At 39.5% G+C, this 144,179-nt stretch overlaps 1 protein-coding gene, 1 long non-coding RNA gene and 1 pseudogene across 5 annotated transcripts; 2 read left to right on the top strand and 1 right to left on the bottom strand.

Moving 5' to 3' along the window:
* The first annotated feature begins 31,158 nt into the window (after positions 1-31,158).
* On the top strand, positions 31,159-31,617 carry LOC116470382 (small ribosomal subunit protein uS13-like; annotated as a pseudogene).
* Positions 31,618-47,685: 16,068 nt separating this feature from the next.
* Positions 47,686-59,964, bottom strand: ARRDC3 (arrestin domain containing 3). 4 transcript variants are annotated; one of them, XM_032156836.2, is made up of 8 exons: positions 59,453-59,964; positions 55,381-55,462; positions 53,315-53,462; positions 52,206-52,308; positions 51,616-51,872; positions 50,804-50,966; positions 50,374-50,528; positions 47,686-48,139 (listed from the first exon to the last, which is right to left on the bottom strand). In XM_032156836.2, exons 1-8 carry the CDS (start codon positions 59,730-59,732, stop codon positions 48,083-48,085), a joined length of 1,245 nt encoding a protein of 414 aa, XP_032012727.1. In that variant the 5' UTR covers positions 59,733-59,964; the 3' UTR covers positions 47,686-48,082. The 4 variants fall into 4 exon arrangements, with proteins under 4 accessions (XP_032012727.1, XP_058296704.1, XP_058296705.1 ...); XM_058440721.1 differs by lacking the exons at positions 53,315-53,462; positions 59,453-59,964 and adding exons at positions 56,140-56,171; positions 56,536-56,820; XM_058440722.1 differs by lacking the exons at positions 53,315-53,462; positions 59,453-59,964 and adding an exon at positions 57,428-57,565.
* Positions 56,997-97,557, top strand: LOC116471008 (uncharacterized). Its single transcript, XR_004248709.2, has 4 exons — positions 56,997-57,571; positions 95,250-95,312; positions 95,396-96,851; positions 97,152-97,557. It is a non-coding gene; the product is annotated as an uncharacterized LOC116471008 (long non-coding RNA).
* Positions 97,558-144,179: the final 46,622 nt, after the last annotated feature.

Here is a 144,179-nt window from a genome sequence, read left to right as displayed (position 1 = left end):
GTCCTTCTCCCCTCAGTAATCTTGTCCTCACACAACATCAAGAGCAACTATATCTATGTATCTGTTAGGGTATAGACAGGAAAGGGATGCTCACACAAACTGGCTAATTTCAAGACAGTTTAATAAAGGAACAATTTACAAAGGTAAGGACAGGTTTGAGAGAAATAAAAAAGGAATAGAGCAGTATCCCAGAGTGCAGGAAGTGGTTACAGGGAATGTAGACAGAGAAATAGCCAGGCCTTGGATCGGAGCTCTTTGATTTCCTTCTGACAGTCCAACCCCTCTTCCCCTCACCCCTGGCACAAGGCAAGGGGAGGAGAATAAAGAGTGGATCTGGAGGGGCAAATAGAAGAAACTCTTTTAAAATGTAAATCAGAGATTTTTATTCCCTTTTCTGAATCCCCTAATATATGCCCATCTCAGCGTTTAGAGGGATAAACCTTTTTTCTTCCCATGGTTTTCTTTTTTCTTTTGAGACGGAGTCTTGCTCTTGTTGCCCAGGCTGGAGTGCAGTGGTGCAATCTCGGCTCACAGCAACCTCCGCCTCCTGGGTTCAAGCGATTCTCCTGCCTTGGCACCTCCAGTAGCTGGGACTACAGGCATGTGCCACCATGCCCGGCTAATTTTTGTATTTTTAGTAGAGACAGGGTTTCTCTCCATGTTGGTCAGTCTGGTCTCGAACTCCCGCCCTCAGGTGATCAGCCCGCCTCGGCCTCCCAAAGTGCTGGGATTACAGGCGTGAGCCACCACTCCCCACCTGGTTTTCTTAAAGAGAGATTATTCCTAAGCACCTCCTGCTCTTTCTGTCTGCAGAAAGACTCCGCTTCCGGAAAGATGACTGACTTACTAATTGATACATGTGGAATGGAACACCAGGCCTGGCAATTGACCCTCTTGGGAAGGAGTCAGCTAGCAGAAAGCAGACATTCTGTTTTGCTCTGCTGTCAGGTAAGCCTTCCTCAGGTTCTTTCTGCCTAATATTGGAGGTTTAGGATTAGAAAGTCCCCTTAGCTAACAGGCTAAAGCAGCATCTAACAACTGGACCTTTATCAGTAATAAAGTTGATCTGCTGGTTTCCACCTTACTTTGAAAAGGAACTTCATTCACTCACTCACCAAGTGCTTTTTTGAGAGCCTGCTTTGTGCCAGATACTGTTCTGCTGCTAGGGATACATTCGAGAAGGGGAGAAAAAGAAAAACAGACAAAAATCTCTTGCTTTGTTGTACTACTTATTTAAAACCTGGGTGGAGAACAAGGACACAATTTATTGCGGGATCTCGTCTGAGACCTTCAACTTTTTTCTCATTTATTTTTGAGATGGAGTCTCGCTCTGTCACCAGGACGGAGTGCAATGACGCGACCTCGGCTTACTGCAACATCCGCCTCCCAGGTTCAAGCGATCCTCGTGCCTCAGCTGCCAGAGAAACTGTGACAACAGGCGCTGGCCACCAAGCCTGGCTAATTTTTTGTGTTTCTGGTAGTGACGGGGTTTCACCATGTTGCCCAGGCTGGTCTCAAACTCCGGAGCTCAAGCGATCCGCCCGTCTCAGCCTTCCCAAAGTGCTGGGATTACAGGCGTGAGCCACTGCGCCTTGGCTGCCTTCAACTTTATTCAGAGCAATGTGCTCATTAAAATACAAAGTTCTGGCCGGGCGTGATGGCGCTACCCTTTGGTCCCAGCTACTCAGGAGGCTGAGCCACGAGGATCGCTTGAACCCAGGAGTTGGAAGTTTGCAGTGAGCGGAGATCCCATCACTGCACTCCAGCCTGGGCGACAGAGCCAGACCCTGTCTCAAAAATAAGTAAAGAAAGAAAGAAAGAAAAAAATAAAATAATAAATAAAATAAAATAAAATAAAATAATAAATAAAATAAAATAAAATAATAAAATAAAAAGTACTTCTCATAGCCTACAAAGCTCTTCCTGGTATGATCCCTGCGCCTTCTGTCCTCATCTCCAGCCTTGCTCCCACTCCCTTTCTGGTCGTGTTGGCCTTCATGCTGTTTTTTGGTCATACCAGGCTTACTCTCTCCCCTGTCCTTTGCACATGCCGTTCCCTCTGCCTGAATGGCTCTTCCTCTACATAGCCACATGATCTGGTCCCTCGCTTCTGTCAGGTATCTGTTTACCTTCACAGAGAGGATTTTCCCGTCCACCTACAGAAAATGAACCCATCTCTGTCTTTATCTATTTCCCTTCCCCAATTTCTTTTTTCTTTTCTTTCTTTTTTTTTTTTTTTTTGAGGCAGAGTCTCGCTTTGTCGCCCAGGCTGGAATGCAGTGGTGCGATCTCAGCTCACTTCAACCTCCGCCTCCCTGGTTCAAGTGATTCTCCTGCCTCAGCCTCCCGAGTAGCTGGGACTACAGGCGCCTGCCACCGCGCCTGGCTAATTTTTTTATTTTTATTTTTATTTTATTTTTAGTAGAGATGGGGCTTCACCGTGTTAGCCAGGATGGTCTCAATCTCCTGACCTCGTGATCCGCCCACCTCAGCCTCCCAAAGTGCTGGGATTACAGGCGTGAGCCACCGCGCTTGGCCCCCAGTTTCATTTTTCTTCATATCACTTATCACCACCACATATACATATAGGTGTTCCATGTTCCTCCTTGTCTAGCACAGGCGAAACACTTTATCTGCTTGCTCTGTTGACAATGACTGTGATGATGCACATATACTTGTATCATGCTTATTTGTTAGCCAGACAAAGTTCTAAATGTTTTACAATGATTACCTCATTTAATATTATATCATATCATCTCATATCAACCTTCTAAGGTAAGAACTATTATCGTCTGTACGTTCTAGATAAAGAACTGAGGCACAGAGAGATTACAAAATCTGCCCAAGGTCACAGAGCTAGTAAGGGGTGGAGCAGATATTTAAACAGAGTCAGATTGTATCCTTGATGAGAATTACAAACAGGAACAGAGCAAAGACGTGGTTTTGTTCATGTTCTGCCCTCAGGGCATGGAATAGTGCCTAGCACTTAGTATAAATAAATGAATAAATGAAAGAATGTTATCTGTTTCTTAGAATTATTTTGAAGTTTAAAAATAGTCATGTAAAGAGCTTAAATCAGTCCATGGCACATAGTCAGAGCTCAATACAGGTTAAGAAAAAACAGAACTTCTGGTTAACCTTGGGCTGTATCAATACCCTCTCTCTTCATGTTCTGAACAGTAATTAGATATTGTAATGGGTTCTCAACTTAAAATTTGAAGAATAGTTCTCAAGCTATGCTCAAATCTATCAAATGTATAATTGCTGGACTCTGAAATGGATTAATGTCTTCAGTGCTAAAATCAAATAATGGGGATTCTTAACTGTCAGAAAATATCAAACAAGTGAATATGATTTTCTAAATTTTAGGTGTTTCTCCCATGTACTTTTCTTAAAACATCAACTACTACATCTTATCTGCTGGGTACAAGAGTGAGTGAATAAGTAGCAAATACTAACAGGAAAAGATGGAAAGAGCCCTAGTTGGAAATCAGAAAGCAGCCATGGTTTATTTATAAATATAAGATCAAGGGAATGTGATTTACAACACCAACATTGAATATTCTTGAAAAAGAAATTAAATAAATGCATAAATATTTGTTTATCTGTCTAGGTATCTCCATTTAGATTTAGATCTGTAGGTACTTTTTTTCTACTAAATCAGAGTTTTTGGGATTGAAATAAATACATCCATATTTTATCATAACACAAGGAACACCTTTAATTTCAGGATATTCTGCTTCCTGAACAAGTTAAATAGCCATTGAACTAGGAAAGCAAAAACAAAAAGTAAAAACCTGGCAAACTCAGTGTTAGAGATTTCCCACTGGCTCCCTCTCCACTTAAATGAGGAAACCTACAAGAATTTTAGCAGAACTGTATTTGCAGTGTAACTTTGGTCTGAAGTTTCTTCTCCACCCAAATGGAACTCAATCAAATATCTGGATTGCCAAGAAGTATAGTTCTATAATTTTATTTTATTTTATTTTTTGAGGTGGAGTCTCGCTCTGTTGTCCAGGCTGGAGTGCAGTGACATGATCTCAGCTCACAGCTACCTCCACCTCCTGGGTTCAAGCGATTCTCCTGCCTCAGCCTCCCCAGTAGCTGGGATTACAGGCACACGCCACCACACCCGGCTAATTTTTGTATTTTTAATAGAGATGGGGGTTTCACCATGTTGGCCAGGCTGGTCTCTAACTCCTGACCCTGTGATCTGCCTGCCTCGGCCTCCCAAAGTGCTGGGATTACAGGCATGAGCCACCGCACCTGGCCTAGTTCTATAATATTATTCAAAGACTGTAAAGATAACTCACATAGATCATTAATTTTTTAAGTATAACTATCAAAAAAATTATAATTTTTGTTTTTAATTTATAACAGTTATAAAAGAAAAACCAACATACATTTTTCAGAAGTTATCAGGCGCCTAGTGTTATCTTGCTTAATTATTTTTGCACAGTGATAGTTTCAATCCAGGCACTGGATGGCAAGAAAAATTTGCACCTTGAGAGCAAAAATGTGAAAATCACATGTCATTTGAAGGGCCTAATTATACTTTTGGAAAGGGCACTGAACTGTAGCTATTTTCATTAGTGGGCACTGACTGCAAATTCCCACCTCAATAGAGCTTTGCTATTGCCCCCAAACCATGCCCTTCGTGTAAATATTAGTGCAATTTCTACCGCAAGCAAAAATCATGGGGAAATTAACCAGATCTCCTTGAACAGTTTCACTGAGTTCCGCCTGGCTGTAATGAATCTCCCCTAGCAGTCAGCTGAAACATATTTATTTAAACTATTTAAACATTCACTTGGTGCAAGATAGAGGAGCAGCAGCAGCAGCGTGTTTAATGGTAATTTTCTTAGCAAAAAAGGGAGAAATACACGTATGCATTTATAATAACTCCTTCTTACTTTACAGAAAGATGATACATCCCAAATCTAAAAAAGGGAAAGATATAAAATTTTCCTCAAAAATCACTTTTCTAAAAAACCAAAAAGCAAACAAATAAACAAAACCCCAAAAACTTGGAATGTCCTCGTTCACTAGTTTTCCTTTCCTCTTCAGTGTTGGAATTTCATCTCTCTTTCCATTGTATCTCTCATGTTGGTACATCCCCTTAGATTTAAAAAAAAAAAAGTTTCTTCCTTGGGCTATGTTATTGAAACCAGTCTAGTCTCACCTGTAAGATCTAGGCAGCCATGGGGGTAATTTCTTCCTCTAACAGAATGATTCTCTCTAGCTCAAAGAATCAGCCTGGCTTTCACAAGCAAGCCACAAAAAAAGTTATCAGGTCTATGGATCAGTCTGAGACCTGCTCTATCTTCCTAAAACAGTTTCCACATATGATAAGAAGTGCATAATATGCTTCAGAAAAATGTATATAGAGCTGGAGCTGGAGGACTCCCTGTTTAAAATGTGGATTAACGTAGAAAAAAATCGCAAGGAACCATGTATTGTGATCACAAGATACACCTGCTCCTCACAGGTGCCCAGCCTCATGAAAGACACAACTAAGCTTCTGTTGCATTTTATTTGTTTAAATATTTGCTGTTTTGTATTCTCAGTAGAATGACTATTCTGTTGCATTTTAAACACATCTGGTCACATTACACAGTAAAATAAATAATTTCCATATCTCTATTTCAGTTGTCTTGTATATTTGTGGTTCATACATCAACTAGCCCACTTTGTGGTGCTTCAACTTTGCCTAGAATGTAACACAAATGTAAACCTCAATATATCTGAAGAACTAATGCTTATATTTCATTTTTTCCTATATCTCCATTCGTTATAACCTATAATGTTTTCTATAATTATGTAAAAATAATCTTTATGTTTCTACACAGAATGTAAAAGAATGAAAGATTGCACTTCCTTTTTTTTTTTCTTTTGAGATGGAGTTTCGCTCTTGTCGCCCAGGCTGGAGTGCAATGGTACCATCTCAGCTCACTGCAAACTCCACCTCCCGGGTTCAAGTAATTCTCCTGCCTCAGCCTCCCAAGTAGCTGGGATTACAAACATGCGCCACCACACCTGGCTAATTTTAATAGAGACAAGATTTCTCCATGTTGGTCGGGCTGGTCCCGAACTCCCGACCTCAGGTGATCCTCCCGCCTCGGCCTCCCAAAGTGCTGGGATTACAGGTGCGAGCCACTGCACCTGGCCAGAAGATTGCACTTCTAAAACTAAAGTTGAAGTATTTAGTTTACCATGTAATTAAAAGCTACAAATAATTGTAGTAAGTTAGGAAATTGCACTTGTAGCATGTAATTGGTATCGACAATAAATGCAAAGGTTTATAAAATTCAATTGCTATTCTTACACTTAGACCTCATCAGCCAGTCATAAACCAACCTCTAGAAAACTTTTAATACACACTCATGTTCTGCACTTGTGCACCCTGAATCTCAGTCATAAGGTATATTTTAAATTCTAAACTCAAGAATAGTCTCAATTTATTTATTTGTTTATTTCTTTATTTATTTTGAGACGGAGTCTTGCTTTGTCACCCAGCTGCAGTGCAGTGGCAGGATCTCAGCTCACTGCAACCTCTGCCTCCCAGGTTCAAGCAATTCTCCTGCCTCAGCTGCCTGAGTAGCTGAGATTACAGGCACCCACCACCATGCCCTGCTAATTTTTGTATTTTTAGTAGGGATAGGGTTTCACCATGTTGGCCAGGCTGGTCTCGAACTCCTGACCTCGGATGATCCGCCCACTACAGCCTACCAAAGTGCTGGGATTACAGGCCTGAGCCACTGAGGCCAGCCATCAATTTTTTAATGATGAAAATGAGGTTGGCCAGGACCACTAAGTCTATTTCACATTTACTTATGTATTTATTTATTTATGTATTTATTTATTTATTTATTTATTTATGAGACAGGGTCTCACTCTGTTGCTCACTGCAGCCTCGACCTCCTGGGCTCAAACCATCCTCCCACCTCAGCCTCCTGAGTAGCTGGGACTACAGGTTCACGCTATAGCACCAGCTTATTTTTTATTTTTTTAGAGACTGAGGTCTTGCTATTCTGCCCAGGCTGGTCTTGAACTCCTGGACACAAGGCATCCTCCCACCTCAGCCCCCCAGATTACAGGCTATTTCACTTTTAGAGTTTTTAGAGTTTAAGAGGGTTGCTACCGCCTTCATTATATCTCATTGACTTTATGAATCCAGTTCATAAAAATTTTGCAGTGAAGAACACAGTTTAACATATGTTCTGGTATCCTCAAGTTTATAGGTGAAAATGAGGACCAGAAAGAAAAACAAGTGTACTGAAAAATTTATAGGTGAATGAATTCTCTATTTTCACCCCCTCACAATATACCATGAAGTCCTGCCTATTCTACATTAAAGATCTACTTCTCACTTTTCTTATTACCATCCTCCAGACCTCGTTATCATTCTCGCTCACCTGGACTAGTGCAGAACTTCCTGACTGTCTTCTCACCTTTACTGTTGCCCCTGTTAATTTATTCTGCATACAACAGCCAAAGAGGTATTTAAAAATTTAAACTAAATTATCTGACTGCTTTCTCACAAAGACATCTCTTTGCACTGAGAGTAAAATTCATACCCCTTGGCATGGACCACATTGCACTACATACGCTGGCTCCTCTTGTTCTTCCACACTAGTTCTTTTGTTTTGTTTTGTTTTTGTTTTCTGAGACAGGGTCACACTCTGCTGCCCGGGCTGAAGTGCAGTGGCATGATCACAGCTCACCATAACCTTGAATTCCTGAGCTCAAGCAATCCTCCTGCCTCAGCTTCCCTAGTAGCTAGGACTACAGGCACATGCCACTTCATCCAGCTAATTAAAAAAAAAAAACTTTGTTTTGTAGAGATAGGGTCTTACTATTTTGCCCAGGCTGGTCTCCAACTCCTGGCCTCAAGAGATCGTCCTGTCCCACCTCCCAAAGTGCTAAGAGTGTAGGTGTGAGCCACTGCGTCCAACCCCTCACTGTTTCTCATTCACAAGCTATACATTGGTCTTTTTCCTGTTTCTTTGATGTGCCAAACACTTGCTTCTCCTTCTGCTGGGAACAATTGCCTCTGGTCTTTATTTTTTCATCCACACTAAATTTATTGATATTCCAATACAGATAGCATTTTCAAACAGCCAAGTTATTGTTTTTGTCATTCCCTTTTTCTCTGAGCCACTGGGGAACTGTTGCTGGTTAATCATGCTCTGTTTTCCCTTCCTTCTTAGGCATACAGGAGACTCTACTTCTTAACCGACCATGTGGTCAGTCAAGGCCATGTGGTCAGTGCTAAACAATGAAATGTGAGCCTAAGTAAGAGATGTCACTTCTGAGCTGAGGTTGTGGCCCCTTTGGTATTTTCATGACTCATTTCCCATTATCATTCAGGTCTTGGTTCAAATGCCACTCACTCAAGGATCCCTCTCACCTCCAACCCAGTCACTGCTCACATATTTCATAGAACAAGGACCCTTTTAAAAATTGCTTGCACTGCTTTATCTCCCGTGTCTAGTACAGTGCCTCGCACATAGCAAGTGCTCAAGAAATGTGTTAAATACACAAAGTGGAAATTAGAAACATCCATCCATTTATCATCCATCTATGCATCCGTTTACAAATTCATTCAACAACTTTTACTGAATCCCCATTATGAGTCAGGCACCGTGCTACACAATGCAAAAGTAGATAAAGTAAGATCTTAGCCCTTGAGATGCTCATAATTGCGTTTGGACAGTAAGACAAGTGAGCATATAATTATGATGCCATGTAGTATGTGGGCAATAAGAGCGAAACTCCGTCTTGAAAATAAAATTAAAATAAAATAAAATAAAATAATAAAATAAAGTAAAATGGTTCCCAGAGTAGTGGCAACGTGCTGTTTAGTGTTCCTAAGCACGAGACATGTGTGATGTGTCTTACAGATAAATCCTTGTATTAGATAAGCTTCATTCAAGCATAAATTATAGTACTGTTGGCCATAAGTATATTAAGTAATTGTCTTTCTTTTTTCTCTTTCCTTTTCTTTGGAGACAGAGTCTTGCTCTGTTGCCCAGGCTGCAGTGCAGTGGTACAATCCAGCTCACTGCAACCTCCGTCTCCTGTGTTCAAGCGATTCTTGTGCCTGAGCCTCCCAAGAATCTGGGACTACAGGCGCGTGCCACTAAACCTGGCTAATTTCTTCTATTTTAGTAAAGACAGGGTTTCACCATCTTGTCTAGGCTGGCTTTGAACTCCTGAGCTCAGGCAATCTGCCCACCTCGGCTTCCCAAAGAGCTGGGATTGCAGGCATGAGCTACCATGCCTGGCCAAGTAATTGTAAACCAAAAATAAAATTCTAAGGTCTCCCAAGCACCTGAACAGACCTCTCCTCTCAGCCAAGGGCATTCCAGAGTTAACCTGAAGATACAGTTCAGGCCATGATGGATGCGGGGATTAGATATATCTCATTTTACTCCTCCAGCATCAACATCAATACAGCCCTTCAGTTTCATAAGATACATTTACAATCTATTCTCTCTGAAGCCTGCTACATGGAGGCTTCATCTGCATGATAAAACATTGGTCTCCACAACCCCTTATCTTGACCCAGACATTCCTTTCTAGTGATAATAACTCTTTCAATAAATTTCCAGTCAGAACATTTTATAATCTTCCTATGACCTGGAAGACCCTCCTCCCTTTGAGTTTTCCCATCCTTACAGATCCAGCTAATGTAAATCTTACATTTATTGATTGATGTTTTATGTGTCCCTAAAATGTATAAAAGCAAGCCGTACCCCAGTAACCCTGGGCACATGTCAGAACCTCCTGAGGCTGTGTGATGAATTCTTCCTTAACCTTGGCAACATAAACTTTCCAAATTGTTGACACCTGGCTCAGATGCTTTTGGGTTCAGATCTTTAAACAGAAAAACACATAAAACAAGGTTATGTATTGATCAGTTGACAAAAACGTTGTCACCAAGGGCTGTAGGAAACTAATCCTGTATTTTCCCTAGGAGCAATGCGTCAGTATTGACTAATTCAGTGTTTGTGGAGACTTTACAGAACATAACTGCCATGAATAATGAGAATCAACTCACTGGAGACTTGCTTTAAAAACACTTGCAAGAGGCCAGGCATGATGGCTCACACCTGCAATCCTAGCACTTTGGGAGGCCAAGGCAGGTAAATCACTTGAGCTCAGGAGTTCAGAACCAATCTGGGCAACATGGTGGAACCTGGTCTCTACAAAAAATACAAAAATTAGCTGGGTGTGGTGGTGCACACCTATAGTCCCAGTTACTTGGGAGGCTGAGGTGGGAGGATCAGATGGCTTGAGTCTGGGAGGTGGAGGTTGCAGTGAGCAGTAATTGCACCACTGCTCTCCAGCCTGGGTGACAGAGTGAGATCCTGTCTCAAAAAAAAAAAAAAAAAAAATACAGAAAAACAAAACCAACCCACTTGCGCTTTAGTTGATTTTTTTTTTTTTTTTTTTTTTTTTGAGATGGAGTCTCACTCTGTCACCCAGGCTGGAGTGCAGTGACATGATCTAGGCTCGCTGCAATCTCCGCCTCTTGGGTTCCAGTGATTCTCCCACCTCAGCCTCCTGAGTAGCTGGGATTACAGATGTGCACCACCATGTCAGCTAATTTTTGTATTTTTAGTAGAGATGGGTTTTCACCATGTTGGCCAGGCTGGTCTCAAACTCCTGGCCTCATGTGATCTGCCTGCCTCAGCCTCCCAAAGTGCTGGGATTACAGGCCTGAGCCACCGCACCTAGCCTTTTTTTTTTTTTTTTTTGAGCCAGGGTCTCACTATGTTGCCTAGGCTGTGTTCTCCAGCTCCTGGGCTCAAGCGATCCTCCCACCTCAACCTCCCAAATAGTTAGGACTACAGGCGTACACTGCCATGGCTGGCTTCTTTAGTGGCATTCCATACAAACAAGAACATTGGGATATTCAGAGTAACTTTATTCTTATTAATACCAGAAGTACCTACCTATGTCTATATTTGACCTGTAACCCAGCAAATGCTAATATAGATCCAAGGACTAATCTAATTTATGCCACTCTAACTAGGGTTTTTCTGGTTTTGTTTCGGTCAACCTGGTATGTGGTGAAATCAAATGTAAACATACTGTACAAAAGCATAGATTTATTTCCAAATATATGACTTAGAAGATACTTTGGAAAAAAGATTTTTTTTCTTTAAAGAGAGAAGCATTCTTTCTCTCAGTCAAACTCACATCCAGGACAAGACATTAAAGAAGAATTGCCTTAAAGAGAGAGAGGTTGTCACAAATGCTCTCCCCGTGAGCCTGCAGGTATATGGATAGTCCTTGCCACTGGTTACTAGTTTGTGTAAAGTTGTTTTTTTTGTTTTTTTTTTTTTTTTGAGTCAGAGTCTGGCTCTGTCCCCCAGGCTGGAGTGCAGTGGCACCATCTCGGCTCACTGCAAGCTCCGCCTCCCGGGTTCACGCCATTCTCCTGCCTCAGCCTCCCGAATAGCTGGGACTACAGGCGCCCGCCACCACGCCCTGCTAATTTTTTTGTATTTTTAGTAGAGACAGGGTTTCACTATGTTGGCCAGGATGGTCTCGAACTCCTGACCTCGTGATCCACCCACCTCGGCCTCCCAAAGTGCTAGGATTACAGGCTTGAGCCACCGCGCCCGGCTGTGTAAAGTTGTTGAATGCAATTATGGAGAGGAGATCTTGGGAGCAAACAGGTAAAAACATCAATAATTATTGCCTGAACATCTCTCATATGATTAACTTTGGCAGAGAACTGGGCACAAGCATGTGATAATTGGCTTTATGTGGTGGCTCATGCCTATAATCCCAGCAGTTTGAGAGGCCGAGGCAGGTGGATTGCTTGAGCTCAGGAGTTCAAGACCAGCTTGGTCAAACGTGGTGAAACTTCATCTCTACACAATTAGGTGAATTTTTTTTCATATATATATGTGTGTGTGTGTGTATAGTTTTTTTTTTTTTTTTTGAGACGGAGTTTCGCTCTGTCGCCCAGGCTGGAGTGCAGTGGCACAATCGCAGCTCACTGCAAGCTCTGCCTCCCGGGTTCACGCCATTCTCCTGCCTCAGCCTCTCCGAGTAGCCGGGACTACAGGCGCCTGCCACCACGCTTTTAGTAGAGACGGGGTTTCACCGTGGTCTTGATCTCCTGACCTTGTGATCCGCCCGCCTTGGCCTCCCAAAGTGCTGGGATTACAAGCGTGAGCCACCGCGCCCGGCCTTATATATATATTTTGTGTGTGTGTGTGTGTCTGTGTGTATGTGTATGTGTTTTCTTACCTAAGAATTAGGTGAATTTTGATTTGGGAGAAAGGTCAGGAAAAAATCTAGACCAGAGCAGTAGTTCTTAAATGTGGAAGACATTTAAGAATCATAGGCCTGGCAAGGTGGCTCACGCCTGTAATCCCAGCACTTCGGGAGGCCGAGATGGGTGGATCACGAGGTTAGGAGATCGATCGAGACCATCCTGGCCAACATGGTGAAACCCTGTCTCTACTAAAAAAAAAAAGTTAGCTGGGTGTGGTGGTGCGTGCCTGTAATCCCAGCTACTCGGGAGGCTGAGGCAGGAGGATCTCTTGAACCTGGGAGGCAGAGATTGCAGTGAGCTGAGATTGCGCCACTGCACTCTAGCCTGGCAACAGAGCAAGACTCTTTTTAAAAAAAAAAAAAAATTCATGCTAGAATCAAACTAAAATGCAAATGCCCAGTCCCACCTCCAGAGATTCTCACTCAGTAAGAATAGCTGGAGTCCCAGAAATACACATTTTTTTACAAGTGCCCCAGAAACCCTGATGTAGATTGTCCTAGACCACACTTTGAGGTGCTGATGGGATGGGCAGCCAGCTTCCAGGAGCTGGGGCACCTGCTGATAGTCCTTCCTGCCACTCACTCTGATGCAGGTCTATGCTGTGTTCTGAGGACTTAATGCATAGATGGAGTGACTCTGGGAGAAGAAAACTTGCAAGGATGTGCTGAGCAATCTGGAAGTATGACAAGTTCTGAAAACAAAATTTGTCCATGTATACATTTTCCCATAACTGTTCCTGTTCTGTTGGGAGCCTAGAGCCACTATTTTCTGAAGAAAATAAAAAGATGGTATGTTGGTATTGTGTTGGAATGGGGCCTTTTACAATTAAAGTGGTGATAATCATTGTTTCTAAATTTATATTTTAATGTTAGTGATTCATTAACATTCCAAATATCTGCATGCCAAAGAATAAATTTTCCCAATAGTAATACATTTCATATGCTTTTGTGGAGAATTTTCTGACTTTAAAAGCCAGCCGCATTCATTTCTCAGGGTCACTATGACCACTTTTTCATTCATTCATTCAACAAATACGTATCGGCCCAGTGTGGTGGCTCATGCCTGTAATCCCAGAACTTTGGGAGGCCGAGGCGGGTGGATCATCTGAATAGTCAGGAGCTCAAGACCACCCTGGTCAACGTGGCGAAACCCCATCTCTACTAAAAATAAAAAAATTAGCTGGGTGTAGAGGCACACACCTGTAATCTCAGCTACTTGGGAGGCTGAGGCAGGAGAATCGCTTAAACCTGGGAGGCAGGGGTTGCAGTGAGCCAAGATGGAGCCACGGCACTCCAGCCTGGGCAACAGAGAGAGACTTGGTCTCAAAAATAAAAATAAATACATAAATAAATAAAATTAAAAAAACAACACAAATATATATGGCACTTGAGATAACTTAGTGTTCACAAACTTGAATACTAATAGAGAAGACAGAAAATAAACATAATGAATGAGAAGTAGAATAAATTACTTGCTACAAAGTGTTAATGCTATCGGAAAATATTCAAGTAGAGAGAAAGAAGAAAGAAACGAGCTTCAGTAAAGACTGGTGCAGTACCAGTTTATATATATATATATATATATATTTTTTTTTTTTTTTTTTTTGAGACAATATTTCACTCTGTCACCCAGGCTGGAGTGCAGTGACTTGATCTTGGCTCACTGCATCCTCTGCTTCCCAGGTTCAAGTGATTCTCCTGACTCAGCCTCCTGAATAGCTGGGATCACAGGCACTTGCCACCATGCCAGCTAATTTTTGTATTTTTAGTAGAGATAGGGTTTCACCATGTTGGCCAGACTGGTCTCAAACTCCTAATCTCAAGTGATCTGCCCGCCTTGGCAGTGCTGGGATTACAGGTGTGAGCCACCTCTCGCAGCCCAAAATTTAAAATAGAGTTTTTAGGATAGGCCTGTCATTTGAATAAAGACTCGTAGAGAGTGAGGAGACTGGGTATGCAAAATTCCATGTACAGGAAATGGCCAGTGCAAAAGCTCTAAGGCAGCAAACCTGCATGGAATATTTGAAAAACCGCCAGTAGTCAGGTGTAGTTAGAATGCTGTGTGCAGGGAGGAGGTCACCACAGTGATGGTGATGGGGGAGGAAGTGTAGAGAGCAGAGGGCCTCATACACCGTTGTAACAAATTTGGCTTTCACTCTGACAAAAATGGGGGGCCACTATTGTCAGAAGACACATAACTTGATCCAGCTTTTCATTTTATTTATTTATTTATTTATTTATTTACTTACTTACTTACTTTTTATTTTTTTTTTTTTTGAGACGGAGTCTCGCTCTGTAGCCCAGGCTGGAGTGCAGTGGCGCAATCTCAGCTCACTGCAAGCTCCGCCTCGCGGGTTCACGCCATTCTCCTGCCTCAGCCTCTCCGAGTAGCTGGGACTACAGGCGCCCACCACCACGACCGGCTAATTTTTTGTATTTTTAGTAGAGACGGGGTTTCACCGTAGTCTCGATCTCCTGACCTCGTGATCCGCCTGCCTCGGCCTCCCAAAGTGCTGGGATTACAAGCATGAGCCACCGCGCCCGGCCGGTACTTACTTATTTTTTTAAGACAGAGCTTTGCTCTGTCACCTAGGCTGAGTACAGTGGCACGATCTTGGCTCACTGCAACCTCCGTCTCCTGGGTTCAAGTGATTCTCTTGCCTTAGCCTCCTGAGTAACTGGGAATATAGGCATGCAACACCACGCCCGGCTGATTTTTATATTTTTAGTAGAGACGGGGTTTCACCATGTTGGCCAGGCTGGTCTCGAACTCCTGACCTCAAGTGATCCTCCCGCCTTGGCCTTCCAAAGTGCTGGGATTACAGATGTGAGCCACTGCACCTGGCCCTGGCTTTTCATTTTAAGGGATATCTCTGACTACCGTGTTGAGAAACAATTGTTAAAGGGGCAAGGGTGAAAGCAGAGATAATGTCTGGAGGTCAGTGCAATAATGCAATGTCAAGGTGACAGTGACAAAGACCAGGATGGTAGCTGTGAAGATGGTGAGAAATGGTTGGAGTCTGGGTGTATCTTGAAAGCAGAGCAATTTAAGTTTCCTGACAAGTTGGATATGGGATGTAAGAGAATGATAGAATTCGAGGATGCTTCTTTGGACTGAGCAAACCAAGTACAGATGTGGCATTCACTGAGATTGTCATCCTTTGTTTTACCTAACACTGTACTGTATTCAAAAGCCAACCAGTCACTATGAACTTAATCACACTGAGGCATGAATGCACATTGCTTGGCCTCTGGAATGCGTAGCTTTCATAGGCAAATTGCCTGTTTTCTAATCCTGGCTCACTGCCTGCTAGCTGTGTTACTTAACCTCTTAAATTTGAGCAAGTTACTTAACTTCTCTGAGCCTCAGATTCCTTCCCTGTGAAATGGGGATAATAACAGTACTACCTTGTGGAGCTGATAATGTTCAGGGAATTGATATATGAAAGCACTTAAAAACAGAACCTGGAATATATTTCAGCTAACAGTACGATTAAAATAGTAGATGAGAAGAGATTGCTAATTTTTTTCCCCGTATTCCGTTAGAGCTGGTTTTCCCCTTTTCTTTCCAGAATGAGTCACTTGGTGACTTTTAATTAGGGAGTTGCAAACATTTCTGGGAACTTTAGATAAAAGGTAAGCATTATTTTCTTTTGTCTGTCAGATGAATGTTAAAGATAGCGAAGATCGTGCCACTGCACTCAGCCCAGGCGACAGAGCAAAACCCTGTCTCAAAAAAAATAATTAAATAGCCGGGCGCGGTGGCTCACGCTTGTAATCCCAGCACTTTGGGAGGCCGAGGTGGGCGGATCACGAGGTCAGGAGATCGAGACCACGGTGAAACCCCGTCTCTACTAAAAATACAAAAAATTAGCTGGGCGTGGTGGCGGGCGCCTGTAGTCCCAGCTACTCGGAGAGGCTGAGGCAGGAGAATGGCGTGAACCCGGGAGGCGGAGCTTGCAGTGAGCCGAGATCGCGCCACTGCACTCCAACCTGGGGGACAGAGTGAGACTCCGTCTCAAAAAAAAAAAAAAAAAAAAAATTAAATAAATAAAATAAAATGAAAACAAAAGAAGAAAAACACTTGGGCATATGAGAGGAAATGTATACACATTCAACATTAAAAATTAAAAGCAATTATTCTCAGATTTATGCTTAATGGTGTTAATGATGTTAGAATGAATAAAGAAAGTATATTTAAAAAAAAAAGAGAACTTAGATATCATGTGACTCAATCCTTTCTTTATTCATTTTACATTGTTATGTAATCTGGATACCAGTGCCTGTCACCTGTTTGGAGGCAACTAGACCTCTAATATTTAAATAACTCGTGCCCTTTTTACAATACAGTGAAAACTCAGAGTCTATCCCAGTAATCCTCGAGTGGCTAACATTTTTTTTTTTTTTTTTTTTTTTAGACGGAGTCTCGCTCTTGTCCCCCAGGCTGGAGTGCAGTGGCACAATCTCGGCTCACTGCAACCTCCGCCTCCTGGGTTCACGCCATTCTCCTGCCTCAGCCTCTCCGAGTAGCTGGGACTACAGGCGCCCGCCACCACGCCCAGCTAATTTTTTGTATTTTTAGTAGAGACGGGGTTTCACCGTGGTCTCGATCTCTTGACCTCGTGATCCGCCCGCCTCGGCCTCCCAAAGTGCTGGGATTACAAGCGTGAGCCACCGCGCCCGGCCGAGTGGCTAACATTTTAGTCATTCTACTCCAATTTGCTGTTATTTGTTGGCATCTCAGGCTCTGCCCTCTCTGATGCCTTTTTTCCATCCTGTTCCCAACATTTATTTATTTATTTATTTAGAGACAGAATCTCGCTCTGTCACCCAGGCTGGAGTGTAGTGGTGCTACCTCAGCTCACTGCAATCTCTGCCTCCCAGGTTCAAACGATTCTTGTGCCTCAGCCTCCCAAGTAGCTGGAACCACAGGCATACACCACCATGCCCGGCTACTTTTTTTATTTTTAGTAGAGACAGCATGAGCCACCGCACCAGGCCTCCTGTACCCGACATTGGACACAACCTAAATTACTCCCATTTCACAAAGCACCACTAATACAAGGTCAAGGGTGTAAGTTTTACTGGAATTTGTATTAACTGTAAAGGGTTGCAGAGCTGCACAGTACTGGAAAAAAATTCAAAATCATTACTGTGACTCTACTAAAGTCTACTAATTAGTCCCTGTCATAGAGAATTTCTATATCTCCTTAACAGATCACTTCCAATTATATTTTTGCCGCAGGTCTCTCCTCCCCAGCCACCTCCCATTCCCAAGCCTTCTAATTCTTATTTTATTATGCAAAGCAGTGTAATAGTTTAAACTCTTCCTACCTATGCTTTTCAGTGTCTCATCTTTAATAGCAAACAGATTCATTAAGGTATATTGATAAATGTAAGTGACATTTACTCCAATCAATGTCACTGTGAATAGCAACTGCACTCCAGCCTGGGCAATGCAGCAAGACCCCATCTCTAAAAAAATAAATAAAATAAATAGTTTAAAAAGAAAAGCACAGAGATAAGAGAGCTTAGAGCAGACTGGCCTTATCTAGTGATGATGGGTTAAGGAAGGTTTACTGGAATTAAGATAGATGTGAATGATAAGAAAATAAAGAAGAGGCCAGGCATGGTGGCTCATGCCTGTAATCTCAGAACTTTGGGAGGCTGAGGCGGGTGGATCACTTGAGGTCAGGAGTTCGAGAACAGCCTGGCCAATATGGCGAAACCCAGTCTCTACTAAAAATACAAAAATTGACCGGACATGTTGGCGGGTGCCTCTAATCCCAGCTACTCAGGAAGCTGAGGCACCAGAATTGCCTAAACCTGGGAGGTGGCGGTTGCAGTGAGCGGCAATCACGCCACTGCACTCCAGCCCGGGTGACAAGAGCCAAACTCAGTCTCAAAAACAAAAACAAAACAAACAAAGAAGATAAAGAGGAGTCAGACAAAGCTATTGAGTAACTTAAAGAAAGCCAGTATGGCTCCAGGGTACTTGGCGTGAGGCTGCAGAGAGAGGCAGGCGCGCAATCCTGCAGAGTCTCATAAGATAGGAAGCTTATCATGATCTAGGCTAGCAATGGGAAACCCCCACTCTGGCTGCTCTAGGAGAAAAGGGACCAGAGAAGGCAGAAGTAGAAACAGGGAGGCCAGTGGAGAGGCTACTGGAGAAGTCCAGGTAAGAATTTATGGCAGCACAGTTGAGGGTTCCGGCAGTGCACATGGCAGAAAGAGTTTGTGCTGAATTATTTTCTTTCCCTGTGCACTAAATTATGTCCCAAGGCCCCTGGGGCACATTGCATATTTCAAATAAAAAGAAACAAAGCTATTTCTACATCAAGGTTTCTCAGCCTTGGCACTATTGGCATTTTGGATGGGATATATCTTTGCTGTGCTGTGCATTGTAGGATGTTTAGCAGCTTCCCTGATCTCTACCCTCGGGTGCCCATAGCAGCTCCCACCCCCTATATGACAACCAAAAATGTGTTCCAGACATTACAAAATGTTCCCTGGGCCTGGGAGTAGAGAGTGAGGAGGGCAGAATTGCCCCTTTTGAGAATCACCATTCTATAGGAACATAGATATTCATTTGTTCGAAATTATCTGAGACAGCTGGGTGTGGTGGCTCAGGCCTATAATCCTAGCACTTTAGGAGGCTGAGGTGAGAGGATCACTTGCCTGGGAGTTAGAAACCAGCCCGGGCACCAGGGTGAGATGCTGTCTCTACAAAATATGTTAAAAAAAATTAGCCAGGCATGGTGGCATGTGCCTATGGTCTCAGCTAATAGGGAGGCTTAGGCAGGAAGACAGCTTCAGCCAGGACTGCCAAGTTACAATGAGCTATGAACACACCACTGAACTTCAACCTAACCTGGATGACAGAGTGAGAAACGATCTCTCTCTCTCTCTCTCTCCCTCTCTCTTTTTAAGACAGAGTCTCGCTCTGTCACCCAGGCTGGAGTGCAGTGGCCTGATCTCAGCTCACTACCAGCCTCCACTTCCCGGATTCAAGCAATTCTCCCGCCACGGTCTCCCAAGTAGCTGGTATTACAGGAACATGCCACCATGTCCAGCTAATATTTATTTATTTATTTATTTATTTATTTATTTATTTATTTGAGGCAGAGTCTCACTCTGTCACCCAGGCTGAAGTGCAGTGGCCTGATCTCCACTCACTACAGCCTCCACCTCCCGGGTACAAGTGATTCTCCCACCACAAGTAGCTGGGATTACAGATGCTTGCCACCATGCCTGGCTAATATTTATTTATTTATTTATTTGAGACAAGGTCTCACTCTGTCACCCAGGCTGGAGTGCAGTGGCATGATCTAGGCTCACTGCAACGTCTAATTCCTGGATTCTCCTGCCTCAGCCTCCCAGGTGGGAGGCTGGGAATACAGGCATGTGCTACCATACCTGGCTAATTTTTGTATTTTTTAGTAGAAACGGGGTTTCACCATGTTGCCCAAGCTGGTCTTGAACTCCTGACCTCAAGTGATCCGCCCAAAGTGCTGAGATTACAGGTGTGAGCCACCATGTCCAGCTGAGAGAGATTTTTTTTCCTCTTAAAAAAAAATTATCAGATAAATGTTAACAATTAAAATTTCTAGACTGGCTTCTCTGAAAATAATTGAGATGAAAATTAAGACAACAGGAATGTTTTTGGAAGCATTCTATAATAAAATTAAGGTTTATATGGGTAATAAGGAAAAAAGAAGCTGAACTGAAAACGGGTTTTGTCCATTTGTTTAATCTTATGTTTCATTACGTCAAACTAGGTGTTCTACAAGCCTTATGTTATTATAGGAAAAAAAATACCAAAATAAACCCCTTTTTTTGGCCTCAACCTTTATAAGAAGATATTTCTCAAGGTCTTCTTCTTTCAACTCTGGCATGATATCCCAGAATGACCGAGATGTACTCCTGATTATTTACATAATATTTCCTTAAGAGGAATCAGGCACATTGCAAAAGCAGATGCAGAGAGTAACTTAGAAGAGTTTTAGTTGATAGTTGTTTTTTCCTCTTCTTGATCATAGGGTCTGAATATTTCAGATTCACACAAAAAATAATTTAGGTTTAAGGGTATTAGAGACTCCATTTAAGACTTCATTACTTAAAACTGGCAAAAAGTTGTGTTGAATAAATTACCATCTGAAAATCTCTAAATTTGACTAGCTGCTGAGATCACATTGGGAAAGAAATCTGACCCTAAATTAGTTTGTTTAAATAGTCATAACTTGTTTTAAAAAGGGGAAAATTAAATCAGTGTAAGGATTTTAGTATCTTTGGTCTTATTGGAAGCAGATCTGCTAGTATTGTTATAGAATGTAAAACTTTTTCTTGTCCCTACCCCTCTGCTTTCATCCCTAAGCCCCAGCTCTCTTCCCAACCGACAGTCAGTACAACCCATAAACCGTCAGTCTGGTAGCCATTCTCAAAGGCCTCATGGCAGGAAAAGTTCTCTTGGATTTTATCCTTTCCCTTCTATAGACATGTTCATCTGAATGATCTGTGATTTAGTTTCCAAGTCATTATTTGCAGATAAGTGGAGTTTAAAATATTTATTGTTTTCAATTTAAAGCATTGTAGTCCAAAAACATTTTTGTAGGTGTGGAGACAGAGTCTTGCTATGTTGCCCAGGCTGGAGTGCAGTGGTGCCATCATAGCTCACTGCAGCTTTGAGCTCCTGGCCTTAAGCCATCTTCCCACCTCGACACCCTAAAGTATTAGGATTACAGGTGTGAGCCACTGCACCTGGTGAGAAGGTGCTGCATTCTGAATGTGTAAGTATAATCTTTGATAGGCTCCTTTTTTCGACTCTAAGCACTTCAGCGTGGGAACACAGGATTTTCTATATTGTTTCAGACTTTTCTTGTAGGACCTTTTTTTTTTTTCTTTTTTTTTTGAGATGGGATCTTGCTCTGTCGCCCAGGCTGGAAGGCCGTAGTGGGATCTCAGCTCACTGCAACTTCAGCCTCCCGGGTTCAAGCAATTCTCCCTGCCTAAGCCTCCTGAGTAGCTGGGATTACAGGTACTCACCACCATGCCCAGCTAATTTTTGTATTTTTAGTACAGATGGGGTTTTGCTATGTTGGCCAGGCTGGTCTCAAAGTCCCAACCTCAGGGGATCCACCCACCTTGGCCTCCCAAAGTGCTGGGATTACAAGCGTGAGACACCGTGCCTAGTCAGCACAAATTAAATACATAAATACTGTACGTGCTAACAGGTCCACAACCTGTCTACCTCCAATAAATGACTATCTTAACTGGCCTTAAAGGTCTTGAGATGGACAACTGATCCTGGAATGTTTTCCATATCCATTACTTCATATCCTCAGGGCATTTTAGAAGGTGACTATGTTCTTTAAAAATGTGGCTATTAGTCGGGCATGGTGGCTCATGCCTGTAATCCCTACGCTTTGGGAGGCCAAGGCGGGTGGACCACTTGAGGTCAGGAGTTTGAGACCAGCCTGGCCAACATGGTGAAACCCCATCTCTACTAAAGATACAAAAAAAAAAAAAAAAAATTAGCCAGGCGTGGTGGCAGGCACCTGTAATCCCCCTTACTCAGGAGGCTGAGGAAGGAGAATCACTTGAACCCGGGAGGCGGAGGTTGCAAAGAACTGAGATTGCACCGCTGCACTCCAGCCTGGGTGACAGAGCGAGACTCCATGTCAAATAAATAAATAAATAAATAATAAATAAAAATGTAGCTATTGTAGTTTAGTGGATAAAGAATAGGCAACTCCCTGAGTTTGACTTTTGGAAATTTCCTATGCTTGTTTAGGCCTTACCTTCCCATCTGTAGTGAAGATGATAACCATACTTACCCGCATCCATGAGCATGCCTTTCACTTTGTTCTCTACTGGCCTCCCTCATGGTTTTCAAATGTGTGCTACCATTTCTGGCATCACATGCAGACAGAACAACATCCAGTGCAAGAAGATAGGCTGTTTCTTTCTTTTATTTTACTTTAAGTGAGAGGGAACATTTCCCAGATGTCTCATGGTTCACCGGCCAGAACTGATTCATGTCCTCTTCCTTAAGCAGTCACTGGCAAGGGGAGAGGGTTTATTTGATTGCCCTTTTTTTTCTTTTTCTCTTTTTTTTTTTTTTTGAGACAGAGTCTCGCTCTGTCACCAGGCTGGAGTGATGCAGTGGCACGATCTCGGCTCACTGCAACCTCCGCCTCCTGGGTTCAAGCAGTTCTCCTGCCTCAGCCTCCCAAGTAGCTGGGACTATAGGCACACGCCACCATGCTCAGCTAATTTTTGTATTTTTAGTAGAGATGGGGGGTTTCACCATGTTGGCCAGGATGGTCTCGAGCTCTTGACCTCGTCATCCACCCCCATCAGCCTCCCTAAGTGCTGGGATTTCAGGCGGGAGCCACTGTGCCCGGCCTTGGTTGCCTGTTTAACCAGGATTCACCCTCAAGTCACCTTTGAGGGATGGATGCCCTGAATAAAATAGAAATTCTGTCAGCATATAAGTGATAATTGTAAACTGGGCCATGCAATCATTTTGCTATACTATCTTATAGGATTATTAGAAAACTAAATGCTGTAACTCATGTGAAATAGTAACGATGATCATGGCACTTGCTGTGTGCAATACATTGTCCTTTACACATACAGCTTTACATGTACAGCAATCCTTACAAAAGCCCCATTGGCTGTGTGTGTATTATTGTTGTCGTTTTTCTTTGTTAGAGACGAGGTCTCACTATGTTGCCCAGGCTGCAGTGCAGTGGTTACTCACAGGCACAATCATAGGGCATTGAAGCTTTGAACTCTGTATTAGTCCGTTTTCATGCTGCTGATGAAGATATAACCGAGACTGAGTAATTTATACAAGAAAAAGTTTGGTTTATTTGTTCGTTCGTTTGTTTGTTTGTTTGTTTTGAGAGGGAGTCTCGCTCTGTCACCAGGCTGGAGTGCAATGGTGCGATCTCGGCTCACTGCAATCTCCACCTCCTGGGTTCAAGTGATTCTCCTGCCTCAGCCTCCCGAGTAGCTGGGATTACAGGCACGCTCCCCACACCCACCTAATTGTTTTGTATTTTTAGCAGAGACGGGGTTTCACCATATTGGCCAGGAAGGTCTTGATCTCCTGACCTTGTGATTCGCCCACCTCGGCTTCCCAAAGTGCTGGGGTTACAGGTGTGAGCCACTGTGCCCAGCCAGGAAAAAGGGTTTAATGAACTGACAGTTCCACATGGCTGAGGAGGCCTCACAATCATGGTAGAAGGCAAGAAGGAGCAAGTCACAGCTTTCGTGGATGGCAGCAGGCAAAGAGAGAGCTTTTGCAGGGAAACTCCCATATTTAAAACCATCGGATCTCATGAGACTTATTCACTATCATAAGAACAGCACAGGAAAGACCTGTCCCTATGATTCAATCACCTCCCACTGGGTTCCTCCCACAACACATGGGAATTCAAGATGAGATTTAGGTGGGAACACAGCTAAACCAGATCATTCCACCCCTGGCCCCTCCCAAATCTCTTTTCCTCATATTTCAAAACCAATCATGTCTTCCCAATAGTCCCCCAAAGTCTTAACTCATTTCAATATTAACTCAAAAGTCCACAGTTCAAAGTCTCATCTGAGACAAGGCAAGTCTCTTCTGCCTATAAGCCTGTAAAATCAAAAGCAAGTTAGTTACTTCCTAGATATAATGGGGGTATAGGCATGGGGTAAATACAGCTGTTCCAAGTGGGAGAAATTGGCAAAAACAAAGGGGCTACAGGCCCCATGCAGTCTGAAATCTAGCAGGGTAGTCAAATCTTAAAGCTCCAAAATGATCTCCTTTGACTCCATGTCTCACATCCAGGTCATGCTGAGGCAAGAGGTAGGTTCCCATGGTCTTGGACAGCTTCACCCCTGTGACTTTGCAGGGGATAGCCTCCCTCCTGGCTGCTTTCACAGGCTGGCAATGAGTGCCTGTGGCTTTTCCAGGTACACAGTGCAAGCTGTTGGTGGACCTACCATTCTGGAGTCTGGAGGATGGTGGCCTTCTTCTCACAGCTCCACTAGGCAGTGCTCTAGTAGGTACTCTGTGTGTGGGCTCTGACCCTACATTTTTCTTCTGCACTACCCTAGCAGAGGTTCTCCATGAAGGCCCTGCCCCTGCAGCAAACTTCTGCCTGGGCATCCGGGCATTCCCATACTTCATCTGACATCTAGATGGAGGTTCCCAAACCCCAATTTGTGACTTCTGTGCACTTGCAGGCTCAACACCACATGGAAGCTGCCAAGGCTTGGGGCTTGTACCCTCTGAAGCCACAGCCTGAGCTCTATGTTGGCCCCTTTCAGCCATGGCTGGAGTGGCTGGGATGCAGGGCACCAAGTCCCTAAGCTGCACACAGCACAAGGACCCTGGGCCTGGCCCACAAAACCACTTTTTCCTCCTAGGCCTTTGGGCCTATGATGGGAAGGGCTGCTGTGAAGACCTCTGACATGCCTTGGAGACATTTCTCCATTGTCTTGGGGATTAACATTCAGCTCCTTGTTACTTATGCACATTTCTGCAGCCAGCTTGAATTTCTCCTCAGAAAATGGAATTTTCTTTTCTGTCACATTGTCGGACTGCAAATTTTCCAGACTTTTATGCTCTGCTTCCCTTATAAAACTAAATGCCTTTAACAGCACCCAAGTCACCTCTTGAATGCTTTGCTGCTTAGAAATTTCTTCTGCCAGATACCCTAAATCATCTCTTTCAAGTTAAAAGTTCCACAAATCTCTAGGATAGGGGCAAAATGCCACCAGTCTTTTTGCTAAAACATAACAAGAGTCACTTTTGCTCCAGTTCCCAAAAAGTTCCTCATCTCCATCTGAGACCACTTCAGCCTGGACTTTATTGTCCATATTCTATCAGCATTTTGGACAAAGCCATTCAACTAGTCTCTAAGAAGTTCCAAACTTTCCCAAGTTTTCCTGTCTTCTGAGCCCTCCAAACTGTTTCAACCTCTGCCTGTTACCCAGTTCCAAAATCGCTTCCACATTTTTGGGTATCTTTTCAGCAGCACACCACACTACTCGTACCAATTTACTGTATTAGTTCACTTTCACGCTGCTGATAAAGACATACCAAAGACTGGGTAATTTATACAGCAAAAAAGGTTTAATGGACTTACAGTTCCACATGGCTGGGGAGCTGTCACAATCATGGCAGAAGGCAAGGAGGAGCAAGTCACATCTCACCTGGATGGTGGCAGGCAGAGAGAGAGCTTGTGCAGGGAAATTCTCATTTTTAAAAGCATCAGATTTCATAAGACTTATTCACTATCATGAGAACAGCACAGAAAAGACCTGTTCCCATGATTCAATCAACTCCCACTGGGTTCCTCCCACTGCACATGGGAATTCAAGATGAGATTTGGGTGGGGACACAGTCAAACCATATCAAACTGCTTGGCTCAAATGATCCTCCTGCCTCAGTCCCCTCAGTAATTGGACTACAGGTGTGCGCTGCCACACCTTTCTATGTTATTATCTTAGTTTTACAGATAAAAAAGCTGTGGCACAGACAGGTTAAGTAACTTGTCCAAGGTTTCAAGTTTGTAACTGGCTAAACTGTGGTTACAACCCTGACAATCTGCCTCTGGAAGCTACACACTTAACCCATGTTCTGGTCCTGGAGCAAATGTGCTTAACCATACTCCTAGTGTTATAGTTTGAATTTGTCCCCTGAAAAATTCAGGTGTTGAAACTTAATGAACAATGTCATCGTATTAAGAGGTAGGGCCTTTAAAGGGTGATTATGTCACAAGGGCTTCTCCCTCCTGAATGCAATTAGGCTCTTTTAAGGGAGGCTTCACACAGCATTTTCTTGTCTTTTGAAGTTTGCTTGTCCTTTCACCTCATACCATGTGAGGACATGGTGCTCCTCTCCTCTGGAGGATACGGCAATAAGGTGCCATCTTGGAAACAGAAAGCAGCCCTCACCAGACAACTGCACCTGCCAACACCTTGATCTTGAACTTCCTGAACTTCAAAATTAAACTTTTGTTCTTCAAAAATTACCCAGTCTGTGGTGTTCTGTTATAGCAGCACAAATGAACTAAGACACCTGGCAGATAGTAAGTACTCGGGTTCTGTTAGCTGTTATTATAATCTCTGCTGGCCTACGTTTCTCAGGCAATGTTTAACAAGATATTTCTTCTTTTTCTCTCTGTCCTCTGAAGACATGGAAAGACATTCACATTAAAAAAAAAAAAAAGTGGGCTGGGTTTGTGGCTCACATATGTAACTGCAGAATTTGAGAAGCTGAGGTAGGAGGACTGATTGACGCCAAAGTCAAGACCACCCTGGGCAACATAGGGAGAACTGTCTCTACAAAAAATAAAACAAATTAGCCAGGCATGGTGGTATATGCCTGTGGTCCGAGCTACTCAGGAGTCTGAGATGGGAGAATCGTCACAATTCACTTAGACAGAACCTGCCTTGTCACTGAGGCACTTAAGTTGATGACTTCTGTGCTACATCATCCCAGTTTTAAATTTTTTCTCACAGATCTTAATTAATCTGCTGGAGCCCAGGAGGTTGAAGCTGTAGTGAGCCATGATCACACTATTGCACTCCAGGCTTAGGGAACAGAGAGAGACCCTAGCTCTAAAGAAAAAATTAAATTAAATCAAATAATTAAATGATAAAAAGTAATAGAAAGGGTTTGAATATAAATTTAATAGAAGTGTTTTGCAAACTCTATATCATAAGCTATTTTTTTTTTTTTTTTTTTTTGGAGACAGAGTCTCACTTTGCTGCCCAGGCTAGAGTGCAGTGGTGCGATCTTGACTCACTGCAACCTCTGTCTCCCTGGTTTAAGTGATTCTTATGCCTCAGCCTCCCGAGTAGCTGGGATTACAGGTGCAGGCCACCACACCCAGCTAATTTTTGCATTTTTGGTAGAAACAGGATTTTGCCATGTTGTCCAGGCTTGTCTATATCACAAGCTATTAATGGGCCATGACATCTATTTAGTGAGTCATGACCAACATTTACAAAATAAAATATAACATCATAGAATGGGGTAAAACAGTGGGACTGAATAAAAAACATCAGGGTACACCCATATAATGAAATAAGTTTCATGTTTTGAAATTTTTGTTTCAATTATATGTGTACATTTGTATATGTATTCTAGCTTGCCAAGTAAAATGCAGTGGTGGTCAAAAAAGTTTGAAAAATCTGCTCTAAAATCTTGCTGCTCAAATTGTGAACCAGCAGCATCATGTCTGGGAGCTGCTTGGACAATGCTAATCTCAGGCTCCACCCAGACCGGCTTGAGTGAGAAACTGCATTTGACAAAATCCTCAGATAATTTTCCTTTGCGTACTGAAGGTAGGGCTGGTCATTGCCTGTTAATTCCACGTGCCCCCACAGGGTGCTCTCCAGGTGTTGGGTGAAGAGGAGAAGTGACCATAGGTGGAAAATGATGCCCTGGTGATCCGTCTGATCCTCAGGCTCCTTTAGGATGACTTCACTAAAGGAAAATTCTGAGAACATGGCTTACTGGCTCACTGACTTCCTTTTTTCTCCTTCCTTTTCTGTCCTGAAAATGATTTTTTTTTTTCTGATCTCTCTCTCTCTTTCTCAACACACACACACACACACACATTTCCAGCTTTTGAAAAAAGTTGGAAAATCCAGTAACACAAGCTGATGTTTCCAGAGGGCACCAATCAGCTGGAGCTGAGTAGCCCCTGTGTACACTGCACAGAGCCCAAATCCCCTGTTCTACCCCCTGCACACAATTCACTTAGACAGACAGAAACTACCTCATCATTGAAGGCACTTAAGTTGGTGACCTCTGGGCTACATCATCCCAGTTTTAAACTTTTTCCTCATAGATCTTTATTAATCTGCAGTAATTAGATCCTTTTTGGATGTTCCTACTCAAAATGATTTGTTTTTTAAATTAAACTTCTCTGTAGTCCCCCCAGCTACTCAGGAGGCTGAGGCAGGAGGATTGCTCTAGCCTAGGAATTCGAGGCTGTAGTGCACTATGATCATGCCTGTGAATAGCCACTGCACTCTAACCTGGGCAACATAGAAAGACCTTATCTGTAACAAAACAAAACAAAACAAAATAAACAGATGCACTTGGTCTTGCAAGTCGTCTGCTTGGCCTTCGTCCAAGTGTACTTTCCTTCCTTTCATTACTGCTCTAAAGATTTTAATAAACTTTCATTCCTGCTCTGAAACTTGCCTTGGTCTCACCTTCTGCCTTATGCCCCTTAGTCGAATTCTTTCTTCTGAGGAGGGAAGAATTGAGGTTGCTGCAGATCCATATGGATAACTACCACTGGTAACATATTTGATGCCACGTGACTCTGGCACATTTTAGCGTTGTGATCTAGTACATTTCCTTCTTGCCTAAGCCACTTTGAGTCTTGCCTTCAGTTGCTTGCAGCCAGAAACATCCTTCTTATATAAAAAGTGGTTAAGAAATCTCTATGCCTCGCCTTCTTCACCTGGAGGCATCTGATCCCCATCCATGGATTTTCTTCTTTTTCTCTCTCTCTCTTCTGCCTACTAACCAACCCCCAGAACAATTCCTCTTGGCCTTAAGTGACACTGCTCCCTCTGGCTGATTTCTCAGCACACTCTGACAGGTGGCTCATGGGGGTGGGAAGGACTTTAGGGTCTGCACTGAGTAGATCCGGCACTAATGGCCCTTTTGGACAGGGTTAAAGCCTAAACTGTGCAATGTCTGGGTCTTCCTCTGCTTTTTCAACTAAAATCTGCTCTTTCCCAAAAACCTGCACCACCCATTCTCTTTTCTCTGTTTGTGTTCAAAATTTATTTAAAAACACACACATATGGCCAGGCGCGGTGGCTCACACCTGTAATCCCAGCACTTTGGCAGGCCAAGGTGGGCGGATCACCTGAGGTCAGGAGTTCGAGACCAGCCTGACCAATATGTTGAAACCTTGTCACCACTAAAAATACAAAAATTAGCCGGCCATGGTGGCAGGCACCTGTAGTCCCAGCTACTCAGGAAGCTGAGACAGGAAAATTGCTTGAACCCAGGAGGTGGAGGTTGCAGTGAGCCGAGATAGTGCCACTGCCCTCCAGCCTCGGCGAGAGAGCAAGACTCTGTCTCAAACAAACAAACAAAAAAACAAACAAAAAAACACATACACACCCACACGAAAACAAACAAACAAACACCTTCTGACCCTTGAGTCAACAAGCGTTTAGCTAAAGTGTATTATTCCAACTATAAAAAAAATATATCCCCCTGCGCCTCCTGTCATTTGTAATTGGCTTCCATTTATTACATAGTGAGCTCCCATTCTGCTTCTAAGGCCTTTTTTTTCAGTGATCTTACAATCATTTCTCAACTCCTTTTAGTGGAGTTTTGATCTTCTTACGTATACTCCCTTGCAGTGTCTCCTCAAATGTTCATCCTGTTGTTCCATTTAGTCTATCAGAGACTTTAGTTTGTTGATCTGAGAGGATAAATTAACGTACGTTCCAGTTTAATATGCTCCAGAGTAAAGTGCCTCAGGCTATGAGATGGACTAGCAATTGGCAGAGACATAATACTTGAGAGGACGTACAAATGTCTTTACAGAGAAGGCATTTGGGGTCGAATTGGGTCAGGTGCAGATACAAAGAGTGACAAGGTCTGAGTGTTCTTCTGTGAATAATAATTATCTCGTTGTGATGGGTTTAGCCTTCCCTTCTATCAGAAGGATGTTTCTGGCTGCAAGTAATTAAAGGTCAGACTCAAAATGGCTTAGGCAATGAAGGAAATTTATTAGCTCACAAAGCTAAAAAGTGCAAGAGGCAGTCAGGTTTCAGGTATAATCAGATCAGGGCTCCAGCTTGACTTCTATTTTGAGTCTCTCAACTCTGCTCCTGTCTGTGTCTGCTTCATTTATATCCTGGCTTTTTTCACAGTAAATAACAGCTGAGGTAACTCCACATACAACGATTTCCAGAGGAAGAGAGAACATCTGTCCTGACAACTGTTTGGCAAGAGCAAGAAAATTTCCCAGAAATCCTCCCCAAATTATTCTTGTATCCCTCTGGCGAGTATTGGGTCATTTGCCCATCCTCAAACTATTTGTAGTGGCGAAGGTGATAAGATTAAGCTAACCAAGGCTCACTGTTTATTAGCTCATACATACCTCAAGGCTAAAAGTTGTGGAGTAGGGAACCCTATTACCATGAAGGAGGGGTACAAAGTTGGACAGAGACACCTATGTTAGAACTTATGCAATCAGGAAGAACCTTCATTAATTTTGATAATCCTCTCAGTTGCTATTTCATGTACAGAAACGAATACTTTTAGGGTTGCCCTTCCCTTTTCTTCACAAGGTTGATTTTTTTTTTTTTTTTGGATGGAGTTTTGTTCTTGTTGCGCAGGCTGGAGTGCGATGGTGCAATCTTGGCTCATCACAACTTCTGCCTCCTGGGTTCAAGTGATTCTCCTGCCTCAACCTCCCGAGTAGATGGGGTTACAGGTGTGCACCATCATGCCCAACTAGCTTTTTATTTTTAGTAGAGATGGGGTTTCACCATGTTGGTCAGGCTGGTCTCGAACTCCTGACCTCAAGTGATCTACTTGCCTCAGCCTCCCAAAGTGCTGGGATGACAGGTGTGAGCCACCATGCCTGGCCAAAGATGAAATTTTAATAGTAAAAGGAGAAGAAAAGCAGCACTGGTAACATGAGCATCCCCACTTTCTTGTCTTTATCAGCTTGGGCTGTCATTACAAAACACCATAGAGTAGTTGGCTTAAGCAACATGAATTTATTTTCTTCCAGTTCTGGAGGCTGGGAAGTTCTAGATCGAGGTACAGCCTGTTTCCACAGGAGGCCTACATGCTGCTACTATGCTGCTGCCATGTGTCTAGTGATCTCTGAAAAGTTCCAGCAGATTTTGAGAGTACTCAGCACCAACATCGATGAGTGGTGTAAAACAGCCTTTGCCATCACTGCCATTAAGGGTGTGGGTCAAAGATATGCTCATGTGGTGTTGAGGAAAGCAGACATCGACCTCACCAGGAGGGTGGGAGAACTCACTGAGGATGAGGTAGAACGTGTGATCACCATGATGCAGAATCCACACCAGTACAAGATCCCAGGCTGGTTCTTGAACAGATAGAAGGATGTAAAGGATGGAAAATATAGCCAGGCCCTAGCCAATGGTCTGGACAACAAGCTCCGTGAAGACCTGGAGTGACCCAAGAAGATTTGGGCCCAAAGAGGGCTGTGCCACTTCTGGGGCCTTCATGTCCGAGGCCAGTACACCAAGACCACTGGTCACCGTGGCTGTGCTGTGGGTGTATCCAAGAAGAAATAAGTCTGTAGGCCTTGTCTGTTAATAGTTTATATACCTTAAAACAAACAAACAAAACAAAACAAAAAAAACGGTGCAGGCTGACTCAGTTCCCCAGTGAGGGCCCTCTTCCTGCCTTGCAGGCTGCCACTTTCTTGGTGTGTCCTCACATGACAAAGAAGCCAGACTTCCTTCTCTTTCTTCCTTTTTTTTTTTTTTTTTGAGATTGAGTCTCACTCTGTCACCCAGGCTAGAGTGCAGTGGCACGATCTCAGCTCACTGCAACCTCTGCTTCCCGGGTTCAAGCAATTCTCCTGCCCCAGCCTCCTGAGTAGGAGGGATTACAGGCATATGCCACCACACCCGGCTAATATTTTTGTATTTTTAGTAGAGACGGGGTTTCACCATGTTGGCCAAGCTGGTCCCGAACTCTTGACGTCAGGTGATCCACCTACCTTGGCCTACCTAAAGTGCTGGGATTACAGGTGTGAGCCACTGTGCCCGGCCTCTCTTCCTCTTTTTAATAAAGCCATAGTCCTACCAGATTAGGGCCTTACCGTATGAACTCATTTGACTGTAATTATCTCCTAAAGATTCTCTCTCCAGATACAATCACATTGTGGGTTAGGGCTTCAGTATATAAATTTGAGGAGGACATAATTCACTCCATATCAGTAACCAAAGTGTTAATCATTGCCCAAGTATTTTTTGAGCATCTGTCTTGTACTCAGCTTGATCCATGCATTGTGAGAGTTGAAGGGTGAGGTGCGATGAAGTACAAAAAAAGTAACGAATATGGTTCCTGTTTTCAGGAGCTTATGGTCTTGTTGGGGAGGTAAGACCAATAGATTGTAAATAAGAACAAATGCTGTGAGGTAGAGTGAATGCTGAGGGCACTCCAGAGTGACAGGAATCAATAAGGGTTGGAAGGGGCCAGGAAACTTTTATGTATTTATTTATTGAAATAGGGTCTTGCTTTGTTACCCAGGCTGTTTTTGTTTGTTTTGTTTTGTTTTTTAACACAGTGTCTCACTCCATATACCCAGACTGGAGTGCAGTGGCATGATCTTGGCTCACTGCAATCTTTGCCTCCTGGGTTCAAGTAATTCTCCTGCCTCAGCCTCCTGAGTAGCTGGGATTACAGGTGCATGCCACCATGCCTAGCTAATATTTGTATTTTTAGTAGAGGCGGGGTTTCACCATGTTGGCCAGTCTGGTCTCGAACTCCTGACCTCAAGTGACCCGCCTGCCTTGGCCTCCCACAGTACTGGGATTACGGGCATGAGCCACTGCGCCTGGCCCCAGGCTGGTTTTGAACCAGGCTCAAGTGATCCTCCTGCCTCTACCTCCCAAAGTGCTGAGATTATAGGCATGAGTCACCAGTGGCCGGCTGATCAAAAAAACTTCATGGAGGAGTTTGACACTTATTCTGGGTTTTTAGAATGGTTGGAAGGGAGTAAGGAGTGTGTGACAGGACAGAAACCTAGATCAAGAAAGTAGCAATGGTAATGGAGGGAAAAGGGCCACATACCATCTTGTTCTTACAGAAAACAGACTTTCTAATTGAGGCAGTGGAGTGAACAGGTGAAGAGAGTGGTTCCTTTAACAGAAATCAGAAATTCCAGGAGGGCAAGTATAGGGATGTGGTTAGATATATGAGGAAGGATGAGGAGTTCATTTTAGAAATATTTGTTTTGAGAAACTGGAGAATTTACCAAGTAAAATAACTGTAATGATGTTAATAATAAGGGCAAAGAGATGAGTGAAAGTAGGACTGATGATAATAGATATTTAAATCATCACAGGGTTGATAATTTAAGCTGAGGGAATGAATGATCTTTTTGAGAAAATATGAAGAGTGATGTATGTAAGAAAAGACCTTAGAAACCGTCACCATCACCAAGAAGGATCTAGCAATAGTTAATGGCATAATAGCAGGAAACTATTGAAAATGTAATGGATCCAGTTCTAATTTTCTCAGTTTATACATAGCATTTAGTGCTAAGTAAAATAAATGTTTGTTGATTGACTTGATAATTGAATGAATATTAGAAGTTTAAAATTCAAAAAGCCTAATGTGCATTAGGGATTTAAAGGAAAAAATATATACATATATGTTATATATAGGTGTGTGTGTGCGTATATTTTAAATTTAGAGATGGGATTTTGCCATGTTGCCCAGGCTGTGAACTGCTGGGTTGCTTTTTCATTTTTCTTTTTTTTTTTTTTTCCAGGGACGTTTTGAAGTCAAACCAGTTTTTCCACTTCCGTTTAATTGTTTTGAGCATTATTTATTATTCATAACACTGAAGAAATGAAAAGCTGAAGAGGTTCTTCCATCACATGAAAGGATTAATTAGTTCAGTTTTCAGAGGCGTCATCTGACTGTCAGACAGTCCAGGTACATTCACTGGAGGCATTTCCAGTGGGCAAGGAGCCTGGGAGAGCACTGAGCTGCGACCTACTTTTCCCTTTGGAATCAGGTCCTCTCTCCTGCGTTTACATTGGCCTCTCCCACCTTTGGCAGGTCCACTCCCATTGACCTTTCTCTCTGTACCAGCAGCTGCTGCTGACAGTCCAGCCTTACTTACTTCTGTGAAAACAGTGTATAGTGGTCTGCCTTTAAATTTCCTATTCTCATCTGGACCTCCCTTAGGAGCTCAATGCTGCTCACAATTGAACCTGAAATTCCAGGTCTTCTAATCTCTTCTCTCCAACTGGCAATATTTACCACTCTGATGTCTAGTTCTTGTGGAGTCTTGTTGTGGGATGCATGAATTTTATGCTAATGGGGTGTTTCTGAAGACAAAGCCTTGGGTCAGATAAAAGGCTAATTGATATGTGTAGGGCGACAGTAAAATGCAAGGACTTTAAATTCTGACAATTGTGGATGTGGATTAGTTTTAATTTGACAGGTGTGTGATTTGAGACAGTTGCTCAATCTTTTTGTGAACATTGTTTCCCCAACTAAAAAAAATTGACAAAATACTAATCTTTGAAAGTTGTTGTAAGGATTAATAAGATAATATACATAAGGAGACCTTGCACAATACCTGGCATATTGTAAGAGCTTGATAGGACAATATTTATATGACAGACCAAGAAAATATGTGTGCCATTTTCAACTTCCCAAATCACTTTACATGGGTTTAGAAAGGAGATTAAGAAAGACAAACATACAAACTTTTCCCTAATTTCAGAATGTACGCTCCAAGTACTACCTGGTTAGAGCTTTTTGATTCCTATGATATTTTGTAAGCTAGTGCTTCACAGTGCTAAAGAATAGTACCTTAGAGAACTTAATGCATTAATCGATTTTCTTTAAATTGGAACTTTTTTTTCTCCTTTATTGAATCAAGAAAGCTAAGTGTCAAAGAGGCATATAGATTATATTCTAAGGTAACAAAACTCTATTACATTGTATTTCATTAGAGCTGAACCAAGGGCATTTTGGAAAGAAGTCGCACTGTGTAATAAGAGGGATTGTTAGCAGAGACTTTTTGCTACCATTTTCTCCAAGCTTTTCCATTCTGTACTTGAGTAGCATTGTCCCGAACAGAAATATCCCAGGGTCCCTTTTTCCTCTTGAAAGACTCTAATGTTAAGACTAAATTGGAGATTACCATGGAAGTAAACGACATTAAGGTGAACACAGAAATATTCAATCTCCCTTAGAAGGAATGTTTCTGCTTACCTTCTGGTCTTCCTGTTTCCCTCCCTTCATTATGTAAGCCAGAGTCAGCAGTACCTTTACCATAAATAATTAGGCAAGTCGCTTTGCAGTGGCTCCTGAGTACCAGCCAACTCTTATACCAACTAAGACTCAAATGCTGTTTCTACAAATTAGTTTCCTAAGTTTTGTGTATACACACACACACACACACACACACACACACAAGTTATAATGTATAATCAAATATATTTCCAGCCAGGTGTGGTGGCTCATACCCATAATCCCAGCACTTTAGGAGGCAGAGGCAGGCAAATCACTTGAGGCCAGGAATTCGAGACCAGCCTGGCCAACATGGCGAAATCCTGTCTCTACTAAAAATACAGAAAATTGGCCGGGTGCAGTGGCTCACGCCTGTAATCCCAGCACCTCAGGAGGCAGAGGCAGGTGGATCACCTGAGGTCAGGAGTTCAAGACCAGTCTGGCCAACATGGTGAAACCCTGTCTCCACTAAAAACACAAAAATTAGCCAGGCATGGTGGTAGGTGCCTGTAATCCCAGCTACTCGGGAGGCTGAGGCGGGAGAATCGCTTGATTCTGGGAGGCGGAGGTGGCAGTGAGCCAAGATCATGCCACTGCACTCCTCCCTGGGTGACAGAATTAGACTCCGTCTCAAAAAAAAAAAACCAAAAAAAACCCCAGAAAACTAGCCCAGTGTGGTGGGCCATACCTGTAGTTCCAGCTACTTGGGAGGCTGAGGCAGGAGAATTGCATGAACATAGGAGGCTGAGGTTGCAGTGAGCTGAAATCCTGACACTGCACTACAGTCTGGGTGACAGAGTAAAACGCTGTCTGAAAAAAAAAAAAAAAAAACAGAAAAAAGAAAAATCAAATACATTTCCTAATACATAATTATGTAGTAGTAAATACATAATTATTTACTAAAAATTTCCTGGAGATTTTTAAATTTATATCTTGGCTTATACATTAAAATTACTTAACACTAGGCAAAAATACATATCTTCATGCTGGAATTAGGAATATTTTAGTTGCCTTAAGTGGAATTATAACGAGATAACCAAACTAACCCCAAATTACACAGTATGTGGCATTATAAAAGAAAGATCTCTCCTGTATTTCATTTCCATTGAAAAGACGTAGAATATTTGGCTAGAAGAAATTTCAGAAGTCATGGAAAACTTTCACTTGTCTTGAGAGGAATGAAGAAACTAACATCCAGAGAGTTTACTGATGGGTGCCTTGCATTGTGATTGGCTGGCTATAGGAAGACTGGGAGTTAGAATAAAAAAAAAATTATTAAACAAATTATTAAAATAAATAGAGTTGGGGTCTTGCTATGTTTCCCAGGCAGGTCTCCAACTCCCGAACTGAAGCGATCCTACCACCTCAGCCTCCCGGAGTGCTGGGATTACAGGCATGAACCACCAAACCTGGCTAAGGATTATTAATTCTTAATTCAGTATACTTCCCAGAACACTGTGGTCACTGGATAATTTTGTGGCTAGCCTTGAAAGAATGTGGTGAGCTTCAACTGTTTTGAAATAAGGTAGTGGCCTACATAGTAGTACAAATTATTTCCTAGAGTAAAATGAAATTGTATAAGTTCTTGTTTTAATTTTTAATTTATTTTTATGTGTTTCTTTTTTACTTTTTTATTACTTATTTTATTAAAATTTTTTATTTTTTTGTCTTAACATTTTAAAATTTTTAAATTTTAATTTTTTATTCTATTCATTTATTTTTTATTTTTAAATTAACTAATTAATTAATTAATTATTATTTTTAAGCCAGTGCCTTATCCATTAGGTGACTGGAGTTAAATTGTGCAAGTTTTAAACTGCAATATTGTTTAAAATCTAGGGAAATTATAAATGTTACAATAATATGAAATCTTAAAGCCGGGATACAAGGCTATGGTATTTTAACTCCATTATATCAGGCAGTCTAAGTAGGAAGATATTGCTGGAAGGGTCTCAAAAGATCTTTGTTTTATAGATTAGGAAACAGGAAATGGGGCCCCCAGAGAACTTAAATCACTTGTTGAAGTTCATTGGGCCACTTAGTGGATGTGGACCAGAATTTAGACTCCTTTATTTCTTTCTTTTTTAAATTTTAGACCCAGGAGGTACATGTGCAGGTTTGTTACAGGAGTACATTTCATGTTACTGAGGTTTGGGCTTCTATTGATCTCATTACCCAAAAGAAAACATAGCACCCAATAGGTGGTTTTTCAACCCTTCCCGCACTCACCTTTTGGAGTCCCCAGTGTCTGTTATTGCTATCTTTATGTCCTTTGTACCCAGTGTTTAACTCCCACCTATAAGCGAGAACATGCAGTGTTTGCTTTTCTCTTTCTGTGTTAATTCAGTTAGGATAAAGGCCTCCAACTGCGTTCATGTTGCTACAAAGGACACGATTTAATTCTTTTTTATGGCTGCACAGTATTCCATGGTGTAGATGTACCAGATTGTCTTTATCCAATTTGCCATTGATGGGCACCTAAGTTGATATCATATCTTTGCTATTGTGAATAGTGCTGTAATAAACATGTGAGTGCAGGTGTCTTTTTGGTAGAGTGATTTCTTTCCCTTTGGGTATATATACAGCAATAGGATTGTTGGGTTGAATGGCAATTCTATTTTCAGTTCTTTGAGAAATCTCCAATCTGCTTTCCTTAGTGGCTGAACTAATATACATTCCCACCAACAGTGTATAAGTGTTTCCTCGGCTCTGCAACCTCGCCAGCATCTGTTATTTTTTGACTTTCTAATAATAGCCTTTCTGCCTGACGTGAGATGATACCTCATTGTGGTTTTTTTTTCTTTCCACAACAAAAGCCACATTCAATCTCATTGTGGTTTTGTTTTTCATTTCTCTGATGATTAATGACACAGAACTCAGGTTAGTTATCTCCCATTTTGAGTACTCACCCACCACAGTACCAGCGTCTAGAAAAAAAATAGTTTCCTTTAATTTCTATTGATTTTGCAGTTCAGGATTGAATCTGCTCTATAAAGTTAGGAATAGCTAACTATATTTACTCTAAACAGGAAGCTCTTCCTTATGGGTACTACACTGTTATCATGTTTCATTTTGGGGAGAGTAGGAGAATGTTATGGGTTGAATTATATCCTCCAAAAAGAAATATTGAAGCCCTAACCCCTAATACCTCAGAATGTGGCCTTATTTGGAAATAGAGTCATTGTAGATGTGATTAGTTGATATGAAGTCATGCTAGAGTAGGGTAGGCCCTTAATCCAATATGACTGATATTCTAAAAAAAGAAAGAGACACAGGGAAAAGAATGCCATATGGAGATAAGGAGATACACAGGGAGAAGATGGCCCTAAAACAGTGGAGGCAGACTTTGGAGTGATGCATCTACAAACCAAGAGATGCCAAGGATTGCCAGCTGTTAGTTCATCCACTTTGTGTTGCTATAAAGGAATGTTGGCTGGGAATGGAAGCTCATGACTGTAATCCCAGCACTTTGGGAGGCCGAGGTGAGAGGATTGCTTAAGGGCAGGAGTTCGAGGCCAGCCTGCACAGCATAGTGAGACCCCGTTTCTAAAAAATTAAAAAAAAATAGCTGGGTATGGTGGCACACACCTGGAGTTGCAGCTACTTGGAAGGCTGAGGCAGGAGGATCAGTTGAGCTCAGAAGATTGAGTCTGCACTGCTGCAGTGAGTGAGCTATGATTGTGCCAGTGCACTCCAGCCTGGATGACAGAGCCAGACTCTGTATTTTTTAAAAAGAAATAAGGTAAAGAAAGAAAAAAGATAAAAAAGGAATACCCAAGGCTGGGTAATTTACAAAGAAAAGAGGTTTATTTGACTCATCGTTCTGCAGGCTGTACAAAAGGCATGGAACCGGCATCTGTTTCTGATGAGGACCTCAGGAAGCTTTCAATCATAGTGGAAGGCAAATGGCAAGCATGGTGAGAGAAGGAGCAAGAAAGTGATGGGAGAGGGAGGTGCCAGACCCTTTTTATCAACCAGATCTCCCATGGACTAATAGAGTGAAAACTCACTTATTACCTTGGGGAAGGCACCACGCCATTCTTGAGGGATCTGCCTCCATGACCCAAACACCTCCAGTCAGGCTCCACTTCTAACACTAACACATTTCAGCACGAGATTTGCAGGGGATGAACATCCAAACTATAACATCAGCCACCACCAGAAGCTAGGAGAAACAAGCAAATATTTTTTTCCCTACAGGATTCAGAGGAATTATGGTCCTGCCAATACCTTGTTTTTGCTACCTCTAGTCTCCAGAACTGTGGGAGAATAAATTTCTATTTTTCTAAGCTTTGTGGTTATTTGTTATAGCAGCCACAGGAAACTAACCTAGGGAGCAAGTCAATGAGAGAATTTATCGGGATTTTCCCGATCAGTCTGCTGATCAGTTTGCTCAAGACTCATAAAAGCTCACCAGCCTGGGGCATTTGTCCATGGCCTCCCTTACACAGCATAGATTCCTATGGCTTTTCCTCACAAAAGGTTTTCTAGAATTGGCTTTCCAAATGGGAGGAAGAATGGTGAAAGAGAGGGAACATAACATTTTCTCCTCTGCTTTTGTATTTGGAATTGACAAACTGGAGAAGAAAGCATGTATTATTTTATTGCTGTAGGTTCTGTATATGCTTTTATAGGCTACCAGCATACTATTAGTTTGCATGATGCGTGTGCTGTTATCTTAGTTTCCTGCTATTTTCCTTTTATTCTAACCATCTTAATACTATTCTTTGGGATTCAGACCTGTCAAGTCAAGCTGTCTGGATTATAAAAGTGTGCCTTGCACTAGAAGGTGAAAATGTGGAATTTCCCTAAAAAAAAAAAAAAAAAAGCAAATAAACCAGATCCTGACTGCTTATTCTAACAATTTGCCTTTCTCTTATTAAGTTGTAAATTAATTTGACAAAAATTACCTAACAAGTATAAATTCCTATATTCTATAAGAATCAAACAGCTTTTCCTTTGGCAAAAATTCACATTATCTAAAATAATTACTGCATAACACTTTGACTATCATTAGTTTTATCATCACTATTAGATCTATGAGTTGGTGAACTTTGTTTTCTGAACTTTGTTTGTTGCCCAGGCTGGAGTGCAGTGGCATGATCATTGCTCACTGCAGCCTCCACCTCCTGGGGCTCAGGTGATTCTCCCACCTCAGAATCCCAGGTAGCTGGGACCACAAGTACACGCCACAGTTCCTGGCTAATTTTTGTATTTTTGGTAGAGACAGAGTTTCTGCGTGTTGCCCAGGGTGGTCTTGAACTCCTGGGCTCACGCAATCCTTCCTCTTCAGCCTTTTAAAATGTCGGGATTACAAGTGTGAGCCACTGCAGCCATGAGATGGTGAAATTAACATCATTTTATAAGGTTAAAAATTAAGAGAGTAAACTGGGCACAGTGGCTCATGCCTGTAATCCCAGCACTTTGGGAGGCCGAGGTGGGCGGATCGCCTGAGGTCAGGAGTTTGAGACCAGTCTGACCAACATGGTGAAACCCCATCTCTACTGAAAATACAAAAATTAGCCATGCGTGGTGGCTGGCACCTGTAGTCCCAGCTATATGGCAGGCTGAGGCAGAAGAATTGCTTGAACCTGGGAGGCTGAGGTTGCAGTGAGCCGAGATTGCACCACTGTACTCCAGCCTGGGCGACAGAGCGAGACTCCGTCTAAAAAAAAAAAAAAAAATTAAGAGAGTATATTCTAATCTCTCATTTCCTTCTATTCACTGGTAAGACTGTTTTATGTAACTAGTAAACAGACTTCTAAATTATACAAAGTTATGTTCTAACTTACTGTCTTATTAACTTCCCCAGAGACCTACCAATGCCAGAAGTAGTAATTATTATTTGGACAGGAAATTGATGTGAGAACTTATCTAGGTCTTGAATTCAGAAGTAGCAAAAATCCATTTCTAGTTAGAATTAGCTATGCTGTATTAGAGATTCGTAATATAAACGTCGTAAACATTTGTTTTCTTGAATAACGTTAGGATATATATTTTTGACATGTAAATGCCAGAAACTATTCCAAAGCAACTTTATTGCTTTTTTGCTGTGTCAAGATATACTATCTTGACATCATATATTTAAGTTGGTATTGTGAAGGTGGTTCAAAAAATTTTTTTCCTTATATGTTTAACTTTATGCTGTCCAACAGTCAAATAGAGTGATATTGGTTCCATTTCCAGGTAGACATAACTTTGGATTTTCAAACCACTAGTTGTCTTGGATTTGCAGTGATCCTTCCATATTCATTCATTTATTTCATTTCCCCATTATTTTTCTGTTATTTTTTGTTAAAATATTGCAGATTATATTTCTCAAAAGTCAAAATAAACTATATTAATAAAGTTTTTGTCTAGTTGGAAACATTTGTCTCCCTTCTGTATTGACTTTGATATCAAAAAATGACAAGGTAGAATTATATCATTATTTTGTAATGGAAGTTTTGAGAAATGTTGATTGCTGACATAAAAATTCCAAAGGTAAGGCTGGGTGTGGTGGCTCATGCTTGTAATCCCAGCACTTTGGGAGGCCGAGGTGGGCAGATCACCTGAGGTCAGGAATTTGAAACTAGCCTGGCCAACATGGCGAAACCCCTTCTCTACTAAAAATACAAAAATTAGCCAGGCGTGGTGGTGTGCACTTCTAATCTTAGCTACTAGGGAGGCCGAGGCAGGAGAATCACTTGAACCCGGAGGCAGAGGTTGCAGTGAGCCGAGATTGTGCCACTGCACTCCAGGCCTGGTCAACAGAGTGAGACTCTGTCTCAAAAAAAAAAAAAAAAAAAATTGAAGGTATAACTGCCTACTACTTCAGTAGTTACGAAGTTCTATCTCAAAAATGTCACCTGAGTCATGTGGGTCAGTGTTCTAGGGTAGATCATGATCGTCGATTTTTTTAATGAGCTTCTGCGGGATGCCATTGCTGCTGGTTTGGATATCACTTGAAATAGCAAGAATGTAGTAATCTCTTTGTCCTTTCTGGAAACAGAACTCTTTCTATTGAGAAACCCATTTTATGTGGTATAAAATGTGACCCAGGTATTGGCCAATCACAATCTCTCTTAAGAAGTGATTTTGGCACCAGGTGCGGTGGCTCATGCATGTAATCTTAACACTTTGGGAGGCCAGGAGGGAAGATTGCTTGAGGCCAGGGGTTCAGGACCAGCCTGAGCAACATGGCAAAACCCCATCTCTACCCAAAATACAAAAATTAGCTGGTGTGGTGGCGCATGCCTGTAGTCCCAGCTACTTGGGAGGCAGAGGTGGGAGGATGGTTTGAGCCTGTGAGATGGTGGAGGTTGCAATGAGCAGAAATAGCACCATTTTCCTCCAGCCTGGGTGACAGAGCCAGACCTTGACTCCAAAAAAAAAAAAAAGGTGATTTAGGACTCTAGGTGGTATGTCATCCTTCAACTATAAAAGGGGTCGTCTTTCCTAGTCCATCTAACATGAAAAAGTAAGGCTAATATGAAAGAATAAGGCCAATATAAAAAACGGTAAGATGAAGCACTAAAAGAGTATGTCCTCGGGGCATTATTTGGATTCCTGGATTCAGATGTGTTTAATATATTTTATTCCTGGAATTACAAGTTAATATATTCAGTTTTTTCTTAAGCTAGTCTGAATTTCTCCCTATCCTACAACCAAAAGTCCTGATAAATATACCAAGTTCAGCCATTCAACAAATTATAACTAATGGCAATAGGACTTTGATCGAAGTGTAGTTAATGCAAAAACAGAATATAATTCATGCTCTTATGTAACCTAAGGGACGTTGAACTCAATATCTATAAGTATTCTAATACAGTCCTAGAAGCAACGTGGTGACTGTCCAATATGACTGATTTACAGCATTATCTTCTTACTTAAAATATGTGTAACAAAGCTTTGGGAGGCTGAAGGGGGAGGATCACCTGAGGCCAGGAGTTTGAGGCCAATCTGGGCAACAAAGCGAGACTCTTGTCTCTATAAAACACTAGCTGGGCATGGCGGCACATGCCTGTGGTGCTAGCTAATCTGGAGGCTGAGGCAGGAGGATAGAGACCCAGTCTTGAAGAAAAAAAAGATATATAAGCTCACACCTCCAGTGGTGAAAATGACCTTGGGTAGCTACTTTTTCACTTTGTAGATAAGAAAACAAACTTGCATTTTGTTCAATGCTCCATCTAAAGTTACTGAACCCAGAATCTAGGTCTACCCTTCTCATTCTGCAAGTCCCCTCTTCCACACTGTCATTGTTATTCCTCAATTTTTTTTTTTGAGACAGTCTTACTCTGTCACCCAGGCTGGGGTACAGTGGCATGATCTTGGCTCACTGCAGCCTCTGCCTCCCGGGTTCAAGTGATTCTTGTGCCTCAGCCTTCTGAGTAGCTGGGATTACAGGCACATGCCACCACGACCAACTAATTTTTGTATTTTTAGTAGAGATGGGGTTTTCCCATGTTGGAAATGCTGATCTCGAACTCCTGACCTCAGGAGATTCACCCGCTTCGACCTCCAGAGGTGCTGGGATTATGCGCCTGGCTTGTTATTCCTTAATGTATTAAGGCATTACTATGTTATCGCTGGCTTCTGGTTGAGTGAAAAGGATGCCAGTACTTCCTAAAATTAATTAGCTATAAATGTATACAAAATGTATATATTTGTATGTCTATGCCAGGCTCTGTGGCTCTTGCCTGTAATCCCAACACTTTGGGAAGCCAGCAGGATTGCTTGAGACCAGGAATTTGAGACCAGCCTGGGCAACATAGCGAGACACCAGCTCTACAAACATTTAAAAAAAATTAGCAGGCGTAGTGGCACATGCTTCTAGTACCAGCTACTGGGGAGGCTGAAGTGGGAGGATCTCTTGAGCCTGGGAGGTCAAGGCTGTAGTGAGCTGTGATCATATCATTGTACTCCAGACTGGGCAAAAGAGCAAGACCCTGTCTCAAAAAACAAAAAACCCAAAATGTATGTCTAGATGCCTCTTTTTAACATACCTTGCATGTGAATATATATTTGGGAAGAAATATTGGGGAATCATATAGTAAGGCCAATATACAACTTGATAACTCATGCATTAATGTATAAACACGGAAGAAAAATTCTACATGTGATTCCAAAAGTACTTCTAAGGTTATCAGACACTATAAAATTAAGATTCTTTTAAGGCAAAGAATATTGTTTTTAAAATTTAAAGAAATTTAGCAATATTCTTCAAAAATTAGAAATTAATGTAACTTTTAGGCCGGGTGTGGTGGTTTGCGCCTGTAATCCTAGCACTTTGGAGGCCAAGTAGGGTGGATCACTTGAGTCCAGGAGTTTGAGACCAGCCTGGGCAACAATGCAAAATCTCATCTCCACAAAAAACACAAAAATTAGCTGGGCGTGGTGGGGCATGCCTGTAGCCTCAGCTACTTGGGGGTCTGAGGCAGGAGGATTGCTTGAACCTGGGAAGTCAAGGCTGAAGTGGGCCGAGATCCTGCCACTACACTGCAGCCTGGGTGACAAAAGTGAGACACTCTCTTAAAAAAAAAAAATGTAACTATGTTATGTTTATGTACTCTTGAAATACTGGTTAATTTGAACACAACACATTGAGAAGGAATTGGTGCCTGAAAGTGAATTATTTTACCTGGCTAAGTTTGCTTCATATTTAAGATTGAAATTTAGTCTGGACATGGTGTCTCACGCCTGTAATCCCAGTGCTTTGGGAAGCCAAGTTGAGAGGATCGCTTGAGGCCAGGAGTTTGAGATCAGCTTGGGTAAAAGTGAGACCATGACTACAAAAATTTTAGAAAATTAGCTGGGTGTGGTGGTGTGCACCTGTAGTCCTAGCTACTTCGGAGATTGAGACAGGAGGACTGCTTTAGCCTAGGAGTTGGTCAGTAATTTTCTTTAGTATAGACCTAGATACAATTCTTACCCAGAATGGCTTAAAATAGAGTTCAATTATAATAGTTTAATGTGTTTGCATGTATGGTGAGTTACTAATATGATAAAGATTCAAATAAATCTCCAAACAATTATACAAAACAGAAAAAAAACAAAACACTTTATTTTCCACAAGGAAGAGCAATAGGAAAAATTAAATCATTTCCCACATATTGTTTTCTTAAAACAGAGCCTACAAGGACATATTCAGCACCAAATAAAAAAGGAAAAAAAGAGAAATTACAAACAGCCATAGAATATAATCTATAAAGCAAACATTTAATATTGCACTTTGTTTTGCTAACATTTTGGATTTTACTTTTCCTAATTGAAAAATCAGGAATCTATCTTGAATACTGGAATACAACTGTGAACCTCACATCTTATGTCAGGAATTGACCAATATTTTTAAAAAAGTAATGCCTCTAAAGAAATACATTTTAAAGGGGAAAATAAAACTTTATTTGATAAAGTTTTATACATTTAAAGTTTTATCACATTTTGTGATCCAGTGCCAATTATCAGAATATTGGTCATTCTTGCTTCATGTGTTGTTTGTAAGAGTCTATAATGACAAGTATTCCAATGCTATGCATATCAACAATTGTTCCCTAGTCAGTCAGACTTAAGAGAGAAAAGGGATTTTCTGACAATCCCCTCCAAACAAAAATAAAACCACCAAATGCCCTTTATGCCAAATACTCCATTAGCTTTTTTTGAGGGGGACATTCACAAAATGATTCAACAATAAAAAAATACTTCACCCCCATTTCCTTATTATCTAGTATCAGTTTGCTACGGGAGCCCAAACCCTTTAACCGAATCACTTAAAACGCGATTCATTTTTACACTGGGCTTTCTTCACCCTGTCAGCATTTGTCAAACATGAATTGTCTTCCATGTTTTCTTAAAGGCCACTTATGGAAAAGCCTATTTGTTTTGTATGAGCTTTAAGACAGTATTTAACCAGGTCAAGCACCAAGCCAGAGCTACCATTATTTTCAGCCACTTTATTAACTGTGGGGTTAAATGGCAGGATAGATGTAACACCCATTTTACACGTATGTTGCAACATCAGAGATGCTGGTTTTCTTTAAACACATCAGAGCTGAATTCCTTCTAAAATACAACAACAACAACAACAACAAAATAAGTACACTTGGTACCTTGGAAAATGCTGAAATGCTATCATGAATGCTGGTATATTTGTTATGAGCCAACAGAACATTACCTTTAATATAAACTATAACTTACTGATGTGATTGTTCTTCCTATGTAATCTATACATAATCAAAGTGAGTGATTTCTCATGTTTAGCAAATTGTTCTTTAGGTAGTGAAAAACAGTATTCTCATTAGAAAAACACAAAAATCCAAAAGATTTATCGCAGCAAACCTTCTAGTATTTTAAATTTTGAAGTTACTTTTGGAATAAAGTCGAGTTTTCATGCTATATCAAGCTTGAGCAAGATAGCAAAGGTACAAATTGAGCTCTCTAATCATAACCTCAATATATGTATTCCTGCTCATTAATATACTTTGCACCAGCAAAAATGATTTCCAACATATGTGTTTTGGAGGTAATTAAGTAACTCTGTATAAAAATAAATGCACTTTTCCCTCCTTTCCCCAGTGAATGGAAAACTTCCATACTTTTAAAATGATAATAATAAAAATAATTTTTAAGAGCAACAGCCCTCAACTCTTTGCTGGTGCCTGCCATACTGCCTTTCTTCATTCCATTTTTAGCTCTGCTAGTTTCTTCTTGTATGTCATGATAAAAAGGGAATGTGGGTGTGTAACTTTTGTGTTTGTCCCGTTTCCAAATTTCCCTCTCCAAAAAGCCAACCAAATAAACAAACAAACAAACAAACGAAAAAAACAGTGCAACAAAACACAAATAGCATTCCAACAGTTTGGCAAGTGATGCGTTCACCTGAGATTAAGTGATTTTAGGCAGTCAGTAACAAAATGCTGCTTTGCTGTAATAGTAGAAAGGCAACAAATTCTTAAAAGAAACCAAGAAGGTATACAATCTTGACAGTCTCTTATTAGCTTCCTCCTCTTATCTCTTTTTTCCCCACATTATCTGTTGCGTATCTACTACAGTAGGCTGCAAAACATACAGCAAAAAGGATTGGCTTGAAGGCATTTGATGTTTGTAAATAAATCCACAATTGGATCCAAGCTGAAGAGGTGATACATGGTCAGCCTAGTAGACAATTCTGAGCATGTGCATACGCAGGTAAAGTCCAGGCTATATTAAATAAAAAAAAAATGTCAGTGCGTTTTTTCACGTTAAAGTTTTTTCAAAGCTTTGTTTTGTTCCTTGTTGTGCTGACCACAAACAAGTTTTAAGAGTATCAAGAGTCTGGCAAAAATAGAAAAAAAAAAAAAAAAAAAAAAAAAAAAAAAAGTGTAATAAAACCGCACAACATAAACAAAGAACATGAGAGAAAAAAAAAAAAAAAAAAAAAAAAAAAAAAAAGAAGCTGTAGTGACATCGAACCGCACAATGTAAGCATTGAGCATGTGCAAATTTTCAAATCAAAAGAAGGAAATCATCCCTCTTTACAACGTGATGTCTTGACACGTACGACCATAGGCTAAGAAGACTGCTCTGAGTGTATGTGCCAGTTTTAAAAGAGAAAAGCTTAGATCTTCAAGCATGTTGGAGCAGCCCCAGAATGTTGCTGTAGGCTTCTAAAGCATGACCACTGGTTGTTTCATGTATTCGCCATTTTTCTGGGCAAAAGCAATTCCACTTCCTCTGAAACGTGTCTCCAAGATACTTCTCTGTCCTCAGCCGGAAGAGATACAGTTCGGAACCCACATCAACTTGATTCAACCAAGTGTTCCTTCAACGAGAGGGGCAGGATGGTCTATCATCTGCTGACTGATCAGGATTTGGATCAATCTAGAAAGAAATGAGAAAAAAAGTTTACAGAGTTATTTCATGAGGTCTAGGAAGAATGTAGCAAATGACTACAATTCTGAGTAATAGTCAAGAAATGTAATCAGAGGAAGCAAACACAGCTTGTTAGCATATTATATCCAATTATTGTCTTTTCATACCTGAAATGCTATGTGGGGAGGAAAGGGTGCTGGTACCTATAAAGTACCTGATATTTAATTACTAGATTAATAAGATTTATAAAGGCATGTCTGAATAGTCCCGTATTTCACAAAAATTAACAGTAAAATTTTATCAGTGAATGAAGACTTTTACTCAGTACTTTAGTAGTACTTAATTAAGACCTAAATATACAACGTAAAATATCTTCATAGCAATCATCTCCTTTTGTAAAGTACCCCTTTCATCCTTCTACAAAAAAGTTAACTCATCGCTTCCTCTGACTTTGGAAAAATGAAACGTATAAACAATGCTCTTTGTTTATACAATGTGCAAACAATTTGTTTACTCACATAAACAATGTGCTTATGTGAGGTAATAACTCATGGGTGTAAAATCCCAGAGAGGGCCAAAAACGCAGTGTATCAGGAAATAAAACTGCTGAACCCAAAACACTCAAGAGGTTTCCTCCCACCTTCTTTATCTTCAGAGTGACTTTCATATGCACATATTTTTAATGAAAAGTTGCTTCTCAGAAGTACAAAGAGAATGGTCACAGAAAAGCAAATTGTTGGGTTTAATATATTTTTTACTGAAAGAGCTTTTGGACGAGACCCATCCGCTTGCATCTAAATGTGGAACAACCCAAATTGCCTCAGAAGCTTTAGGTAAAACACACTTTTGAAGGAAAAAAGCCAAATAACTTTTAGTTAAATCACACCCTGAACATATTTTAGCGTTTTAAAAGTTGTAAATTATCTTTAGTGCTTTTTAAAAGGAGGCAGAATTTTCCCACAAATTGCTTAAAAGTGAACTATACTTAGATTGTCATTCTTTTTAAAATGCCTCCTTGGACAGCCAGGAAGCCTCAAATCAAGCCAGAAATGACTGACTTAATAAGCAAGACAGAAATGTCCAAGTAAAAATGTAATGACAAAATCTGTAACAAGTGGCAGAACACTTTTAGCATCTAATAGAAATTGTATGTATTAGAAAATAAATAGAAAAAAATTATGTCTCATCAATAATTCTGAATATTCTATAATCAATGAATGAAGACGATCTCATATCATCATATCCAAAGGAAAACTGACCCTTCCACTTATGGTGTTAATAAAAAAAAAGAGAAATATGATGAATAATTCCCTAACGTTTAATTTGGGAGTAATATTTCAGAGTAAAACAGCTATGTAAATTACAGTAACCAAAAGAAAAAGCTGATTCTAGTAATTTACAGAATTATTTTGGTATCAAAACCAACTCCAAAACCCCTTAAAAATGTGTACTAGTGGCTAAAGTCACTCTGAAATATCCTGAAATTACTGGACACCCCACCTACTCACTCCTTGTCTTTACATACACTGTTCTTCCTGCCTTTTGAGGACTACTCATTCTTCAAAATTCACCTTAATAGTCACCTTTTCAAGAAGCCCCACCTGATGCCCAAGACCTAATAAGCTGCTCCCCAAATGAGCTGTGCATTTTATCACATTATTACGTAATATTTTGCTTCTTAGCTTGTTTTCCTCAGTAATCTGTGGGTTTCTCCTAAGGCCCATGTTTTATTTACATTTAAGTGCTTAGCTGCCATCAATATGAGATGAATGAAAATAGTATAACCATGTGGGAATGTTGTTTTAAGATGTTATCACAAATACATTATTTCTTATGACTGAGAATGTCAAAACATGCAATTGGAAAAGCATCATGAATAAGATAAATTCTACTATTTAATCAGTGTTTGCAAAATGCCAGTTCTTCCTATCAATGCTTGGATATGCAAAATTCTTCCTTCAAAAAATGTGTCACAAGATACAAGTTTAAGAGAAAAAAAATTAGTAATTCAACATGAGGTTAGATCATTATTTTAACTCCCTAATAAGTGAACAGTCTTACCTCTGCGTCAAACTTAGTAAATATTGACGACCCTAATCTTAACTTTTAATCTGTTGTTTTAAATTATTTGTTCTGTTATTATCATGATAATCAAGATCTAATAACATTAAGAAAAAAAAATGCCTGCAATGCTATTTCCCAAGACAGCCAGTTCATTTCATACTTAAGGAGTAGGTACTTACCTCTGAATAAAGAGGTGGAGGCAAGAACCGAAACTCCTGGATATATGCAAACAGTGGTCCTTGGAGCGCTCTCTCAAAGTCATCACAAGCACTCACTGGTGCAAGATTGTTCCGCCTTTGTTCCTCTGTTACCACTTCTGCATAGCTGGGTGGCGCTGAAGGAAAAAGATACACGCAATTCGAACAGCATGTTCTTATGCATGTCAAAATACACAGAATAGTAGGTATTAAAAAGCAATGTCAAGGTAAAATAATTATTGTTTGGTTATCAAAACTATGAAGACATATAATCAAAACTGAATATTAGGGGCACATCTACTTTCTTTAGGGAAAGATTACATTCATCTAGGGTCATAAAATATCAGAGGCAAAATAATTTTCTTGATAATCATAGTAAGAGATTAAGCTTAGATGTGTATTATCAAATTACCTTCAGGTCTTTCAGGAAGTGATAAACTGAGCCAGTTCATATTCATGCTACACTGACTGCTTACACTTGAGGTTCTGCTACCAAATGGATGTAGGGGAATGGTACCGATGACAAGTGGCAAATTAAGAAATAAATCCATAGCTCCAGGAATATCCACATATACCTAAACATTGCAAAGAAATATTAAGTTTAGAATGCCAAGTATAATTTCCTTTTCAAAAACTAATAACCAATTTTAATGTTATTTGAAACCCCCATTTATTTCATTTTATAACTTACATACATGGAAAGTTTCTCTTTCATGTATAATTCTGTATAGTACATTTACATATAAGGTATAATTGTAAGTCAAACTATATAAAAAGTTATGTATTTTATATGTCACTATATATGGAATTAAAAAAATCAAATCCTGGATATAAGACAAAACTATGTCATAACTTTAAGACTTAAAAACAAAACAAAACAAAACAAAACACCAAAGACCTCTTGGGCCAGGCACTGTGGCTCACGCCTATAATTCCAACACTTTGGGAGGCCATGGTGGATGGATGACTTGAGCCCAGGAGTTCAAGGCCAACCTGGGCGACATGGTGAAACTCCATCACTACAAAAAATACAAAAATTATCCAGGCATGGCTACAGGCACACCTGTAGTCCCAGCTACTTGGGAGCTGAGGTGGGAGGATCACTGGAGCCCAGAAAGCGGAGGCTGCAGCGGAGCTGAGACTGTGCCACTGCATTCCAGCCTGGGTGACAGGTGTTTCAAAAAAGAAAAAAGAAAGGAAAAAACCTCTTAAATGTGTACATACCATTAATGAATATTCCACACGGATTATACTACAGTCGAGGATAGAGGGAGAAACTGGTGGAATTTTCAGCAACTTGCCATTCCACGTCTCTGTCTTTCCAGATGATAAGGATTCCCCACGCAAGTTAGCCACAAGCTGTTTTACTTCCTTCATTTTCCCTTTGGCATAGAAGGCCTGTGTTTGGTAAATGGCTGCCTTTGGCACCACCATTCGGGAAGAGCAGTTCTCAATCTCAGCAAATATCTGAATTGATTCACCTAGAGAGGGAAAAATATACACATATCTACTGTTAGAAAAAAACAACAAAAGAAGTCAAGATTCTTAAAGCTAAAAGTAAGAAAGTGCAACTAACATACATGAAAAGGTATCCTAGGAACTGCAAATAACTTGAGTCATAGAAATGAACTAATCAGTAGCTATTTGAAAAAGGAAACTACATTCTACTGTGTGAAAAAAACAAATGGATAAGCACAATTTGTTATTTCACAAAAGAATACTATATTATGTTTATATTTAGTAGTCATATTATAAATTTATACACAAAAGCTAAGTGAAGAAAGTTTTTTTGTGGGAATCTACCTCTTACATACCTGGGGTATAGCCCTTCCTTTCAATTTTGGCACTTAAGGATATTGGGCCTGAGGTACAGAACCAGCAACAGAGTGTCTTTTCTTTTGTGCCTGCTTGGGGTGACTGTAAGAAAAAAATTAGAGAAAAAGGTCAGTGTATGGATTGGTACAATCAATACCAGAATATTTAAAAATATAACTCTAAATTTGTGGAAAATTAAAAATTAATACTGGTTTTGCTTTTTTTTTTGTATCCAGACATACTTCTTATTTTTTAACTAACCGATGGCTTTGAATTATACCATTACTTTTATTTTTATATAAATTTCCATTCAATTAGAAAAAAAAGGCAAAGGGTTTACAGCCTATCCCATAAACATAGTTTTTTAGCTCACACTATTTACAAATATAGTAATTAAAAACCAACCAAATAAAAAAAACCCTTTCCACATTCCATTTAAACTGCCTTAAAAAGGCAGCACAGAAAGCAATCTGATTATAATTCCAAATGTTAACATCTTTCTCTGAGAATATAAAAAAAAATATGTAAAAAAGGAAAATGCCCATTTCTTACGTGCTTTAAAGATGTTATCATTTGTTTAAACCAAATAAAGTTTTAAGTCAAATTTGAATTATTTTCAGACAAATGCAATTAAAAATAGATTTCTTTAAAAAAGGAGTTAAGTTTTTTAATGAAACTAATGATTCCCCATTATTTGACAACTATCCCTCTATTGGAGTAACAAAGTATAGTTCAAATTTTAGATTATGATATTGTCAAGTAAGTGATATTGTATTATAATAAAAGATTACTACTGCTCTTCTTCCACTCAAATCATCCAAGGACCAGATCTGTTTTTTGTTATGGCTGTCATACTCTGAGTAAGAGATACTTCATATCATATACTGGTCTTAGTTTTATATTTACTTAAAGGTACTACAATGTCAAAAATATGACCATATTTTTCATTAATTTCAGTGTTCTTGACTGTATTTAAGAAAATGTGTATTTATGAAATTTTAAAAGAAAACCAGTATTTTTAAATTATAACAACTGCATAGTTTAGGTGATTGATTATTTAATATTTATATGCCAAAAACAAAGAATAAATAATTCAGTCAATTCTTACCAGTAATGAAGGAGTGTTGATATCTATATGCTCAAAGACTGTAAATTCCTTCTTTAATTTTACTGGTAGTAGCCAAGGCCTGTGCAATTCGGCTTTCACCCAATAGCGCACACTGCCATGTCGGCCTTCGAATGAGGTAGCAAGTGGTCTGTGCAGAATATAAAGGTCAATATATTAATTTTATACCTCTTTCTAACAATTACACAGTAGGTCAGAATAGAAGTGTTAATATATTGTATTGTTTATGTTCCAATGAGGTATCAAACATATAATTTAAAAAATTTCCAAAGGGATAAGTCATTGGGGAAAAAGCTTCCTATTTCTAAGTAAGAATAAACAATAAATATCTTTAAAATTTTGCTTTAAAAAGCCAGAAGAATACAATCCATTTAAACTAAGAGGAAGCTACTTTTAATGATGGTGGCAAAATTATGAAAGTTTAATAGACATTTTTTGAAAAGGCCAAGAATTCAAACACAAAGTTGAGAATGGTTTAACTATTTCTACTGATAAATTCTAGACACTGGTTTAACATTCAGACCAAATTCCCTATAGTACTGCACTTCTCATTAGACAGGAATTATCATCTTTTTATAGCAACAAATTAAGGTCTAGAAAAGGCCTGGAATAGTCATTATAGTTTCAAAAATTTCACATTTCATAAGTTTACTGAAAAACTACTTTTGTATCTCTCAGTTTACTCATGTTCTAATTCTTGTTTGGCTGTTCTCTAACTTTACAGGCTTCAGAAGAAAAAGAAATAGTCCTCTTGATCTATGTCAAGAGAATAAAAAAACAATTCTTTTTTAACTGTCAGATTTTACTTGTGGAAGGTTTTATTTTAGCGAGTTCAGTATCTTTTTCATAATTTAATTAGTAAAATACTCAATGTTCACTTATTTACAAGAGTGCTAGCTTAGATTAGCATAAGAAACATTGGTGTTTTCATATTTTTCTTTTGCATTTTAGACCCCACATTAACTTGTATAGCAGAGAAATAAAATCTTAAACTGTATGCTAATAGTTATCCAAAATTTATGTTAAATGACTTTGGTTTACAGATAGAACTTTTAACATTAAATGACGCTGAAAATACTCAGGCCCCATACTGGCCTTATTCTATCAACAGACTTTAATATTTTTCTCAGAAATTAGATGAGGGCATTATATTCCAAATAAAATTCTCAAATAATATAGTAAATAGAATTTTCTAAAAAATACCATTTATGACTTCTCTCTCTCTATATAACATCTCAAGCAATAGAATTAACAAATGTAGAATTATGTACATTTGTCACCTGACAAAATCTTATGTAATCTATTTATTCTCCAGAATAATCACCACAAGTGCCATTTTGCAGGTTTTAATATTTGCTAAAAGGCATTATTTTTTTAAAAAAAGTTTGTATCATCTCTTCCAACAATCTGTCATTACTTTAAAAATATACCACTTTCCTTTTTCCTTTCTTACTAGATTCCAAGTTTTATATTAATGTATCCTTGATGTATGTTTCCTTTTAAGCTTGGATCATATCTCTTGTTTGACCTTCCCAATAGTTCTTTGTACAGAAGCTATTAAGTTCATATCAGAAGAACAGCATTTCTAAAGTTAGGATATTCCTAATTATTTTTACTTTTGAAACTTACTGCTATTGGTTAGTATTAGCAGAAAAGGTAGAACACAGAATTTTTTATAAATTGAAGCTACTAAGACTTGATAGGGTCTATCTTTTCTCATAATTATAATTGATAATAAACTAAGTATAAAGTGGTTATTATTTGACTAGCACCTTCCAATTCACTCATGTTAAAGGAAACCCTATTCCTATTTTTAAAACCTCATAAACCTTAGCTTAGAATACTGAAAATTGAGTATACTTTCTATAATTTTGCCACGCTAGATTAAAAATAGCTTCTTATGTTTAATATATTGTTTTCCTCTAGCAAGTTTCAGTATGAAAAGGGTTTTTTTTCAACTAAAAGTGTTTAAATTTAGAATACTTAATTTTAAAATAATGCTCTGGTCATGAGTACCTATAAAAATGCCTATTATTTATAATACTTACGTCTGTGGAAGCTCGAAGCTGAATGCATATTCATGCCTTCCTGAATGAATAGTGTGGAAGCCTTCTTCGGAATTATCATCATCTAAAACAAACATAAAAAGAAAACAAAGAATTTATTATTCAACATTTACATACTCCGCAGGGTGGCGTAACTTTAAAGATGCTTACATAACAATTAAGACCACAAAACAATCTTTGGAGTCTGAGATATCTGAGTTCTAATTCTAACTTCATTATTTCCTCAGGACAAAATAAAAATCCCGTCTTCAGCTGCCTTATCTGTAAAATGGGGATAATGAATACTCACACCCCACAGGCTTTTTTTTTTTTTAATGGAAAATGACCCAAACTGTAAAGCATCTGTTTATAAAATAGTATATATACTCAAAAGGCTCGGGTCTCACATCATGGTAAGATAACGCTATCCTTTGTCTCCAACCGTTTGCTTAAATTTATCACATTAAGACTATAATGTATCAAATAAAAACTGTTCATGCAACCCTCTTAAAATATGTCAGTTTAGGGGGAATAATACCAGATGTGAATAGAATAAATACTCCAAAACCACTAGAAAAGTTTGTCAAATAGATGGAGTAAAAGAAAAAAAAAAAGCCACACATACTGATTTTAATGTCAGTTTTATAACTAAAAATAATTATTTATTGACCTAAAATGATCACAACACTGGGTCCTAGCAACGACTAAAATTCGCATAAACTATACCTTAGATAACTACAAAGAACCGCATTTAGGAGGTACCTGCTTATAAGGAAACAATATTGTCCAACATCCTTGAAAAAAATGAAGTCTAATTATTAATAGTTTCCAGTTTCTATAGAAAAGGGATGACCTGTCATTTTACAACCAATTTTTTGGGTCAAATTTTTTTTCAAGTGGCATGAAAATAAATAAATATAATCGAAAATATGGGAGGGGGTTCTAGATCATTAAAGTGCCTATTTAGCGTTCTAAATAATTACAGAAATATCTTTTAGTTTTCTTGGTGTAGAAACCTTTACGATTAGCCCCCAGAGTAGAAAAAACTGGCACATTATTTAACTTTCCTTCAGCAAAGTATTGAATATACACAAAAAACGTAATGCCTCCCTGATATTAAATGAGAAAAGGGGGGAAAAAGCATGTATACGTCCATACTTTTATTTAAAAATCATGGTGATTCAATTATGTCTCCATACAATTTTCCTCGTCCCCTGTGCAAATCCCCTGAACGGATTTCAGAACCAAAAACTAGCTGATGAGCTGGGGGCCATTTAAATTCGCTCCCCTCGAAGGCGCCCAAAGTTCGCCTTCCTCTCCCTTTCTTCCCTCTTCGCTCCCTTTTTGTGCCAGCTCAGCAGTCTCATTGAGGCGAGCGGCGGCGGCCGCGCCGTGGTAAACAAGTGCCGAGCTGTCAATCAAGAACTAGACCGGAGCAGGAGAGGACCGGCCTAAACCGGCGCGAGCAGATCCCAGCCGGCCTGCCCGCGCGCCGCCGCCGCCGCCGCCGCCCGCGCGCCCCGCTATACATACGGCATACGTCGCGCGGCGCTCGCGCCCGTGCCCGCGCAACCTAGCCTGCTGGCCGGGGGGCGGGGCGAGCGAGCCGCGGCGCTTCCGCTTTACACGCCTCAGCCGGCGACCGGTTCGATCTGGCTCGGGCCACTCTGACACCTTTAGTTTCGGCGAGGGATATTGGGGCGGCGAAGGGGAGGCGGGGGCCCGAAGGCTTCGGAAAACGATGGTGGAGGGGGCAGAGGATACCCGTCGAAGCCCCCCCACCCACATTTCGATATTGGAATCACTTTCCTTCTTTCCCGGGCCAGCCTTTGCTCTGTCCCCTCAGGTCAACTCAAGGTAGACAGTGTGGCGACTGGAGAGGTCGGGGAACAAGCTTTGTTTCAGTTAAGGGGAAAACAAGCGTTCACAGGAGTCCCCTGACACCTCCCACCCAGAAGATAGCTAACGAGGGTCCTGCCAACCCTTCCCATCCAACTTCCATCTGAAAAGGATTTTCTGTTATAAAGTTGAGTCCAAGGCCATCCGGCACCTGTAAGGCCGGCAGGAGCGTCTGCCCTCTACTCAGTTAAAGCCTGAAGTCGTTTCCTTTCGATGGCCCTTAGGAGGCCCAAAAGAGGGGCGACAGAACGTGACGTGGCACGGGCCGGGCGCCCCCAGAAGCTCGGGAACAAACGTGAGTACGGGCTGGGTGGGGGTCGCTCTGGAGAAACCTTTACCGGCGCACGCCGGTTTCCTAGCCTCGCCCCAGCCGCGGCGCGAGCTCACTCTCCCCACCCGCCCGCGCCCAATCCAATCAGCGCCTGCCATCGCCTTAGCAACAGGCTAACAAACCTGGCTCCGCCTATCCCGGGCGCCCGGGGCGGGGTCTCAGTTACCAGGCTAGTTTGAGAGCTCCCACTTTCAAGTCATTGAAACTATTCCAGACTGAGCTCGTCTACGCGTTGCAGGGTTTGGGGGGCATTTTGTTGGGGGTGCACGGCATTTAGTTTTCTTTACCATGAAATCATGGTGCAACTAATGAAATTATATTGTCCTCACATCTCGTTGTTCTACTTTTCCCCCATTGCAAGTCTCAACCCCTTGAAGAAAAATCTGTTTCTTTCACCCATTTCATAAAAGGCTGCAATATTCAGAAAGGTACAAACACGAAGTCATCTATCTGCTTTTCAACAAATACCAAGACTGTCATTAGGCATTTGCATCTCCTATCAGTGTTAACGCTTGGAGAGATTAATTATTTCAGGATGCAAAGTACCTGTATCTAACTACGAAAATCCTGCTAAAGAACTGAGTTCACCTTAATAGTTTCAAAAATAATGCATTAATACTGTCCCTCAAAGCATCCTTTATTTCTCACTTGCCTTAGTTCAGTCATCAGCACTCCTCCAGGATGTAGGCTTTTAATATAAAAAATAAGGTAAAATATGTCTCTAATTTTTTTCTGAAAAATCGCCAACATCTGAACTAAATACTGCATTAAAAAGGAGAGGCACAAAAATTACATAACCAGTTTTAACATTATATTCTTCTTGGGCTAGGAATTAAGTCATCGCCACCACCTGACGCGTGTAACCAATCTGCTGAGAGCAGAACAAGCGCCCCTCCTCACCACCCCCCAGAACTGGTCCGAAACAGGATTGAACCGCTTCTAACAAAGGGTGGAAACTTAGAAAAACAAGCCTAGAGTCTCCTATATTTCCACAATGTAACCATTTAAACAATAGATTGGAAATCTCAGGACTCCTTCTCCCTTTGACAACCCTTTATCTCCCTCTTCTAACCAAAAATCAAATCCCGTGTGCCCTATACTTTTCAATTCCATTTGACTGGCATGGGTTTCATTGAATGCACGTTCCAAAGTTAGACATGGTGCTCGGAAAAGAAAATTACTGATCCTAAATGGTTTCTAAAACTGACTCGATACCTATCATAATGACAGATAGTCATTCCTTTAAGGAATGCTGGGTGTAAATTTTTAAAGGAATGGGAAAGAATAGAGAAAAAACACGTGGGGTGTTGATACCATATGTCAAAATAAGCCACAGAAACCTTTTATGAAAGAACAGTGATCAATTCTTTAACGTCTTTTGCATTCCAATATTAAAAATGAAACACACGCATTAAGCCTCTTAAAAATGTTATTACATTTCTTGATCGAAGTTCAGTTTTTACATCTTAGGTTGCAAGTAAAGGCAAAAATCTAGACTGCAGCTTTTACCAATTCATTTGAAAATATATTAGTAAAACGATTGAATTGGATTCAAGCAGAATTTATAAGTAAGGTGCAAATGGACTACAAGTGCGTGTGGCACAGACCGAGCCGGGTATAGAGGTAGTTGAATAAGTGTAGTTTGCAGTCACTTTGCAGATGCCTGCATGCATTACGGCTTAACACACGATGAACGTCAAGGAGAATCCAAATCTTCCAACTTTGCTAACCTTTCTCAAACTGCTTAGTTATGCTAGGAGTAGAATCACGTTAATTCAGAAAACTGAAAAGGTACGTTTCCAAAGAAAATGAATCCAATGACTTCTGAATAACATAAAAACTTACCTCTTTCGTGCCCAATTAAGACGTCTTTATGGTTGAAATATTCTACTTCTTCAGTGTAATTCTGTGTATAGGCAGTATTGGAGCCGGCGTTTCTAGATTCAGTCCAGCGTACTTTCGCATGTCCTCTTGCATGAATTTTAAGAGATTTTACTCTGATTTCCCCAGTAACTTCTAAATTTACTCTTCCTGAGACGGTATCCCCACTAGAATACACAGGGACATTGCTGTCATTAAGACAGTCAAAGCTTATTGTCAAACTCTTCACCTTTCCCAGCACCATGTTTATAACAAAATCTATAAAAATATAATGTAAGACAAAAAAGTCAAGATCGCATATAAAATGTGATCTTCACTTAACACTGATCGATATTTTTGCCGTGCAAAATGCTTGCAGGCCGGATCAGTGATTCTCTACAAATAGTTCATTGAGATTTCTTAAAAAGTCAGGGCAGCAGAGGCTGCTGCTCCGCGCTCCCGCTCGTCTCAGTGGTCTCCTTACAAAGACGGGCGGCTAAAGGCTGCCAGCTCACTTTAAGAGCAGCTTTGTGAAAAACAACCCCAGTGCGCAGGCGCAGGTCGCGGCTGCTGTCCGCCCTCCCTGCGCGCCCCCTCCCGCGCCGCTCCGCGCCGCGCCGCGCTCGCTCCCTTGCCCGCTCGCTCCCGGGTACAGTAGGTGTAGAGCTAGGGGAAGGAGATACTGGAGCTGCCGGCCGGCTGAACCTGACTTCTCTTCACTGTGGGCTCCTATTGGTAGGCAGGCTACCGTATACCCTCGACGTGCTATCTGGAGTCCGTTACCGAGCGCACTCTACTAGAAAGATAATAGCAGAGTGGGGCGTGAGGGGACAAGGGCTGGGTGGGGAGTTTACAAAGCCAAGTAAGGATAAACTGCAGTGACCAGCCCGAAGCGTGCGTTACCGGCACTGCAGCGTTTTGCCAACTGCCTGGATGGGAAGAGGAAAAAGTGATGTGTGAAGAGAGATGGGGGAAGGGAGAAACCGGTTGGGCAAGCGACCGATTGTTGAGCATAATCGAATTTCCAAAGAAAGCGTAATAAAACCGGACAATAAATATTGTTCATAGACAAGAGCATACTTGGCTTGGATTTTTTTTTTTTTTTTTTTAAACCAGTACTTTGTAGGCAGGGTGGAAACGAACGCAGTCTAGGTCAAAGGAACCTTAATCCTTTGAAGCGCGAGGTAGAGAAGCAAGTACAATGTAATCAATAGGCTTTGCTGTCTCCTCAACTTCTTTCTCCTACGTTGCTTAATTAGATAGCACCGAAAAACAACCAAGTTGTTTCCAGGATGACACGGGTGGGGGCTGGGGGGAAGCTTGACCACTTCCTCGAAGGAAGAAAAAGTCCTTTTAAGACACCACCTACGGCTAGATTTGCAGAGTAAGACATGATTACAACTCCTGTGTCCAGAGGAATAAGAATAGAGTTCGGCCTAAAAAAGTACTACCTTATAAAAGGCGTATGACATAGTGGTTTAGCTGACATATTGTTTGCAACAGAATCGGAAAATCTTTGTTAGAAATTAGTGAAGCGCATAAAATTGTTTTTAAAAAGCATGATTTGGTATATAAATAGGGATTAACTGTGTGAAGCTTTAATTTTCGGCCGATAGCCTTGGACCATTTAACGTAGTAATTCTCATGATACATCTTAAATATAGGTACATTTCTCTTTTTATTGTGAATGTTTGGTAAAAAATAGCAGTGCTTTCGTCACACCACACTGGGATTCAGAGCATAACAGCATAAACTCATCTAGATTACTGGCAATCAACAGAACTGCCTTACAAGAGAAATGTAGAAAGAAAAAATATGAATCTGGTGCTGTATCTCTCTCTATATATGTATGACCAAAAATACTTTGGAAGATTTTTGGCTGTCCGTGTCTAAACATTTTAGATTCTTTTGTGTAGTGTATTTGGATAGGTTGAGCCTATGAGTCACAATAAATTAAACTTATTGGTCTTGCTGTTTTCTTTATTTCAAAAGAAACTAAGCTTTTGGGGGTTGGATTTTAGTTGACAAGGCAATATCTTGGAATCAGTAGTAATATATAAAGAGTAGTTGACAAGGCAATATCTTGGAATCAGTAGTAATATATAAAGAGTATAAATATGCAAACTAGACAGTGAGCAGGCCATTTATTTCAGAGTTTAGATCGCTATGCGTAAAATTATAAATTTGCATATTTAAGTGGGAAAAACAGTCTAATCTTTTCCCCACCTCTTGGTTGACACCTGGTGGAAATTCTAGGTAAAGTACCTGGGGCCTTGTACTAGCTTTGATTACAGATACTACTTGTGTTTTTTCTCCACCTAGTGGTAGAAGTGGTGAATTTCCTAGAATGACAGCTTTTCCTCAGCATAAGGTCAATGATATTTAATAAGCATTCAAAAACCACTGAGCAAGGAATGGATTTAAAAGTGTAGTCCACAATGAATACATAAATTCATTGCACATTTGTGTCTACATTTATGTTAAAAATTATTAAGGGTTAGTGAAAACCTGAATTCAGATTTTTTTAGTAAAATTTATTTAATTAGAATATAACTTATTTCAGAAAAAATAAGAATTAGCTATTTAAATACACCAGAATTGCATTTAATAAAAAAGAACTCTAAGATTTATTTGTAGTTTGGAAAATTGTTTTAAAATATTAAATGTTTCATTCCTGTCACTGTATAGTACATTATTCTTTGTGTTTGAAGCTTTCAGGATCTTTTGAATAGTTGTCTCTATTACGTATTTTGCTATTTTTAAAATTTTCTTTTTACTGTGTCTTCTTAAATACTTAGGTAACTGGCAAATTTCCAAGAAATTCTTACCAGCTGCCATTTTCATTATATTTTTATTTTTTGAGATGGAGTCTCACTCTGTCGCCCAGCCTGGAGTGCAGTGGCACAATCTTGGCTCTCTGCAGCCTCTGTCTCCCAGGTTCAGGCGATTCTCCTGCCTTAGCCTCCGGAGCAGCTGGGATTACAGGCACGCACCACCACCCCTGGCTAATTTTTGTATTTTTAGTAGAGACAGGGTTTCACCATGTTGGCCAGGCTGGTCTCGAACTCGTAGCCTCAAGAGATCCACCCGCCGTGGCCTCCCTGATTACAGACGTGAGCCGCTTGCGCCTGGTCTCTCTTTATCTTTTCAGTTCTTAAAACAAAAACAAAAACGCTTGGACCAGATTTTGAATGTTTTCTCTTGTCGCTTTCGTAACTTCCCCCTTTCAGATTTTTTGTCTAAATATCTACTCCTTAGACAGCTTGAAATGCTGTACTGTAGACATTATCTTGGGCTTCTCAGCTTGCTTCACTGGGCCATTATTGTATTTTGTATTATATTTAAACAATTCGTCTTTACCATCAAGGCTCTTTCCTACTGCTCTCCAGCCTACGTCTCATATGCCATCTCCTCCTACTCATCTGCTAACTCTCTATAATCCTGTCAAGTACATCTTCTGTCCCCTTTGTTAGCTTGTCTCACTGTTGCGAGTATGCAGTTACATGTGCTTTTGGTGCCCAGAATAACATCCCACTACTATGTTATCTCCTTTGCTTTTTTCTACTCCCTCCACTAGATGCAGTTGGCACAACTGAGTAAAATTCCAGCTAGACTGAATAACTAGCTTCCCATCCCCCTTTCATTGCTTCTTCAGAGTTTAAGTAGGAATCTCTTTTTATATTAACTTTTTGGGTTTTGAGTCAAATGGCTATTTCACCTTAATATAGTCAAGTTTGAACTCAATCTCAAGAACTCTATCAAAGACTGATAAATGATCATTGCTATCAAGTTCTATGATATTAAGGAGATATGTCAAGATTACTGCCAAGTTTGGAGTTTTTTGCATATTATATCAACATGCTCAATATTTTTATTTAAAAAAAAAAAGGAAGCCATCTCAACTGGAAGTTTTGTGTTTGGTTGAAAAAAAAACCCTACCAGTAGTCAGAATCTATTTCATAAAGAAAAATATGAAATCTATGCTTAATCTATTTTAACTAGCAGCTGATAGGCTCGAGTGCTATGGGACTAAGGGGGATTTTTTTCCTTTGGTCTTAATTCTGTATTTCAAGATTTTGTAACTCTGACTTAACCTTTAATATCCTCACAGTGCAGCAAATTTGGCATGCAGACTGGATAGAAGATTTGCTATATTATTAGCAAAATGAGTAGTATTCGTTTTTTAGATTTGAGAGGTATTACAAACATAATGCATATTAAGTATGAAGAACATAACATATGTTTGTTATGTTCTTCATACTTAATAGACTTTTAAATATGTTATGGATTTTGTGATAAAACTCACTATCAAATTTGGATTCTGATCTCCTTCATTAATAAATAGTATAATTTGTGTTACGTGAACACCATTTAATCTGTTATACTTTATTTCTTGATTAAAAGAAAATCACCCATAATTCTACTGTCCATCCATTCAGAGACACCACTGTTAACATTTTGGTGTATTTCCATCCAGATGTACAACTAAAGAAAAGCATTGCCAGTGAAGCTATGACAGTGCATATTATCATGTAGAAGATGAGTTGGTAAAGTTTATTCATCTAAGCTCAAATGGCGTCTGGTCTACAGAAAGAATTAGGAATGCTAAATTTCTGAACTATTTTTTAAATTTTGACTTTTGACTATGCACAACTTTATATACTGAGGGTAAAATTTTATTTGCTATAATAAAATATTTTCTGGCTGAGTGTGGTAGCTCATGCCTATAATCCCAGAACTTGAGAGGCTAAGGTGGGAGGATTGCTTGAGTCCAGTGGTTTGAGACCAGTCTAGGCAACATAGCAAGACCCCGTCTCTACAAAACATGCAAAAATTAGCCAGTTGTGGTGGCATGCGCCTGTAGTCCCAACTGTTCAGGAGGCTGAGGTAGAAGGATCACTTGAGCCTGGAAGGTTGAATCTGCAGTTAGCCGAGCTTGTGCCATTGCACTCCAGTCTAGGTGACAGAGTGAGACCCTGTCTCAAAAAAAATTAAAAAGTTTTTTTTTCAAACATTTGATTATTTTATTTTTAGACAGCTCTGTTGTGCAGCTGGAGTGCAGTGGCACAATCTCAGCTCACTGCAACCTCCTGGATTCAAGAGGGGATTACAGGCCCACGTCACTTTTTGTATTTTTAGTAGAGGGAGGGTTTCGCCACATTGGCCAGGCTGGTCTTGAACTCCTGACCTCAAGTGATCTGCTTGCCTTGGCCTCCAAAGGTGCTGGGATTACAGGTGTGGGCCACCATTCCTGGCCAACATTTTGATAATTTTATATAGCATATGTAGCTTATATAGCATATCTATTTGGAAACATTTTATTCTCCCAGGGATGAAAGGGCTGAAGAGACCCATTAAAGTCATTAAGTCAACCCCCTGCCTTTAAGCAACCTGAGAACCCATTCTATTTTTGTTTTTATTTTCTTATTTATTTAAATTTTAACTTTCATTTTAGATTCAGAGGTACATGTGCAGGATTGTTACATGCGTATACTGCATGATGCCGTGGTTTGGGGTATGATTGATCTCATAACCCAGGTAGTGAGCACAATACCCAATGGGTAGTTTTTCAACCCTTCCTACCCCTGCTCCAGTAGTCCCTAGTGTCTGTTATTCCTATCTTTATGTCCGTATGTATCCGGTGTTTAGCTCCCACTTGTAAGTGAGAATATGCAGTATTTGGCTTTACGTTTCTGTGTTAATTCACTTAAGATAATGGATTCCAGCTGCACCCATGTTGCTGCAGAGGACATGATTTCATTCTTTTTTTATAGCTGCATAGTATTCCATGGTATATATGTACCACATTTTCTTTATCCAATCCACCATTGGTGGGCGTCTAGGTTGATTCCATATCTTTGCTATTGTGAGTACTGCTGTAATGAATATACAAGTGCATGGGTCTTTCAGTAAAACAATTTCTTTTCCTTTGGGTATATACCCAGTAATGGGATTGCCAGGTCAAATGGTAGTTCAATGTTTAGTTAATTGAGAAATCTCCAAACTGCTTTCCACAGTGGCCGAACTAATTTACATTCCCACCAACAGTATATAAGCATTCCCTTTTCTCCACAGCCTGCCAACATCTGTTATTTTCTTATCTTTTTTTTTTTTTTTTGAGACAGAGTCAGGTTCTGTCACCCAGGCTGGAGTGCAATGGCATGATCTTGGTTCACTCTAACCTCCACCTCCTGTGTTCAAGAAATTCTCTTGCCTCAGCTTCCCGAGTAGCTGGGACTACAGGCCACCACACCTGGCTAATTTTTGTATTTTTAGTAGAGACAGGGTTTCACCATGTTGGTCAGGCTGGAATCGAACTCCGGACCTCAGGTGATCCTCCCACCTTAGCCTCCCAAAGTGCTGAGATTACAGGTGTGAGCCACCACACCCGACCTTTTTTGTCTTTTGTAATAAAATATTTTCTTGATGGATATTGAGATTTAGTGGTAAAGTACAACAGAAAAGAACCAGTTCCCAGTTTTTAAATATCAAACTTACATATAGCTAGCTGGAATTTCATATTCAATACCTTACCTGGAGATATTGCCCTTCTAGGTATCCACATTTTCTGTGTTGATGAAGGGCATCACTATTATAGATGATTTTTTAAACCCTAAAACTTGTTATTTACTGCCACTAACTTCTCAGTACTGTTTAATGGAATATTTTTCCAACAGTTCGCCACGTAAAGTTAGTTTTATGTACTATTAATTATTATCTTTATGTTATCATAATTTAAAAATTGTAAGGGAGAATTTTTGCTTCTCGCCTATCCTTAATCAGCCCGGTTTTTATGTTACTGTCTTTCCTAGTGTTGGGGACTTTTACTTGAAGAAGTAGCCATTGCAGCACTATTCACAATAACAAAGACATGGAATCAACCCAAATGCCCATCAATGATAGACTGGATAAAGAAAATGTGGTACAAATACACTATGGAATACTATGCAGCCATAAAAAAGAATGAGATCATGTTTTTTACAAGGACATGGATGATGCTGGAGACCATTATCCTTAGCAAACTAACAGAAACAGAAAACAAAATACTGCATGTTCTCACTTGTAAGTGGGAGCCAAATTATGAGAACACATGGACACATAGAGGAGAACAACACACACTGGACCTTTCAAAGGGTGGAAGAAGGGAGAGGATCAAGAAGAACAACTAATGGATACTAGGCTTAATACTTGGGTGATGAAATAGTCTGTACAACAAACCCCCGTGACATAAGTTTACCTATGTAACAAACCTGCACTTGTACCCCTAAACTTAAAATAAAAGTTTAAAAAAAGACTGGCCAAGGTGGCTCATGACTGTAATCCCAGCACTTTGGGAAGCTGAGGTGGGCAGATCACTTGAGGTCAGGAGTTTGAAACCAGCGTGGGCAACATGGTGAAACCCCATCTCTACTTAAAATACAAAATTAGCTGGGCATGGTGGCAGGCGCCTGTAATCCCAGTTACTCGGGAGGCTGAAGCAAGGAGAACTGCTTGAACCTGGTGGGTGGAGGAGGTTGCAGTGAGCTGAGATTGTGCCACCACATGCCACCGTGGGCGACAGAGTGAGACTCCATATCAAAAAAAAAATAATAATAATAAGTAGGTGTGATAAAGGAACTGTTTGCCAAGGGAAAGCTGTAAGGAGGAGGGGCAATTTTAGTTTGTTTGCTGAGAACTCGCTACCCTCAGAATTCTAAGTATTTTGTTTCAGGGTCAGGAAACAGGTTAGGTGACAGCTAAACCTTAAAATCACACATTTAATCTATGACCTAGCAAATTCCCTTGATAATCAGCAATTTTTTTTCTGTTCTTTTTTTTTTTTTTTTGAGACAGTCTCGCTGTGTCACTCAGGCTGGAGTGCAGTGGTGCGATCTTGGCTCACTGCAACCTCTACCTCCCAGGTCCAAGCGATTCTCCTGCCTCAGCCTCCTGAGTAGCTGAGATTACACCATGCCTGACTAATTTTTGTATTTTAGTAGAGACAGGGTTTTGGCATGTTGGCCAAGCTGGTCTCGAACTCCTGACCTCAGGTGATTCAGCTGCCTCGGCCTCTCAAAGAGCTGGGATTATAGGCGTGAGCCACCACACCTGGCCCAGCAATTGGTTTTATATTTATTATTTTTGTAACACAAATGTCTTTTTGGTTCAAGTATAAAGTACGTTTTTAAGCCAATACATTTTAGTGGAAACATGAGGCAACTGAAATTTCTTGCTCAAAATTGATATAATATTTTGTAGTTATGTATAAATTTCAAATTATTTTGCTGAAGAGAATGCAATAGAAAGGAATTTAATGCTTTATTAGTTTGGACTTTGAAACATATATGAAGGAATTTACGAGCATAGGGATATGCATGCTATTGTAAAGATGCATATAACAAAGTATCCAAAGTGAGGAACAGAATTAAATCATGAATAATTTACAGATGAAAATAATTTATTCAGTCCTGGTCTTTAGAAAGTGGGAGTAATGTTTAGTAAAGCCAAAATATTTTTGGAAGTTCCAAAGGAAGGGCTCATTAAAATAATAAAAAACTAATACTTTTTTTTTTTGGTAAGGTACAGGTTAAAAACAAAATTTGAAAGCTAGAGTAGATATCATTTTATCTAATAGTCCCAATGTCCAAATCATCTTTTACGGTTAGAAATAAGGAATACTTTATTTGTACTGGTGGACCATTTGATTAGAAATAAGTCCTTTAGCTTTATTTTTATATTTATTATTTTGCTATTATTTGGGTCTGTTTTGGTAAAACTTGGAAGAAGCCTTCAGAAAAGTCAGTGTATAAGAATACTCGGCTGAGCCTTGCTCATCTTTTGGGTCTTTCTGCCAATGAATGAAGAAGAAGAGAAGAACCTTTAAGACTGAGTCCCTTCATGGTCAAGTGCCCAATGGGAGATTGTTGCAGGGCAAGATTGTAACGTAGATTCTTTTTTGGGGGACAAAGTCTCATCTCGTTCTGTCACTGTTGCCCAAGCTGGAGTGCAGTGGTGATCTCGGCTCACCACAACCTCTGCTACCCGAGTTCAAGAGATTCTTCTGCCTCAGCCTCCCGAATAGCTAGGATTACAGGCACCTGCCACTACGCCCAGCTAATTTTTTGTATTTTTAGTAGAGATGGGTTTCACCCCATGTTGACCAAGCTGGCCTTGAACTCCTGACCTCAAGTGATCCGCCTCCCTAGGCCTCCCCAAAGTACTAGGATTACAGATGTGAGCCACCATGCCCGGCCGATTGTCACATAGATTCTTGATGCTTAAGAGGATAATATGGGAAAGAACAGAAGGTGATACTGTTAATTCTATTTATAGTAGTAACCTTTCTCATTTTCACAAGCCCTAGTGATTTTGTGTTCTAAACACTTTGCTTTTTTTTTGGTCTGTCTCTGCAGTGATTCTTGATTTTACTTTGTAAATGTTTTTGTTGTCATATGTTCATTTGCACATAATTTGAGTTATTTAAAATTTGCTGGTCACCCCAAATGAAATAAAACGTTGGCCAGTAGCTAGGAGATAGTGGTGGCGAATAACTGCAAAGATGGTTTAGTGAACTGCATAAAAATCACCAAAACATCATTAAGGAAGTCCCATCAGGGGAGCAGTATGAGAGTGAAGGGCAGACAACGATATGTCTCCTGGTAGATGTGGGGACAGAGAGGGATGAGAAGACAGTCGTATTAGATAGTCCAGAGACACCTCAGGTTGTTAGGCTCACATTAAAGAGCGAACATGAGGCAGGCATGTCTGGTAATGACAGGAAGTCAAGAAAACTTTTCAGGGGATTGGGAAGCTTGGCTGATAACCAATGATGAGAGGAGTGGGAGGAGTGGCAAGGGGTGGTGGAATGAAGCAGTTTTTTTCCTTTCTAGGTGTATAGGACATGGATACATTAGCTAAGAAGTCCAAAATCCATGAGGTTATTTGTTGACTGGGATGTATGTGCGTGAGAGAGAGAAAGAGATCACATCATATTAACAGCCGCAATAATGGCATATTTTATGGCAGGCACTGTGCTTTTCACTCATTATACTGTTTGGTCCTTTTAAGAGTTCAATGAGGTAAATCCATTTTATAGAGAAGAAAACAGTCTTAAGGTGATTAAGTAACGTCCCCAAACTGAAACAGCTAGTAAATGGTAGTGGTAAGATTTGAACCTTTATTTTTGATCATTAGGCTGTAGTGCAAGCAAGTACTATAGCACTATTTATCAATAAGATACGGCCCTTTCTGAGAAGGTTTCTGTAACCATCCTCCCCTCCCTTAGTTTGGATATGTTTCTCTTTTGTGTTCACAGCACCTTTTAAAATCCTGTTCCTTAATAATTTTATACATAGTTTGTACATATTATCTCTTCCATAATATTCTAAGCCTCTCAAGGGCACTTTCCTTGTCTTATCTAGTGCCCAAATGTCAAACATTTTCATATCTCCAACACGTAGCATAGTGCCTGTCACATATGCACTCAATAAATGTTTATTAATATGCAATAGATTGATAGTGGAATGTTATCTTTAAGAAATTTTTCATTGTATGATTGTAGACACTGATGAGTAGTTTTTCTGGATAACCACATGAAAACCACGAGACTGATGAATTAAAAATAAGACTTAGGTTCAAACCATCATTTTCATAAATGTATGCTGATTGCCACAGGGTCACTATTGTGAAGTAAGTATCCGATTTCAGTTAAAGTAAATAAGGATTACTAGCTTTGGCTAAAGTAAAATTTTATGGTTAAAAAGCAATATTAAAAATACATATATTGGGCCAGGTGCAGTGGCTCATGCCTGTAATCCCAGCATTTTGGGAGGCTGAGGCGGGCAGATCACCTGAAGTCAGGAGTTTGAGACCAGCCTGACCAACATGGAGAAACCCTGTCTCTACTAAAAATACAAAATTAGCTGGGCATGGTGGCACATGCCTGTAATCCCAGCTACTCAGGAGGCTGAGGCAGGAGAATTGCTTGAACCCAGGACTCAGAGGTTGTGGTGAGCCAAGATCGTGCCATTGCACTCCAGCCTGGGCAACAAGAGCGAAACTCTGTGTCAAAGAACAAACAAACAAAAAACATATATTATCTTTTAGCATTTTTCTGCTTATATTACACTTGATATATTATTTAAAACTGATGAACAAGGAATCTTTCAGCCTGCTTTTAATTGGACCTAAGGAAAAGTGCCATTGTGTACCACGGCAAAGAGCAAAATACCTGAGAGGAAGCTAACTGAAACTTGTAATATTGTTTATCTGTATTTTTAACATAGTATATAGCTTATATAGCTGACATTTAAAGTGTTCTGAATAGATTTGCATCAAGATAATAGAAAGGTTTATTTCAAAGGTCTTGATTACTGAATATTTTGTTATATATGTTGAGATATATATATACATGATGTCCCTCTTAGAAATTAAAATCTCTAAAAACATTTCTGTGTAGAGGCACTTCTTTATTCATAAGTTTGGTAAATTCAGTAGTCAGGTATGCAAACCCCTGGTCACTAAAATTATATGATTTCAAAACAATCTTATATACATTTTTTAATTTTTAAAATTATTATTATTTTAATTTTTATTTTTTTTCCAAGGTAGAGTCTTGCTCTGTTGCCCAGGCTGGAGTGCAGTGGTGCTTTCTTGGCTCACTGCAACCTCTGCCTTCTGGGTTTAGGTGATTCCCCTGCCTCAGCCTCCCGAATAGCTGGGATTATAGCCGTGCACCACTGTGCCTGGCTAATTTTGTATTTTTAGCAGAGACAGGGTTTTGCCATGTTGGACAGGCTGATCTCGAACTCCTGACCTCATCATCTGTCCTCCTTGGCCTCCCAAAGTGCTGGGATTACAGGCGTGAGCCACCACACCTGGCCTAAAATTATTTTTTAAAATAATGAAATAATTAGGTAAAATCATCAGATCTTGGTGTGTAATTGGATATGAGTATAAAGGAATGGTGTTAATTGAATGTTAGAGGGAAGAGTAATCAAGGATGACACTGGATTTCTGGCCTAGGCAACTTGCTAAATGGTGGAGTTCCTCACTGAGATGTGGAACATGGGGAAGGAGGAGGATGATGAATTTCAGTTTTATATTTGTTCATTTTTTTATTTTTAAAATTTTGAAACAATACAAAATGTACAGAAAATTTGCAGGTACAGTACGGAAGACTTTTTTTCCTGGACCATTTGAAAGTAAGTTGCCAGTATGATGCCTCACTGCCAGTAAAGACTATGCCTTCATAGCCATAGTACAACCATGGAAATCAAGTCATTAGCATTAGACATTACTACCATCTAATACTCAAATCCCAATCAAGTTTTGTCAGTTGTCCCAATACTCTCCTTTAGGGCAAAAGGATCCAGTTTAGAATCACCTGTTACATAAAGTTTTCAGGCCTTTTTAGTCTCCTTCTGTTGGGAGCAGCAATATAACTTTTCCTGGTCTTTAATGATCTTGACCCTTTTGAAGACTAGATATTTTATAGATTGTACCTCTGTCTACAGTTCAACCTGTTTTTTTTTCTCAACCATGGTTCTGGGTGAGAATTAAGGCTTAACACCCTAAGAAATCTGTATTAGTGAGTTCTCCAGAAAAAACGGAATTAATTAATTTATTAAAAAATAACACATAAATGGCTCTTGATGTTACGGAGGCTGAGAAGTCCCATGATCTGCTGTCTGCAAGCTGGAAATCCAGGAAACTTGTGGTGTAATTTAGTATGAGGTTGGTGCAAAACTAATTAGTAAAACTAATTTAATTAAAAGTAATAGCAAAAATCGCAATTAGTTTTGCACCAATCTAATACAAGTCTGAATTCAGAACAAGTCTTAAGACTCTGGAGTGCTAAGGGGAGGAATAGATCCACATACCAGCGCAAAAAATCAGAAAGCAGATTGAAACATTCTCCATCTTTTTGTTCTCTTCAGGCCCTCAGGGGATTACATAATGCCCACCTACACTGGGGAGGCCCATCTGCTTTACTCAGTCCACCAATCAAAATGCTAATCTCTTCCAGAAACACCCTCACAGACACAACCAGATAACCTTTAGCTAGATATCTGGGCATCCTGGGGCCCAGTCAAGTTGACAGATACAATTAACTACCACAGCATGTATTGGATGAAATAATTAAGTTTTAAAAACGCATTTAGAATGGCATTAATTATGTACCATTCTTGAGAGAGTTGAGCAAATAGTCACTATGTGCTAGGGTTCAGCTGAAAAAGGCTGAATGATTCGATTTTGATAGGAACACTTCAAAAGTGATGCTGTTTTCTCCTCATTGATTCCTGTCAGATAATGTACAATTTTGGTTTGTCCCATTACTAATGATCATTTGAATAAAGATGTGTCTGTCTGAATTCTCAACTACTTGGTTCCCCACCCCGACCCTAGGGAATTTGTAAGTATTTTGTATGGAAGTTTTTTGAAACTTTGCAAGTATCCTATTTCTTATCAAACTTTCTATTTGTTTGTTTATTTATATGACCATTGATTCATATGAGCCTTAATTTATTATTATTTATCTTGATCTTCAAATTGTGCCCAATTTAGCTAGTAGAAATCCCTTCAAAGTGGCTTGTGACATGTCTCCATCATATTTCGACTACCTTCTTTTTTTCTGGCACATGAAACAAGCTCATCTTGTACTTCTCCTGTACTTCTTGTAATCTCGTACTTAACAAGCTCATCTTGCAATTCCGCTGCCTAGCCCTGGAATCAGCCATTTCTCCAAGTTAGCCCTGAGTCTTTGAAGGAGCACTAGGTATACACCTTACTTTTAGAGTGTGGTGTACTTTGAGGCTGTCCCCAGTGGAGAGAGCTATCATATATATAGATGTACATATGAATGTATAGACACACAGTTGCAAATTGCATCTATATTTCTGTCTGTCTGTCTCTGTGTCTCTATCTCTATCTGTAAAACCATGAGTGTACACTGATACCATAAATTCTAATCAAACACCTCAGGGTTTGTTCTAATTTTCTCCCTTTCCATATAGGTAACCTTCTTTTGACACTGAGAAACCAGGCTCCCATTGGCCTTGCCATATTGACTTATTTGATCAATCCCCCCTGCATGTGATCAATCTCCTGTTTCCACTGTCATCCTCCCTTGAATGTGGATGCCCTCTTTCCCTACCTAGGCTCTCCCACCCTGTTTCAGACTTCCCCTCTAGTGGATGTATCCTCACCCTAACCAGGCTGGACCTCTCCATGCTGGACTGGCCTTTGTGTGGTGCCTTCTGAACCCTGTATCAGGTGGGCTTTGCTTACACACTGCTCCCACTCCCCCTTTTCCTGTGCTCCACGGTTGTAGGAAAAATATTGGTTCTTGTCACGTGACCAGGAAAGATTAGGCTCACAGATACACAGAAGGGTGAGGAATGGAATTTGTTGGGTCCTGCCAACAGGCTGTCCACCTCACTGATTGAATCCCAGGTTACCACCCAGGAACAGGAGAGGCCAGACTCCTTGTCCTAAGGCTCCACTCCATCCTCCCAATGCACAGGCCAGTCAGAGAGTCTCTGGGACCGGCAGTCCAGTTTTTCAGCCTCAGGCTGTTTTAGGCTTGAAGGTGGGGTTTTGCCGGGGGACCCTTGGCTGCCTCCTTGTCTCTATCACCATCCTTTACATGCTGGGCATATACTACTTTAATTTAGTAGAGAATGAGAAAAGAATAAAAAAAGCAGTAGCTAAAAGGAGACTCCTTCAGGAGTTTTTGATGAAGAAGGATGGCATTCATCATATTTACCTGTAATTGCCTTGGAGCCAATCTAGAGAGTGAGGTCAAAGATACAGAAGAGACAGAAGTAATTGATAAAGCCACTTCTCTCAGAAGGAAGAAAGGGATAGGGTCTGGTGCACAATTCTGAGGATTAATCTTAAGTGCAGGAGAAGACTGCATTCCCACTTAAATTCAGAGTGGGAGAGAAGAATGGCTTGAATACAACTTGGTTTGAGAGTCTTCTGGCCGGAAGAAGAGTGAATTTCCAGCCCATGGCTTTTACTTTCTTTGTGCAGACATTGCTGAAAAGGAGTGATCTAGTTGGAGATTAAGGAGATTGAAGAGAATTCTGAAAATCCTGTGGAGAATGAGAGGTGAAATGAGCAGGAAACCAATAAGGCTTCTGATCACTATGGAAAACCTAACTGAGAATAGAAACTGAAAATGAATTGAGACACCAACCCTTATGACTGTCAGGTTTTCTCCAGCAGCCCTCAGGGCTGGGAGTGGAAAAGGCAGTTTTTTATTAGGCAAACAGTTAAGTAGAAATACCTAGGACAAGTGAGTTGAGGGTATTGACTAGAGAGAGCTTGAATTGAAGGAAATGGATGTTGAAATGTTGAACAGTTCTGTAAACTATTAGGAAAGTAAAGAGAGATGGAATCTGGAAGAAGGACAGTAGATGGGTCATGTCCTATCCCAAAGGTTTTTGTGTGGTTTGATCTTAAACAATCAGAAACGAACTCTAACTTAAGGGTGAAGTGGAGGTTGGAAAGTGGAATTTGTTATAAATATATCAGGTAGCTCACAGATTTATAAAACTCAGTCTGAAGAAAAAATTATGCTTCAGAGATATAGAAACTATTGCAGCTTTGGTGTCCAGGGTTTTAGAAAGTAATGGACACCTTCAGTATCACTACTGGGAAAAATTAATTCTACTGTTTGTTCATTCTTGTTACTGCTTAGGGTTCAAATACTGAGAAGAAAGGTTAAGGTTTAAATAATCTTGCTTAGATTTTGTGCCCACCCCCTTGGGCAGGAGATCGACTATTCTATCAAGACTATATGAAATTGGCTGGGTGTGATGGCTAACGCCTGTAATCTCAGCACTTTGGGAGGCTAAGGCGGGTGGATCACTTGGGGCCAGGAGTTTGAGACCAGCCTGGCCAACATGGTGAAACCCCGTCTCTACTAAAAAAAATACAAAAATTAGCTGGTCATATTGGTGCACACCTGTAATACCAGCCACTCGGAGGCTGAGGCATGAGAATCACTTGAACCTGGGAGGTGGAGGTTGCAGTGAGCTGAGATCGTGCCACCTGCGTTGCAGTCTGGGTGACAGGGTGAGACTCCATCTCAAAAAACAAAAACAAAAACAAAAAACCCCAAAAAAGACTATATGAAATGGAGTTTGGGAAGTTCCTCAAAGGAAAACAGAGGTGCTGTTTACAAAAGAAGGAGAATGGAAGCAACACTGGCAAAACCAACAGATGCTCAGCATTTGCAGATTTTGTGTGTGGGTACTGAGCTTATGCAAATTAAAGCATGAGTTGGTATGAAGAGGGAGACATTGAATAAAATGCTAATTCTTTTTAAGGTTTGATTTTTCTGAATTACAAAATAATACATGTACATTGTAAAAATAATTAAAACTATCCACCTTCTCTGATCTTCAATTAATATGGATTAATGACCAAAATATTGCTATATATGATAGCAAAGGGCAGAAGTAGGTAGGAAGTGATAGATTAATTTGAAATCACTGTCTGAACATTTTCTATGGTCTAGATTCCGTCGTGTACACGGTGGATATGAAATGAGAGTTCTCTTGCTCGTAAGTAAAAGTATGAAACGGTGCTTTGAAAACTTAAGATCATATACACAGCCAAGCTTTATAGTACTAAAAATGTCTCCTTTTGAGAAAGATATAGATAAGTTTGTGTCTTCAACTTACATAATGCAATCAAATATGAATATAGTTTTAAACTTATTTTGAAATATGCTTCCATAAGCCCTATATTTGACTTTGATTTTGTTGTTGTTGTTTTTTTCCATTGTCTACTATTATGAAGGCTATATGTAACTTTTCCCCAAAAACACACCCCTTCCAGCCTGCTTTAGAAAGTCAACATTTTAGTATAACCAGTATTATTGAGTACATTCTACTTAGTAGATAGTAATACAATAATGTTTGTTTTTCCTCCAATCACAATTCTCAATAGCGCTTTGTAGGAGTCTCCCAAGACAATTTCTTGGTCACATTCCACAAACTTCTCATCGTTTTTAGTTATTAAAAACACAAAACAAAGCCAAACTAATTTCACTCCAATGTAAAAATCAATCTTAAGTCTGATTCAAATATAATCTCCTCAGCTCCCTTTATTAGTATCTGACTCCTTTGTCAGGGAGGAGGAATATTAGAGATGGTGGGGTTGCTTATTGGAGATGAGGCAGTGTCTTTCCCCTCAAGACTTTGCATGATTTTATTGTTGTTGGTGGTCTCATAACTTGGTGCAATTTTTAGGATTGTTTAGCTTCATCTTGATTCACTGTATCAATGAGGATGCCTGCAGAGAGAGGGGCTCATGTCTCCCTTTAGTTTTGCCTTTGGTGTGCATTGCAACTCCATTAAGAAGCAGCTGTTAGTTAACCCCAGGGCTTGTGCTTTTCTCCTCCTTTCGGTTTTTTTTTTTTTTTTTTTTGAGACAGAGTCTCACCCTGTCGCCCAGGCTGGAGTGCAATGGCACAGTCTCGGCTCACTGCAACCTCCACCTCCTGGGTTCAAAAGATTCTCCTGCCTCAGCCTCTGGAGTAGCTGGGATTACAGGCGCACGCCACCATGCCCAGCTAATTTTTTTTTTTTTTAGTAGAGATGGGATTTCATCATGTTGGCCAGGCTGGTCTTGAACTCCTGACCTCGTGATCTGCCCACCTTGGCCTCCCAAAATGCTGGGATTATAGGTATGAGCCTGTGCACCCGGCCTTCTCTTCCCTTGTTTATATTCCTTCAAATTGAGTCAAACTTGAAAGTCCTCCTTCTGCACCTGTTGGTAAATGAATGTTGTTTTAGTCAGTTTAGGCTGCTATAACAGAAAACCATAGACTGAGTGGCTTAAACAGCAAACGTTTATTTCTCACAGTTGTGAAGGATGGAGTTCTAAGATCAGGGTGTCTGCAGGTCCTGTGTCTGGTGGGAGTACTTTTCGTGGTTTGCAGATGGTCATCTATTTGCTGTGTCTTTAGATGTTGGACAGCAGAGAGGGCAAGCTCATGTCTCTTCTAATGAGGGTCCTAATCCCATTCATGAGGACTCCACTCTCATGACTTAATTACCTCCCCAAAGTTCTGCATCCTAGTACCATCATATTGGGGATTAGGATTTCAGCATATCAATTTTTGGGGGTGGGGGGACACAAACATTCAGTCCGTAAAAATAAGGAAACCTAGAATGGGTTTGACGTTTTCTCCACCTTCTTTTAAAGCGCCCCACAATATGGTCTTTTTAAAAAATTCCACTTTTCCGGGATTTGCTTGCAAGTCTTCCATCTTCAAAATCTTTAGGAAAGAATCAGGCGCAATTCTTGATACTCAGATATGCTTCCAAATTCCAAAAGACACATCAGTTTCTCCCACAGACTCTCTCACTCGGCATAGTGAACTTTGAAGGCAGACTTGGGGTGAGTCTCTAGGTTCCCAACTCTGTAAGCATTCAACTAGGTAGTAGCTGTCAGTCTTTCCTCTGTGCAAGCACTCCCACTCTGTATTCCTTTGAAACTCCCTCTTCACTTGGCTTCTAGTGGGTTGAGGGAAAATATTTTCGTGCTCACTCACTCAGGGCTGAAATGTTGATTGGGAGTAGCAGATGTGGTTCCTTTGCATCTGAATAAGCCCTTAGAGAGGTTTCTGGCCCAGTGGTTGGAGAGGCCTTTAACAGCCTAGAATCTTTATGACTTTTTGTCATCATTTTTTCAGTCATAATAACAATTCCAAGACAACAGAAAAAAATCCCTTTTAACAGTTTATTATTTATTTTATTTTTTGAGATGGAGTTTTTCTCTGTTGCCCATGCTGGAGTACAGTGGTGCAATCTCTTCTCACTGCAACTTCTGCTTCCCAGGTTCAAGTGATTCTTGTGCCTCAGCCTTCCCAGTAGCTAGGATTACAGGCACCTGCCACCACACCAGACTAATTTTTGTATTTTTAGTAGAGCTGGGGTTTCACTATGTTGGCCAGGCTGGTCTTGAATTCCTGACCTTAAGTGATCCGCCCACCTTGGCCGCCTAAAGTGCTGGGATTACAGGTGTCAGCCACCGTGCCTGGTAGCATAAAATTAAACTAAATGATATCCATTCTTATTTGATACTGTGGTCTATAATGAAAAGCAAAAAACACAAACTCTAACCCACAGGATATGGTAAACCAGATCCTTTCAATGCTTACGATTTTTAAGTTAGGAAACTTTAAAGTAGCATTAACTTTTCAAGGTCCCCAAAAGTACTATTAATGAATAATATTAGAGTTGTTTTGTTTTACATTCTGTCAGAACGTAGTAGGTAAAACATGGGTGTCAGAGTGAGGGAGAGAGGTTAAGCCTATCATGAAATCATTGGTCAAGAACATAACTCAGTAAAATGTTTAATGATCTTTATTGGAAGGCCTTCGTATATAAGCAGGTTTGAGATTAATTTTAAAAAAACAGATCTCCTTTTAAAACTTTTGATAGGCATTTTTAAATTTAAGTTAATGCTAAAATGTATTTGTTAATCTTAAGCCTCATAGTTCCCTTAAAGAGGCTTGAGTAAAGAAGTATTTTAGGTTCTGGCTTAAATATGAAAATGATTTTAAGCATACCCAATGGCTAACAAATATAACAATTATCATTCCCAGTGCAGTGCTGTCTTCAAACTTTCTCAGCTGAATTTTTTCTGAGTGACATTTTTGCTATCCATATCCTTCTTAAGAACTCAATAATGGACTAGGTTAATTAGAGATAGGTAATCTTACCTAGTGTTAATCATCCTTCTGTCAGAATAAATTAACCTTTTTAGCTCCTATTTTGTAGAATTCCCAGCCTCCACAGACAATGTTCTCGAGGCATTAGATAGCCTTATAAAATTTTAAACTCATTTGAACTTGGAAATACCCATTACTAATAGAATCATTAAACTTAATAATCATAGAGATTTACTCAGATCATTGAAGATAAGCCTAATTTAGGCACCTCGCAGACTTGCTGCTTCTTCATTGTGTGATTTGGAGAAATTCATTATCATCTGAGTCCTCATTTCTTGGCTGATAGAATGGGGATAATTATATCCACCTCAAATTATGGAAATCAAATGGGACAAAGCCTATAGTAGGTTCTGAAATGGATTGCTAAAATGTTTAGGATCATTATTATTAGTATTGTTTTGAAATATCAAGTCAGAAGACTTTACTTTCTACTGTTAATGTCAACTGATCCCTAATATACTGAGATCCTTTCCCCTGGCTCTTTTGTATTATTTTAAAATTAAATTAAATTATTAAAAAATAGCGATGAAGTCTCACTATGTTGCCCATGCTGGTCTCGAACTCCCGGGCTGAAGTGATCCTCCTTGGCTTCCCAAAGTGCCAGGATTGCAGGTGTGAGCCACTGTAATTGGCCTTTTCTGTATTCTTGACAGTGAGAAAAATAAAGGTATAAGATTGTGTGAGATTGTATCCTGACCATCTCTGGTTCCCACAATTCTTTGGTACATGTGTGGCCCATGGAGCAGATTAGTTAGCCCATAGTGGAGGTTCATGACACCTCATGGCAAATAAAATGAAAAACTAGCATGCATTGAAATAAAATTATTAACTGTAAATATAAACTTGTTTGCTTTTATAAGATGAAATGATACAGTAGATTTTATCAGAGGTAATTTGGGAAATATTAAAACATTTGGCATTAATTAGAAAGGCAGGAAAATATATCAAACTCGATTCCATTTGGGCAGGGTTTGTTTATCCTTCTCATCTTGAGTTTGAGCCAAAAATCCTTAGTTTTGACTAGTTCTTAAATGTTTCTCCAAATTTGGGCAGAGCCTTTGGCCTATTTAAAGACAGATGCAGCTTAGCTCAGCATTAGTTAAGAGGGATGGTGGTACATGCAGTCAGGACCCACCAAAATGAAAAGCAGGAGGGGGTCCTAGGGTGGATAAAACTGTGTGTGTGGATAAAGGGGCACCACTCATGAGTAAATGAGTGCTTCACTGAGGTGGAACAAATCTCATTCATCAGAGTTTCTCTTTGGCAAAGATTGTATGTACTGTATTTAGAAAAAAACTTTAATAAACTGCTTGTGGGTAGTTCTCCCTTACCCCCCAACCTATCCCCAACCAATAAGGACAAATTGCCTTTCATTTAGGAGCCTGTGTTTTGTTCATTTCCCTAAAGACTGGTAAATAGGTTTGGAGGTAGAATTTGGGACAGGGCTGTGTTGCTGGATATTTATGAGGAGAATGGAATGTGAGATTCTGGGGAATACTGAGAAAAGAAATGAGGGCCAGCTTGCTGGATCATTTATGTTGGGAGGAACGGGAAGTAGCTGCTTGGTTAAAGGAAAGAATTTGGGAAACAAAAATGTCTAATGAGAGATTTTCAAAATTAATGTTGTGAATAGATGATAGAGACCCATGTTAACAGAAGTATGAAAACGCGGGCCAGAAAGTCTCCTTACCATCCTGGGGCCTCACTGCTCTCACTTGTCTATCCACCAAGTAACCACTGATATTGTTTTCTTATGTACTTTTCTAGAATTTCTTTATGCAAATATAAGCAAGCATGCATATTGCTTTTTATTTTTCTCTGCTTTTTTGACACAGAATTTAGCACATTGTATATACGTTCTGTACCTTAAATTTTTTCACTGTGCTATATATTTTGGACACCTTTCCTATGACTAAATAGAGCTTTCTAATACTTTTTCATCACCCCACTCTATTCCATTTTATCAATGTATCATAATTTAACCTATTTATGAACGTTTTTCCTGATTATTTGCATTTACAACAATATTAAAATGGGTAACGTTATACAGATCTTATTTTTGATTAGTGCATGCATACCCACAGGGTAAATTCCCAGTAGTGGTATTGTTGATCAAGGACATATGCTATTGTAATATTGATAAATATTTCCCTCCTAAGGAGTTCTGCTGATTTATATCCTCCAAATAAATAAATGAGTGTTGCGCTGGGTGCTGGAACTCATGTCTATGATCCCAGCACTTTGGCAGGAGGATTGCTTCAGCCCAGGAGTTTGAGACCAGACTGGGCAACACAGAAAATTTTTAAATAATTTAAAAAAATTAGCCAGACATGGGGATACACACCTGGAATTCCAGTTCTTTGGAAGGCTGAGGTGGGAGGAGCCCTTAAACCCAGGAGTTTGAGGCTTTGATGAGCTATGATCACTGGAGTGCCACTGCACTCCAGCCTGGTTGACAGAGGGCTACCACGTCTAAAAAAAAAAAAAAAATGGGTCATTTGCCCACAGCCTTGCCAATAGAGTGCATTGTCAAACTTTTACATTTCCACAAATCTGATAGCTGACAAATGATATCTTAATTTTTAGTTTTTTAAGTTTAATTTTAAAAAATGTTGAAGCTACCTCAAATGTATCCAAAAGTTGCAAGTATAAAGAATATTTCCCCCATGGAACTGTTTAAGAGTAATTTGCCAACATAATATCCTTGTACACCAGAATACCCTAGGTTATATATGTTATAAACAAGTATATTCTCCTACATATTCAAACTACAGTCTTCCCTTGGTATCTGTGGGGATTGGTTCCATGATCCCCCCTCAGATGCTCAAGTCCCTTATATAAAATAGTGTCATGTTTGCATAAAACCTATGGACATCCTCCTGTATACTTTAAATCAGAGATGTCCAATCTTTTGGCTTCCCTGGGCCACATTGGAAGAAGAATTGTCTTGGACCACACACAAAATACACTAACACTAATGATAGCTGATGAGCTAAAAAATAATTGCAAGAAAAACTCATAATATTTTAAGAAAATTTACGAATTTGTGTTGGGCTGCATTCAAGGCCATCCTGGGCTACATGTGGCCCATAGGCTGTGAGTTGGACAAGCTTGCTTTAAGCCATCTCTAGATTACTTATGATATATAATACAATGTAAATGCTGTGTAAATAGTTGTTATACTGTATTGTTTTTATATTATTTTTATTTTTTATTCAAATATTTTTCAATCCACAGTTGGTTAATTCTACAGATGTGGAACTTGTAGATATGGAGGGTCAACTGTGAAACCATCAATATCAGGACATTAGCTTTGATACGTTACTGACATCAAATGGAGTTCAGACTCCATTCACAGTTTGACTGTTGTCCCTAATATGTCCTTTATAGCAAAAATATCCAGTCCAGAATCATGTGTTGTGCTTAGCTGCTGCCCTACCTCTTCAATCTCATTTAATCTGAAACAGTTCCTTCTGCTTTCCTTCATTTTTATGACCTTGGTATATTTAAAGATGATAAACCAGACATTTGTAAAATGTCCCTTAATTTGGGTTTACCTGACATTTCCTTGAACTCAATTCAGATTGCACATCTTTGCAAAAATATGACAGAAGAGATGCCTTTTTCTTCTTGCAACGTATCAGGTGGTTCATGATTTTGCTTTATCCCATTACTGATGATGTTCACTCTGATCATTTGACTAGGGTGGTGAGTGCCAGGATTCTCCACTCTAACTTAGTCTTTTTTTCCTTTGTAATTAGTGTTTGTGGTAGGGTACTTTGAAGTTATGTAATACATACTTTGGCATGAAAAATTCAGTTGATAAATTGGTTCTTTTGGTTACATCACTATGTACTAATAGGTTTCTATAATAATCAATACTCATAATCCATTCCTATCATTGTTTGTCTTGATGTTCAAACTGTCCCATATTTGTTTGGTGGGAGCTCCTTCAAGCTGGCTCCTGTGCTCTTTTGACTTACCTCATTCTGTCAGAACTTCCTTGCTTTCTTGTCTAAAGAGATATTCTAGGCTCATCTTATACTTGTCCTACACTGGACCTGGAATCAGCCATTTCTTCAAGGAAGCTTTTAATGGAGAATGATATTTAGAAGCCTGAATGTGGCTGGGTGTGGTGGTTTACACTTATAATCCCAGCACTTTGGGAGGCTGAGGAGAGTGGATCACCTGAGGTCAGGAGTTTGAAACCAGCCTGACAAACATGGTGAAACCCTGTTTCTACAAAAATACAAAAATTAGCCGGGCATGATGGTGGGTGCCTGTAATCCCAGCTACTTGGGAGGCTGAGATGGGAGAATCCCTTGAACCTGGGAGACGGAGGTTGCAGTGAGCCGAGATCGCACCACGGCACTCCAGCCTGGGCGACAGAGTGAGAAAAAAAAAAGAAAAAGAAAAAGAAAAAAAAGAAGCCTGAGTGCTATGTGTGTTGCTGGCTATTAGGGTGTGTCTTTTCCAAGGCCCTCTTAGTAAATAGACACATACTGACATTGGTAATTACTTATCTCCATATATAAACAACTACTAGTTGATACCTATTCCTTCAACTCCTATCCAACATCACCAGATCCATTCTAATTTTCCCCCTTTCCATATTTTTAACACTCTTCTCTCACAGTGGAAGTCCTGGCTCATGTTATTCTTAATGTACTTACATATTTCATCAACATCCCTGTAGGTAACAAGTCTCACACTGTTGCCTCCTCCCACATAAATACCTTTCTCACTTTGATATTTTATGTCAGGCACTTGGGTTTTATGCCTGGCAACTCCCTCCTCCACACTCTAATCTGTAGCAGAAGTTTTCTTCACTCCTCATAACCTCCAATACCTCAGGCTTCTTGGTGCACTTTTAATTTGCACTCTTTTTGTTATCTATGAGGTTAAGCAATTTTTAGTGAAGAGTGCCAGTATAAATCCTTTCTCCATTTCCTATACAAAATCTTTAGTAAAATCAACATTGCCCAAAAATATTTTTGTGTGAGTGAATTATTTAATAGTTCTTGAATGAAAGCTGAGTTTTATGTTTAGCTGCACCGAGTGAATACATTATTTAAGCTATTTATTCATTTAACAAATATTTATTGACTTCACTGTATGTTCCAGCCACTTTCTATAGGCACTGAGGATCAAGTGGTAAAAAACAGACACAAATTGCCTTCCCTCATGAAATTTATACTTTTAATGGTGCAGTTAAATAATGAGCAAGCTAACTTGTAAGCTTAGAATGTAATTTCAGGTAGTGGAGAAGCTACAAAGAGACTAAAGCACAGAGACAGTGTGAGCAGTTGCAGGTGCTGGAGTAGCAGAGAAGCGTCAGTAGACACCTGGGTGACAGAATGGAAATAAATGTTTGTGCATGCATCCCAAATATCAGCATTTGGGGAATCATGGCTACCTGGAAGGAACAAGCCAATGTGGGGGTCTGAAATCCTGAGTTAGAGATCCAAACTGGATAGGAGGCCAATCACTCAATCTAGCTTTTTAGACTTTTTGGTAATTAACTCTGGAGGTCACTTCTCAGACCCAGGCCTGTGCAGCACTGTCTCCTCAGCTTCAATTCTAACAACAGCAGAAATAAAACTTCATGAGTAACCAATAAAGCTCTGTCTTTTAAAAATGATACCTACTTTTAATCTTTATACATCATCATTTTAAGTTAGAGAATATTAGTTCCATCTCACAGATAAAGGAATGGAGGCTCTAGAATAATAATAACTTACCTAGCATCATATAACTAGTAAGACACTGAGCAGTGATTGATTGATTCCAAAGCCCAGCTCTTTCTACTGTTGCCCATGGTCAATCTTCAACTTTTTATTTTGGCAAAGTGCCTTCCGGAGGAAGTTCCACTATGAGGCAGAGTAGGGCCTCATGAGCTAGCATTCCCTAGACCATGGGCCTCTTATTAAAACAAATAAATATACTCTTGTAAAGACTGAGCAGTGATTGATTCCAAAGCCCAGCTCTTTCTCTGTTGCCCATGGTCAATCTTCAACTTTTTATTTTGGCAAAGTACATTCTAGAGGAAGCGCCTCTGTAAGGCAAACTAGGGCCTCATGAGCCAGCATTCCCTAGACCATGGGCCTCTTGTTAAACTTAAATAAATATACTCCTGTAATATAGACTTTTTTCCATTTCAATCACAATAAAATATAAACTAATTTTTATTTACCTTTTTAGGCTGACACATTACCTTCTAGTGACCAGAATCCAGGGTATATTAGATGGTTAGTCATATACTTAGAGTAAACAAAAGTTATTACATCCTTGCAAGATATAAAATTGCACAATATTATTTCACAGCAAGTGCAGCTACCACCTGATACTCTTGTAACTGCATTTCTGAGACATCACAGATGAATTCAATCAATGAACTCAGCAAAGCCCTGATTACAGACAGACTAGTCACTTAAATAGATGTATTTGGATTAAATATGAGAACTCAGTGACTAAACTGTAGTAGTGGTTATTTTGTCTTAATTTTTAGTTCTTCAGAGATCCCTGTTCTGAATAGTAGTTGTTATTAATACACTTAAAAGCATTCTATAATTGAAAAGACAAATTTTCCATGTTTAGAGACTAAATAAAATTAAGTAATAATATTACACCCATCAAAAATAAAGTTTGAAAAATAGGAGAGGTAACAAAAGCAAAATATTTGAATCATTTTATGTATAATGAAAAGGAAATGCCAATATGTAAGAATGCAATTTGCTTCATTTGTGATTTGGCCTAAAGCTGGTATAGCATAATCTTAGACTATATAGATATAGAGGGTCACTTGGGAGTGGTTTCCTAGAACACTATATTGAGAATACCGTGAAACCTAATCAGATCTCAGCAGTATAGAGTGCAGGGATTGATTAGCAATGTCTGCCTTGGGAGCAGGGCAGGAAAGAGTGATGATTTTCATCTTACTGTAACCCTGGAGTCACCACCAAGGCTCCATTTGACACTGAAACCAGCTCAGCTGTTCTTCACTCAAGGAAGCTGCAAAACACAATGAAAATAAGCCCCTGACTGAGAGATAATGGCTATTCAAATTTACTTTGACTTATAGTTAGTCTAACATCCACTAGCCTATGAGAAGAGCTTCTAGATACAGTAAGTCCTCACTTAATGTGGATAACTTCCTGGAAACTTCGACTTTAAGCAAAACAACATATAAGAAAACAAATTTAGGCTAGGCACCGTGGCCTTACGCCCATAATCCCAACACTTAGGGAGGCCGAGGTGGGCAGATCACTTGAAGTCAGGAGTTTGAGACCAACCTAGCCAACATGGTGAAACCCTGTCTGTACTAAAAATAAAAAATTAGCCCGGCATGGAGGTGCACACCTGTAATCCCAGCTACTCAGGAGGCTGAGGCAGGAGAATTGCTTGAACCTGGGAGGTGGAGGTTGCAGTGAGTTGAGATTGTGCCACTACGCTCCAGCCTGGGTGACAGAGTGAGACTCTGTCTCAAAAAAACGACCAAAACCCCCCAATTTTACCATAGGCTAATTGATATAAACAAGAGTTAAGTTCCTACAACACATTTTTGTCACAAAAATATCACCAAACTTCTAAAGACCCAAAACACTTCTAATATTAAACACTGAAATAAATGTGAGCTATATATATATTTAAGAAAGATCAATAAAAACAAGTAAGATAATTATTTACCCAATTTTTGGTGAATCAATGAGTGATATTGATATAGTGGTGGGGAGTTAAATTAAGGAATAAAAGTTTGCAAAGTGAAAATTGTTAGGAGCAACTCCTACCACCAGGCAGTTCAAAAACAACCAATATGGCAGGCTCAATGAGTACCTTCAGATGGCATCATTTATTGTCATGCATTTGTATGATTACAGTAGACTTTAAGCATGTTTATTTTATAATCATTTGCATTCATTCATTCATTCATTCATTGCTTTTCCAGCCCACTTATTCTAGTTCAGGGTCACAGGTGGCCCAAGCCTATCCAGATAGCTCAGGGCTCATGGCGGAAACCAGCCCTGGCCAGGCCGCCATCCCAAGCTGGGACCATGTAGACATGCCAATTCACCTAACATGCACATCTTTGGAATGTGGAAGGAAACCAAGCTACCTGGAGAAAACTCATGCAGACATGGGGAGAACGTGCAAACTCCACATGGACAGTGGCCCTTCTGGGAATTGATTTTTTTTCTCTCTACCAACATTACAACAAAACGACGTGGACAAAACGATGTTATTTGAGGACCTGTTATATACACATCATGTCAACAGGAAAGAGCTGGAGTCTCTGAAGCTGCAGAAAAGGAAATGGCCTGGGAAATAGAAGCACTGCTAGGGTCTTCAGGAGTTGGGCCTTTTGCAGGGCCGAATGAGGGTGCTGGCCTGTTACAAACCACGCAAAAGAGGATATATGAATGTGGAAAGGAATTCTGCTTAGGGAAACTGTAATAAATCATGTCAGAAATAGCAGCAGTTGGTAAAAGACAAATAGTCACTTTGGGGTATCTTTTTCAATACAGGAGAATAGTAATGACTAAACACATCTCTATAAAAATATGAAAACTTGAATAGAATATTATATCAAATCTTTTCTGAATTCTGGCTCTCCTATTTGCAAAACCTTGAACCGCAGTTCCCTATCAGTAAAATGGAGATAATAATAATAATTCTTACCTCATAGAAGATCCCTGGTACATAGTAAGTGCTATGCAAGTGTTAGCTTTCATTATTAAAAAAAAAAAAATGACCTCTGTGGGTGGTCAGGGATATGTGAAACATATTTACTGATAATACAGAAATGGATCACTACACACAGCCATTCAAAAATATGAAATGATACCCAAGAAATATTGTTGCTTAAAAAAAAAAACCAAGGTGCAGAATAGTGTGTACTGTATGTTTGCATTTTTTAGAAGGATATTTAAATGCATATACGGAGTGGTACTCAAGAAACTGTTATGACCTGAGAAGGAGACTGGGAAGTCTGGGCAGTAGATAAGCCTATTTCTCATTGTGTACCATTTTGTACTGCTTGAATTTGTAAGTCATGCACGTTTTTTTTAAGTGACAAGAACAAATTCAAAGTTAATAATATATAGAAATTATTATCCCTCAAGTTAGACATTTTTCCAATGTGGTGTTTCACCTATTGAAATAGAAAATTTTCATTAGCCATTTGTAGAGGTGAGCTATTGCTAACAGCATGACCTTTAACAATTCTATGAAATCTGCATAAAGTTATCTGTAGTCAATCATCATGTAACAACTTAAGGTATCATATTATGGTGAAATATTTGTTGGATCTCATTTTAATCCTAATGTTTAATTCAGTAATTTGGTTTATAAATGTATTCGGATTCACTGAAATATATCATAATAGTAACATTTATAATTTGAAGCATGTGATATGTTTTGGCCAATAATAAACTTAAGAGTTTTAAAAAGGTCTAAACCACCAAAAGCTTCTGGTGGCTTTAATATGAATAGTAGGACAAAACTTTCTTTTCTTTCTTTTTTTTTTTTTTTTTTTTGAGACACTGTCTGGCTGTCACCCAGGCTGGAGTGCAGTGGTGCGATTTTGGCTCACTGCAGCCTTGACCTCCCTGGGCTCAGGTGATCCTTCCACCTCAGCCTCCTGAGAAGCTGAGACTACAGGCACTTGCCACCACACCCAGCTAATTTTTGTATTTTTAGTGGAGATGGGGTTTTGCCATGTTGCCTAGGCTGGTCTCAAACTCCTGGGCTCAAAGCCATCCACCTATCTCGGCCTCCCAAAGTGCTGGCATTATAGGCATGAGCCACCACACCCAGCCCCAACACTTTCTTATTTATTAAAATTATATGTATTTGTTTTAGAATATTTGGAAATGATAGAAATAACAAAGCTGGCCTTCCCATAAGAATCCTACCTCGTACACTTCTGTGATTTTTTTTTTAAAGCATTTTTCCTTTTATTTTTTGTAAATTACAGAAAGCCACGGATCCAGGGGAGACTTTGGCCGTCTCAGGGAGAAAGTACAGGCTCAGCACAAGTATACTCAGTCTCCTTGGCCTCCAAAAAGTCAAGAAGGAGTTTAATGGGTTCGCTGAGTCTTCCCTGCTGTTGAGGCTGGGAGATCTTTGAGAGGCCAGATAACAGGGTGGCTTCCTTCAGTTGCTGCAAAAGGGCAATAGCTTTCTGCCTGCCCCTCTACTTGCCACCTTGACACGATCTTTGCCTTGCATCCTGCAAGACCACTGCCATACAGAGTTCTCTAGGAACCAGAAGTGAACCAACTGAGCCAAAAGGAAAAATAACATCCTATTTAAATGGGGTCAGGAGCCAGAGGGGGCTGACCCAGCAGAACAATCACTGAAATAGAACTTCTGGGAGAAGAAAAAGGAAATCTTGAATTCAAAAATAATAAGAGCATCCAAAGAAATAAAAGTGTTGCACAAAAGAGGCTCTCTGGAGCTAAGAAAAAATTCCAAATAAATAATTTAGTAGAGGAACTGGGGGAGGAGACGCTATGCTCACTGTTGAAATCTGAAATAGTTGTCTAGAAATCAGGACCAAGACATTTCTTGAAGTACAGAGTAAAAATATAAAAAGATGGAAATCTGGGGGAGATACTTAGGAAATATGTCCAGGAGGCCTAAAATGTGAGTAATAGTTCTAGAAGAAGAAAAAAGGAAGCCAATAATAAATAGGCAAGACAGTTTCCATAAGACGAAGAAAAAGGCTGGGAGTGGTGGCTCATGCCCACTCTCAATCCCAGCACATTGGGAGGCCAAGGCAGGCATATGGCTTGAGCCTAGGAGTTCAAGACCAGCCTAGGCAATGTAGTGAGACGCTGTCTCTACAAAACCTACAAAAATTAACCAGGCATCGTGGTGCACACCTGTAGTCCCAGCTATTCAGGAGGCTGAGGCAGGAGGATTGCTTGAGTCCTGGAGATGGAGGTTGCAGTGAGCTGAGATTTGGCCATTGCATTCCAGCCTGGGCGACAGAGAGAGACCTTGTTTAAAAAAAAAAAAAAAAAAAAAAAAAAAAGTGCTTGCAGTTGGTAATATCTCACCAAGTTCCAGACTGGAGACATGAAGAAAAGCATACTTAGTATATAATGATAAAATTCCTATTGCCAATTATTAATAGAAAATGTTATAAGACTTCAGGCAGAAAGAACAAGTCCTAGACAGGAAAACATTTCAGATTTGGTTATCAGTTCTCTAGTACCACCCAGGCAGCCAGAAGACAGTGGAGTAGCATCTATTGACACTTATGTTACTTCTTCGGTGCCTTAGATATATTAATTATACCAATTTATTTGTTCCTCACAGTAACCCTGTGAGGTAGGTTCATTTTTTATCTACACTTGACCAGTGAGGAGACTGAGGCACAGAGATGTTATGTAAATGTCCGAGGTCTCACAGCTTGAAAATGACAGAGCCAGGACTCAATGAAACTGACGTGGCTCCGGAGATCCCATACTACATCATCACTCGGCCTCTTAAATGGGGTATCACATTTGAGGAAGACACTTTGGAAAAAAGTCTAACAAACAACAGAAGAACCAGAAGACAGAAGAAATAAAGTGAGCAATGAACTCAAACTGTTGTGTGTGTTCTTTCTCCACTTGTCCCCTACTCTTCCTCAGCAGATTTTACCATTGTGGAAAAGTGTTCATTTCATTGACTGACACCCCAGGCGGAAAAGGAAAAGTAAAAAAATCTCAAATTGATTGTTTTAACCTCAAATGATCATAAGAATGTGGAACATTTCTTAGGGAATCAGAGTTTTGTATTAAAATTTATACTGATAAGTTGATGAAAATAAAGCATAGACCTATTTTATCCAGCTCATTTCTCATTCTTTTTGAAGATGTAAAGTTTCTTGTAATTTAACTTACAGAAAAATTCAGATAATGAATGATAAGAGTGAGATAAAGCTTTGCTCCTTTTAAGTTCCCTGCTGGCTGGAAAAGAATAGAGAGCTCGGAAACAGATGCTCACGTATTAGAAATGTGATATATGAAAGAGATGCTATAAAAATCAAGGAAAAGAGCATTATTCAATAAATGGTGCCAGGGCAATTCTTCACCCACATGGAAACAAATAAAATTAGATTCTTACCTAACATCATACTAAAAAAATATATTTTAGGTGTATAAAAGACTTTAGTGTGAAAGAACAGCTTTAAAAATTCTAGAAGAAAATTCTTTATGCCCTCAGAATAGTGATTTAGAAAAAAAAAAGACACAAGATATAAAAAACACCATAAAGCAAAAGAAAGCAATCTGCATAGTGAGTACATACATGGGTATTCCTTTAATATTACTTCATGTGCATTAAGGGCAAGCATTAAGAAGTAAATATATGTGCCATAGATTGAGAGAGAGATTTATAGCACTTATTATTGACTTTCAAAGAAATGATATTGCAAATATATAGAGATACTTACAACATTAGAAATAAAAGGCCCGGCGTGGTGGCTCATGCCTGTAATCCCAGCACTTTGGGAGGCCGACTGGAGGATCGCTTGAGCCTAGGAGTTTGAGACCAGCCTGGTCAACACAGTGAGACTTCACCTCTATAAAAAATTAAAAAATTAGCTGGGCAGTGGCTTGCGCCTGTGGTCTCAGCTACTCGAAAGGCTTAGGTGGGAGGACCGCTTGAGCCTGGGAAATCAAGGCTGCAGTGAGCTATGATTATGCCACTGCGCTCCAGCCTGCACAACAGAGTGAGACCTTGTCTCCAAAAACAAACAAACAAAAAAACTTAATCAACTCAATAGAGAAACAAGTAAAGAGATGAAGAGGCAAAGATGCTTAACTTCCCTGGTAATCAGGAAAAAGCAAATTAAAATCTTTATGCAACATCATTTCATACACATCAGACTGCATGAAATCAGAAAATTTCATAAAAGGATGTGTTGGTGTGGAGGAGAAGAAAGAACTTATACTGCTGGTGAGAGGCTGTACAGGGCGATGATGTGGAATTTAGAGAAAGTCTTGCATGTGCATACAAGATTGGGACAAGACAGTGATGGCAGCATTGTTCATAATACAACTATGGAAAAATATCTAATTGTTAAATGGGAATGATTAAGTAAATTTTATGTGATGGAAAATATGAATGAACTATAGTTATATGTATCAACCTGTGGCTAAATCTCAACGTTATGTTGAGTGAAAAAACGAACATGGGAAAGGCTATATATAAAGTTTTAAAATGTGCCAGACAGTATTGTATATTGCTTATGGATGCTTACATATGTAGCAAAGTCACAACAGCATGTGTGATAATAATGACACATCAAATTGAGATAGTATTTATCTCTGGGATGGGAAAAAAAAATCTGATTAGTGTGTATGTGGAGGTGCCCAGATTATTTTATTTTCTGTTTTATGTTTAAAACTTATGGGAGGTACTTAGATTTTCTCTTTCTTTCTTTCTTTCTTTCTTTCTTTCTTTCTTTCTTTCTTTCTTTCTTTCTTTCTTTCTTTCTTTCCTTCCTTCCTTCCTTCCTTCCTTCTTCTTCTTTCTTTCTTTCTGAGAAGGAGTTTTGCTCTTGTCACCCAGGCTAGAATGCAATGGCGCAAACTTGGCTCACTGCAACCTCCACCTCCTGGGTTCAAGTGATTCTCCTGCCCCAGCCTCCTGAGTAGCTGGGATTACAGGCGCCTGCCACCATGCCCAGCTAATTTTTGTATTTTTAGTAGAGACAGAATTTTGCCATGTTAGCCAGGCTGGTCTCGAACTCCTGACCTCAGATGATCTGTCTGCCTCGGCCTCCCAAAGTGCTGGGATTACAGGCATGAGCCACTGCTCCTGGCCTGGATATTTCTATTATTCCCTGAATGTTTTGGTGAGCTTGAAATATTTTACATTTAAAACAGAGGGGAAATTTACTATTGTTATTGTTTAAAAACATATGGCAGTAGGCATTTTCCAAAATGATGCATAACAATATAATGAATTTGATTGGATGTTGGATTTTTAGTCATCTTAAAAAAATGATGCCATCTGTTGATTTATCTGCGGTGGAGAAGAATGCCCTGTATAAAGAAATATATTTTAAAAGTTAATTAATGCAAACGATTTTTTTCCCCAGAAAAATAAAGTATTATTTTACTACAAAGAAAAGTACTGGGATTTACTAAGGTTAAAACTACTTGCAAATAAAATATGCTCTTAGTTTAATAAATTCTTCTTCTTCTTCTTTTTTTTTTTTTGAGACAGAGTTTCACTCTGTCGCCCGGGTTGGAGTGCAGTGGCATGATCTCGGCTCACTGCAACCCTACCTCCTGGGTTCAAGCAATTCTCGTGCCTCAGCCTCCCGAGTAGCTGGGATTACAGGTGCCTGCCACCACGCCCGACTAATTTTCATATTTTTAGTAGAGACGGGGGTTTCACCATGTTGGCCAGGCTGGTCCCGAACTCCTGACCTCAGGTGATTTACCCACCTCAGCCTCCCAAAGTGCTGGGATTACAGGCGTGAGCCACTGTGCCTGGCCAGTTTCAATAATTCTTGATAAATACTTGCAGTCTAAGCTAAGTAATGCTTTCCTTCTTCAGAGTTGCACAGGTACAAATAACTAATCATCTCATACTTTAGTACATGGCTATTCCTAAGTATTATTTTCATATAGCTGCATGATTGAATGGGTCACGATAAAAGTAAAAACAAAAATGAGATTAGAGTTACATAAACAAGATCAGTTTGCTGCCTTCCCCAGGGGTCAAGTCTACCAGATGAACGTTTAAGTAATAGCCCGCAACCCGCGGAAGATGTTGAAATACTTTTCTTTCTCATTACTGGATTATATCTTTGTTTATATAGCATTTTTTCAAGATCTATGGACCATTTTGATGTGTTAGACATTTAAGAACTCTGTTTGTTATACAAACCATTAAAACCAAACCAAACCAAAACAAACTAAACCTTTCCTCCAGTGGGAAAATAGGCTTATTTTTAAGGTTTCCTTTTGGTTTTCCTTCTAAAATACCCTTCTCCCTTTTCTCTGTCTGCATCCTAATCTAGGTCCCCATAACTTTCAGAGTTACATCAGGGTCATTTTGGAAGTTCTCACTTCTGCTAGATTCCTTCTTCCAGCTCCATCCCCCAATTCTAGGCAGCTCTCTACTTAAAGATGTACAGTAGTTGTTCATTGCCAACTGGATGAAATTATTAATCTCAATTTAGACTTTCCATGTCAGGTCAGCTATTCACAGAAACTGGCTTGTGACAAAGTTTTTACTGGTCCACAGTAACATGATAAAGTTAGGGTTGTATAAAGCTAAAATTTTTCAGAATTAAAATTTCAATATTATTTTAGCTTTTTGTGATAAAATATTCTTCATAAAATTGAGTTGATAGTTGATGGAAGAGTTTTAAAAAAATCTTCCTTGGGAAAAGTGAGTTGGCAACTTTGAGGATTGATTTCTTTCCACTATCCCACCCGTCCCACTTCTTTCCAACACATACACACACACACACACACACACACACACACACACACACACACACTCTCTCTCTCTCTCTCTCTCTCTCTCTCTCTTCCTCTCTCTCTCTCTCTGAAAATGTTTGCTGATCTAGGAAACTTAGTAAAGATTTTGTAAAATTCTTCCTTAACAACCTCATTTATTCCTATCTATCTGTCTGTTTTTTCTAATGTCCTCCAGCTACCTCAATACAAATGCTGCACTTCTGGTGACACCCAGATAAAATCTCCTTGCTTTCAGTTAGTCTTTAACACCTTGTGCTTCCTCACTCATCTGCCTTAGCACTTATGAGAATATTTGTCGAAATTTCTGGCATTGGTTGTCGCAAGAATTTTTGTTTTTCAAATATGTCTTTTCTCTCCAGTTAATATCTGTAAAAAGAACTTTTTACATTTTCTTTAATCTTTTACCCTACATAGATTGAAAATACAAAGAAGATTTGATAAGGACATAGGAACTCTTATAAAATGTTTTTTTATCATAGTAGCCCCAAAACATTGTTATATATGGGTATAATTATTTAATATTTTTGAATTATAGCAACTCTTCATCATCTATTTCCAGGTTTCTACTTTCCAGGTCCACTGGTGTTTGGTGTACCCGTGTGACTAATTTGTCCAAAGAGATGTGAGTGAAAGTGATGTGTCACTTCCAGATGGAAGCTTTTTGGGCAAGTATACATTTTCTAGCTCTTTTCTTCTGTGTTATAGAAACTAGGAATATTCCAGTTGGTGACTGACCCCTTAGTTGGGTTCCTAGAGTGAGTTTGATGTGGAGGAACCCAAAATGACCTACAGTGAAGTTGGAGTGTGAGCAAGAAATAAACTTTTGTTTTTTAATTTTCTGAGGTTTTGGAAGTTGTAGATAATAACTGCATAACCTGTCAATATTGATATAAGTTTCAATTCTTAAACAATGAAAATTTCTAATATTCTTTTTGATTATTTCTAACTTATTAACTTAAAATGTCAAATATCTATAATTTCAGTATATTCTATATCCTACATTTAAAAATAAAAAATAGAATGTTGAAAACGAAATCATTTCAATGAGATGACAACTCAAAATCTTATGGTATCATCCAGAAACATGTAGAACAGATTTAAAAATACACAGTACTGAGATTGGCAGGTTGAAAAGAAGACACATATGAAGGGTAACTTCTTTGGAAAGAAACAGCTATGCATAGTACTTAAGAATGAAATTTCCATGTCCCATTAATACATCTGAAACAGTTTTACTTTCTGTCCCAGACTTTAATGATCCTAGAAAGCTGGTTTGAATCAGTTTTTACAGAGTTGTTTTGAATTTAAAATAACTAAAATTTGAGAGCTGGGAGAAATTTTATTTAACACTTTTTTATCATTCATGGTTTAATGTTTAATGAATAAATTCTTCACTAAGTTTATGTGGTGAGGGTCTGGTGGTGAAAAGTACTTTTTCAACTAGATATATTAGAATGACAACAGCAAAGCAAGAATCTGGTAGGGTCACATAAAGGAGTCATGATCTGTGGGAAATTATTTTGTATGATTTTCCAAGATGGCTATACATATAAGCATAAAAGTCAATAAACAAGTGCCTAACCTTTAGCTCTAAATTAACTTTCGAGCGCTTTGAATGCCTGGTACAAAAATATTTGGGGGTTTGGCGCCATCTGGTGGCCAAATATCAGCTTTTCGGCTTCTCTTTTAAGACTAAGAAATGAATTACTCTGCACTTTCCAATAAACACTATTAATAAATAAAATTATTTAAAATGTTGATTTCAAGAACTTGAGAAGAAAAATCAAAGACAGATTTCTGTTATGTTACCTATTGTTATATGACAGAATTTCAGTCTTGAGTAGGTTCTTTTATACTTGCATTTGATTTATTTACGAAAGCATTATAGACATAAATCTGCTGTCTTTTTCTTAATACAAGAGAAGACTCTTTCCCCAAAAGAAATCAGACTTGTTGAATAAAATCTAAATTTATTTTTTCACAATTCTATAAAAGATTGAGCTGGGGTGCATGTGTGTGTGTGAATATCAGAATTTATTTTTAAAATGCAAGAGGGAGAGGGGAAGGAGCTGGTAGTGACATTGTTAATTGTCTGCTTTGCAATAGCAAAGACTTGGAACCAACCCAAATGTCCATCAATGATAGACTGGATTAAGAAAATGTGGCACATAGCCGGGCGCGGTGGCTGACGCTTGTAATCCCAGCACTTTGGGAGGCCGAGGCGGGTGGATCACGAGGTCAGGAGATCGAGACCACAGTGAAACCCCGTCTCTACTAAAAATACCAAAAATTAGCCGGGCGTGGTGGCGGGCGCCTGTAGTCCCAGCTACTCGGAGAGGCTGAGGCAGGAGAATGGCGTGAACCCAGGAGGCGGAGGTTGCAGTGAGCCGAGATTGCGCCACTGCACTCCAGCCTGGGCGATAGAGTGTGACTCCGTCTCAAAAAAAAAAAAAAAAAAAAGAAAATGTGGCACATATACACCATGGAATACTATGCAGCCATAAAAAAGGATGAGTTCATGTCCTTTGTAGGGACATGGATGAAGCTGGAAACCGTCATTCTGAGAAAACTATCACAAGGACAGAAAACCAAACACTGCATGTTCTCACTCATAGGTGGGAATTGAACAATGAGAACACTTGGACACAGAGTGGGGAACATCACACACCGGGGCCTGTTGTGGGGTAGGGGGAGGTGGGAGGGATAGCATTAGGAGATATACCTAATGTAAATGATGAGTTAATGGGTGCAGCACACCAACATGTGCTGTTGTACACATGTATACATATGTAACAAACCTGCACGTTGTACACATGTACCCTAGAACTTAAAGTATAATAATAATAATAAAAATTGTCTGCTTTGTACCCATGGCTGTTCTAGATGCTTTCAGTGGATGGCCTCAATGAATTTCCGCAACCATCTTTCCAGTGGGAAGTGTTGTCCCGGCTTTACTGCTGGACAAGTGTCTAAGAGGTTAAGGACATAAACGCTCAAGTTTTGTGAGAAAGCCGTTTATTTTAACAGAATGATTGCAATTGCTCATATTAAGCTATGACAGAAAAACTGGATTAACACTTTTTTTAGTCTTTTTCTTTTCAGCTTTTCAAGATATAAGTTTCCTGTGTCTCCTGATTAAAGTGCTTCTGTGATTGTTGCTCTGCATTAAGTTGTATACTTCCTCGTTCTTTCCTTAGAGCTTGCTTTCACAATCCAGGAAGCAACTCGGTGGGGCACAGCATGGGGTAAACAAAATGCCGAGGGAGGGAAGAGTTCATATTGGTGGAATTTTTCAGTTACCTCTCTAGAAACTAGTGGAAACTTCTTTGCTTCTCTTCTTTTCACTGACGGTTTTAAAAAATAAATTATTTTATTTTAGATTCGGGGGTACATGTGTCTGTTATATGTGCGTATTTTGTAGTGGTGGGGATTGGGCTTCTAGTGTACCCATTATCCAAATAGCGAGCATTGTACCTGATAGGTAACTTTTTCAATCCTTGCTCCCGTCCTACCCTCCTTCCTTTTGGAGTCCCCAGTGTCTATTATTTCCATCTTTATGTCCATGTGTACCCATTGTTTAGCTCTCACTTATAAGTCAGAATATGTGGTATTTGGTTTTCTGTTTTCTGAGATCATTCTCTTAGGATAATGGCCTCCAGCTCCATCCATGCTGCTGCAAAGGACAAGATTTCATTCTTTATGGCTGCTTTTAAGTAATTTTTTTTTCTTTTGTAGTGACTCACTTTTATCATAGTTAATTAGATTAAGTGGGTCTTTGGTTTAATTCTATTTTTAGGGTAATGTAAACCACAAGATTGCTTGTGTTCTGTGCTACTACACATTTGCTCATTGCTGTATCTTCAGTGTCCAAGAGAAGCATTATACATATAGGTAGCAGGCACTCAATGGGTTTTAACAGAAAGACACATACACATACACACACACATACACACACACAGAGAGAGAGAGAAAGATAGAGAGAGAAAGACAGAGAGAGAGAGAGAGAGCGCACAAGACAGTAACAGAAGGAAGCAAAGGAAAGGAGGGAGAAAGGCAGAAGGGGAGAGGAGCTGCTTGGTAAAGGTGCAGTAGGAAGTTTCACCTACAGCACTGGGTATTGTGGAAGTCAAGTGGAGGAAAGTTAACATCTACTGGAGGCTGTTGTGTGCCATTCACTGTTAAGCACTTTATAACTGTAATTTCATTAATCCTAAAACCAACCAAGTGAGCTGGTTATTATTGTTTCCCCTTTCACAGATGAGAAAATTGAGCTCACTGTTGTTAAGTGATTTACCGAAGGTCATACAGCTCACAAGTGGCACAGTCAAGATTTAAATTTTGTCTCTCTGACTTATGACTTACATTTTAAATGAGTTGTTCATTTATTCATTCAGCAAATATTCATCGAACAATGTAGCACTCTTCTCTGATAATCTCAGAACCTGCAATCCTATAGGCTAAATATTCCCCTAAAGTATTCCTATACGCGAAGTACTCTCCCAAAGTATTTCTTCAGTCAAAACCTCTCCTCTGAACTCCAGATTCATATGCCTACATGCCTTTTTGACATTCCCACTAGGGCTTTTGTACATACCTCAAGCTAATATATACCAGTAAAATTTTAGATTATAGACCCAAACTTATCTTTTCCTCAGTCTCCATTTTCTCTGCAAATTACATGTAACCATCAATCCTTTATAATCAGAAAATTGGGAGTCAGCCTCAACTCTAATTTTTTTAACTCTCTAATTGTATCTTCATGTTCTCAAGGCTTTACATGACCTGCACCCGCTTCTGTCTCTGACCCCATTTCCGTTCTGCCTTATATCTGTTGGTCATGCTGGCAGTTTTGAAAGCAGATCAAGTTCTTTCTCACAAAAGGATTTTGCACTTGCTATCATCTTTTTAATACTTTCTCTATCTTTCCTCTCAGGTCTCAGCTGAAATGAAACCTCCTCAGAAAAATTTGTTCCTGACAAATTATAACTCAAAAATCAAAAATTTCTAAGACCTTTGTTATTCTCTTTATCATAGCATTGTACTCATTTTCTTCTTGGTACTTAGAAATGTCTATAATTGTTTTACTTCTTTGTTTACTATTAAATGTCTGTATCCTTTATATACTGTAGGTCCTATGAGTTCATCAAATTTATCTAGTGTTTGTTTGTTTTTTGCTGTAAGCCTGTGGCTGGGCACTGGGCTTGGTACATAGAAGGTATTTGAGAAATATTGGTTTAATCAACAAATATTTTTCAGCGGAATGTCTTGAAGCCTGTGTATTCAGAATGCTTGCTCTAAGGCACATAATTATATCCATTTTACAAACAGGAAGGTTTTTGTGTCTATCTCCAGCATCTAGCAAGGAGCTTTTTGCATAGTTGGTGTTCAATGACTATTCTATAAATGAACGATGATCAGAGAGGTTAGGTTGGTCCCCTACAGTATTGAGCTTAGGTTCTTTGGTACTCTGACCCTTTTACCTGCTATAGTGTGGGCATAAAGGGAAGCTTTGAGGAGGAGACTTTATATTCTTCTGTAATCTACAGCATTTCTTTCTTTCATCCTGGAAACCAATTCCAAGTAAATTCCAATCACAATCTATACATTTTTTTTTTTTTAGAGACAGGGTCCCACTCTGTTTTCTAGACTAGAGTGCAGTGGCATGATTATAGCTCACTGTAGCCTCAAACTCCTGAGCGCAAGTGATCCTCCTGCCTCAGCCTCCTGAGTAGCTAGGACTACAGGTATGTGCCTTCATACCCGGCTAATTTTTTGTTTTGTTTTGTTTTTTTGTAGAGATGGGGACTCACTGTGTTGCCCAGGCTGGGCCTTCAAGTAATCTTCCCGCCTTGACTTCTCAAAGTGTTGGGATTACTGGCATGGTCCACCCCACTTGACCCAAGTAAATTTACAATTTAAAGAAAAGTAGTCTGGGTGCAATGGCTCCCAGTAGTCTAGGAGGCTGAGACAGGAGGATTGCTTGAAGCCAGGAGTTAGGGACCAGCCTGGGCAACATAGCAAGACCCCCATCTCAAAAATAAATAAATAAATAGAATAAGGAAAAAAATGTGTTTGTTATGCAAACAGCCCAAGACAAAGAAGCCCCAGCTTCTAACCAGTTCACTGATATCCCTTTATAAAATGACATTCTGTAGTTGCCTTTTTTTTCACTGCTCCTTGCAGAGCAGGGCTACCCTATAGGCAGTATGCCCAGTGTAGTCTGCAGTTGCTTTTTAAGATTGTGTTACTTAAACTTCACAGTTAATTTAAGTATGCAAATTAACACAGTGCACTTGAAAAACTTTGTGATATAGTCATTCTCTTTTTTTTTTTTTTTTTTTTTGAGACTGAGTCTCGCTGTATCGCCCACGCTGGAGTGCAATAACGTGATCTTGGCTCACTGCAACCTCCACCTCGCGGGTTCAAGCAATTCTTGTGCTTCAGCCTCCTGAGTAGCTGGGATTACAGGCACATACCACCATGCCCAGCTAATTTTTTGTATTTTTAGTAGAGATGGGGTTTCACCATGTTGGCCAGGCTTGCCTTGAACTCCTGACCTCAAGTGATCCACCTGCCTCCCAAAGTGTTGGGATTACATGTGTGAGCCACCATGCCCGGCCTCATTTTTGTTTTAGTAGTCATCAGATATAAGATTACCTTAAAAGAACAAGCTAATGAGATGAACTCTATCAGCTTTTAAATAAGTCTGAGATAATTTGTACCACTTGGATTTTCGTATACATGTTCATTTCATTTAATAATTCATTAGTAACTCCTGCATATAGCAGTGAACCAACATGAAAATAAATTATTTTTTGAAACACTAGGGCTATTTTGTATTCAATTGGTTATTAAATGTTCTCATGTGATATTCTTGCAAATTGAATGTCATCTCCCTTGAGATTTTATAAGTGCTTGGTAAATATCTTCATAGTCTAAAACAGGGATTGGCAAACTGTGGCCTGAAGGCTAAATACAGCCTGTTTTTTTGCGTGGCTGCAAACTAAGAATAGTTTTTGCATTTTTAAATGGTTGAAAAAAAATCAAAAGAAGAATAACATTTCATAACACATGAAAATTCTATGAAATTCAAATTTGTGTCTGTAAATACAGTGTTGTTGAGACACAGCCATGCTCATTTATGTATCGTCTGTGGCTGCTTTTGTGCAACTCCACAGTTGCATAGCTGTGACAGAGACTGTAATGGCCTGCAAAGCCTAACATATTTACTCTCTTTTTCTTTATAGAAAATATTTGCTGACCCGTGCTCTGAAATATCTCATATCAGTGACTGTCTGTATGTCCTCAGGTCCTACCCCTGTAGTGCAGTGGTTTTGCTACTGCCTTAGGGCTTTCTTCTGGGCTGAGCACCCTGCCTGTGTTCCCAGCAGGTGGGAAGGGTCCACGAATCAACACTTCTAGGGAGCAGCCCTCAAACCATGAGAGCCAATGGATAAATACCCCAGCTCCCTTGCCCCTAGGTTGGGCATGTTCTACACCAACTTCAGGTCTCCCACAGTGGTAACTGCTTTGATAAAACACACTTCACTGACTTCCCACTCTGCCAGTGTCTCCTGAGATCTCCCAAATTAGCAACTTGCAGGGGAATCTTGGTTGCAGAGTATGCTGCTAGGGGAAATCCAAACTGAGACAAATGTGGATTATTCTCGTATATATTATTTATGGTGTCACTTTGATGTATAAGTTACTCAGGTGTGATGAAAAATTTATAACCAAACATTTGGGCCATTTTTTTTATTACTACTAATGGAAAGACAGATTTTATTAATTGATAGTTTTATTTTGTATGACATTTATTGGCCAAATTTATCCTGAAAGGTGCAGTTTGATAATTTTCTGATATTCTGAACATAAATGCCTATTCCAGGAGAGTGATTCTTGAAGTATTGAATTAATCTTTCATATTGCAAAGTCTTTCTTTCATCTTTTGTAGAATTTATATTTTCTTGTTTTATACTAATAAAATTTTCTGCTACCTCCTCAGAAAACTTCTGTTCAAATTTTATTTTGCATCAATAATAGATGGAAGCAAACCTATCTAAGAGGCAGCCAAGGTAATTTTTTTCATATGATGATTAGCAATAGGTTCAGGATGTTTAAAAATAAGTATTTCAGAATCTGTGGAAATGTTCCTATTTTTTCTTTTTATATTCCTCATTTCCCCTGCCTAGTGGTTAAAATCAGTTAAATAGCGTTAGACTACACCTCTGCCATTTATCGTTTGTTCAAGACTGCATAGGTGTCTATACCTTGAATATAACTTTAATATTACTACTTAAGTTACATCACATGTTTTATCCATTTGCTTAGTGAACCTAATACTTGATGTCCCTTGACCATTACAAGGAGTAGAACAGATAATTCAAGAGATTTCATTGAAAAAAACCCTGAGGAATAAAATATTTGATTTATTTTGGCCACATTGATGTTTTATTGTTTAAACAAATAAATAGACTGCCTCAAATTACTATCAGATTTCTAAGTTTTTACCTTTTTTTTGGTGTATGGGGATGTAGCATATTGTTTAAAAACTTTGGAGGACAGGTTCAGTGCCTCACACTTGTAATCCCAACACTTAGGGAGTCCAAGGTAGGAGGATCACTTGAGCCCAGGAGTTCGAGACCAGCCTGAGAAACATAGTGAGACTCTTATCTCTACAAAAAATAATAATAATAAAAAACCTTAGCCAAGTGTAGTGGTGCATGCCTGTAGTCCCAGCTATTCAGGAGGCTGGGGTGAGAGGATCACTTGAGCCTGGGAGGTTGAGGCTTCAGTGAGCCTTGATCGTGCCACTGCACTCCAGCTAGGGCAACAGAGTGAGATTCTGTCTCAAATAAATAAAATAGTATAGTTGGATTGTAACACAAAGGATAAATACTTAAGGGGATGAATAACCCATTTTCCTTGATGTGATTATTACTTTTTGCATACCTATTAGTCTGTTCTCACATTGCTAATGAAGACATACCCAAGCCTGGGTAACTTATAAAGGAAAGAGGTTTAATTGACTCACAGTTCCATATGGCTGGGGATGCCTCATAATCATGGCAGGAGGTGAATGAGGAGCAAAGTCATGTCTTACATGGTGGCAGGCAAGAGAGCTTGTGCAGGGGAACTCCCTTTTATAAAACCATCAGATCCCGTGAGACTTATTTACTACCATGAGAACAGTATGGGGGAAACCACCCCCATGATTCAATTATCTTCACCTGGCCCCACGCTTGACATGTCAGAATTATTACAATGTGAGGTGAGATTTGAGTGGGGACACACCGAAACCATATGACCTATATCAAAGTATCTCATGTACCCCATACATATATACACTTTTTATGTACCCACAAAACTAAAATAATAAAAACTTTGGAGACATCCTGTAATATGAAAAACGTTGAATAACTGTATTTAAAATATTACCATTTGTGGGTGGAGCCAAGATGGCCGAATAGGAACAGCTCCGGTCTCCAGCTCCCAGCCCCAGCGACACAGAAGACGGGTGATTTCTGCATTTCTGCTTGAGGTACCAGTTTCATCTCACTAGGGAGTGCCAAACAGTGGGTGCAGGACAGTCGGTGAAGCGCACTGTGCGTGAGCCGAAGCAGGGTGAGGCATTGCCTCACTCGGGAAGCGCAAGGGTTCAGGGAGTTCCCTTTCCTAGTCAAAGAAAGCGGAAACAGACGGCACCTGGAATATCGGGTCAGTCCCATCCTAATACTGTGCTTTTCCAACGGGCCTGGAAAATGGCATACTAGGAGATTGTGTCCCGCACCTGGCTCGGAGGGTCCTATGCCCACAGAGTCTCGCTGATTGCTAGCACAGCAGTCTGAGATCAAGCTGCAAGGCGGCAGCGAGGCTGGGGGAGGGGCGCCCGCCATTGCCCAGGCTTGCTTAGGTAAACAAAGCAGCCAGGAAGCTCGAACTGGGTGGAGCCCACCACAGCTCAAGGAGGCCTGCCTGCCTCTGTAGGCTCCACCTCTGGGGGCAGGGCACAGACAAACAAAAACTCAGCAAGAACCTCCACAGACTTAAATGTCCCTGTCTGACTGACAGCTTTGAAGAGAGTAGTGGTTCTCCCAGCACGCAGCTGGAGATCTGAGAACGGACAGACTGCCACTTAAAGTGGGTCCCTCACCCCTGAGCAGCCTAACTGGGAGGCACCCCCCCAGTAGGGACAGACTGACACCTCATTCAACCAGGTACTCCTCTGAGACAAAACTTTCAGAGGAACTATCAGACAGCTGAATTTGTGGTCTCACGAAAATCCGCTGTTCTGCAGCCACCGCTGCTGACACCCAGCCAAACAGGGTCTGGAGTGGACCTCTAGTAAACTCCAACAGACCTGCAGCTGAGGGTCCTGTCTGGTAGAAGGAAAACTAACAAACAGAAAGGACATCCACACCAAAAACCCATCTGTACATCACCATCATCAAAGACAAAAAGTAGATAAAACCACAAAGATGGGGAAAAAACAGAGCAAAAAAACTGGAAACTCTAAAAAACAGAGCACCTCTCCTCCTCCAAAGGAACGCAGTTCCTCACCAGCAACGGAGCAAAGCTGGATGGAGGATGACTTTGATGAGTTGAGAGAAGAAGGCTTCAGACGATCAAACTACTCTGAGCTATGAGAGGAAATTCAAAACAATAGCAAAGAAGTTAAAAACTTTGAAAAAAAATTAGAAGAATGGATAACTAGAATAACCAATGGAGAGAAGGGCTTAAAGGAGCTGATGGAGCTGAAAGCCAAGTTTCGAGAACTACGCGAAGATTGCAGAAGCCTCAGTAGCAGATGCGATCAACTGGAAGAAAGGGTATCGCTGATGGAAGATGAAATGAATGAAATGAAGAGAGAAGGGAAGTTTAGAGAAAAAAGAATAAAAAGAAATGAACAAAGCCTCCAAGAAATTTGGGACTATGTGAAAAGACCAAACCTACGTCTGATTGGTGTACCTGAAAATGATGGGGAGAATGGAACCAAGTTGGAAAACACTCTGGAAGATATTATCCAGGAGAACTTCCCCAATCTAGCAAGGCAGGCCAGCATTCAGATTCAGGAAATACAGAGAACGCCACAAAGATACTCCTCGAGAAGGGCAACTCCAAGACACATAATTGTCAGATTCACCAAAGTTGAAATGAAGGAAAAAATGTTAAGGGCAGCCAGAGAGAAAGGTCGGGTTACCCACAAAGGGAAGCCCATCAGACTAACAGCTGATCTCTCAGCAGAAACTCTACAAGCCAGAAGAGAGTGGGGGCCGATATTCAACATTCTTAAAGAAAAGAATTTTCAACCCAGAATTTGCTATCCCGCCAAACTAAGCTTCATAAGTGAAGGAGAAATAAAATACTTTACAGACAAGCAAACGCTAAGTGATTTTGTCACCACCAGGCCTGCCCTAAAAGAGCTCCTGAAGGAAGCACTAAACATGGAAAGGAACAACTGGTACCAGTCACTGCAAAAACATGCCAAATTGTAAAGACCATCGAGGCTAGGAAGAAACTATAGCAACTAACAAGCAAAATAACCAACTAACATCATAATGACAGGATCAGATTCACACATAACAATATTAACGTTAAATGTAAATGGGCTAAATGCCCCAATCAAAAGACACAGACTGGCAAACTGGATAAGGAGTCAGGACCCATCAGTGTGCTGTATTCAGGAAACCCATCTCACGTGCAGAGACACACATAGACTCAAAATAAAGGGATGGAGGAAGATCTATCAAGCAACTGGAAAACAAAAAAAGGCAGGGGTTGCAATCCTAGTCTCTGATAAAATAGACTTTAAACCAACAAAGATCAAAAGAGACAAAGAAGGCCATTACATAATGGTAAAGGGATCAATTCAACAAGAAGAGCTAACTATCCTAAATATATATGCACCCAACACAGGAGCACCCAGATTCATAAAGCAAGTCCTCAGTGACCTACAAAGGGACTTAAACTCCCACACAATAATAATGGGAGATTTTAACACCCCACTGTCAGCATTAGACAGATCAACGAGACAGAAAGTTAACAAGGATATCCAGGAATTGAACTCAGCTCTACATAAAGTGGACCTAATAGACATCTACAGAACTCTCCACCCCAAGTCAACAGAATATACATTTTTTTCAGCACCACACCACACCTATTCCAAAATTGACCACATAGTTGGAACTAAAGCTCTCCTCAGCAAATGTAAAAGAACAGAAATTATAACAAATTGTCTCTCAGACCACAGTGCAATCAAACTAGAACTCAGGATTAAGAAACTCACTCAAAACCGCTCAACTACATGGAAACTGAACAACCTGCTCCTGAATGACTATTGGGTACATAATGAAATGAAGGCAGAAATAAAGATGTTCTTTGAAACCAACGAGAACAAAGACACAACATACCAGAATCTCTGGGACATGTTCAAAGCAGTGTGTAGAGGGAAATTTATAGCACTAAATGCCCACAAGAGAAAACAGGAAAGATCCAAAATTGACACCCTAACATCACAATTAAAAGAACTAGAAAAGCAAGAGCAAACACATTCAAAAGCTAGCAGAAGGCTAGAAATAACTAAAATCAGAGCAGAACTGAAGGAAATAGAGACACAAAAAACCCTTCAAAAAATTAATGAATCCAGGAGCTGGTTTTTTGAAAAGATCAACAAAATTGATGGACCGCTAGCAAGACTAATAAAGAAGAAAAGAGAGAAGAATCAAATAGATGCAATAAAAAACGATAAAGGAGATATCACCACCGATCCCACAGAAATACAATCTACCATCAGAGAATACTACAAACACCTCTATGCAAATAAACTAGAAAATCTAGAAGAAATGGATAAATTCCTCGACAAATACACCCTCCCAAGACTAAACCAGGAAGAAGTTGAATCTCTGAATAGACCAATAACAGGTTCTGAAATTGTGGCAATAATCAATAGCTTACCTACCAAAAAGAGTCCAGGACCTGATGGATTCACAGCTGAATTCTACCAGAGGTACAAGGAGGAACTGGTACCATTCCTTCTGAAACTATTCCAATCGATGGAAAAAGAGGGAATCCTCCCTAACACATTTTATGAAGCCAGCATTGTCCTGATACCAAAGACTGGCAGAGACATAACCAAAAAAGAGAATTGCAGACCAATATCCTTGATGAACATTGATGCAAAAATCCTCAATAAAATACTGGCAAACCAAATCCAGCAGCACATCAAAAAGCTTATACACCATGATCAAGTGGGCTTCATCCCTGGGATGCAAGGCTGGTTCAACATACGCAAATCAATAAATGTAATCCAGCATATAAACAGAACCAAAGACAAAAACCACATGATTATCTCAATAGATGCAGAAAAGGCCTTTGACAAAATTCAACAACCCTTCATGCTAAAAACTCTCAATAAATTAGGTATTGATGGGACATATCTCAAAATAATAAGAGCTGTCTACAACAAACCCACAGCCAATATCATACTGAATGGGCAAAAACTGGAAGCATTCCCTCTGAAAACTGGCACAAGACAGGGATGCCCTCTCTCACCACTCCTATTCAACATAGTGCTGGAAGTTCTGGCCAGAGCAATCAGGCAGGAGAAGGAAATAAAGGGGATTCAATTAGGAAAAGAGGAAGTCAAATTGTCCCTGTTTGCAGATGACATGATTGTATATCTAGAAAACCCCATTGTCTCAGCCCAAAATCTCCTTAAGCTGATTAGCAACTTCAGCAAAGTCTCAGGATACAAAATTAATGTACAAAAATCACAAGCATTCTTGTACACCAATAACAGACAAACAGAGAGCCAAATCATGAGTGAACTCCCATTCACAATTGCTTCAAAGAGAATAAAATACCTAGGAATCCAACTTACAAGGGATGTGAAGGACCTCTTCAAGGAGAACTACAAACCACTGCTCAATGAAATAAAAGAGGATACAAACAAATGGAAGAACATTCCACGCTCATGGGTTGGAAGAATCAATATCGTGAAAATGGCCATACTGCCCAAGGTAATTTATAGATTCATTGCCATCCCCATCAAGCTACCAATGACTTTCTTCACAGAATTGGAAAAAACTAAAGTTCATATGGAACCAAAAAAGAGCCCGCATCGCCAAGTCAATCCTAAGCCAAAAGAACAAAGCTGGAGGCATCACGCTACCTGACTTTAAACTATACTACAAGGCTACAGTAACCAAAACAGCATGGTACTGGTACCACAACAGAGACATAGATCAATGGAACAGAACAGAGCCCTCAGAAATGATGCCGCATATCTACAACTATTTGATCTTTGACAAACCTGACAAAAACAAGAAATGGGGAAAGGATTCCCTATTTAATAAATGGTGCTGGGAAAACTGGCTAGCCATATGTAGAAAGCTGCAATGGATCCCTTCCTTACACCTTATACAAAAATTAATTCAAGATGGATTAAAGACTTATATGTTAGACCTAAAACCATTAAAATCCTACAAGAAAACCTAGGCAATACCATTCAGGACATAGGCGTGGGCAAGGACTTCATGTCTAAAACACCAAAAGCAATGGCAACAAAAGCCAAAATCGACAAATGGGATCTCATTAAACTAAAGAGCTTCTGCACAGCAAAAGAAACTATCATCAGAGTGAACAGGCAACCTACAGAATGGGAGAAAATTTTTGCAACCTACTCATCTGACAAAGGGCTAATATCCAGAGTCTACAATGAACTCAAACAAATTTACAAGAAAAAAACAAACAACCCCATCAAAAAGTGGGCAGAGGACATGAACAGACACTTCTCAAAAGAAGACATTTATGCAGCCAAAAAACACATGAAGAAATGCTCATCATCACTGGCCATCAGAGAAATGCAAATCAAAACCACAGTGAGATACCATCTCACACCAGTTAGAATGGCCATCATTAAAAAATCAGGAAACAACAGGTGCTGGAGAGGATGTGGAGAAATAGGAACACTTTTACACTGTTGGTGGGACTGTAAACTAGTTCAACCATTGTGGAAGTCAGTGTGGCGATTCCTCAGGGATCTCGAACTAGAAATACCATTTGACCCAGCCATCCCATTACTGGGTATATACCCAAAGGACTATAAATCATGCTGCTATAAAGACACATGCACACGTATGTTTATTGCGGCACTATTCACAATAGCAAAGAGTTGGAACCAACCCAAATGTCCAACAACGATAGACTGGATTAAGAAAATGTGGCACATATACACCATGGAATACTATGCAGCCATAAAAAATGATGAGTTCGTGTCCTTTGTAGGGACATGGATGAAACTGGAAAACATCATTCTCAGTAAACTATCGCAAGGACAAAAAACCAAACACCGCATGTTCTCACTCATAGGTGGGAATTGAACAATGAGAATTCACGGACACAGGAAGGGGAACATCACACTCGGGAGGAGGACACATTAGAATACACCTAATCTAAAGACGATAGGGTCAGGAAACAAATGGCACATGGATACATATGAAAAACCTTGTGTAAAAAAGGATACACATATATTTGTATATGTATAGGATATATTTAGAATGATACACAGGAAACTAGCAGCAGTGCTTTTCTTTGAGAATAGGAACTGAGAGACTAGGGTCAGAGGTAGGAAGGAGCTATCCTTTTCACAGAGTATACTCTTTCGCAATATTTGTATTTTTCTTCTGGCTATATGAAGGAAGTTAAAAATAAGTAAAGAAAAGAAGAAAGTAAGTAAGCAAGAAGATGACTGGCATTAGAGGGACTCAGGGTTGAACACCAATTATGCTACTTACTAACTGTATGATTATAGTCACATTACTTAATCTCTCTGCTCTCACCTATAAAGTAGAGATAGTTGTATTTATTTCATATAATAGTTATCAAATAAAATTGTATACATATGTAAAAACACTTAGCATAGTGCTTGGCACATAGTAAGTCTTCAGTAAGTGGTTATGTGACCATATGAAATGATTGATAATTAAAGTAAACCTCTGCCCTGACTTCTACAGAGGGTAGGTTCTTCATTTGTTGATCTGTTCCACAAATGTTTTCCAGTATCCTGTCACTGACAGGCACAATAATTGGCCCAGGAAGTCGCACTGCTTCACTTTTGCCATACATAGTTGGTCAAAACAGTCACAAGACTCAAGGGGAGGGGAAGTAGCCTCCACCTCTCACTGAGGAGACTAGCAAAAAATTTGCATTCATCTTTAATTTACCAGAGCCTTCCTTCTGTTTGCAAATTATTTACATCTCTCCCACATGCAAAATATACTCACCTCCCTTCTAAGGTCCTTTGAAATGCCAATTTATTATAGCATCAGCTCAAAATCCAGGACCTCCTCATTTGAATCAGATCCAGATGTGGATGAGGCTTCTCATGTGTTGTTCCTTGGATACAGCTCCTAAATTCAGTTCTAGTTGTTCTGAACATGTGTACATTAAAGAGGCAGATTATCTGTCCCTCTCCCACATTGTCACTCCTCCCCATGCCCACTCCCTGCACATAGCCTGCTAGGACAGAGATAGGAGAGCCACAACAGATGTTCCCATTTGAAGCCTGGCATGGTGGCATGGATCTGTAGTTCCAGCTTCTTAGGAGGCTGATGTAGGAGGATCATTTGAAGCCAGGAATTTGAGGATATAGTGTGTGCTATGATTGCACTTGTGAATAGCCACTGCCCTCCAGCCTGGGCATTGTAGTGAGCTCCCTCCTCTTAAAAAAATTTAAAAAGGAATTTCCATTTAAAAGGAGGACAACAGAAGGCTTATAGCAGTTAGTTATTATGACAGGAAGAAAAAGCCTCTTCAAAAATGTCCAGTCCTAACCCACAGAACCTGTGAATATGTTACCTTACATGGCAAAAGGGGCTTTGCAGATGTGATTCAGTTTAAGGACTTGAGATGGAAAGGGTATTCTGGTTTGTCTGTGAGCCAAATCTAATCACTTGACTCTGTGAAAATGCAAGAGGAAGACAGCACGGTGAGTCAGACAGAGAGGCTGCTGCTGGCTTTGAAGATGGAAAAAGGAGGCTGTGAGTTAAGGAATATCATAACATCTAGAGGCTGAAAATGACCCTCATTTTACAGTTAGCAAGAAAATGGAGAACTCAATACTATAATCTCAAGATACTGAATTCTGCCAATAATCAGAATGAGCAGGAAATGACTTCTCTCTTAGAGCCTCCAGAAAGGCAGCCCTGCCAACACCTTGATTTTAGTCTGGTAAAAAATGTATATAACTTCTAATCTAGAGAATGGTAAGATAAAGAACATATGATGTCTTACTCCACTGAGTATGTGGTAATTTGGTGTGGCAGCAGTTGAACTCCAGCTGGGCACAGGTTGCCAATTCCATGATCAGGTCCCAGTTCTGGCCCCTGAGTATGTTTGTGTGCTTTGGGCTCTATCCTCTGGGCTCCTTGGTTCTATCCCCTGGATCATCCTTCCTTTGGTTTACCATGCTCCATGTAGGTAGTTGCATAGATTTCTCAACTTGCTTTCTATCCTCTGTAGAACATGGGTGGCCTATGGGCTCTTCTTTTTAACTTTCTTGTCTCCTTTAGTCTAAGCCAATGGTGCTTTTGTCAGTACAATTTTCCTAAAAGCTTTGTGGGTTTTCTATAAATCTTGTTGGGGTTTACTCCATTAGATAATGCCCCACCCTCAAATCTCTTCAAGAGCAATTCCTCTTCAGCTTGGGCTGACAGTCAAGATACTGTGAGACAAAGCCCGTACTAGACATAAAAGTCTGTTTGTCTAATGGAGAGGGTCAACAGAAAGTCTTACAGCCACATCCTTGAAATAAGTAATCTTTATCCTGAAGCTGCTTCTTATTTTGAGAGCCTTTTGTCATCTGGAGAGGCTGGGAATGAGAAAGAGTTTTATTTTCAAACCTAGCATGTGCTGGATCCTTTATCGTTCCCCTGAATTTTGCTTAAAAACAGAATAGTTCCTTTCTCAGTTCATCTTTCTGTATTCATATCTTATCATACACGGCTAAAAGAAACTAGTTAGCACTTTTAACATTTTGCCTAACAAATCTTGGCCAAATCTACCTCTTCATTAGGAATATTTTCTATTTTCCATATTTTCATAGGTGACAGTGTTGCAAACTTGCTGCTTCTGCATAACATGTCACCTTTTTCCAACCTCCAATAACAATTTCATTTCCAGTCTTGGCCAAACTCTTTGAGGCCTGTCCAGAATTAACACTCTCCTTAAGGGCTTTCCAGCTTTTGCTAATGGTCACTTTAAGGGCCTATATGTTTTTGACCCCATCTAGTCCTAAAGTCAATGCCGTATGTTTTAGGTTTTGTTGTGAAAGCACCCCCACTTCCAAGTACCAAGTTCTGGTCCAGTTAGCTACTGCTGCCTGACAAACTAACCCAAACCTCAGTGGCTTGAAACAACGACCCTTATATTATAGCTTGCATTTTGAGGATCAAAATCTTGGACAGGGCTCAGCTGGGTGATTATTCTGTTTTATATAACATTGCAGGGCAGGTGTGGTGGCTCACACCTGTAATCCCAGCACTTTGGGAGGCTGAGGTGGGCAGATCACGAGGTCGGGAGATCGAGACCATCCTGGCTAACACGGTTAAATCCCATCTTTACTAAAAATACAAAAACTTAGCCAGGCACGGTGGTGGGCGCCTGTAGTCCCAGCTACTCAGGAGGCTGAGGCAGGAGAATGGTGTTAACCCGGGAGGCGGAGCTTGCAGTGAGCCGAGATCACGCCACTGCACTCCGGCCTGGGCGACAGAGTGAGACTCTGTCTCAAACAAAACAAAACAAAACGAAAAACATTGCAGAAGTCTCTCAATGCTACTCTATAAATGGTCTGGTCTCTGAGGTCCACATTTACTTCACAACATGTCTGAGGCCTTAGCTGGGTTGGCTAGGAGGCAGTACGTAGCTGGTATAGTCTACCTAAGTGAGTGTACCTCATCTGTCCTGCGTGGAAGCCCCAGGGTAGCTGAACTTACTACATGGAGGTTCAGGGCTTGAAGAGCAAGTGTTTCAGTTATTAAGGAAGCTGCATGGCCTTTTGTGACCTACCCTCCAATGCCATGTAGCATCACTTATGCCATACACTATTGATTGAACAGTCATAGTATTCTCAGATTAAAGTGGAGGGACATCAACTCTTCCTCTCAGACAGAGCAGCAAAGAATGTATAACCATCTTTAATCTATCACAGACATACTTTTCAGTGTTTTCCAGGTATTATTACATTGCTAAGAAATCCTTGAGCCTCTTGCAGAGAACTGGATTAATTTGTGTCATGTCAGCAAACAAAACAGAGCAAATTCTTTTGGAGATTCATCCATAGATGGTTGAGGGCAGGCCTCCTGCCATGGACCTATGAATTAGCAGTTATAGAAGGGAAGGGAGGATACTCATGGAATTAGAGAACAGTTTTAAGAGCATGAACTATTAGTCACCCTGCCTAAGTCCCTATCTGGCTCTTCCATTTTCTCTGTGTGACCAGGAGCAAATGAATGACTTTTAAAATTTTTAGCCTCAGTTTACTCTTGTCTACAGATAATAATAGTAACAATAAAAATAATAAAGCCCTTATAAGATTGCCTGAACAGTTCAGTTAATATACACAAAGCAGTGTTTTTAATATTCAGCTGAGACTCACAGTAAGAAACATATTTTACAATATATATGTGTGCTAAATGAAACAAAAGTATCACAAAATAACCCTTATGCTTGCTAAGTATGACAATGATATACTCTGATATTTTCTAATATATTCTATTTTTAAAATGTTTGTTGGTAAGACCCATACTACCTTGTTTTCCCAACTGACCAATAGGTCATAATTGCAGTTTGTTAGAAATTTATATAAATGAGTTTTTCAATGTTGATTATGTGGATCCATTGCATCTTTATGTAAGGCCATTCATAAATAAGTGATGCTGGGGCTGAGTCTAAAGATTAGTAAACATGACTTTATGGCCATAGCTTTCAGTCTGCTTGGACCTCAATTTTAAAACAATTATTTCTCATTTTGTGACTTTAAAAATTCTATCAGTATTCTACTTTTACTTCTAATATTTAAAAAGACTCAGCTAAAAAAGACTTTAAACAACTTTATTTTGGAAGAAAAACATATCTCCTTTCTGTAAATGGAAAAGCAACACTTGCCATAATTGTAAAATACCTGCTAAATATCTAATGAGACAATTATTAAATTCTCATTTGATACTCTGAGCCCAAGGCTGGCTCTCTCATTCAAAAGCAGTATTAGTAAGTCATGAAGACGTTCTGCAGGGACACTGGCACTGTCATCTCCTTGTGACTAGAAGAGAAAGAGAATTGAAGAGGGATTTCTTTCTCACTAGCCCCACATGTACCATCATGTGATGGATCCCACTTTGGGACACTCCTCATAGCATTTGGGCCTAGCCTACCTATGAGCTTCATTATTATAGTCAAATCACATGGTTCATTATTTCTGGAATGACTCCTTTTCCCAACTTGGGTACTTTGTACAGTTTTTCCCTTTGAATTCAATCATAGGAAATTAAAGTGCTTTCTTTTGCCCTGTCTAAAATGTATTTGTGTCTGCCAGCTGATTATAAACACACTGTAAAACAACTATTCTTAGCTTTGAACACACTTGGGAATTACTTGGGACCTTTAAAAGCACTGATACCTGAGTCTTTTTTTTTTTTTTTTTTTTTTGAGAAGGAGTTTTGCTCTGTCGCCCAGGCTAGAGTGCAGTGGCGCAATCTCGGTTCACTGCAAGCTCTGCCTCCCGGGTTCATTCCATTCTCCTGCCTCAGCCTCCCGAGTATCTGAGACTACAGGCGCCCACCACCATGCCTGAGTTAATGGCTAATTTTTTTTGTGTGTGTGTGTGTTTTTAGTAGAGATGGGGTTTCACTGTGTTAGCCAGGATGGTCTTGATCTCCTGACCTCGTGATCCGCCTGCCTTGGCCTCCCAAGTGCTGGGATTACAGGCTTAAGCCACTGCGCCAGGCCTGCCTGCCTGCCTGGATCTTAAACAGAAATTCTTATTAATTTGTTTGAGGTGTGATCTGGAGAGTAGGACTTTCAAAAGCTCCCCAGGTGATTTTAATATGCATCCAAGATTTGCGAATAGCTGACTTCAAGTAACATTTTACTATTGTCTATAATCAAAGAGAGTTTCAAAACATTTATCTTGTCTTGAACTCCTAAACATTTTTTTTTTCCAAAAGAAATTTTGTAAAGGACCAAATGCATGATAAAGAAGTATTTTTAGGTCTCTGTATTTCAGTAAACTATAAAATTTAGAGTAAGAAATGCCTATAGAGCTTTTTAATTTTATAAAATCAAAGGATACAAATCAGAAACTTCATAGCCATCATAAGAATAGTGTGAATGGATGCTTTCAATTAGTTCTATGGAAATATTGTTTTTATTTATTTTATTTATTTTGTGATTGCCCAGGCTGGAGTGCAATCGCGTGATCTTGGCTCCCGCAACCTCCACCTCCTGGGTTGAAGCGATTCTCCTGTCTCAGCCTCCTGAGTAGCTGGGATTACAGGTGCACACCACCAGGCCTGGCTAATGTTTGTATTTTTAGTAGAGATGGAGTTTCACCATGTTGGTCAGGCTGGTCTCGAACTCCTGACTTTGTGATCCACCCACCTTGGCCTCCCAAAGTGCTGGGATTACAGGGGTGAGCCACCGTGCCTGGCTATTTTGTGGTTTTAAAATCTAGCTTCAATATTCTGCACTTTGGGAACTATTATCAGTTCTTTAGTAAACTGTAGTTTATTATAGAACATAAAATTTTATAAGAATAAAATAACAGGAAGGTACAACTTCCCCTACAGCCTGCAAATGAACACATGTGCATCTGCCTACATTGCTACATGTAGTTTTAAATGTAGGATATTCTGATTCATTACTGTGTCCCCCACCCAAAATCTCATCTCGAATTGTAATCTGCATAACCCCCAAATCCCTATGTGTCAAGGGAGAGACCAGGTAGAGGTAATCGAGTCATGGGGGCAGTTTCCCCCATGCTGTTCTTGTGATAGTGAGTGAGTTCTCACAAGATCTGATGGTTTTGTAAGTGTTTGATAGTTCCTCCTGCATTATTTCTTCTTCCTGCTGCCTTGTGAAGAAGGTGTCTTGCTTCCCCTTGGCCTTCCAGCATGATTGTAAGTTTCCTGAGGCCATCCCAGCCATGCTGAACCATGAGTCAATTAAACCTCTTTCCTTTATAATTTACACAGTCTTGGGCAGTTCTTTATAACAGTGTAAAATGGACTAATACAATTACATTCACTCTTTCTAAGCAATGTCTTTTTAAAACTGGTTTTGGTTTATGTAAGAAGGAGTGCTTTTCTTGTTCAGCACCTGGGTATGAATTTAATTATTGAAAATAAATATGATCTAATGTTTCATTGAGCCTTATGAATAATTGGGTAATTTGGTTAGCACTGTTACCTAAAAAGGCCTGGAAGAAAGCAGAATCACAAAATCCAATGGCTCTGGTGAGGAGGAAATTAGTGGCATATTCATGTGATTTACTCTATATAGAATATGATTAAAAGTAGGTGTAGATTTGTATGTTACTCTAAATGCTTCTGTATTTTGTGACTTGGTTCAGAGAAATGTTATAAAAAGAAAATAGTTACTGATGTATGTTCTACATTTAAAATGTGATTTCAAAACTAAAGGGTGTGTAGGAATGGCTTCCTGTAATGTACCCACTCACCAGCCAGCTTGTTTTGAAGGTGTAAGACCAGAGAACATATTGTGATGTAAACCTGTCCTTGACTCTGAAAATATGTAGGCACCACAGAGAAACAGTTTGGAATTGTATAGAACCAATGTTCTATACAATTGGTTACGTATAAAAGAAACTTAGTGAGAGGTTTTCTCAAATTGGCAAACAACCCTAAAAGTTTACTTGATGTTACAAGTAAACTAAAAGATGAAACTAAAAGAAAGTTTTAGAATCTATCAGTAATAAAAAAACAAAAGTCTGTCAACCAGACTAAAGGAAGATTGGATTACTATTCTATTTTCTTTCTAGACAATATGACCAAATTATTGCCATTTGAAAAGGTGATCAAAGAATACGTAAATAAAAAAGATGGAAAAATGTATTAAAAAGGTATGTCATATATGTCAGCTTTTAAAAATTAGCAACTCGTTATTTCTTTTTTTCACACTAAATCAACATTCACTTTTATCCCCAATTTTTTTTTATTTATAACTTTACATTCCACACAAATGTGGACCTTCCCCTGCCATTCTCATGGAAGCAGTTCACCTTACTGCACCGACTTTTAAAAATCTCCTCCCAGATGATAACTTCTTATGCCATCTCGTTTCTTCATTTCTGTCTTTAAATCTGTGATTCTGCTGATAACCGATCATATCACAGCTAAATGTCTAGGTCTATGCTATTTGCTGCTGAGTTTTTCATTCCTAGCATATGAGCCCCTAACATGTGAATGGCTATTTATGTTCTAATTTTCTAGAGCTGCCATATTTTAAGAGTTGTTGTAGAGAGACTAGCCCTTAACCTTCTCTTATGGTTATTAGTGATGGGAATTTGGGGGGCAGTGTTAACTGTTACATAAATGAAAAAAGCACCGTAGAGGTTTTTAGCATCTCCTGAGTTACAACTATTTTATTTTCCTGTACCTTTCTATTTGGGAACTAATTTGTTGAACTGAAATTGATTGATCCAGAACACTGAAGTGGAGATATTCATAAATAGAGATGAAGGATGGGGAAAAGGGAATGAAAAAGGGAGATTTTGATTTGTAGATATGTAGTTGGGTGAAATAAGTATTAGCTCTGTAGCTGGTAGTGGGGATACCTGCATACTTCCTTAGGTATAGGACATTGTAATAAGGCTTCCCTGCTGACCCCACTAGTTAACTTACTTTGGGAGGTGATTTACTTTATTGGAGTGTAAAAGGTCATTCCTACTACTTGCTAATTAAGGCAGCAACCTGGCAGCATGAATTATGCCAGTTTTATGAATGATCAAATCAGTTTGGATTGTGGCTGATAAAGCTTTGGAAAACTATTGTAGCAGTTCGTCAATGGGATAAAAAAAGCAGAAACCACAAGTAAAAATCTTCCAGATATTAGGAAAAAAAGTAATGAAATTTAATTGTTCAGATTGAAGGAGAATGGAAAAGTAAATGAAAACTGTATTGATGTTTTAAAGTTTAAGCAGAAAAAGGGTTATGTTAACTCAGTGATTTAATTCTATTATCTGGCTCTAGATGATTTTTTAAATTGTGAAAGATTGGTGAATGAGAGAATACATTTATTATAAACTTGATGCTAACAATGTGACAGTGATATAAATAATAAATGCAGAATAAGTGATTTCCATAGTGGGAAATCACTGTTTTGGCACAGACAGAACTTATTTGCATATTACTGGCCCAGGGATAGAGAAACATTACTATTAAAAATGATTTGAAAATTCTTTTTTTTTTTTTTTATTGTATCTTAAAAAGGATAAAATCTAACTCTTTATTTATTTATTTATTTTTATTTATTTTTATTTTAATTATTATACTTTAGGTTTTAGGGTACATGTGCACAATGTGCAGGTTTGTTACATATGTATCCATGTGCCATGTTGATTTCCTGCACCCATTAACTCGTCATTTAGCATTCGGTATATCTCCTAATGCTGTCCCTCCCCCCTCCCCCAACCCCACCACAGTCCCCAGAGTGTGATGTTCCCCTTCCTGTGTCCATGAGTTCTCATTGTTCAATTCCCACCTATGAGTGAGAACATGCGGTGTTTGGTTTTTTGTCCTTGCGATAGTTTACTGAGAATGATGTTTTCCAATTTCATCCATGTCCCTACAAAGGACATGAACTCATCCTTTTTTATGGCTGCATAGTATTCCATGGTGTATATGTGCCACATTTTCTTAATCCAGTCTATCGTTGTTGGACATTTGGGTTGGTTCCAACTCTTTCCTATTGTGAATAGTGCTGCAATAAACATACGTGTGCATGTGTCCTTATAGCAGCATGATTTATAGTCCTTTGGGTATATACCCAGTAATGGTATGGCTGGGTCAAATGGTATTTCTAGTTCTAGATCCCTGAGCAATCGCCACACTGACTTCTACAATGGTTGAACTAGTTTACAGTCCCACCAACAGTGTAAAAGTGTTCCTATTTCTCCACATCCTCTCCAGCACCTGTTGTTTCCTGATTTTTTAATGATGGCCATTCTAACTGGTGTGAGATGGTATCTCACTGTGGTTTTGATTTGCATTTCTCTGATGGCCAGTGATGATGAGCATTTCTTCATGTGTTTTTTGGCTGCATAAATGTCTTCTTTTGAGAAGTGTCTGTTCATGTCCTTTGCCCACTTTTTGATGGGGTTGTTTGTTCTTTTCTTGTAAATTTGTTTGAGTTCATTGTAGATTCTGGATATCAGCCCTTTGTCAGATGAGTAGGTTGCAAAAATTTTCTCCCATTCTGTAGGTTGCCTGTTCACTCTGATGATAGTTTCTTTTGCTGTGCAGAAGCTCTTTAGTTTAATGAGATCTCATTTGTCAATTTTGGCTTTTGTTGCCATTGCTTTTGGTGTTTTAGACATGAAGTCCTTGCCCATGCCTATGTCCTGAATGGTATTGCCTAGGTTTTCTTGTAGGATTTTAATGGTTTTAGGTCTAACATTTAAGTCTTTAATCCATCTTGAATTAATTTTTGTATGAGGTGTAAGGAAGGGATCCAAGTTTCAGCTTTCTACATATGGCTAACCAGTTTTCCCAGCACCATTTATTAAATAGGGAATCCTTTCCCCATTTCTTGTTTTTGTCAGGTTTGTCAAAGATCAAATAGTTGTAGATATGCGGCATCATTTCTGAGGGCTCTGTTCTGTTCCATTGATCTATGTCTCTGTTGTGGTACCAGTACCATGCTGTTTTGGTTACTGTAGCCTTGTAGTATAGTTTGAAGTCAGGTAGTGTGATGCCTCCAGCTTTGTTCTTTTGGCTTAGGATTGACTTGGTGATGCGGGCTCTTTTTTTGGTTCCATATGAACTTTAAAGTAGTTTTTTCCAATTCTGTGAAGAAAGTCATTGGAAAAAAAAAAAAAAAGAAAAGAAAATTCAACATAACTCTGTTGTACATTGAATTTAAGGTTTTTTTTTAATGCGATACTCAATAGTTCAGCAAACTTTGTTATATGCTTGTCAATAATCTATGCTTTGTTGTCAATAAAAACCTTTGTATACCAAAAAAAAAAAAATTCTTTTACCAAGCTATGATGTTAAGTCACATTAGTGATGAGGTCTCTGTAGCAACCATCTGGTTTTGGGTTGTGATAGTTCAATAGGGTAAAGGTATCATTGCAAAACTCCTGTACTCAGTCACCCTCCACCTCCACGTTAGCTGTGTGCCATAGTGCACGCAGGTACAGACTCCGACCTGCATTTCAAATTTTCCATATCCTGTTTTCTCTTGCCCTTAATTTTCCTTGTAGGTTCTGGTGGATGTGTTGCCAAAGTTTGTTCATACATTAGCATCTGTTCTTTGACCTTCCTCATCTGTGAAATAGTGTTGTTACATACCTACACTGGATAGGTGTAACGGAGAATTTTATTTTGCAAGGCATTTTCAGATATTTTTTTCTCATGGAGTCGAAGAGTATACTATTAACTCATTTATTAGGAGACTATCATGGGAGAAACCTGGCTGTACAAAATAATATGTGTATTACTAAGGTGTTTTTGGCTGCGGAACTGACACTGTCTGTAGTGAGTTTAGGCCAAAAAAGGGAATGAATTAGAAGTATGCTCCACAGGTTTAAAAGCAGAGGGAGAGTTGAAAATTCAAGGCCTTGGGAAGGTCAACAAACAGGGTCTTAAGGGATCTGCATGGTGATCAGTCATGGAGAATCTCTGTAGGGCACTAGCCTTCAAATGCCTCAGCTCAAGTTCCTTCTGTCCTATGTGACTCTACTCAGATTTCAGATTCTAAGAGACAGGCTGATTGCAAGCTTGGGCTGGGAGTCTTCTCCAGGGCCAATGTGCTCACCTTTTGTTTGAAAGACCCATCCTGACTTAAATAAAAGCTCATGGGAAGAGCAGGGTACAGCTACCAGAATACAGTGAAGAGGGTGTAGGGCCAAATAACAGATATCCATTACAAGTCCACTGGAACACACTGCCAGTTCTTAAACCTCAAAAGAATCCAGAAGTAGGATAAAATAATTTATCTACTTTATGATGATAGTTTTCTAGTGTTGCCGTAACAGGTACCACAGACTGGTGGCTTAAACAATTGAAATTTATTTTCTTTACAATTCTGGAGGCTAGAAGTCCAAGATCAAGGTATGAGTAGGGTTGGTTTCTTTTAAGGCCTCTCTCCTTACCTTGTAAATGGCCATGGTTCTCTGGTGTCTTCACATGTCTTTCCTCTATGTATCTGTGTCGTGATCTCTCCTTATAAGAACACCAGTCATACTGGATGAAGGCTCACCCATATGGCCTTATTTTACCTTAATTACCACTTTAAAGGCTCTGTATCCAAATAGTCACATTCTGAGGTAGTGGGGGTTGGGATTTAAAAAAATAAATTTTGGGTGGGGATACAATTCAGGTCATAACAACCACCTAGTAAGTTGTTGTAGGTTCAATTACAATGTCTTTAAGTGGCTAGCCTAGTAAGTCTTTAGCCAATGATAGTTAATAAATATTATTATATAGCTCAGGCATTTATGTTGAGGACTAGGTACCTGATACTTCACAGGGTACTCTGATCCAAAGATGGCTATGTATGGTTTGTCTTTTTAGGAAGCTTACTAATATATAACATAAACATATGTATGTATGTGTGCCGTATGTCTAGCTGTATATATTTACATTTGTAGCACTTGATAATAACATTACCTAACCTCAGAAGACAAACATCAGTTCCTGCTTTGGCAAACTGCAGCCTCTCTTTTGTTCTCAGAGAATTTGTAATCTCGTATCCATCCTTCACAACACTTACTGTTTAAGTCTATTTCTACAAATGGCCCAGAGGTGACAGCAACTCAGGCCAACCAAGAGTGAAAGTTAAAGTAGGAATTATTTTGTGTTTTATCTTTCATTATCTTCTTTTAAGGATGTTTTTCATAGATTCTCATATTTCTTGTTGAATTTTTTTTAGGCGAGGGAGAGTTTGGTTTAAATAAGGCCACATATTTGCTTAGGGAAACCTCTGGTGTGTAAGATTTTGTTTCTTAGATTTTTGACATTCAGCAAGTTATTTTTCTGTGTATTAAAAACTTTATCTTTACCAGTCACGTGTGGTGGCTCATACCTCTAATCCTGGGGCTTTGGGAGGCTGAGCAGAAGGATCATTTGAAGTTAAGAATGTGAGACCAGCCTGGACAATATGGTGAGACCCCTATCTCCACCAAGAAACAAAGAAACAAACTTTATCTTTATAAACACTTGCACATAACACATGAAAACATGCTCATTGTAAAAATTCAAACAATGTAGAGCAAAAAGTCACAGAAGAAACACAGAGGAGAAAGTCAACACTTCTCTTCATGTTTTCTCTCTTTAACTCCATTTGTCCCCTTCTCCTCTCTAATGACAGGCATGATTCAAGAGTGTGGTTTGTGTCTTTTCAAAAAATTATTTTCAAAATCACTGAAGCCTATACCCAGAATTTGGGAATATATTTATTTAGACAGAAATAGAATTATAATGTAATTCTCTAATGTAATTCTTAGAACATTGTTCTAAGACTTTTCTTTCCTCCTTTAAATATATTTGTAGTTTTGTTGGTTGGAATTTTAATACTAAATCCTACTGCTGACCCGCCTTTTCTCCAGGACTCTTGAATAAGAAACAACAGCCCAATAGAGGGCAAAGTACAAGTAATAATTTCTAAAACAGAATCGCTAGGCAAGTGTCCCATATCTTTAAATCAGATTTACCTTAGAAGACACCTGTATAAAAGGAAGAGGTCCCTATGAAGTGGTGATGGTCCATGAGGAAGAGGCCTGGAAATCTAAGCAGAGCTTCTAGCTCCCTGCTTCCTGTCTAAGTCCAGGTACTTACCCCACCTACAGGTGAGCATGGCAACCTGCCTCAGAGGCTAGACTTTGCTCTGTGAACTGACAGTGTAGGAATAGACAGCAACAGAATAGATGAAACCTACTCTTGCCTGTAAGAAATAGTAACTCTGGTTGGGCACAGTGGCTTATACCTTTAATCCCAGCATTTTGGGAGGCCGAGGTGGGTGGATTGCTTGAGGCCAGGAGTTCGAGACCAGCCTAGCCAACACGGCGAAACCCTGTCTCTACTGAAAAAAAAAAAACAACAAAAATTAGCCGGGTGTGGTGGTGCATGCCTGTAAGCCCAGTTACTCAGGAGGCTGAGACATGAAAACTGATTGAACCTGAGAGGCAGAGGTTGCAGTGAGCTTGTTGACAGAGCTAGATTTTGTCTCAAAAAAAAAAAAAAAAAAGTACCTCTGCCACTAGTAAGATTTCATTAAGAATGAGGTTGATGTTAGCAATTCTTCCTCCCATAGCAGGCAGAAGAGTAGCTAGAACGTGGGTGGACACATGGCTGGGAAGCATAGGTGGTATTAAGTCCTCCCCCGGAGGCTGAGGTAGAAATACAAGGCAGAGGATAGAAATTTCTTCTCCAGCAAACATATCTTGGAGATTTTACCATTTCAATACATAGAGCTCTAAATCATTTAAAAGTGTCTTATTATATTATAGCTTACATTTATATAGGATTTTAGAGTTTTACAGACTCTTTCATAATTTTCCCTTCATTTCACTCTCACAACAACTCTGCAATAGGTCTTGTTTTATAGATATAGGAGTAAAACCTTTACATGGACAAGGGATTTGTCTATGAATTCAAGATCTATGGATGCTTGGTTCAGTTTTCTTTCCATAATAACATAACTGTTTTTTGTTAAATGCAGTTTATATTTAAATGAGATAGAAATAGTTAGCTACTGTTAAAGTTCATAAGAACTGCTTTTCTGAAAGTCCTGATTTCAGCTGTCTAATGTAAATCTGATTCAAGTATTTATTGAAAACTACCATTGACACATTTATTTTGTATTCATTTTTAGTTTCATATTTTGATTCCCAGTATCTGAATCTATTCCTATGCTGGAGATAATTCCCTCCTTATTGATGTTGTTGGGGGTAGCATTTGCTTGTCATCATAAAGCCAAAACAGACACTCATCTTTCCAGCCTCCCTTGTAGCTAAGATGGGTGTACATGATCTAGGCTCTGCTAATCTTTTGCACTCACCTTAGACTTCGACTTGGTAGCTACTGGCCTAAGAAGTAGGAGTGGAAAATCTCTCTGGTGGCAGGTGGTTGCCATGAAAGTATCAATATCTGGTCTCCAGGGGAAATAGGGAAATGGGGGTAATGAGCCCCAAGGGCAGCTTCTCACATTCCACGCCCTGGATGGTGGTGGCGGTGGTGCAATCCCTGGCACCCAGTGTCCAACAGCCTGGCCTTCTTTATTTCTGCTCAATTTCTAGGCCTAATTCTCCAAATATGACAGTGATTATGTGAGCTCTTTAGTAGCCTTTCATTTTAAAAATATACATACAATAAATTCACTCTATGAGATATGCAGTTCTATGAACTTTAACAATGTATAAAGTCATGTACCCACCACTGTCATGATATAGAACAGTTCTTTTATGTCTCAAATTCTCTCATGCTGAACCTTCGTAGTCAACTCTCATCCACCCCAATCTCTGATCTGTTTTCTATCCCTATATTTTTACATTTTCCAGAATCATATAATATTACCTAATAATTTCTTAATAACATGTTATTGTAATATTAACATTTTAAATAAATATTAATACATTTGTTTTCTGTTTAATAATAGCTAAGATATATTGGATATTTTAACATTTGCTCTATTCTGTTCTTACCAAGTGCTTTACATGAATAAACTTACTTGACCCTCACTAGAGTTCTAATAGGTGGATCCTCTAATTATTCTCTTCTTATATATGAGAATGATATGGCACAGGAAGGGTTAAGGAGCCCATCCAAGCTCACAAGCTAATAAGTGGCAGTCAAGACCCAGGCAGCTTGATGCCAGATGTAGGATTTTAACCACTATCTATACCAGATTATAAATCAGCTGAATTGGTTTTTGTTGCTTGCAATTGTGAGTGATAGGATTAAATGATAGTGTTGAATGAGAAGATCAGAAAGCAAAAAGTGATAGTGTTGAATGAGAAGTTCAGTAAGCAAAAAGACTCAAAAAGTCAGCAAAAAATGATTAGTAAGCAAAAAGACTCAAGGTCCATACTCATGGATAGTATAACTGAGGAGAGAGATATTATTCAAATAATTTTATCAGTGAATATAATTACAAATGTAGGTAAGTGAAGGAAAGGATCATAATCTTTAGTGTTCATCAGAAAGGAACCTGGCCTAGACTAGGGGTTATTGAAAGCTTTTCTGCGAAAGTGATACTTTGACAGTGACGTGAATGAATGAATTAGGTCAAGAGTGTTTGTAGACCTATGGCACATGCAGTTGGAGTCTTCTGGAGGAATCCATGGGTGCCAGGACCCTGAGACAGGAGGCAAGATGCCCACTCTAATTGAAGTGTGGATGGTGAGGAGGAGCCCCATTGCTAGCTGAAGTAGATGAAGCTAGGGAGTTAAGCAGGTGACCAACTCATGCAGGGCCTTGAAAGGACACATCAAGTACTCATGAGGCTTTGCCTCTCTCTCTGGCTCTACTCACCTACACAAGGCAAGAAAATAAAACAGTGGACAGTGTGCATAGTCCTTGGTTTTGTTTTCTCATGGGCCAGGACTCATAATGGGAAGGTAATAAGTGCAGGATCTTTTGTATAGATGATTCCTGGAAGGTATTCCTAGACCACATGCCATAGCTCAAGAGGTTTCAGGGAATGTAAAGGGATCCATGTGATATGCACCAGAGCAGTATGGGGTGTGAAGTTGTTTAAGAATTTCGACACTTTGCATCTGTAAGCTGCAAGGAGTGCGATACCTTGTATTTGGTGTCCTTGAGTGATTGGTAAGTATCTCAATAAACACAACAAAATTAGTAAATAGATACCATCTTTCCTCTCTGTAGGCTTCATAGACCAAGACATCAACGAACCATGGCAATTTAAAAGTGCAGCATAATTTTACAAGTAAGGGCACCAAACACAAAAGTACAGGTTAACGTGACCAAGGTTGCACAAATAATTAATGGAAAGAATACAACTAATTCTTACATTTTCTGACCCCCAAACTACTTGATGAGTATTTTGACACACATATTTCTAAAACAGATTGACAAAATTTTTTGTTTAAATGACTTAATATTAACAACAGCTAGTGCATTGCTATTTGATAGAAACTTTAGACATCCAAGAAACACAAAATTGAATTTTTCCTAGATACTACACATGTCTTTTCAGTAAACTAATTTGAAAATCATAACAGAGGCCTGCGATAAAATATTTTTAACTTTTTTTCATAATTTCACATTTGACTAATCTTTTATAACATCTAAATGTATGGGCATTAAGTTAGTGCTGAGAGGAAAACTTTCACAACTGTATGAACTCAACAGGACCATAAGGCTTTGAGAAAATAAGTTAATATTCTGAAGCACATTAATTAATACTTCTGACTACCCTGACCAGTTAAAAGATCCTTGGAGACATATACCCCAATTTCAAATCCAATTAAAATGATATCCATTACTAAATTAACCCATGTACACTCAAATCTTGATATAAAATGACATAGTCTCAAGACACTGATTAATTAATCAAACATGCAAAAATATTTTAAGAAAATTATTAATCCACCTGTTTCGATGTTATATCTCAAAGGTCTTCAAGCTTCTCATATATTAGAAGTATTATATACTACATCCATTCTTCTTCACTTCATTTAAAAGATAACACTGAAAAATATTTCACCATATGCTCGTTTAAATGCAGTGATAAATATGTTCTTCTCAAAGCATATGGTGATATTATTAGGTGTCTCTGAATATAGCAATGTTGAAACGAGACAATCTGAACTAAATGGAAATTATTTGCTGCTCTAGTGTCCATACATCATTATCATCTCTGGGTTATTATTGTTTTAATAAAGAAAATCTAACCACTTGAGGATTAGAAACATCTGTTGTCACCTACCATAGGTATGGTGGGTAGAATTCCAGGACTACTTTGCCTTTGACTGTGTAAGCCTACTTGACTCATTTTCCCATACTCTGGCACTGAGAACTTTTGCTATCAATTAATCACTGTTGACATTTGTGTAATGCTCCATAGCAAGGAGTCTACTTTCATATGTGGCTTAGCCACCTTGCTTCATGCCACGCCATGGGATTGTCTTCTACTAATGGTAGGAGGCCTTGAGATTCTTATTCTCCAATAAAAGAGTTTGTTTCCAACATTTCTTCCTGTTCTGATGTACTCAATCTTTGAGGAAAAGAAAAAACTTGTAGATTCTATGTGGAATGATGATAAAGACTGATTATTTGTTATAAGAAATATAAATCTAAAAATTAATGTATTGAAATCTGGGAAACAGAGAGGTTTGGTCATGATATTCTATACAATTTTTTCTTCATTTATTCAACGAATTAGAATGTACACACATTTAACAGTGTATTAAGGACTTCTCACATTTTAAATAAGTTCATGAGTATATTTGAATAATAAACTTTTCGTTTTATAACATCAGTGCCTTATAGTTCATTGATAGCCATAGTCTGGATTTTACTTTATTTTTCTTTAAAGTGTTTGACTGGAATGAATAATATATATTTATCTTAGGCATATGTTGTTTTCAGCCAACTTCATTGCTATCTGATATGGTAAGTTGCACTAATCTTAAGTCCTATTTTTATGTCAAAGTGAGTATTCTTGGTTTTTGTTAACAAGTACAACTGTCGGCAAACAAATGTGAATTGTATAGCAGTATATATAGAAGATAGATACTATTGAAAGTGATGACTTATGATCATTCAAAGGATTATTTGCCTTGCCTTTCTTGTGACGTTTTCTGTTGGCAAATATATTGAATAAATTAATCATTTTCTCTAGCTTTTTCCAGCACAGTTACCTTCTAATCAACTTGCTTTTGTTTTCACCTTTTTTCTAGGGGAATAGTACCCCCTGCAGTGAAATGCTATAATGATCCAAATCCTATCCCCTAGTGCAATGGTTTGCAAACTTTCCTGTGAATCATAATCACCTAGAAGCTTGTTAAAATACAGACTGCTAGCCCTCATCCCCGGAGTTTTGGATTGAGTAGGTCAGGAATGGGGCTGGGTAATTTGCATATCAAATGGGTTGTCAAGTGATGATGATGTTACTGGCCTGGAAACCACATATTTTTTTTTTTTTTTTTTTAAAAAAAGGACATGGTCTCACTCTGTTGCCCAGGCTGGAGTGCAGTGGGTAATAACAGCTTACTGCAGCCTCAACCTCCCAGGCTCAGGTGATCCTCCCATCTCAGCCTTCTGAGTAAGTGGGACTACAGGCACATACAGGCATGCACCATCACAGCTGGCTAATTTTTTTTGGATTTTTTGTAGACATGAGGTTTCACCATGTTGTCCGTGCTGGTCTTGAACTCCTGGGCTTAAGTGACTTGCTCACCTAGGCCTCCTAAATTCCTAGGATTACAGGCATAAGCCACTGCACCCAGCCTGGAAACCACATTTTATTATAAGTATGTGAAAGGAAAATAAATCTTGGGACCCCAAAATCACTAAGCCAAAGGAAAAAGTCAAGCTGGGCACTGCTTAGGGCAAACCAGCCTTCCAGTCTATTCCTACAAAAGATAAAAAAAGGTACATACCGCCCTCACAATTTGTACACGAGGAATTTCCTTGCGGAATTGCTTTGTTTGGAAGGGCTAATCAGAAACTCAAAAGACTGCAACTATTTTTCTCTTATCTACCTATGACATGGAAGCCCCTCCCTGCTTGGAGTTGTCCCACCTTTCCAGACTGAACCAATATACATCTTGCATATATTGATTGATGTCTCATGTCTCCTTAAATTGCATAAAACCAGGCTGTGCCCCGACCACCTTGGGCACATGTTGTCAGGATCTCTTGAGGCTGTATCATGGGCGCATTCTTACCCTTGGCAAAATAAACTTCCTAAATTGACTGAGACCTGTCTCAGATATTTGGGGCTCACAAGAACCACTCTTTTAGTGTAACTCTGAGTGCCTGTCCTGTGGACAATAATCAATTATCTCTGTGTCCCAGGGGAGACAGTGAATCAGTCTCCTGCTTATTGAGAAAGATCCCCCATAGCTCCCAGCGCTCAAAGTTCATTCTTTCCTTCCCGCCCGCCTCCCTGCCCCGCAGGGCTTGGCCGCTTAACCACTGCAATTAAAAGTCCTCTTTATTCTCCTCATTAGGCCTGGTTGTTATCAAGAGTAACTTACTTTTTCCTTACTGTGCCCAAAGCACCCAGGCCCTTTTCTCTTTATGGGGTTTCAACTAATCATTTTAGAAAAAGGAGAAGATACACAAGATAGATACGTTTAAGAACATTCCAAGGTTTGCAAATTCTCCCAGCAGAGATCTCTGGTTCATACTTCTGAACTCCCTTTCAGATGGTAACCGGAAGTCTCAATGGGTTTTGCTCTTGGCTTTTGACCTAGTTTTAAAGGGGTATTTCTTATTCATAGTAAGGCCATAGGAAGAAGAGTGACCCAAGGAAGGTGAGTTTCTTGGGATAATTTTCTGAGGTGTCTCTTGATAATATCATTAGTTTTCTCTACCTTTCCTAAGGATTGGGGTCTCCAAGCACAGTGGAGATGGTATTCTATGCCTAGTCCTTTTGAGACCCCTTGTGTGACAGCTGCCTTAAACAAGGGTCCATTGTCACTTTGAAGATACCTACGAAGACCAAAGTGAAGAGTTATTTCATTAACTAACACTTTTATTACCTAAGAGGCTTTTTCTGTATGGCATGGGAATGCCTCTATCCAGTTAGTGAAGATGTCTACCCATACCAGCAGGTATTGGATACTCTTTGTCTTTGGCATGTGGGCGAAGGCTATCCCCTGGATACCCTCCTATTCTTTGGGTTTGAGGAGGAAGGAGTCGCCTGTTCAGGGGATTATTTTAAAGACAGACTTCACAAGCATTAACAACTTGCGTAATTGTTTTTAGTAAGTTCTCTCCTAAAAACAAGCTCTAGGCACATTGATACATCTTATCCTTTCCCAAGTGACTTTCCATTGGCTAGAGGCTGGCAAGTGGAGCTTGCCAACCTCTGACTGTAGCTATCCTGAGGGCTGAAGTGTATACCCTCGAGAAGTGGCCCATTCTACTTCTGTAGTGGAGTACTGAGGTTTAATTTCTCTTATGGAGCCTTCCCAGATTAGAGGGGTTTGAAGTGTTTTGATATCTTGAGGTTTTCTTGCCGCTGACCTAGCTACCTGATCGGCTAATCTGTTTCCTTTGGCTACCTCATCTGTTCCCTTTTGATGTCCCCTACAATGTATTTCTGTGATTTCTTGTGGAAGGAAAACTGAGGAAAGTAACCTGTTAATTTCCTGGTGATATTTTATAGGAGATCCATTGGTGGTAAGAAAATGCCTTTCTTTCCAAATGGCCGCATAAGCATGGAGAACTAGGAAAGCATACTGGGAGTCAGTGTAAATATTAGCTACCTTTCCTTTGCTTAATTCAATTCCTCTTGTAAGAGCTATTAGCTCAGCTAATTGAGCGCTTGTGCCTGGAGGAAGAGACACACTTTTAATGACATCATTTAGAGTGACTACTGCGTATCCTGCCTTGTGGATCCCTGTTCTACAAGAGAGCTCCCATCTGTGAAGAGGGTCCATTCTGGATTCTCTAGGGGAGTTTCCTTGAAATCCTCCCTGGCTGCATAGGTCTGTACTATGACTTGTTCACAATTATGCTCAGGTTCCCTAGTTTCTTCAGGGAGGAAGGTGGCTGGATTTAGGCTAGAACAAGTCTTTAATTGGATGTTGGAACCCTCTAACAGTAGGGTGTGATATTTAAGGAGTCGGCTCTCTGTTAGCCAAAGGCTTCCTCTAGAGTACAGTAGTCCTGCCACATTATGTAGGGTGTAAACAGTTAAATCATTCTCCAGGGTTAATTTGGAGGCTTCTGGGACCAGCAGAGCCACAAAGGCAATGGCTTGGAGGCATGCTGGCCACCCTTTAGCCACCAAATCAAGTTCCTTACTTAGATAACCCACTGGCTGTTGAGCTGGTCCTCCAGCCTGTGTTAAAACTCCCAGGGCTATTCCCTTCCTTTCTGATACATACAGATTGAAGGCCTTCCCTACAGGAAGGCTGAGAGCTGGTGCCTTGAGCAAGACTTGCTTTAGCTGGCTAAAGGCCTTTTGAGCTTCAGGTTCCCAGGTTAAAAGATGAGTTTTAGCTCCCTGAGTTTCTTTTATGAGGTTATATAACAGACGGGCTATTTCACCCTACCCAGATATCCATAGCCTACAGAATCCTGTAATACCCCAAAATCCTCTTAGTTGCTTGAGAGTTTTGGGGAGGGAGAAGTAGGAGATAGGCTTAATCCTCTCTTCCCCCAACTCCAGTGCTCTGGTCCCCTTTGACAGCTTACATTGTCAGGATATGACAGTTATTATAAGTAACTTCCTCTAAGAACTTGGGAATAAATTTATTGTCTGAGAGTTAAATTTTAAAAATATTATAATAGATGACATTGCAGATATGTACATACTAACCTTGTAAGTGGTTCCAGGCCTACAAAATTGGACTCTAATCAAGAGGTTGCAAACTCATATGCTCCAGGCAGCTAGATAGTTACAAACACATAGAGAAATACTTCAAGGCCTGTATGCATATAGCAGCACAATTCTCAATTGTAAAAATGTGGAACCAGCCCAAATGCCCATCAATCAATGAGTGGATTAAAATGAACTGTGGTATGTATATATGATGGAATACTACTCAGCCATAAAAAGGAATGAATTAATGGCATTCACAGCAACCTGGGTGGGATTGGAGACTATTATCCTAAGTGAAGTAACTCAGTGTGGAAAACCAAACAACATATGTTCTCACTCATAATTGGGAGCTAAGCTATGAAGATGCAAAGGCAAAAGAATGATACAATGGACTTTGGGGACTCAGAGAGAAAGGGAGGGAAGGGGATGAGGGATAAACAGTGTATACTGCTCGGGTGATGGGTGCACCAAAAGCTCACAAATCACCACTAAGGAACTGGCTCATGTCGCCAAATACCACCTGTTCCCCCAAAACCTATGAAAATAAAAAAATAAAAAAAGATAAATACTTCAAGGCCTATAAAAGGGGTAATTTTTCTTAAACACCCTTAATCAGAGTTATTATTTTGTTGAGTGTTGGTTCAAAGTCATATTGATAGTAGGAATATACTTGCCTCAGATAAACTAGATGATATTGTCAGTGTCAGAAAATTAATACCTGGTGTTGTTGTGGGTTGAATTGTGTCCCCTCAAAAGATATGTTCAAGTCCTAACCCTTAGTACAAATGAATGTGACCTTATTTGGAACTAGGGTCTTTGCAAATCTAGTCAAGTTACAATGAGGTCATACTGGATTAGGGTGGGGCCTAATCTAGTGACGGGTATCCTTATAAGAAGGAAATTAGAACATGAAAAGACAGAAGGAGAATGCCATGTAACTGCGGAAACAGAAATTGGAGTAATTCATCTACAAGCCAAGGAACCCCAAAGATTGCAACCACCAGAACCTAGGAAGAAGCACAGAAAGATTCTTCCTTAGAGCTTTCAGAAAGCATGGCACTGCCAATGCCGTAATTTCAGACTGTTAGCCTCTAGAATGGTGAAATAATAAATTTCTGTTGTTTTAAACCGTCCCAAGTTTGTGGTAGTTTGAAATGAAAACTGTAGGAAACTAGTACACTCAGTGTTGGGGGTGGTGTGTTTGCTTTTAGATAATTTAAAAGGAAATGTGTTGCAACCATTGTTGGTAGAAAGATTGATATGGAATCTTGGCACATACTTTCTTCCTTGTGTTCACAGGATTAAAGTCCACTCCTTTTCTTTTGGGGAAGGCAGAAATTGGAGCAGAAAAATGAACACTAAAATCAATACTAAATTAAAAAAAAACATTAAAAATCAGACTGAAACCAGAAACATCAATGTTTAAAAGACACAAAAAAGGACAGTGGTGTGGGACTTATCTCATTCGAGGAGAGGTAGAAATTCTTCAGAAGGGAATTGGAGCTTCTGGACCAGGGAGGGACCTAAAGAAGGCCTGAGATTTGATGATTAGAAAGCATAATGGTGGTTGAGAGGAAACATGACAGTGTTGGAGTGGGATGCCTTTCAAAAATACACTTCTTCACTCCTTCTTTTATAGTATAAGTGCACTCTTTAGTTAGAGTATATTTACTTCGTACATTTTGGATGAAATTTGGAAGTAGTTTTCATAAGTAAAAGAACTGCTTAAGCTATCACACCTCTCCCAGAGTTCATATGGGTCTGGAAGAGACAAGCATGGCTGAACTTAAGAAGGGGACTAGGCAGAATGGACATAGGCGCTCTGTCACACACTACTAGTTGGAGTGGGATCTAGACCAGCAGAGAACTTTTAAGTAGAAGGCACTTAGGCTGTTTCTCAGGCTTCTTCCCATAGAATAATGAGGAATTCAATTTCCACCCACTCGTAAGGGGCAAGAAGAATAAGTACAGCCAGCCACTAGTCCATATAGTTTTATATAATTTACTACAAAAGATACCCCTTCCTCAAGATATTTGACTTCCATCTGGTTAGATAAATGCCATAATAAATATACAAATATATGGAATTCATGTGAATGGAGATATTGTTGCCTTATATGTGGCCATTGTACATTGTACAATTCATACAATCTATATTACTGTTCATGGTGACCTTACCTGGCAAATTTGGATTGCAAGAATATCCTGAAAAGAACATGTCAATTCAAAAAAGTTGGTCACCTTACCTAGGAAACAGAAGAAAGAGAGTCCCTGGGGAAAACATTAACATTGTCCGTGCAGTCATTCTTCTGGAAGAGTTGGATTTATAGGTCTGTCTGTCCCCATATTTTGATGATCATATCATACTAACTTACCCTGGTTCTGCTTAGCATCTGAACCATGCCATAATTCCTTTACATTGGCTGCTTACTCACCTGCTAGCTATAGTTTGACCTCCATGGCTTGAGCTGACTAGGCTAAGTTACCTGCTCTGTGTGTTTATTCTGTCTCATTTAAATGCCTTCATTTTGCCTTCTGGTGCCAATATTTTTGTTATTTTTTTAATATGTGTCCCCTCCAAAACTCATGTAGAAATTTAACCCTCAATGTGGCAGTATTGACAGATAGGTCTTTAAGAAGTTACTGGGTTATGAGGGCTCTGTCCTTGTGGATTAATGGATTAATGAGTTAATGGGTTCTCATGGGATTAATGAGTAATCATCTCTGTGTCCCTGGATAAATTTGTATAGCAAAGCCACTTTGCCAGCCCTGAAATGCTCACTTTTTGGATGGTTACTAGTGTGTACTAAACTTATGCTTTATTTCCCTAACAACATTTTGGAGCCTCTTCATCACAGCAACTTAACTTATACCTGACAAGTAGCAGTTCATTCTACAGATAGACTGTCTCAGCATGGTGGGTCACATGGCATTTCTTAAATCATGAGAACTTCCTATTGACCAACCTGAACTGGGGGATAGAGTGGTAGACAAAAAGCAACAAATATCTACTACAAAAGATTTAAAAATTTTTTATATTAAAAAAACCTCTGAAGCAGATACCCCCAGTTTAAAAAGAAGAAGGTAGCACCTTAGTGAAATTTTTATATGAAAGAAAGACAAAACTTTATAAAAGCTGCTATAGGAAAAAAAACCCCTAGTTTCCAATATTTACTTAATTCTCTTGGTATTTTTAAAGATTAAAAACCATTAATTATTTTTGTAGAAAACTGTTCCAGTTATCTATTGCTGTGTAACAAATTACCTCCAAACTTAGTGGCTTAAAACAAGAATAATAATTTTTTTTTTTCTAGTCATGACTCTGGGGACAAACTGGGCTCCACTAGGTGGTTCTTACTTGGGATCTCCATGTGGTGGTGGCCAGATGGTGGCTGGGGTGAATCGTCTCCAGGCTCACTTCCCCCCATGTCTGGAGGTTGATACTGGCTTTTGGTTGACACCTCATCTGGGACAATTGGCAAGAACACTTTCTATAGTCTCAGTGAGGTCTTTCCTCTTCTTCATAACATGTGACTGGTTTCAAGAAGGAGTGTCCCATGAGGCCCAGGTAGAAACTGTATTCCCTTTTACAATCTATCCTGTGAAGTGAGATCACTCCATTTCTGCTATAATCATAAGCCTGCCCAGGCTCAAGGAGGAGGCATATGGCCTGTCTGTGGGAGAAGTGTCAAGATCACAACCCATTCTGGACTGGAAGATCTTGTGGTCATGTCGGAAAGCAATATCTGTCACGGTCCCCTCTTTGGCCATAATAATTTACATCCCTCCTCTAGGCAAAATATGTTTGTCTTTTTATCTTCTGCCAAATCTCATTTCATTATGGCATTTGCTTGAGGTCTAGGAATTGCAATCAGGCCCAGGTGCAGGTGAGGCTCCTTCATTGTGGTTCCTTGGGTACATCTCCTTGAGGACCATTGCTTTCAGTTTGAAGACGTGTGAATTAAAGAAACAGGCTGTCTCTCTTCTACATCCCCAACATATAATGGTAGAATAGTTCCCAAAGGGTAGGACAAGGGCACAGAGCAGCCACTGATTGCTAGCATGTTTCTATATCCTTGATGAGGGCTCAGTCCACCTGCCTGGGAGGTGTTCATCATGGCTCTTGGCTCTACCCTCTGGGCTCTAGGTGCCCTCAGAATCATCCTTTGTTTTCAATAAGAAAACCTAAGTTTGCAATTTAGTAGTCTCCTTAGTCTACTTTCTGCCTGTAGAAGGGTAGAGGTTTAAAGTCATCTTTATTAAATATTTAGTATTTATCTGTCCTTTTCAGTCCAAGCTGACAGTGATTCCTCCAGAATATTTCTTTTGAAAGCATTGTGTGTTTAAATATATCACTTTATAATCCTGAGGCACACCCTCCTATTATTCCAGATAAACCCCTTTCTCCCTCAGGCTCATACGAGACTGCAGGACACAACATCCTTGAGATTCTTAAAGCCCAATCATTTAACTGAGAAGATCTGCAAAGCACACTCTTAAGATCCTTAAAAGGCTTTTGGTCTGACTGAAAGGTTCGATGAGCCATCACTTTAAATCTTTTTAAAATCTTGAAGAGTTTTACAGTCATGCCCTACGTTTCATTTGTAGACCACGTTTTCCCGACAGTGCACTGTATTTCATCTATGCCCAGAAGCTACTTTTAATTTTGGAATCCTTTGCTGTTGTAAGAGGTTGAGAACAAGAAATAGTTTTATTTTCAAATCCAACAAGCCTTGGATCTTCTGTATTTAACAGTATATTCTTTAGCCCATCTTTTTCCTCCTGCCTTTTATCATAGGCAGTGAGAAGCCAGGTGGCAATTTCAATATTCTGCCTAAAATCTTCTTAACTAGATCTTCACATTCATTAAGTACATTTCCAATTTTTCACATTACTAGGGGTGACAGTGTTGCCAATTGCATTTCCTGTACTTTGCTTGAGCCCTGATTGACAGCCTCCTTCAGCCTTCTGGGCTTCCACTAACACTTTGCTGGAGGCTAAGTTTCTACATCTCTTCAATGTTCTCCCACTTTCTGCTCACTACCTGTTCCTAAAGATAATACTACATGTCTCAGGATTTTGTCATGGCAGTGGCCCACTTCCAGATGCTAGAATCTTTCTTAAATATCTACTGTTATGAAATAAATAATTCAAAGGTATTATGACTTAAAACAACAGTCAGCTCATGATTATGTCTTATGGTTCTGGTATTGATTAGGCCCAGTTAGGCAGTTCTCATTTGAGACTGGTCTTGTGGTGGCAGTCAGATGGTGGCTGGGGCTGGGACCTTAGCTCCAGCTATTTGTGGTAACACCTGCTACTCATGGCCTCCCTGTCTCTGTGTGGCGTCTCTGCCTTCCCATGGCGTGATTATTGGGTTCCAAGAATGAACATCGCAATGGTCCTAGGAGGAAGCCAGCCTCTGAAGTCACATACTGCTACTTTTGGCTTAGCCACAGGCCCACTTCAAGAAAAGGGAATGTAGATGCCATGTCTGGATGGAGGAAGGGTCATATTATAAATAGAAAATGTTGAATGGGAGATCTTTTTGTGGCCATATTAGAAATACAATCTGACACAATAGCTGTATCAGAATAGTTTAAACTATAGCACTGTAGGATGACTGTAGTTAACAATAATATATATTTTCAAATAGCTAGAAGAGAGAATATTGAGTGTTCCCAAAACAAAGAAATGATAAATGTGTGAGATGATGGATATGCTAATTACCACTCTCTGATCACTGTGCATTGTATGTATCAAAACATCACTATGTACCTCATGAATATGTACAATTATTAGGTATTTGTTAAAAATAAACAAAAAATAAATTTTAGATCCTATAAAGAGACTTTCACTGGTTTATTGAAGCAGGAACAACAAAAAGAGGGAACTTACTGGAATCAGATTGTTTAAATTATAGAACTGATGGAATGGCAGAAAACCAGCCTCAGAAAATGCAAACCAAAAAGCCAGAAGGTAAAGACAATGTTGGACTGGCTGGAGGATGGACGAGGAGAAAGATGTAATCTTCAGTGAGACAGAATCTATCTGGCTTCTTACCTGAAAATATGGAGGTGGTGGGAGGATGTACATACACTGAGGAGGGCTTGATATGTGTTGGTAACCTTTTGCTTTACTGAATTTACACTTTGATTTTGCTGCTTCTTTTATTGTAATAACCACTCTATCATCTCCCACTGTTAAAATCTATTCATCTTTAAAGAGTCAGCTCAAATGCCAATATTCTCTAATGCTTTGTGGGTTTTGTCAGTTAAAATTGCTTTCTTTCTCCACTATTCATATTACACTTTTCCCTTCTCTTATGAAACTTATTGCACAATGGTTAGTATTTAAGTATGTGTTAACCTGCCTTATCAACCCAACCAGGTGTAAGTTCCTTGAAGGCAAATTCCTTGGCTTAGTTTTATTTCGCTAGAGTATCTCAAAGCAACAGGTGCTCAGACATATTTGTTGAATAAATACCAAGTTAGAGATTCTACAAATAGTTTAGTGATAAATTCTGAATGAATATTTCCTTTTCATTTCTTTAAAATCCAATAAAGATCATTCTTTTCCCTTCACGTGTCATTAATAAAAAGCTTTTATTTGCTTATTGAAAAATAGTTCCAGATTAATGATTGATATTACCTCAGAATATCGAATGAGATGAAACAGTAAAATCTCTCTAAATAATTAGTTTCCTGATCTGTAATTTTAACCAACTACTTAAAATTATTTTAGTTTTCATTATTGGGTAAGTGCGTCCAGTGGGTTACAAATAGCTGCTGCTTTTAGATCAGATACATTTTTCTTTTGCTGAGTATGGATATGTTTATAATTTTTAGGTTGATTAAATTATTACAGTTGAGAACCTCTATTTTTACTTCTATGCTACTATTTTCATTCTCAGCCTAGACAGAAAAGTGAACATATGCAAAGTCAGATTTCAACCAAATAAAAGTGTATATGCAATGGAAGCCTATAAATTTGAAAATAAAATTTATTTAAGAGTGTGGTAGCCAGCCTTCAGGATGGCTCTAATGATCCTCATCTCCAACTTTCAACTTTCAAGATGGCTGTAATGATCCTCATCTCCAACTTTCCTTGTGTAGTCCCCTTCCACACTGTACCAGGTTTGGTCTGCGTGACCATGCAAGTGATGGCGTGGGTCTTCTAAGGCTAGGTCATGAAAGGCAGCACAGTGCCTCTTCTACTCTGCTCCCTTGGATCAGCCACTCTGGGAGAATCCAGCAGCCATGTCATCTGGATATTCAAGGAGCTGTCTAGAGAGTTCCACATGAAAAGTACTGAGACTTCTTGCAAAAACAGCCATAAACAGCAAACTAATAACACGAGTGAGTCATCTCGGAAGCTGATTTGCAGCCACAGTAAAATCTTAAGATGACTGTGGTCCTGGCGAAATCTCATGAGAAATCCAGAGCCATAACTGCCCAGCTAAGCCACTCCTGATTCCCAGAAACCATAAGATAATAAATTGTTATTTTTAAGTCACTAAATTTTGGGGTAATTTGTTACACAGCGTAGATAACTAGTACAAAGAGATGTTTGCTAAATTTGCAAAATTCAAATACAAGGCAAATAACTATGCTGAGACTGAGGACACTGTAAAGAGTTTTTTAGATAACCATAAAGCTCACAGCACAGATATTTTCCCAGTAAGTAGTATAGTTGTCAAGAACTGAGTAGAAAATGTGTTGGACATAGATTTGGCATGGAAATTATTGTTTTTTACTGTATGATGACTTGAAGATGGGTACCATACCGTACATATGTTCAACTGTGACAGCTAAAGTTATTTCTCCATTAGAGACTTTTGCAACAGGTTCCACCTATATACACTAAGCATATAATTCTATTCACAAAAAAGCCAATACATCCATTTTTAGAAAAAAAATTTTAGTAAAAATATCATTCTTATTATTTTTTGAAAGTTTTGCTTCATAGTAAATGATGCATGGGTTTTGTGACATTGCCGAGTGCCTCTCCATATGGGGAGCTGAGCCTGCACACACGCGGTAATGCATGCATCACCACATACTCACTAATGAAGCAAGGTAAAGAAATAGAAAAGCTTTTCATTCCCTCAATATGCAGCTGGTGTGTGATGCCAGATGTAAAATCATTGATGTTCTTGCCAAGTTCTCAGGATCATGTCATGATTTATTTAAACTAAGACAATCAAGAATAGGTTGATTTTTGTAAAAAATAGTCAAATACAAGGAGAACGATGAGTAGGTGGATAGGAACATATCTTCTCTAAAATATTGACTGTGTATTAAATATAAGATTATTTGTATCCTTCATTATTTCTTCGTATGTTATTGTGGTTTTCCTCTGAAGAGAGTAAATGGCTCTACTTTCTAATCCCTTAACTCCTCCAGAATTACTTTATAATGAAGCACATAAATTCACTAGAGTTGTAATTGAAAAAAAAAAAAAAAAAACTATGTTATTTTGAAGCAAATGTTACAGATGCCTATCCAAAATGGAAAGTAGATGGCATGTCTTTTTTTAATATCTCAAGCATTTCCTTTGGCAATTTGTAATTCATGATATTAGAATTGATTATAATAGAGATCAAGCTTTAATGTTTCTTCTGGTGGAGTGGGGGGGCGGTGCGGGGGCGGTTATTGCCACCATCTACAGTGTCAGGACATGAAGCATTACAAATGTTGATTCCCCCCCTCCCCATCCCCTGAAAAACATTTTTATCTGGCAATAGAAACTACAGGGGTCATTATTCATGATGGTCACCATTGGGGCAGTTGTGATTCAGAACTATTGGAAAGGCAGCTAACTTTTATTGAGCTTCTGCCATGTGCCAGGCACTTGGGTACCTTACTTGATTTTCAAAAAAATACTTGAGCAGCACAACTTTACTTTCTTCTCACTGTAGATCCTTGGCAGACATTTAAAAAACTATGGTAAAATATACATAACACAAAATTAGCCATTTTGACTATTTTTAAGTGTACAGTTTAGTGGCATTAAGTGCACTCACATTGTTATGCAACCATCACCATTAGCCTTCTCCAGAACTCTACAGGGGCATTTAAAATAATGCAACACTTCTCAAAAGCCCTTTGTCTTTCAAGGAAAAATCATACAGGAAGGAACAATGATAAAATTTCATTATAATATTTTATGTTTATTTAACCTAATAGCAACTCAGTACATATTCTGGTAGCTACCAGAAACAAGATATCATACTAGGCAGTTCAGAGGATATACAGCCTCATGAGATAAAAACCCTACTGTCAAGTATAGACTGGAATTCTGCAGTCTGACCTTGATTCTTTTAGTAAATGAATTCATTCAACACGTCAAGAATACCTTCTCCACGCCCAGAGCTCTGCTAGGTGTTTGGTATATATGCAGTGGAGTCATAGCCCTCTTGGAGCTGCATTCACATAATTATCAGTGTAGCTTGTCTGCTCTTCCCTGCCTTGAGGGAAGAGAGTCAGAAAGGCAATCCTGAAATCTGTGCAGAAGTCATAAGAGCAACTTTTACTTGAATATTTATTTATTAACCTCACTGTAAATAGAATTCTTACAATGACCCTAAAACGAGGCTATATTTATAATCTCTATTTTATAGGTGAGGAGTCTTAGGCACACAAGTATTAAATAAAACCTATGGTCATGTAGTGGCAGAACTGGAGTTAAGCCCAGGTCATTTGATTCTAGAAGCTCCATGTTTAATCCTACCCCACATGGCCTTTGTTATGTCAATGTGTGAGTGTGGACACAGGACCTTTATGGAACTGCTTCCAAATTAGTCATCAAAGATAAATCACTCTTTAAGGGAGGATTGATTGAGAGTGAGGAGGGGCAAAGAGGGGCTTGTAGTGTTACTGTAGGAGAGCCCTCTCCATATGGAAAGAAATATCAGATTAGGGAAAAGTGTTTCCTACCATAAAGCAACACTGTTAGTCCAAATGGTCCTTTGCGAAAATCAGAAAAAGGCAAACCTTCTCTACTTCATAGTGGCAGGAAAAAAGGAAAATCTTTCTCCAGAAACTTTCTGCAGGAAAATTTTTATTAAATAATATAAAAATTTATGATAACTGCTATGTGAGTGACACATCCTATAGCCTGTGCAATGAATAACTGGCACAACCATGTGTGGCAACTATGCCCCCCAATGCCCTAAGCCTTTAACTTCCTGTCATGGGCTGAATTGTGTCCCCTACAAATTTATATGTCAAAATCCCAACCATCAGTACCTCAGAATATAACCATGCTTTGAGATAACATTTTTAAAAGAGGTGATGAAGTTAAAATGAGGCCATTAGAGTGGGACCCTAAACCAATATGATTGGTGCCCTTTTAAGAAAAGGGAGAGACACTAGGGGAGCATGTTCACAGAAGGATGACCATGTGTCATGTGAAGTGACAGCAGGGACTGCCATCTGCAAGCCAAGGAGAGGCCTCCCAGGAAGTCAACCCAGCTGGCGTCTTGATCTTGGATTTCCAACATATGGAACTATGAGGAAATAAACTTCCATTGTTTAAGCCACCCAGTCTTTGGTATTTTGTTATGGCAGCCTTAGCAAACTAGAACACACCCCCAACAGTTTCAACTGATTGGGTTAAAGCATGGGTGTGGATATGCCACGATGGGCATTTACAAGAGAAAACACACACACACATACTCTCTGTTTATCTCTTACACACACATACAAATACTTACACACACGTGTGGGGGGAGAGGAAGAGAAGGTCGGGAAGAGAGAGCAAAAGAGAGAGAGGGAGAGAGAGACCACTGTCCCACAAGAGAGAACTGTCAGCATTGTAAAAGCTTGCTGCTTCTTTTTTTAAATTTATTTTAATTTAACTAATTAATTTATTTATTTTGAGACAGAGTCTCACTCTGTCACCCCGGCTGGAGCGCAGTGGTGCTATCTCAGCTCACTGCAACCTCTGCCTCCTGGGTTCAAGTGATTCTGCTGCCTCAGTTTCCTGAGTAGGTGGGATTACAGGCCACCACACCCAGCTAATTTTTGTATTTTTAGTAGAGACAGGGTTTCACCATGTTGGCCAGGCCGATCTCGAACCCCTGACCTCAGGTGATTCACCACCTCAGCCTCCCAAAGTGCTGGGATTACAGGTGTGAGCCACTGCACCTGGCCAAAGCTTGCTGCTTCTAATTCCACATCGTCCACTCCTCACTCAGAACCATGCCACCTCGCCTTTGTAACTTCAATTATAATTATATAATTATTTGTGTTCTTATTTGAATATTTTCCCCATTATGTGTCTTCACAAGAAGAGACCTTCCTTGTATCCTCAGTATCTACACAATGAATGTCACATACTGAGTGATCAATAGATATTTCTTGGGTGAATGAATGAAGGAAGGAATGAGTGGATCTCTGAAGTTGTGACTATCTTCAATCAGATTATTACCTGATTAATACTGACATATATATTCCAGAAAAAATAAAAATATAATAATTATACAGAGTAACAATTTATATTTCCAGTTAAAATGACTGAAGTATACCCAGAAGAAAACCTTTCTTCATTAGAGTATCTTACTTTAAGGACTTTTTTTTAATTTGATGACATAAAAATCTGAGGTCTGGACTGTTTTCTATCATTAAAAGTCCCATGACTTTTCTTCACGCCCCAGATTCAATATGCCAGCCAAATTCTAGTAATTATGTGTTTCCTTCTTAGAATTCCCAAAGAGTATGAATTAGGA

Source organism: Hylobates moloch, unplaced genomic scaffold, assembly GCF_009828535.3.
Source record: "Hylobates moloch isolate HMO894 unplaced genomic scaffold, HMol_V3 SCAFFOLD_6, whole genome shotgun sequence".
Lineage (NCBI taxonomy): Eukaryota > Metazoa > Chordata > Mammalia > Primates > Hylobatidae > Hylobates > Hylobates moloch.
The sequence above is the reverse complement of the archived record's forward strand: the minus strand, read 5'-3'. Positions and strand labels throughout refer to the sequence as shown.

Excerpts from the sequence above, each read along its gene's own strand:
- ARRDC3 (XM_032156836.2), bottom strand. The coding sequence starts at position 59,732 with ATGGTGCTGGGAAAGGTGAAGAGTTTGACAATAAGCTTTGACTGTCTT. Across the intron at positions 55,463-59,452 it reads CTTAATTGGGCACGAAAGAG|ATGATGATAATTCCGAAGAA; the intron begins GTAAGTTTTTAT and ends TGTTTGTTTTAG. Across the intron at positions 48,140-50,373 it reads CTCCACCTCTTTATTCAGAG|ATTGATCCAAATCCTGATCA; the intron begins GTAAGTACCTAC and ends ATTTCTTTCTAG.